Below are 144,179 nucleotides of genomic sequence, written 5' to 3'. Positions count from 1 at the left end.
ATGATAACCCCAGGATGTTGGTAGTAGGGGATCTTAATGATAGTAATGCCACTGAATGTCAAGAGGTGACAGTTTGATTGTCTCTGGTTGAAGATGGTCATTGCCTGGCACTTGTGGCATGAATGCTACTTGCTATTTGTCAGCCCAAGCCTGGATGTTATCCAGGTCGTGCTGCATTTGAACACAGACTGCTTCAGTATCTAAGGAGTTGTGAACAGTACTAGACATTGTGAAATCATTGGCGAACATCCTCACTTCTAACCTAATGGTGGAGTAAAGATCTTTGATGAAGCAGCTGAAAATTGTTGAGCTTAGGACACAATCCAGAGAAACTTTGAGACAACTGGCCTCCAACAACCACAACCACCTTTCTTTGAACTAGGTATAATTCCAACCATTGGGAAGTTTTTCTCTTGAGTCCCATTGACTCCAGTTTTGCTAGGGCTCCTAAATACCACATTCAGTCAATTGCGCCCTTAATGTCAAGTGAAGTCATTTTCACCTCCCCACTGTAGTTCAGCTTTTTTTGTCCATGTTTGAACCAAGACTGAGGTCAGGAGCTGAGTGGTCCTGGCAGAATCCAAACTGACCATCACTGCAAAGTAAGTGTGGCTTGATAGTACTATTGATGACATCTTCCATCAATGTGCTGATGATTTAGAGTAAACTGATGGGGTAGTAATCAGTGATTAGCTTTGCCCTGCTTTCTGTGTACAGGGGGTAAATGTTTTCACATTATCAGGTAGATGCCAGTATAGTACCTTTATTGGAAGAGCTTAGCGAGAGGAGCTACAAGTTCGGGAGCAGAAGAATTCAGTACTATTGCTGGAATGTTGTCAGGGCCCATTGCCTTTGCAGTATCCATTGCCTCCAATCATTTCTTGATATCACATGGAGTGAATCAAATTTGCATTTGAATCAAACTGGCATCTGTGATGCTAGAGATATCTGAAAAAGGCTTCAGATGCTTCAGTCTTATCTTTTGCACTAATGAAGTTGGGGTCTACCACCATTGAGGATGGAGATATTTGTGCAATCTCGTCTTTAATTGTCCACCACCATTCATGACTGGATGTGGCAGGACTGCAGAGATTAAATCTGCTACATCGATTGTGGAATCAGTTAGTGCTATTATTTGTTCAGCTACAAGTGGTGAGGCTTAGTAACTTTACCAGGTTGACACCTCATTTTTAGGTATGCTGTTGGTGTTCCTGGCATGCCCTCCTGCACTATCCATTGAACCGGGCTTGATCCCATGGCTTGACGGTAATGGTTGAGTGGGGGATATGGTGAGCCATGAGATGATATGGCTGCTGTTGATGGCCTCTGGTGCCTTTTGGGGATACCCAATCTTGAATTGTTCAACCTGTTTGAATTCCATCCCATTTACCATGATGATAGTACCAATAACAAAATGTGAGGAATCCTCAACATGAAGATGAAACTTCATCTCCACAAGGATTACGTAGTGCTCACGCTTACTGATACTGTCATGGACAGATGCATCTACGAGAGGCAGATTGATGAGGATGAGGTTAAGTGTGTTTTCCATCTTGTTACTTCCTTCACCACTGGCCTCAGACCTTGTCCAGCAGCTATGTCATTTTGAACTAGACAAGCTCAATGATTGCAGGTGTTACCAAACCATTCTTGGTGATGGGCATTAAATAATATCTAACCAGCATGCCATTGCCACTCTCAGCGCATCTTTACAATGATGTACAACATTAAGAAACTCTGATTCATCAACTGAAGGGAACAGGAGAATGGCATGTGATAAATGATCATCAGTTTCCTCACACATTTTTGACCTGAAGCAGCAGAATTCATGGCATGAAAGTCAATAGAAGAGGTGTGCAAAACCATACTGGCCCTAGCATTTTCCATGATAATTTTAACTCCTGGGTTGCTTCAGTATAATCCCCAGTCATTTGTGATGACAGGAGTACATTGCCAAGAATATAACAGATGGTAAGTTGTAAAAGTGAGTTTCCAAATGGCTTCATGGTTCAGGACAGGTTCTGAAAAATTCAGAACAGAAAATCTCTGTTGTGAGGACCAGAGCTCCAGTTTGCAGGCTTACCCACTGTGCTACAGGCACAGTCTCATGCAGTTACTGCCAAGCCGAGAGATCTCTCAGCTCAGCTTCTTGTCTCAAAGTTATCAAGTCGCAACAGATAGAGAAAGAACTTTGCTTTTAATCCAAAGAATCACTCAAACTGATACAGTTCTTATTCAATGAGGTATGATGAATGACAGATGCAGTGGTCTCTCAGCCAACTGGTCCATAACAAATAGAAGAGTAACAAAAACATGCAATTTAGCTTAACTCCTTTGGAAGTGCAAGCCTTGGGATTTTCATGTGCCTCCCTGTCTTCCCACCCATGGTTCTGTCATCTTGGCATCTGTAAAGGCCCTCCGGATCATCTCAAAGCTTCAGCTTCCACCTCAGAGGAAACTTCCAACTCTTCCATCTCATCCTGCCTTCAGCCATTCCATCCCTTTGACCAGTCAGATTGTCGAGAGTGGAGCAAACAACTATAACATGGGACACTCTACTATGTGCTGCATTTCATTGTCTGTTCAGTCCAGGCATCGGAATCTTGTCTTCAGCAGCCCTAGGAACTACAGTGGCCCTGCATTTGTAGCATTGGAACACTCTTCAGCATCTGTCTTTGTATTCCTGATAGGGGTCATGAATAAAGGAGGTTGTCCTTGTCAGCCAATAACCAACTATGTGTGTGCCAGAGGAACTGAGAGATGCTCCTCTGAGTATTCCAGAACTTGAGTTGTGACAGCTTCTTGAACAATGTGCATAGTCGTGTATTAGAGAACAGTTATTGTCATGATCTATACACTTTTGAATTGCAGATTTTGCTTATTCATGAAAATGCTGATAGGTTACTGTAATGGCCTTGTGAGTGCAATCAATCTGTGGGAATCCTGCATTGGCAACAAAGCCACTGCCCTGATTCCCTGACTCACATACCCAATGGGAAATGGTAAGCCATAGCAAACAGAGCATCAGCCACTTCCTGGCTACATATAAAAGCAGATGTGTATGCAATTCCACATATGTCTCTAGTGACCCCCTGAACTGATCACTCACAGAAAAACTGAATTCCACTGTCACCTTCAAGGCAACTGGGATGGGATTCCTTCCTAGTCCATAAGGACCTGGGTGCTCACCCAACAACTGACAGGAGACAATTTCCTAAGACATCCTGAGGTAATGTCGACATTGATAGGCTATCATCTGCAAATAGCTGCATTGAACCTGGTAGACTCTGTTTCAAATCAATACTTAACATCTACAACTCCATCCACCTCAGACTGTTGTGCCTACAGTCTGGGTCTGCAGCTGGTGCAGATGCCTGGGGCTGGTTTTAAGGAACATCCATAATTACCCAGGAGAAAGTGATGGTGAGCAACCTTCTTGAACCAGAAGACTATAAGGCCATAAGAAACAGGAACAGGAGTAAGCTGTTTGACCCTCAAGCTTGCTCTGCCATTCATTAAGATTACCGCTGATCTGACATTCTTCATGTCCACTGTCATGCCCTTTCTTTGAAATCCTTGATTCTCCTATTGATCAAGAATCTAGCTATGTTAGCTTCAGATACATACAAGGACTCTACCCCGACAGCTCTTTATGATAAGGTGTTCCAAAGGCACACACCCCTCTGAGAGAAGAAATTCCTCTTCATTTCAGTCTTAAATTGATGCCTCTTTATTCTGAGACGTTGCTCTCTGTTCCTAGAATCTCCCATGAGGGGAAAACACCCTCTTAGCATTTACCCTGTTAAATTCCTTAAGAATCCCATTATATTTCAATAAGATCACCTCTCATTCTCCCAAACTCCAGTGAGTCAAATACCATCCTGTTTAGTCTTTGCTCATAAGACAATTCCCCCATATCAGGGATCATCCTGGTGAACTTCTCTGAACTGCTTCCAATGAAATAATATCTTCCTTAAATAACGAGACTAAAACTGCTCACTCTACTCCAAATATGGTCTCATCAGGACTTTGTACAGTTGCAGCAAGATTTCCCTACTCTTTTACTCCAACCCCTTTGAAATAAGGACCTTTTGCTTTCCTGACTACCTGCTTGTACAAGCACCCCCATGATCCTTTGCATTGCAACTTTCTACAGTTTTTCTTCATTTATATGTTATCCTATTCTTTTGATCTCCTTTCTAAAATGAACATCTTCACATTTACCCACATTATACTCCATTTGCCAATTATTTTGCCCACTCACTTAACCTATCAATACCTTTCTACAAACAAGTTGTGAGAGGGACACAAACAGTCTTTCTCTCAATTTCAGTGTCACCTGCAAATTTAGCTACAGTACACTCACTATCTTTCTCCAAATCATTAATATATAGTGTAAACAGTAGTAGTCCCAGTACTGAATCCTGTGGAACCCTGCTGGTCACAGTTTGCCAACCTGAAAAATAACTTGTTTGAGCTGTTTCCTGCCCATGAGCTAATTCTCTAACAATGGCAATAAACAACCTCCAGCACCATGGACTCTTATTGAATGACTTAACCTTTTGTGACATAACATGTCAAACACCATCTGGAGTCCAAATATGACACATCTACTAGTTTGCCTGATTGAGACTTCCTTGAAAAGCTCTGATAAATTAATCAGACGCAATTTCCCTTGCATGAAGCCATGCTAACTCTGCTTAATCACATTATGATTTTCCAAATGTTCTGCTATTATTTCCTTAACAACTGATTCCAATACTTTTCCAACACGAATGTTAGGCTTGTGGCATAGATAATAGGGAGAGAGTTCCAGAATTTTGACCTAATGGCAATGAAGGAACAATGATATAGTTTCAAGTTAGAATGCATGTTGCCTGAAGGGAACATACAGGTAGTGGTGTTCCCATACATCAGTTGTCCTTGTCCTTCTATCTGATAAAGATCATGGGTTTGCAAGATACTATTTAAAGAGACTTCGTGGGCTACTGCAATACATCTATTATATGGTTCACATAGCTATCACTGTGTGGTAGTACGGATGGAACTGTATGCTAAGGTAGTGGATGAGTGCCAGTCAAACATGCTTCATTGTCTTGAATGATAGTGAGTTCCTAGAGTGCTTTTGGAGCTGCACTCAACATGAAAAGTATTTCATTGCACCCCTCCTTTGTTCCTTGTAGTTGGTGGACAGACACTGGGGAGACTGAAGGTGAATTACTTGCCACAGAATTCCTAGCCTCTGACAGGATTTCTAGTCTAGTTTAGTTTGTGGTCAATGGCAGCCTTCAGTCCCGCAGCAATTCCAGCAGCTATGCCTCTGCGCCAACCTCCAGATTCACTGGGATGACTATCAACCAAACATTAGTTTTTTTTTCTTGAAGCCAGCTTCACAGCAGTCAGATCAAACTCTTTGCAAAGTCAATTTGATCAACTGCACACTGTCCAACTGACCAAAAACTCTCTACCCTGACCCAACATTCCAGTGAAGGTCTAAGAAATCACTTCAATCACTGAATGTCTCCTTCAAACTCAGAAGCATTGACTTTAATGACTGGAAGGAATTTGCTATCGATCAGTCAGTATGACAACAACTTGTCCATCAAACTGCGTTATACTTTGAGTCATAACATCCTTCATGGGACAGCAGAAGCACAACAAGAATGAAAAGGAGCAGATCCTGTCCTCTGAATTCCACTACCTCATGGGCAAGCTGCCCCATGTGCCCAAAGATCTGCATATCAAGAATTGGCATGTCCAACCACATTAAGACCACTGTTACCCGAATACATATTGTCCTCAAATCAAAAGACAGCCATTAATGACAATTTACTTCTTCCCCTGATCATATCTCTGCAAAACACTTTAGAAAATTATTCTCATTTAAAGTATTCAGTTGGTCATTGAGAGGCCAGCAATGAAATTCTTCACTTTTAATTTGTCTTCACACCTTAACATGAAAGCATCAGAATGTGTTGTCTAAAACTATATAAATGAGTAGGGTGATTTTTAAGGGGCTTGTGTTTCCCTCAAATCTCAAGTAGCTGTTTGTTACTGAAATATTCTCAAACTCTATTACTAAGAAACTGGAAAGAAAACAATTGCACATGATTCTGTTGTAAATTGAATTAGTTTGATTATGTGTGCAGTAACTTTGACTAAAATTTGAGGGATGACCATTCTATCTGGAGCATATGGAAATTCATTCTGCAAGTGAGGGTACATGAGATGGAAAATTCCTTATGTACTTTTTCATGGCTTTGGAATTCATAATTTAAATGCTTTTTTGTGCATCTTGATACCAGGGAATGTTCATTTTTCATAAGCGCAATTCCTTAAGGCTGACATTAAAACTATTATAAAACAGTTAAGATATGAAGAATATTTTTGGTCACACATTAGAAAATGTCTTTGGAGTAAGGATTTGTTGATTCAGTGGATTCTTTGTGAAGTGGGATGTTGAAGGGTGAAAGGAGACAGTGGAAACACTGACCTCTTTAAATGGTTTAAGTACAAATCACCCTTTTCTCGCTATTTAGTGACGACAAATCACACCAACGTCTGAAATTAACAGGACAGAAATGCTTGCGGTTATGAAGTACATGTCAGAGATGTAAAACTTATGAAGATGAAGCTTTCGGTACTGATTCCCACTGCTGCAGTAAATTGTCATTGAGCTTATGTTGAAACTGGACCTTATTTGACCTCTTGACTGTGCATTAGAAAGTCAAGTGTACTTCTTTTAAAGTTGATGATTTCCAGTCAAAAATTCTTTCTCACATTCAAAACTACACATCAAAATGATGTGACATTTGTATATGTAATTTTTACTTACTGTCAAACTCCAATATTTATTGATTGGAATATGTCAAAAATTGGTTGATTACCAATTACAAATAGGCTGTAGATGTTCTCAAATCATTTTCTGTCTAGTTTGAGGAATATTACACTTTTAGGAGAATTGGCAGTGTGTTGACCATAGATCAGTAAATGTGGAGAATGTAAATTCCAGCACTATTACTAATGTTTTTCATGCAACAGTGGATGAAAGTACATTAAGTGCTGAATCACTGTGACCCTTTTCTTCAAATACAGTTCCAGAGAGGAATGATTAACAATGGTGCATGTAATTTACTTTCTGTAATTTCTTTACAATGCTGAGTTATATTTGTGGCTACAGGGAAAGAATCAACTATTTTGAAGAAATTGAATATTCTAAGACAAAAATCTTTCCTAATTGCATTACATCTGTTTTCAACAAAATTGTTCTCTGGTGTCCAATGTTTTCTCTGTACCAACATAAAGTATGTCATTTTCCAAAAACATTATCAACATGTATTTTTTCCAATAAAGTTATGATGCAAAAGTCAGGGTGAAATATAAGTAATTGGAATAACTTCCCTTCTGAATATCTAAATGATAAAATTCTTCCATGATCATCTTAAAATAGTTTTGTCGCTTATCTCAATATAGTTAAACGTGAGCTCTATAGTTCAGTAGACTTAGTTTGAGACTCATCTAACAGTATGGTGAGTTTGAAACTTTTTTTTCATTAATTGTTATACACAAACAGTTTTAGATTAGATTTCCTACCATGTGGAAACAGGCCCTTCAGCCCAATAAGTCCACACCGACCCTCCAAAGCACAACCACCCAGACACATTCCCCTACATTTACCCCTGACTAATACACCTAACACTATGGGCAATTTAGCATGGCCAATTCACCTAACGTGCACATCTTTGCACTGTGGGACGAAACCCGCACAGACACAGGGAGAACGTGCAAACTCCACACAGACAGTCACCCAAGGCTGGAATCGAACCTGGGACCCTGGTGCTGTGAGGCAGCAGTGCTAACCACTGAGCCACCGTGTTACAGATGGTAATGTGTTCAAAATGGGTAATAAGTCTGAGAATTACGATGTTGTTGAAACTTATCAAAGGATGATTAGAAAAGTTGTCAAGAGGGAGAGAGTACAATATGAAAGTAAGCTGATAATAAATACGAGTAGTTTAGAAGAACTTTAACAGTTATATAAACAAGAATAAATCAGTAAAATTAGCAAAATGCGTAGATTGTTACCACACTGTGAATTTGGGTTCAAAACAGACAGAGATATATCAGGTCACTCTTGAATATTTTGCTAGACCTGGATCTATCACGTAGACACCAATCTTGCCATGGAAATAGCCAAGTGCTCAGTTACAGAAGTCGCCACAGTAATGACAAAGTGAACAATCCTCCATCTTTCATTCCACCTGACTGAAGGCCACTGACAGACCTGGCTGATGTTTTCCTGCCTATTTCTGTAGATTATCCATGCCACATATGGCTGAGAATGACAGAGAAGATAGTGGTTCTAACCCTTGCAAAGCACAGGAGCTCTTGGACTTTTCTCAATGTCTTCTCTGAGAACGGCATGGTCGCACAGTGGTTAGCACTGCTACCTCACAGTGCCAGAGACCTGGGTTCAATTCCTGCCTCAGGCGACTCTCTGTGTGGAGTTTGCACATTCTCCTGGTGTCTGCGTGAGTTTGCTCTGGTTTCCTCCCACAATCCAAAAATGTGCAGGTTAGGTGAATTGGCCATGCTAAATTGCATGTAGTGTTAGGTGAAGGGGTAAATGTAGGGGAACGGGTCCATGTGGGTTACGCTTTGGCGGGTTGGTGTGGACTTGTTTAGTCGAAGGGCCTGTTTCCCCACTACAAGTAATGTTAAAAAAAGATTTCAGCCCAGGCTGTAAGGGCCTGATGAGATAGCCTCCGAGGTGCAGACAACTGGGAAAAGAATTCCCTTCTATTCATGATCCCATCCAGGAATATGTGCAAGGCAGCTTCAGTAAAATGGGGTGCTTTCAGAACATTATTCATTGGCATTTCAGGGAGTGACCTCTGGGGAAGTTCTTAGCTTGCACTGTCTGAAGTCATGCTCAAATGGTCTTTAGACGTGATGGCAGAATCTTCAACTCAGGAAGGTCCTGTCAGTGGTGCCAACTTTCATCTCACTTGCTGCACAATTCACCAAGTAACTTGCATAGAGAATGCATTGAAAATCATTTACTTGCGCAAATTAACTCATCCATATGAATTGGCAAATACAATTATTAGAACTTTTGTCCAGAAAGAGAAATTCATCTAATAAATGAAACCTAACAGACTGATGTCAATTTGTTACTTTTTATTCTGTTTTTTATTCAGAAGTACCTGTACACACAACTGTATGTTTTTTGTTATCATCACCAAATCATCATTGGTATTTTGTTCACCTCTTAACTATCATCAGTAAATCAACCATATTTTCCGATCGATTTATTGACATGCAAAGCCCGTAAAGGGTCCCATCAAGATGAGAGAGAGGTAGGGAGAGGGGGTGTGGACTAAATCAAAATGGAGTTGGAAGGGATTGATGTCAATTTAAATGTAGGTAATAGACTGAAAGCAGCGCTGCATAATTTGGGTTAATCCAAGCAGGTGTGCAGGGAAGAGATCAAGTAACCATTAACCCACATGTTCACAAATTGTCATTCATTCCATATGCGTCTGGGTCATCGTGGAAATTTGGGAGAATCTGTAAACTATTGTTTTTGTTATAAATGTTAATAACTATTTTTGATAGACTATTGCTATGTTGCTAATGAAATGTAGCTCAGTCATTATGGTTTTACTTCATGAGGGTGCTTTTGGCTGCTTCTCTGGACTGTGTACTGTACTTTGCATTTTGGGTCCTTAGATAGTGACCATTTGTTGGGTTTTGGAATGCTAACCATCAACATAGGTGAGCCGGCAGAAGCATTGATGTGACTAACATCATGACTAAATCAAACCATCATCATCGTCAACAACAATATACATGCTTGCACACTTAGAGAGTGCATTTATCATCAAACTACTATTTAAGATGGAAAATAATTAATCCTGGTAAAAGATCTCACAAACGCAATGACAGCATTCCCTCTTTTCATGAAGCTCCATAACAAATTGATTTACAGAAAGACTGGTTAAATGATGGAGAAAATTGCAATAATTAATCATTGACTTTCATAAAATCACAGCTGTACAAGGGAGCAATGAGGTGTGTGATAACAATTACATTAGTAAATCTGACAGAAATTTGAAAAACAAGCTTCACTTTTTTTTAACCAGAGGAATCATGCCCATTGTATTGCAGAAAGTGGCAATTAAGTATGATGTGATTCAAATGCATATACTCGTATAAAAGTTCTGATGAAGAAGGACGTAGAATTGAAATGTTTACAAGCTGAAACATGATGTAGCAACTCTGCTGAAAAGTATCTACTTATTAATCTGTTGGCTCAGCAATCTATAGTCAAATTACAATTAAATTTAATATAAAACTAATAGAAATCTCTTATAAAAATATTTACATGAAAGCATTGTAAATTAAACCATGTCCTCAATTGTTTGCCATTGCTAAGATTTAGCTGTCAGATTCATTCCCTGGAATACTGAATGGTTTGGTGCTTTTATATCCTCATATAATGGCTGCACTTTATTCATGCTTTATGTTGTCACATACTCTATTGTAATCTTTAATGTAGTGAATGTTACAGTTTACACATGGTGCTTTTCCTGGGACTATCTAAAAGTATCTATAATAATAAAAGAGATATACAAATGCCAACATTGATAGTGGACATTGAAAAATTTAAGAACACATCAAAAATTTATTTTGTTATAGATATGCATCACAATTTGCTTGTTTCTAGCTTGTATTCCAAAACCCTGGGTCGAAGTAAAGATCAGAATTAAACGATGAACAGATAGGATCGTGTTAGGCTCAATTAAAGCTCAACCACAAGAAATTAGAAAAAAAAATAGCATTTTGAATTATTTGTCTGCAAGGATTTGGGTTAGTTGTTCAACATTTTTGGATTTTTCCTGAATCTGAATACATGCTGCTGATGGCCATCAACTTTTCCCAGTCAGGAAGTGAGTCACTCGCAGGGGAATTTGCAGATATTGCTGTTCCTTTGTGCCTGCTGCCTTTGCTGTTCTAACTAGAGATAGTACCCACCGATGTGCTTGTCACCTAGGTATTTGACTTACAGTATTGGGAAATTAAGCTTAAATAATTGCTTAATCAATTAAAGATTCATCATAAGTTGCTCCATGACTAAATTATCATAATTGAAGCTTCTGATCATAATTGGTCAGAACACCAGATGAACTCTTGCTCTGCTCAAATGATGCCAGGGTTTTTATTTTAAGATCTGCTAAACTGGCAACTGGGGCTTTCAATTTATATCTCATCAGAAAGGTAGCATTTCCTAAACTATTGCATTCTCTCAGTACTGCAGGGAAGGTTAGTTCAGATGAGCTAAATAAACTGGTGCATTTGGTAAATCACTCCACTTGCTGGGCTAATGTTTCCACTTTGAGGACAATCAATGATTCCAGCACAGATTGCATCCAAAGATGTATATGTGTTCAAAGACTTCTTTTTAATGTTAAAATTTATTTGCATTTCATTCATATTTGGGGAGGTGATGGTCTTGTGGTATTATCATTGCTGTTATTAATCCAGAGACCTGGTAATAATCTGAGGACATGGGTTTGAATCCTGTCATGGCAGATAATTTTTTTTTTAATTTGGAACTAAGAGTCTAATGATAACAATGAATCTGTTGCCAAATGTTGGAAAAACCCAACTAGTTCAATAGTAAAGGAAACTGCCTTTCTTACCTGGCCTGGCTTCAATATGACTCTAGACCCACAGCAATGGTTGACTCTTAACTGCTCTCTGGGGCATAACTGCCCCCTTAAGGATGGGTAAAATATGAAGGACCTGTGATGCCCACATCCCCTATGAAAGAAAATCAAACGAGAAGTTTGTCATGAATCAGCACAATTAGGAAGTGTTTCAATGTGCATGTATATCGTAATTTTGTAACAATAGCAGATATTTGTGAATGCTAATTTGGTAAAATTTGATTAATACATCTAAAAATGGGTTTATCATAAAAATAAGCAATCGAAATCGCTATCACCAGCGACCAAAGGAATCCAGGGAAGAGGGTGTATTGAGCTAGGCTGCAGATTAGTCATGATCTCACTGAATGGAAAAACAGGGTCAAAGAACTAAATGACCTACTGTCATTCCTATGTTCTTAACCTGACTTTAATTTACTAGAATCGATAAAGTGTGGCACTGGAAAAAGCACAGCAGGTCTGTCAGCATCTGAGGAGCAAGAGGAGCAAGGTGTACCCCTTCATCAGGACTGGGGAGGAGGTGTTGGGCTGAGAAATAAGTAGGAGTAGGGGGCTGTGCGGCTATGGGAAAGATAGTTTAAATTACTAGAAGTGACTTGTTAAAACAACAGACAAAAATATGGGTGGAATCCTCCCCTTCCAAAAAGTGGCAGGGAATGCTGGTGGAAGTTAAAGAAAAATAATCAGGCAGGTCGACAGGAATCTGCCCCGGCAATGATGGAGACCCCCAAGTAATCAACTAACTACCACTGAAGGATCTCTTGAAGTGACAATCACGACAAATTCTTTTTTGACATGCAACACCACTGACAACATTCTGACCAGTAACAGCCTATTTGTTGGATTAGCGCAAGAACCCCTCAACCTGCCTCGTTTTGAGGATAATCAGGGACAGGGTTAGGGGATGAGGGCTGACTGTTAGAAGTCAATTCCTGCTCTTGTTTCTGACACCCACTTTCCCAAGACTGCTTCCCCCCCACCCTCCACCCCTCCAATCCAATGGTCCTGAGTTCCTGTATCTCATGGTGGGGTTGGCTGCATCTGATCCTGCAGAAATCCCACAGGATGATGACTTAACTGCCTAATAGGTGGAAGATTTGGTTGTCTTTACTGTTTGCAATATATGGCAAATCCCATTTTTCATCTGCCATGGCACTTAGCATGAAAAGCAGAAGCTTCCATCCTGTTTTTAAGTTAGTTAGAAGTGCGTACCTTACTAAATTTTTAACAATATTTTAGAATTTCTCAAGACCAACTTATGAGTTCCTTGATGCCACACCATTTGAGTTCAGTTTTTGAATCTCCAAAGTCTGTAAATGACTGCAATTACTGAAAGCTCCCATTGATGATTAAGTCATTTCCGACCAAATTTGTGTTTAACATGGCGTCCAGCAGGATGTGAAATCTCAAGTCGTGCTGAACACGATTTGTTTTTCATAGTGTACTATTTTCCACACTATTTATTTACATTGGGCTAGCTGCATTGAAAATAACATCAGAGGAATTAAAAATGTACCAGGTCACTACATCATATCATTGCATCAAACCTATTGTCACTAACGATGCTTCAATATGTAGATGTCCTTCAAGGTTGTTAAATATCTAGATCGGGAAAAGCAATAGGCCCCTCAGAATAGGGAAAAAGCTGTTCATTTGGATAGTTGAGATCAAAACAAAACACCTTTCCTGCCAGAGATCCCCTTTTTGAAATAGGGCCTCTGAGACAACTGGGCTACAACAGAGACAGTGCCTTCAAGGAGGTGGACATGTAAAGATGCCACAAAAATGCCCCTAATTAACTATTGAACTTGTCTCCGATCAGAAAGCAAGTAATCTATTTCTCAGACTATATTTAGTAAATTATTCCTGGTCATTGGAATGTGTGGAGAGCCATCCCAGTGAAGCCTCCACTATCTTCTTGGTTACCCCTGCTTTCAGTCCTGCCATGAAAGGGCTGGGAGAACTTAACCCAAAAATCAATCGATCAAACCAAAGAGATCTGTAACATTCAAAGCCACTGTTAATGTTTGACCAATTAGGCAGCCGCAGTAAAGAAAGGGTCACTGGAACTTGATGTTCATCCAGCTCATCTCTACAGAACCGTGCAAGCCAATACCTTAACAGATAAACTGGTTCTCCACAATAAAATTGCAGATTGCGTATCTGCACTACTAAAGGTATGAAGTGTCCTTCTGCACACTTGAGTCCTTAAAGCAGAGTTTTCTCAAATTGTCCCTTGATTGTCTGTCTTAGGCAAATGGGTGCATCCTTATTGATTTTATTTGATTTGATTATTTTGACATGTACCCAGATTCAGTGAAAGGTATTGCTTTGAGTGCTATTCAGGAAAATCATACCATGCATGAGTATATAAGGGTAATAGAACAGAATGCAAAATATAGTGTTACAGTTACAGAGAAGGTGCAGAGGAAGATCACCTTTAACATATGAGAAGTTCGTTCAAATGTTTGAGAGCAGCGGAAAAGAAGTTGTTGTTGAATCTGTTGGTACATGTATTCAAACTTTTGTATCTTCTGCCTCTTGGAAGTGAGTATAACCAGGGTGGGAAAGCTCTTTGATAATGGTGTCTCCTTTCCGATGGCAGCAGGACATATAGATGGAGCCAATGAATGGAAGGCAGGTTTGTAGAGTGGATTGGGCTGTATTCACAACTCTCTAATTATTAGGAGGGAATGTACATTCTGTATCAGGCAGAAAGGAATTCCACCTGTGATTTCTGCATAACTTGGTCAGAATACTGAGGTGTGGCTCCAGCATGTTTCACTTACTTGTTAAAAATAAAGTAATGATACTTTTCCAGAAATGTCTGCACTCTCAAGTGTTTAATTTGGACTTGGTATTTTATCATATTTTGAATGGTCACTTTATTTCCTGAAATAAAAATCACCATTTCATTAATTTTAAATAATTCATCAAATTGTCATGACCTCATTCTTTTGTAAAGATAGAATCATGTTCATAAATTATGCTGTGGCAATCAGTATGCATACCAGAAATGCAACATACAAGTTTGCAAAAGGGTGCTTTGTTAGTTATATAAAGTTATATGGAGAATGGCAACAGAATTGACCAAGCACATTAATTGAATAATTTGAGGTTGTTGATAGAATCCCAGAGGTCACATTACAGCACTAAAGGGTCAGTTGATTAATATTATCCTAAATATCATCTGAAAGTTGGCCCAAAACTACAGCAATGAACTTCATCTATGGTTATTTATTAATTCAGTAATCACTAAATGTGGATAAAGAACTGGATAAAGGTCAGCATTTATTTTGTCCATTCCTAGCTATCCAAAACATAATCAATCACATTGCTGTAGATCTGGCATCACAGGTAGCTCAGATCAACCGAGGGAAACAGATTTTTTTTCCCTAAAGAACATTAGTGAACCAGATGGATTTTAACAATATTTGATACTTTTATGATTGCCATTACTGAAACTAGCTTTATTGTCTATATTTCATCAAATGCATTTAAGTTCCATCAACAGCTGTGGTTGAATTTACACTCAATACCCCAGAAGATTAGTCTGGCCCTCTCATCTCTCAGTCCAATGTTATTACCACTACACCATAATCTTTTTCAGGTGAGGAGTAGAAAGTAAGGAAATTTTGAGAGAAACTTACTTCAGTTAAATAGATTTTTCAGGTCAATTTGAATAATGTCTGGTTAATACAAAAATAGAAATTGCTGGAGAAACTCAGTCAGTCTGGCAGCATCTGTGGGCAGAGTTAATATTTCTAGAAGTTCTGAAAAGTTCAAAAAAGTGGTAACAGGATTTAAAATATTAACTCCGCTTTCTCTCCATAGATGCTGTCAGACTTGCTGAGTATCTCCAGTAATTGTGTTTTTGTTTTGTATTTTCAGCTTCTGTAGTTCTTTGTTTTAATATCTGGTTCATGGCAGAACATTCATAATTATCTATCAGAACAACTTATGAAAATGTTACACCTATCCTCACATTGTAAAATCATGAAATGATGATTAATTCCCCATTTATTCAGTGTCATAACTGAAATGTTTGCTGTACTGTGTTGCTAAGCACCTAGAAATACCATTTTACAACTTCATGCCATTCATAAAAGAAGTCAACAATCAAGTGGACAACTTGTCATACAGTTGGGTTTGACCAAGATGTTCTTTATCTACATCCAACTTTGAACTCTTTGGTGGCAACTGATGTTAGAAAAATTGATAATTTCGTTATAGGTTGTAGTTGATTACAAGGTTGACCTGGAGATCTTGTTCACTGTTTCTGTGTACCGATTGTGGGTAAACAACATCAAACAAAGGTAAAAACTGGAAGTGCTGTTGATGTGACTCATTTTCATTCATAAATATAGAAACACAGTTTACTTGAGGCTGGTTTGTATCTGACTCATTCCACTCATTCCATGACATTGATGAATCTATGGAAAATGGAGTTAATATTTCAAATCCTATTACTACTTTTTTGAACTTTTCAGAACTTCTTGAAGTATTAACTCTGCTTGCTGCCCACAGATGCTGAGTGCAGGATAGAATATTTTAGTCTATATCACAGTGGTTCAGTGGTTGGCACTGCTGCCTCACAGTGCCAGGGACGCGGGTTCAATTCCTGCCTCGAGCAACTGTCTGTGTGGAGTTTGCACATTCTCCCCATGTCTGCATGGGTTTCTTCCGGGTGCTCCAGTTTCCTCCCACAGTCCAAAGATGTGCAGGTTAGGTGAATTGGCCATGCTAAATTGCCCGTAGTGTTTGGTGCATTCGTCGGGGTAAATGTAGGGGAATGGGTCTGAGTGGGTTGCTCTTCGGAGGGTCAGTGTGGACTTGTTGGGCCGAAGGGCCTGTTTGCACACTGTAGGGTATTTAATCTAATTTGAAACTCTCTAGTTGCTGTTAATTGCCATGATTCTAATTTTACATTTGAGAAATTAATTGAAAATCTACCCAATATTTTCCTGAAGAGGCTTAAGGATGACACCTGCATTCCTTGGTAGTCAAATATCAAATCAAATAAGCATGCTTGCATATGTTTCTATTTAATATCTAAAAAAGGAGTAAATTTTCCACTTTGAGCATTAATTGAGAAGGATTTCTTTTATCTGGTGTATAGTAAAACCATAATTTTCAAACATGTTGTACAATTTAATTACACATAGTGCAAAGAGAAAATCTTCTCCGTGCCATTTTGTTTTGCACAATCATGCATGTTTCTTGCTGAACACTCCTTTTAATTTAGAAGTAATCTAGAACCTGAGTATTTAAGGCTAAATCACTTCTTTACTTTGAGTCAACTGAATAGACCTTTCTCTTTGTCTCACTGTTTGGTATTTAAAATGTATAGCTGACTATAATAATTCCAAATTTGTTGAAAAAAAAGCACTCACAGCAATTCATAGTGTGCTAAAGATAATCTTCAATTTTTAACAGCAGTTACGATTGTTCATTTAATAGATTAGCATGCATTATAATGGAAAACATCCCTTAATATGCATTTAACGAGACATGCTCCACAGTAAATCTTGCAGATAGTCAGACTAACATATTCCATCCTTTCTAAAATTACTTGGTGCATTGACAATATCATTCAACTCTTGAAGGAAAACTTAGGGCTATCTTATGTAGATTTTCCTAAAGCATTGCATCATTTATTGATGTATTAAACAATCAAACAAAATAAGAATAACAATTAAAAGGAAAGGTACAATGAGTCTCTAAAGGACAATGTAAAGTTTGAGTCAGAATCATTGGAAATTCCAACAATAAGATCTTAATTGGATCTTTGCTCAATTTGTTGTGGTGGGTGGGTGAGGGGAATTCCACGGTGATGTATTATGAAATTCTCTCTTTGGTTGATTCAATTTCTTCAGATTAAGAGAATCAATAGCATCACAACATGGGAGTGTTACATTTGAAGAAGCAACTTTGATCTTTTCATTGTTTGGTTTTCCTTTATTCCTTGGTTCTGATGCTGTGAGCTGAGATGCTTTGATAAAACACCAATTTTTCAGATCATTTATCTTCAAAATTATTATTTCTTAAATCACTAAATCGACTCAAATGTTTACTACTTTGAAGACTCTAATGCAAACCTTTCATATTTGGACTGCAAGTCACATATAATAGTTTATAGTTCACAGGACTTGTGCTGAGACGTTGCACTGTGACATTTATTTGTCCCATTATCACCCATGTAATTATCGGTTATTGAGAAAATATTCCCTGTCAAAGCATCTTACTGACTAGCATCAACTTAAGTACTATTTCCCAATTTCTTACAAAAATAATGTAAAATTGATCGTTATGTATGTGACATATGAACAGGCTTTGACACGAGTGAAAATATACTTGACTGTTTTTCAGGCCATCCAAAGTTTCCACATTTATCTTTTTCTAGCTTTTGTGTTATCTTGTGTAACATTCCAACAATAAAATGGATTGTAGAATTTTTTGAAAGTGAAGTGCATCATTCGTCAAGAAGAGAAATTCTTTGATGACCTTGTCAAACAACTCTTGATTCTTCAGAACACTTAACATTTATTTGTTGACCTTAGGACTGTTTATATGCACACATCACATGTATGGAACAAGAGAATATGTCCGTGTTATCATGAAGCTGGCTGTAGCCCAGAGACTGCTTCTTTCATTCTCTGTTTTCCATTCTATGTTGCTATACTGCTTGAGTAGGATATGTAGCTATTGATAGGGATATGGGAGAAATTCAGAGGGCTGCAAAGGTAAGGTTGATTAGACAAATGCAGCTTTGGATAGGGATGATGGATAAATATTCAGCAATTTTATGGAAAAGAAAATTTTCAATAGAAATTGTCGTGGAGGGAGATTGCATACAGAATAGAGGAGGTGACTGATGGAATAAGTAATCTGACATAATTCTCATGTTTTCTTTGCATTCTTTTAATAAGAGCTTGATGACTGCTTTTAGAATAATTCTCATAATTACAAATAAATTCCTGAGTTTCGCATATACTAACAAAATTTTTATGCCTGTGCTTAAGGTCTCACTCATGGCTGGAGAACTGGCAGGAACCTCAGCTTACCTCCAGTTGTAAAGGCCCAGTTGTATGAAGTTCCCATCAGGCTGTTCCTGCCCTGAATCTAATCAGGCAGAAGGAAGCTCTATTCACAAACCACTTGTCTTTTATAGCTTTGGACTTTTCCATCTTTTTTGAAACAAATATCCAACTAATACCTTGTTTTTGGGCACCACTGATCTATCTACAGCACTGAAAAGTTGGAAACACCAAAAATAGGATGCACGTGGTCCTGTCAATAACAGAAACTGATATCATCTGATCTTATTTACAGCAAACCAATGAAGCCAGACGAGGTTGTTATTTTCCTGGGCGATTTGCATCAATTTTTTTAACTATCCCCATGTTTTGCACAGTACCATAACAGTGGTCAAAGTAACTTGACATTAAATTAAAGCCAAATAAAATTTTATTTGAGCTGACTCAGAAATTCAGCTTAGAACTTCACTCAAATTGTGCATGTAATGTGGTCCATCGAGTTTTGTACAAAGCTCTTGTGGAGCTTCAATCTTACTGAACACTTCTTCAAAATCATATTCTACTCTATCTTTAAATCTTCACGATTTTAATATGAACTTGTTCTACAACAATAGCTCAAAAGGTAACACCATCCAATTTCACACTTACTATAACCACTCCCTGACATTTAGTTTGTTCTTTCCTCTACTTCCTGAGGAAGTAGTGGATGCAGGTAGAGTTAGAACATTTGAAAAACACTCAAATAAGTACAAAACTAGGATTGGAGGGATATGGATCAGAGCGGGCAGGTGGGACTAGCTTAGTTTGGGATTATATTCAGCATGGACTGGTTGCACCGAACGCTCTGTTTCCATGCTGTATGACTCTATGACTTTATTATACTGTACATGTACAACGATGCATTTGCCAGCTTCTATCTATTTTTAATTCCAGCAGTGCCTGTGATTAGTAATGGATGCAGCAGATCTGCAAGGGTGTGATCAAATTGCATTAATGCCATTTAAACACAAGATTTAGGTACACAACATTTAAAAGCAATTGAGAAGAGTAATTAAGAATACTGCCATGCCCTGGCAAAATACATATTGGTGGCAAAACTAGTTGATATGTTATTTGTTAAGCTGCTCGTTGATTGAATAAATATTTGGAGAAAAACATAGGGAAAGAATAGGTTGAAGAAAATGGTAGGCCTAATTGGATATATCTTGGAAAGGCCAGGCATAGACTCGATGGACTGAATGACCTCTTCTTGCGCAGCGCAATTCTATTCTTTTGGATTTCCAGATAGAAATAGTGATTTCCAACATCCACAGGTTTAGCTTTGTAAGCAGCCTTGCAATATCAGTACCATACAATTCAACACATGCTGTCTTCCTACCATTGCTATGTCAGCATTGCTCATATTTTACAGTTTCTGCTCTGGAAAAAGCAATTAAGACAATGTCTCCTCTGAAGGTCCACTACTGCTTTTTGATTTGATGTAAAAGGAATTCTTCAAATAAACACTGTCCAAAGAGAAAATGTTATCAATATTGAGAAGATGTAGTCTAAAAGCAAAAATGTGCAAGCAATCTTCTGTAAATTGCACTGTATATTTATGTAGCAAAGCAGATTGGTAACTCTGTTTCAATCAATATGATTTATGAGCTTAGTGATTTGTTGAATGCTCTAATTGAACCAGAAGATATGCTGTCTGACAAAAAAATGCTTAATTTAATATCTTACTTGACTGTCCTTCTACATCTCATTTCATTCATGCGTAGCCAGCAGGCTGCTTTTAGTTGGGCTAATTGACATTACGGCTTTAATTGCCACGTGCTGAATTGGATTATCCAATGACATCTATAATTATAATCAAAAAGTCAGTCAAAGCTATTTATCTTATCATAAATATTTATATTTTTGAACAAACAATTGCTGCAATTCTACTCAATTCTCTCTTGAGAAGTTAACAATTTATGATATTCATTCTCAATGTTAAAGAATGCAATGTCCTGTACCGAGATGATATGTAATATGTTAAGATAAGATTAGTTATATACATACAAGAAAAATTGTTATTAAGAGAAACAAAGGGAGAAGGTGGAAATTGAAGACTTAATGGAAAAGCATATTGGTCCTGAAATTAGATTGTATTTATTTGTCTGAAATTAATTTTGCCACTTTTATATTAGAAATATTAGCCTTTATATATCAAAACAGATTATTTCCCCTGCAGAAAAATACCTCAACAGCAACAATTTGTGTTAATGCATTATGTCTAAAAAAACAAAATATCAAAACATTCTTCAAATGGGCATTATAAAGTCAGATATAATGTGGTTGATGGCTAAAATCTTGATATTTGAGGACAACAGAGATTTCAGAAGACTGTAGTATTTAAGGAGATTACAGAAATAGAGTCAGTTCTGGCTATGGAAAGATTTGAAAATAAGAGGAGAATTTTAAAATCAACGTTTACCAAATTTTGAATTTTAGAAATGTGGTATCTCATTCTTTAAAATAGCAGAAATATAGTGGCCTATACAACTTAAAGAAAAGATCCAGTGCTGAACACGATAAATAGAATAATGAGAATGATTTAGTGCTCTTTCTAATTAATCATTTTTAGTGTGGACATAAGTGAGGTATATTCCTGAAGAAGGTCTTATGCCCAAAACATCGATTCTCCTCTCCTTGGATGCTGCTTGACCTGCTGCGCTTTTCCAGCAACACATTTTTCAAGTGAGGTATATTTCTAACTTTCTTATTGGAACATTCATATTTGTGTGTTTATTGTATTGGAATATTTATATTTGGTTGGTGCAACAAAGGTAAAACAGTTTTTTTTTCATTCATTCACGGGATATGTATGTTGCTGACATTTTTAATTGACCTTAAGAGAATGGTTTTTAATCACCTTCTTAAATCACAGTCAGTGATTTAAGGAGGTAGTCTAATATTTTGTGCTTTGGAGAGGACCTTGTAGATGGTGGTGTTTCCATGTGCCTGCTGTTCTTGTTCTTCTGGGTGGTAGATAGTATGGGTTCAGAAGATATTGCCAAAGGTATGTCAGTAAGTTGATATGGTGCATCTTGCCTGTGATACATACTGCTGCCACTCTGTGGTGGATGGAATGCCAATCTCAGAGAACACTTTTGCCTTGAAGATGTTGAGCTTCTTAAATCTTGTTGGAACAGCACTCACTCAGTCAAAGATCATCCTACTGACTTCTACCTAACAAATCGTGGGACAGGCTTTGAGGAATCAAGAGGTGAGATGCTTCTGCAGAATTTCCTATCTCTGCACAGTTAATACAGCCATGTAAAAACTTCAGTTATTGTCAGATAAATAGACCATGTTCTGAGCTGAAGTCATAATTAGCTTTTGAATCCAGCCAAGCATTCATAATGTTTACAACAGTTCTAGCAAATAAAGTCAGCCACATGGCCTTCGACTGATGGAACAAAATGGTGTCCCACTTTCATTCCAAAGTTTACTCAATAAATGAAAGCAGGTACAGAGATTTTATTTCAGTTTTCAAAAGCACCATTTTATTTGACAGTTGGAACTGTCAGTCAACTTAAATCACAGAACAGAGTATGACAGCAGAGGCTGACAGGATATTCTTTTATATATTTTCCTGCATTGTGGCACTGTGACAATTAGAATATACTGCGACACCATGCTGGTCAGTGTAAGGCTCAGATTAAGTTTGAAGAACTGATCTGTGTTATGAATTATTCAATTAAAAACACATCTGCTTTACAGTACAATATTTATTAGTAACAGTTAACGGTGTGAAGGCATTTTGCACCTACCTTTAAGAATGTCCTAAACTCCTCTGTCAGCCTCCCCTCAAGGTCTTAGAGTCTCAAAAGAAGTGTATTTTTTCGGACTTACAAAACACACACCAGAATAGTGTGCGAAAAGATATACAATTTTTATGATTTTTTCGCAATAAGGACCCCAACCTTGGCAGAGTTTGCATTTTGCGTCGAAAGTCTTTGTGACTAAGCCAAAGGCCACACAGAATTGTGTGGGGTTGGAAAACCAAAGGAAAATTGTTTCCCCAGCAAGAAAAATTATAATCGATGCTCACATTTTCACTGGGAGTTCAAAATCTGGCCCATGAAATACATGTGTTTGTGTTAAGATGTTTTCTACCAGACTAGCTCATGCAGCTAAAACAGTGTCATTGTTGTTAAAACTTCAACCAATCATTGACTGCTCAAAACAAAACTGCTGAAAAGAGAAGCTACCAATTGGTAGTCATAGGGCTGGATTTACAGATTTTGACCAAGTGATAATGAGGATGTGGTGATATATTTCCAAGTCACGATGGTATCTTATTTGTAAGGGATCTTGTAGATGGTGGTACTTCTATGCCCCCTCTATCTTCCAGGTTCTGTGTTCTTCTAGGTAGTTTTAGCTTAAAGATAATACTTAATTATTAATGTGAATAGTATACTCATTGGATGAACACTTGGTATTATTGCATTGCTCAATACTTAAATCTATAGCAATTCAAAACTTACAAATTGAAATTCAATATTTAAGCCTTTCAACTGAGAATTAACAAATAATATTGGTCCAAATTTCCTCTGATCGCTTTTGAAAACCCCTATGTATGTGTTCACCATATAATTGCATTAAAAATCTAAAAATTAAAGTTGGAATTATAATATAGTTGGATTCTGATAAAGAAAATGCTAATAGCTCACTAGTATCCTTTTAGATAGTAAAACATAAAAATAATGAATTTTAGATTTGAGGTATTTGACGACCAGACATAAGTCAATGATGGATGGACAGGTTGGTGCAGGAAGGGCACCAGACTTGGAATTAGTGAATAAAACAAGGAACGACAGATGCTGAAGATCTGAAACAAAAGCAGAAATTGCTCAAGTAACTCAGCAGGTCTGGCAACATCTGGCAACATCTGTGGTCATGATGAGTTTATCCAGTAATTTCAGTTTTAGAATAAGTGAAGGTTTCTATGTGGGGTAGAGGAAAGTTAATTGACTGAGCAAGCAATGCAATAGTGAATTCTGATGGTAATAATGACATGGATGAGAATTTCAGGATCAGATGAGCTGAGGCAAAAGCTGATTAAGTTTCGGTGGTAAGAAATTTAATGCTCATCTACAGTTAGCATCTGACAACAGACAGGCTATGTTTAGGTTTCAATTTAAGGGTGATTTTTTTTCATAATTAATCTTCTATGAATCATGATTCACTGAGACAAATTGTAGGTGAGCTAGTTGGAGTCTTAGACAAGACTACCTAACCTGGTGGTCATCAGGAATGAACAGTTAGACACTTCTGATCTATATGACTTTGTTCCTCACATGAACTTAATTACTGATGACAAGGGGCAGTTTGCCAAATTTAGGTTTATTTAAATGGTATTTTTATACATATAAATATTTATTGATCAGCATCATGGCAGGATTGTTATTTCACTGACAATATATGTAAAACTATTTCTGTTATCTGTTATCTATTATGATGTTACTATTCTCTAGAAACTGATGGTATTCAAAAAGAGATTTGAACTCAAAGTTTTAAGATTTTTGCCTTAACAAACTGATGAAAATCAACATAATTTGGCAGGAAACTAAAACTCCAAACTAGAGAATATATATCACCTTCTAACTTGCTTGCACAACTGAAAATCCAATGCCATGCTTAAATGTAATCTACACATTACAGAATTGAAGTCCTTACAGGAACCAGTCCAAAATTACTTCCAACTTCCAACGGGCTGGATGAGTGTAGCATCAAGTGATCATTGAAAGTTATTTCCCTCAATCTTCTGAAAATCCATGAACTAACTTCCAGCATTCAAGGTCACTTCAGTAATTTCTTCTTCCAGCCACAACAGGACAAATCCTCAAGTATCCTTAAATATCAGCTGGCCTCATCTTGTCAAACAATGAATGAGATCCAACCAACATTCTGGCTGTTAGCTAACAGAAAATCTTTTTCCTTTGCTGTTCCCGACAGCTTCTGCTTTTCCTGTCTCTTTCTCTTTCTCTTTCTGGAGTTCAGTCTCACATTCTATCCGGGGTCTCTGAGTCAGCAGATTTGCAGACAGTAAAATCTACTGTTCCTTTTTTTGTGTCCAGATGTAAAAACTGGCACTTGAGTTTCAATAAGATTTGACCTGAGCCCCCATAGCAAGTGAATCACATTGTCTTATCGTCAGGTAGAATTAGGATATTACTTGCCATATTCCACTCCTGCATTTTACCTTGAATTAAATGAGACAGTTTAAAGCATTTACCACATCATAAAACTGATGTTACAAGAATGACTCATTGCTTTATGGATAATCACTCTCAGCAATACACACTACTTCAAGATATTCCATAAAATTCCGCCTTTTAATTAAGCATTTGGTCACATTGTTTAATTTGATTCAATTTTTGTTTGATTAAGCTCCGGTGATGTGCCCTGACAGGTCAAATTATACTAAACATACTAGATATATTAGCATTGTTGTTGCTGATAGCAACATGCTCTGTTATGAATTATCTCACACGTTTAAGGATCTAAACTGGCTATTTTCATGCTGCATAAGAACTTCAGGATATGTTTATGAGTTTACAGGCAAGCAATTTCTGTTATGTTGTGCAGCACTGCCAAGTGGCAGTGCTTGGAAGTTGCATAGACTGAGATTATGGTCATTCTATCAGTCCCTTTTCCTTCTGCTTTTCCAAGTACATTTGTTAGCCTCAGCTACTTTGACATGATTTTCTCATAGCTAAAAGCAATGACTGCAGATGCTGGAAACCAGATTCTGGATTAGTGGTGCTGGAAGAGCACAGCAGTTCAGGCAGCATCCAAGGAGCAGTAAAATCGACGTTTTGGGCAAAAGCCCTTGCTCAACTTAAGAACTACTAACGGCACTCTTAACACAACTCAATTATGAGATACTTTTAAAGGTACATTCAATGCAATACAATTGATTAAAATTACCACTGTAATTAGCCAAGATAAGAATGTGAAACTCACTGTCACAAAAACGAGCTAGGGCAAGTAGATGTATTTAAGGAGTTGCTAAATAAAGACATGAGTATGGACAGATTGAAAAAATATGCAGATAGAGTTAAATAAAGAGAGAAGCTTCTGTGGAGAGTGAATATTGGCATAATGGCCTGCTTCATGCTGTAAGCTTATGGTAATTTTGTGTAATTATCATTACAAGTCCTTCTAATATGTTAGTACTTTAATAGATGAACATTCTGCAATGAATGCATTTCAGCGAGCATTCAGTCTAACAATTGAGAATTTGCACTAATTGATTTGTAGTTTAGAATTGTTTGGTAAATTAAAGCAAATTGATACCTGCTCATAATTTCTAAGATTTTTTTTGTAAGGGTAAAAAGTGAAAACAATTCATAGGAATTATGGTGTATTTTAGCAGTTCAACTCTCATGTAGCTAGCATGGGGTGAATAGAAAGATCAAACAAACTACCAAAGCCACAGATATTTCTCTGGAAAGTCAGCCATCATCATTACAGACAGCTATTCTAGAAAGAAGACATGAGACAGCCAAAAACATTTGTTTAAGAAAAGGCCCCTGTGTGAGGGCCTCATGTCTATACCTTGATTAAAAACTTGACTAAAATATGTGACCTGGGCAGAAAAAAGTTTGAAGAGAATTACCATTTCACCTCTGACAGTCTGATGGATATGTACCAAAGAGTGCAGCCTAGTGCTTATGTTATTAATAAAATGTAATTTGGCCATTTGAGTTGAAATTATGTGTCTGTTTTTTGATGTTGTAATTATGGAATTGTAGTTTAGTTTAGAACTGCTGAAATATTTTGCATTGTGATTATTTTGTAAATAACATTAGCTCCTAAGATACATCCAAATTTTGGTAAGTGAACAAAAGTTGAACAAGATGATCAATGACTAAAGAACAAAACACTATAAAATATATATTATATTTGCCAGTATTTTACATTCACGTTTGAATAGTTAAAATAAGTCTGTGTTTAATACTTTTCTTTTGATCATTAAATCATTGATAAGACATTTCCTTTTGTTGGATGAATAGACTGGACTTAATGGTTATCTGAAACCGTACCTGCACAACATCACTTTGACCAGACTTTCGTGTTTCAGTATTAACACCATTATACGAAGATAGTGAAAATTAACATTTAGAAGTATGCTTTAATATGGGGTTTCAAACAAGCATTGCTAAAATTTGAGATTTCCATGTAACAGAAAATTGAAAGTTTATTGTTTTGAATTGTTCAGAGATAGACTATAACAGCTATATTTACTTATATTCTTTTTTAAAATACATAAATAAAATGTTATTTTTTGGTATGCTGAGCCACATATTTAATGTGCAATTACAAAGTGTAATTGGAATATTAACTTATAGTACTGGTAGATTTTTTTCCAAGCTATTCTGTATTGTTTCTGATGGATTAAATCTTGAACCAGAGCTTTTCCACATTAAGTTAGTCATTGCTGTTATGATTACAGCATTGGCTGAGTTTGGAGCATTAAAAAACTTGCATATCTGAATTACAATATTTCTATCCCAGACTGTTTCAAAGTTTGTGGTCTTCAGATTAACCATTTGTTAACTTTATTGTTTGCAAGTTACTCAAGGTTTTTCTAAAGAGAAAACATTGCAGTTTTCTGGTTCCTATCTTGACCACAAAGAGTCCGAGAAACTTCACGGCCAATGAAGTACCTTTGAAGGTTATATGCAGGAAATGCTTCCAACAATTTATACACAAAATTCCACATACCACAATACGGCTTTAACCAGATAACCTGTTATTCTTCAATATTAATTGAGGACTAATTATGGTCAGGATATCAGGAAAGTCCCATCTTCTCCCCTTCAGAATGGTACCATGAATCTTTCATGTTCATCTTGGAGGGGAAAAGGAGTATCAAATTAACATCCTATCCAAAACATATCTCTTCTGATAGCGTAGCACTCTTTGATTGTTGTACTCAACAGACAAGCTTGATTTTTATGCTGAATTTATGAAGTGAGATTTACATTCACAATCTTCTGAATCATTGGAGAGAAAACTCCCAACTGAGTCACAGCTGATATAAAAAGTGGTGCATCACTTAAATTACCTAAATAAGTTTTGAAATAAACATATTATCTTGTAATCAAACTGTGCCTTTGTGGGGTCTTGATCCATCAGCTGGAAGTGTGCATTTAAAGGCTTCCTTACGAGCTAAGCCACTTGGGACATGATGGCAGAATAAATGATATGCATCATTAAATGTAACAGCATCAGAGATCCAGATGAAGTTCATTTAATCAGAATTATGCTTATGCATTAGAAATGTTGATCTTAGTAGGCATTAATTAGATATAGTTTCTAATTTTTCAGTCTGACCAAACATGGCCTCCAGAATTCAATTCATTGTGACTTTTTGATCATCCTTTAGTTGTCACATCGTAAAACCTATTCCCAACAGGAAGGCTAGCCACCAGTAGGGCAGTTGGAAAATTATTTCAGTGCTGTCTCTTCTTCGGGCGCATTTCAAGAAAGATTCAGCATTCTTCTTTTGCACCAGTGCTCAAGCTTGCAATGTGTTGGATTTTCCATGCTGTGCCAATGGATTGCCACTCCATCCCATTATTATGTTAAGATAGTTCTCCACATTTCTTTCAGGAGAAAGGTGCCTCCAGGAATGTGGAATTGTACTTTATATCTGATAGGTCCCTCTTAGTAAAGAATAGTCATGAAAAAGGCACACCATGCACACAGTCATAAAATCCCTACCATGTGGAAGTAGGCCATTCGGCCAATCGAGTCCACATCGACCCTCACAAGAATATCCCATTCAGACCCACAGCCCCACCCCCCTCCCCCCCACCATATCCTACTCTATTCCATCAAGTTTCAATACAGAACTCTTATCTAGGCTGGTGCAATTATCTGACTATCAGAATATCCAGACCTCTTTTTTTAAGTCAGATGTCATAATGACTGAAATAAATATTTTTCGTTGAGCAAGGCAGTATCCACATCTGTACATTCTGCAGAGTAAACTAAGATAGATTCAAAGATAAAGGCTGATACAAATTTCTCAACTCCAATCCAAATGTAACTTCCTTGAATCTGTTGAACATTCTCTTACGCTGTGTTTATAATAGGATGAAAGTAAAAGACATATAAAAACAGAATCTGCCTCTCAACGTCTCTTATTAGTTCAAAATATTTACAATTCCAAAGATATGAGACTACTTATTAGAACATAAATGTTTGACTAAACATGGCTAGACCAAAAAAAATCATAAGGTTAAACTATCCAAACAAATAGATATTAATAATAAAAAATCAAAATACAATTGATGCTAAAAATAAAGCTGGAAATACTCAGCAGTTCAGGCAATATTTGTGGAATTAGGAAAATGGAGTTAATATTTCAGAGTTCTGATCAAAGGTCTGCAAATTTAATTGTTACCTTTATACTCTTCTCCACAGATGCAGCTTGACCTGCAGTTGAAAATCCCCAGACTTTGGTAATAGCTTAATTAGTACCCCAAATTGGCTGTGCTGGATTGTCCAAACCCTTACATTTTCCTTGCTGAGTATTGTTCAACATTTGCAGCATTTCTTTAATTTACCCTTTCCATTAATATTCACTACTTGCATGCAACAACTGTTCCGGACTGTGCATTTCATTAACTAGGTCATTTGCGGAACATGGGATTGGACTTTTTACTGAGAATGAACAATTCAAACACAGATCAGGAATTTATTGTGGATTCATAGTTGTTGGATAATTGGCAATCCAAAACCTGGCAAAATCCAAAATATGGAATGGCTTGGTGCCAAGCGTGCTGAATTTGGGTCAATATACCTGTAGAACTGCATGAGTAATTGCCTTTGCATGTATAAATGATCAATGCCTTATTAACCACTGACAGCAGTGTTTATCATCCTCAGAAAAAGCAGACTAAAGTAAGCATCTCCCATGAGCAATGTTGAGCAGTATCTAAGCCCGCTCCTGAAGAGCCAACTATAATGGATGGACCATTGTGTTTTGATGCCCAAAAATTGCCTCCTTCAACAGGTTCTCTTCATCCAGTTCTGCTCGGTCAATGCTCAAAGGGCAGCCAAAATAAAAGGCATGAGGATATTTTCAAGGTTGCCCTAAAGCATGGAAGCATTAATACCCTGCACTGGGAGGAGCATACAGCTGACCACTCAGCACGGCACCACCTGATCTAACAAGATGCAAATCACTTCAAGGCTCAGTGTCTTGACTTTGAGGTGGAATGGTGACAGCAGAAGAATCCAACACAGGTTTATGAATTCCATTTGTCAAAGCAACAATTTGCCCCACTGCAGAAAAGCTTATGAATCCAAAATTGGGCTTCTCACTCATCTGAGAATTGGTCCACTAGATGAATGGTTTCCTCGGTTCTGCAGGACCAGACCTGCCAGTTATCTGCAAGATTCACTGCAACAACTCACCACGTTTTCTTCAACAGCAACTTGAAAATCCACCACTTTTTACCACTGAGAAGCACAGGGATGCAAGGAAGACCACAACCTGCAAGATCCTCCCCAAGGAGAAAGTGAGGACTGCAGATGCTGGGGATCAGAGCTTAAAAATGTATTGCTGGAAAAGTGCAGCAGGTCAGGTAGCATCAAAGGAGAAGGAGAATCGACGTTTCAGGCATAAGCCCTTCTTCAGGAATGAGGAGGGTGTGCCAAGCAGGCTAAGATAAAAGGTAGGGAGGAGGGACTTGGGGGAGGGGCATTGGGAATGCGATAGGTGGAAGGAGGTTAAGGTGAGGGTGATAGGCCTGAGAGGTGGTGGGGGTGGAGAGGTCGGGAAGAAGATTACAGGTCAAGAAGGCGGTGCTGAATCTGAGGGTTGGGACTGAGAAAAGGTGGGGGAAGGGGAAATGAGGAAGCTGGAGAAATCTGTATTCGTCCCTTGTGGTTGGAGGGTTCCTAGGCGGAAGATGAGTCGCTCTTCACCCAGGCGTCGTGTTGCCATGGTCTGGCAGTGGAGGAGGCCAAGGACCTGCATGGCCTTGGCGTAGTGGGAGGGAGAATTAAAGTGTTCAACCAAGGGGCGGTTCCACCTATCGCATTCCCATCGCCCCTCCCTGAAGATCCTCCCCAAGCCATACACAATCCTGATTTGGAATCATATCACCAGTCTGTCAATGTCACTGGGCTAAAATCTCAGAACTCCCTTTCCCAACATCACTGTGTGTTATCCACCAGCCCTCACCAACCCCTTCCCCTACCCTGACCACTGCCACTATGGATAGCAGCAGCCCAAGACCCCTTCAAGGCACTTAGACTTGGCAGTAGGTATTGGCCCAGCTAGTGCCACCTGCATTCTGTGAACAAATAAAAGAAAAATAAATGCATAATTACAATGAATGTTTCAGTAGCCAAAATACACTAATTATATATGAAAACAATTAAAGTAATTTGTTCCAGTAAACCTGTAATTCAGCAATGTGCTATTAGTCTGATCTGTGCCTGTTGTTCTCAAAACATAAAGTTTAGAGAGTTACATGATTGCAAACATCAATTGTACTGTCTTTGTTGTTTTAATTGGGTGGTATCATAATATTGAGTGCGGCTGCTTGAAACTTCAAGACAGGGTTAAATTAGAGAAAAGGTTAAACACAGTAGCCCTCCCACTAATTTAACCTGGGATATTGGGAAAAAAAAGTCTTGTATTTATAGCTCACTCAGGAAAAGATATTTATTACTTGCCAAGTTTTCTTTATAATTCTGCAACTGCTTGTTCTTTATTTCAAATACTTTGACCTAATAGTATGGAGCAGATCTTCATCCTTCGGAGTCTGGAATGTCTGCCTTTTCACTGCACTATGGCATAGCTATGTGTGCTATGCTTAGAACATTATACAGAAGTGCATGTAACAGGATCGCATCACCCCCTGCCAGTGGGTGAGAGTTCGCTAAATGTGTTACTCCTGATGAATTGCATTTGTGTGTCATGGACAGCTCTAGTACGCTCCCAGGTATGACAAACAAATTGAGGATCAGTTCGTGACTATATTACCTTGCAATTGAAAGCACAGAGAGTAGAGCTATCAGTGTCGGACTAGCACTATATCAAAAATTATGTAAACAAAAGGTGTTCACTGACTCCTCAGTGAGGTTTTGATTTTAAAATTCATGTCCTGTTTCCAAACCTCCAGGTGGCCTCAGTCACAACCCTCTATCATTCGGATGCTTCTCTAATTCTGGCCCCTTTAGCATCCCCAGTTTTAATTCCTCCCCCACTGATGGTTGTTCCTTCAGTTGCCAAGGCACCAAGCTCTGAAATTTTCTCTTCACCTACATTTCTTCATTAAGACTTCTTAAATATTTTTTCTTTGTCCAAACTTTTGGCAGCTGTCCTTTGCTTCTGTGTAGTGCCTTAGGAATTTGTTTCGCACTAAAGGTGCTACCTAAAGTTGCTATTGTAATCTGAAGATCTTTGAAAGAAGTATGGCACAACTCTCCATGACCTGACTATGGAATGTCATTCAAACAGATGTGTAGAATGTTATTTCCTGGTTCCAAATCACTAGCAATTTTTTAGAACTGGACAGGATCACAAAAATTATGAGATTTCTTAAAATTGATTCTTGGTTAATAAGATCAGTTGGAAATTCATAATGGTGCCATCTATATTGTCGCCAGGGAAAAAAATGACTCAAGACATTCCCACTTCCACTAATGCCATTGGCTTCTTGAAAGACTCCTGCAGTTGGCATAACAGAAGTCTCACTGTGGTGTGGATACTGTCTTGAATAATTTAAGTGAAAGGTCAACATTCATTTTAAACCCTATCACAAAATACAGAGAAAAAAATACAATTTAATAAGTTGCAAGCTGACCCTAACACACAAATTATAAAAAGCACATGCTTTATTTCAGGAAATGTAGGCTGAAGGAGGTAAGAGATCCGATATTCTGATCTCTTGGAAACAGTGATCTCATTCACACTGTAAAATTATACTTCAAAAATAAATTCCTGTGTGAAGAGATTTGGCTCCAGCATTTTAGTGATGTGCTGTTCAACATTCCAGACATTTAGCTGAGTTACATGACAGGGTTAACTTAAGTTGATGTTAATTATTAACAAAGGTTGCTAGTTATAAAAAGCTGCCACGTGCCCGAGAAGGCTGCCAACTGTGTTTTTTAAAAAGCCTTTTTATAAATATATCAATCTTATAAACCAGTAATCCCGTGGGACGAATATCTAATGTCACAGTTAGGCACATTCCTTCAGTTGAATAAGAAAAAATAAAAATAGAACTGTACAAAAGTTTGAAGTTATAAATGTTGACAGCACAATTTTAGTGTTGCAATTCTAAGGTGAGTCCAGGAGTGTATTTCCTAAAAAAAAGGCTGGATTTTTGCATTTCAGTCTTTCAATATACAATCTGCCTAATATTGAGCACACTGTGTTTAACTAAACAGATCAGCTCCTCCCATGCAGTTATCCTAAGAGCACTCTCCCATTCCAAGCACTCACCCCAAAAAAAATCTTCAGGCTGGTTCTGTCAGCCACTCTTTTCCCTACATGTTCTTTTTCCATGACCCTCACTGATTTTATAAAGACAATATATCCAATTGAATTCCCTACATTTTAACAAAGACTCAGACTTGTTTTCCCTTTATTGGTCATGTTCTGGTTGGACATGTGATAGACTGATGTTTTGGTTGCTGGAAAGATCACTCATTAATCTCATGCTTTTTTCATGGATTTGTAATGTATTAAAAAATCAGGATTGTCTACTATTGCTACCTCTGTGCATCATTAAGCATTTGTTATTATAACAGGGGAAAATGAAATGTATTGTTGAGGACCCTTGTGGCTCTATGGTAGTGTCCATATCTCTGAACTGTGGAGACCTGGGTTCAAGTCCCATCTAATCTAGGTGTATAATAACACCTCTGCATGGGCTGACTGGAAAATATCAGTGAAAAAGCTATTATATAAAAACATTGTAAAATCTTACAACCTTCACTCCTTTTAGCAGCTTAAAAGATCAGGTCAATCATTTCACTAAACCTAGCTAAGAAGATAAGATTCCTCGATGTTGAATGCTATAGTGTATGATCTGAAGGCAGCAACTACAAAGACAGAAGTCAGCTGATGGGATTTACATCTTACCTGGTTCCCAGCATCATTCATTTCCAACCATCACCTTGACTTCACTGTTGCTCTCAAATATATTATTACAAGTCCTCCACTACTATGGCATACTGCAGAGAACGTTAATAATTATCAGAGGTAACTGATTTTGGGTGCTTTTCTGTATTCTATATTTGTATGGCAGCATCTAAAACTATTTTTAGTATTTGCCTGTTTTTCTTTACCCTCACTGTTTGACGCTCAATGCTGTTCTACAGTTCAATTGCCTATATGGTCAGGTTCTCTTGCATTATGTTCTGAACAGAATTGAGGAAAAAGAGCTTTTATATATGTGAGAGCTGGTAAGTCAAGTAGTTTGTATGCAAATCAGTTACATTAGCAACTGGTCACATCCTGAGAACATCACAAAATGCTTCAAAGCCACTGATGACATTTACCATGCAATCACTGTTGGCAATACAAGGAAACACTGCAGTTAATTTGCTCACAAAAAAATTCCACAAACAATAAATGAATGAATTACTAGAGGAACTGTCTTTGGTAGTGTTGGTTGGTGTAAGAGTGACAACCAGAGTACCAAGAAGAATTGGGCACATTCAGTCCATAAGCATGACTCTGGATTTTTAGTAGTCTGTCAGTTTAATTGTCCACCCAAGTCCTACACTGGTCACTCTAGCTTCAATTTTCTATGGAACATGACTTCATCTTCCATTTAGACATTTTGCAGTCTTCCTGACTCAACACTGTGTGCAACAATTTCAGATAATAACATTGACCTTCAATGTTTGTACAGTCAGTGATATGATTCTACCATTCTCATTTATATCTCCTCCAGACCCATCTTGGATTCTTTTTTTATTTGTCCCCTCGCCATCTCTTTTAATCTTGTGCCAACATGCCTTTTGTCATTTATTCCCTCCTGCCTTCCACCCCATACAGACTTCTCCTTTCATCCATCTCCCAACTGGCATTTTTTTACATCTGTGGCTGTGCCTTTTATGTCACTAAGTTTCTCCAGTGGTCATGGGAGTTCATCAATTTGAAATATTAGCCCTATTTTTCAGTCCAGAGAGGCAGCCTAACCTGCCAAGTACTTACAACATTTTGTGTTTTTAGTTTAACAAAGATTCCTTCCACTCTTTGAGTATAACTCATGCTGATCAGCTGTTAATTTGTGAGCAGACAGTTAATAGTGCCTAATATCTGCATGAAAGAGTGACTTTGAAATATCGTTCTCTCAGTCACACAATTTCCAAACTTTTCAAACATGGTTAAAGTGATTACATTGCACAGGCTGTAATACCATCAAGTGAGTAACTTCTAAGGGCACTCAGGTCTCACTGTAATATCTTTTTAGATCATGTGTACATGTTGATTTGTTTATTGATATGATATGAAATGTGTTTGAAGGAAAATAATTGGTAATCTTGAGTCCAGAATTTAAACTTGAGTTTAACAGCACACTCTTCATATAGGACTAAATCTCTCCTGTTGGTTCATGTTGCTGACTTCTACCTCAAACCCAAGAATGGCCACTGTGGTACGACACTCAATCATCCCAGAAGCAGCCAGTTAAGAAGCTGATCCCAGACAAAGCAGTGAAGTGAGGATCTAACTAAGGGGAGGGCATCCCTTCCTTGGGAGACATCCGGCTGTCAACACCTAAATGTAGAGGTGACCCTGCTGAGACGGATGGGGACCATGAAGCTTCCTTGGATTGGTGGCACTCTCTCCAGGATTGTGAAAAGTTATAAATTCCTTATGGCCACAGATGTACGGCCAATATTCTGGTGGCAGCTCCTCTCTTGAAATCACAGCTGTGTTCATCACACTCTAATCTGACTGCACTGGAGCGATGGAGGGAAGGCATAAAATATCAGCACGCCAACCCCTGCATGCCAGCAAGTCACCTCCACTTACATGATAAACTTCGGCCTCACTGAATGGCCTGGCCATTGTCACAATGATCCTAGTAGTGTCAGCATCTCTTCCCCTCCACCCCTTCACCGCCCCCAACACTGCCCCAATAATACGTATAACTGGCTATCATTTGCTGCCAGGTAAGTATCCTCTGCTTCCCATCCAGTTCCGTCAATGTTGCTCAGAGGCAGGAACATGAAGGGTCAGCTACCTGACACAATCTGTGCACAGTCCTTCCACTAAACTCTTTCATTCCATAATGCTACCTGGAATTATTGTCAATGTATGGTGTATTATGTAGATAAACCTAGAAATTACTGTGCATGATATTGTTATATAGTTGCTTAGCATATTGGCATTACATCTGCTTTGTAATCAACAGCAGTGTTCACTGATATTAAGAGTTTTGGATTTTGATCAAAGAAATTTTATAATGTAATTCCATTGCCTAATTTGCAGGCCTTGTGTGTTAGTCTAATTGGATTCAGGACAAAGAAACAAGGTTATTTCCACTCGAAAAGAACAACTTTGCACATAACTTGCACATGTAATGTTTTCTTCAAAACAGCAGAAGCGCAAGAGGTACACTTAAGATGTTAACAATTAATGCAAATAATCTAATTTTGATTTAAATGCCTCATGACTGAGACACGTTGTCAGCCCACTGGTGGGAGAAACTACTCTGACGGTTTTTGTTTTTACTAGAAACTTCCACTATGAAAGTTCAATCTGCCAGACTTCTTAAAGGCTTCTGTTTGAGATCAAAGCAACACTCTTCTTGAGAAGACCCGTGAGAAACTGTCTGCATTTCAGGCAGGTACTCAACTTGAAGGAAGCTGATCATATACCGATAACACAAACAGAAAGCATCTGCAGCGGTTTTAGCCACCATCTAAATAAAGGTCTGCACTTCACTCACTAGCTTTACTTGTTTATTGAACAGTCTGCACCATCCATATCACCGTGAACAATGTCTGCCAATCCGTCACGTGCAGAGTTGACCTATAGCCCACTGGGAATTAAATGTACAAAATAATACATAAGTGAAGTTCGGGAGCATGCAAGTTACCAGGGCTGCCAAGTAAACTCATAGAGAGTAAGAGCACATGAAGCTGCCTTACATAATACTCACTCATTGTAATAGTGTACAATAATTACTGTATCAATGTTTTGTCAGTAAACACTCCAATCTGAACATTAGGGAAACCAGATTTAATATGCCTCTTTAAGTCCATTCAGAATACACTGAACCATATGAGAGATTTATGATGTAGCAGAGATTTAGAATAAGTACCCACTTAACAAAACACTGTTCACAAGTAAAATGCGCTAATGAGTAACATTCTAAAATACGTAGACTCTATGATGGAAGAATTATTTCCTTGTGTTTAAAACTCAAGCAAAGGATGTGATTCAAGGGTTCGCCAAGGAAACGCCTTGCACAATGGTAAACAAGCAGAGCTAATTCTTGAGAGACTTTAGATATAAGAGGAATATTTCACTTCTTTGTGATTATTTCCTAAGTTACGTTGAGTCTATCAGCTTTAAAAATCTGATTAAATAAACAGTGCAGAAGCTCACTGCTTTAGTCTACAGCTCTCTGAGTGAGTATATAAAGAGCTGCAATCATCAGGAGAGTTGAGCTATTAATATTGCCATGCTGCAATTATTTTTCCACCTATTTTCATTTAATTCACATGTTAAAATTCAAATACAAAGTCTGCCCATTAACTAAACCATAGTTTTAATCCTCTGGGTTTTGGACAATGATGTAAAAGTGGCATTGTCAGTTCAGCCCATTGAAGCCAAACAAAATGAAAATCAGGGGAAATTATATAATGGACGGTTGATCCAATGTTATCTACTTGTTGCTCACCTAAAAAGACAATTTTTTTCTGACTGAAGTTTAAACCTTATCAGTTTAGATTGTACTGGGTTGATATTCACATGAAGTTGAGGTTATTATTATGCAAGACTGATAAAAACCAGTTATGCTTAAAACTATGTGGAAGTAATTGTATATTTGTGAAGCAGGGAAGTTGTCACACATTGCAGATCTCCCAGGTTGGGATAGGAGTTGCAGGAGCACACTGAGAAGGTCAGTTGGAGGAACTTATTGAGAAAAGCTGCGGTGAGGCACAGTGCTAGCAGAATAATTGCTCCTCAAATGTATTTTTTATTTTTAATATATTTATGGTGCTGCAGAATGGCAACTTTGTACACTTTTCACTGTACTCCTGTATTCCTGCACTTGAGTACAAATGACAATAAAGTCTCATTCAAATTCTAAAAATGAAACCATGTGTATGTAAAATACAATGCAGGAAGCTTTTTTAATGAGTTTAACAACTGGAGACAAGTTCACTTGTTACTTTCTTAACAAAAATAGAATGTTTTAATCAGATATACTTGCTGCTGGTAGATATCTTCCACCTTACGAACATGTTAATTCATGAAGATTTTTTAAAATGCCTTCCAAAAATATTAAGTACATTTGGAGAAAAATGAACAAATCTTGTGATATTCATTGATTTTTGAAAGATGCAATTTTGTCCTCTATTACAGAAAGTACAACTTACAGATCAAATACTAACTATTCCTCAAATTGGTGTTTGGGCTAATGGTAGTAAAGCACTGAATCTATGTTGTACAATGATGTAATACAATAATTGCTTTATAACTGATTCTTAAATGTTATATGGTAAACTCCAAGTGACTGCATTAAAGTGTTTACACCTATGGGATCTTGTATCATAAATATGTATCAGCTCTGTGGAACTATGGAAGATAACAGAAATTGCACCTCTCAAAGGAAGTTGATGCATAAGGTTTCAAAGAACCAAGCTGTGTTGGTTTGCTGCATCTGTTTTATTTGAAAATAAAATGTATCAGTCTTCTCCAGTGTTTTATAAATGTGTTGTCTTCTTTCTCCCAGATGTTCAAAGTAGACATACTTCACGACTAAAAAAACTGGAGATTTATTGAGCACATTTCTTACAGCTCTCCATGTGGCTGATGGAGTGATACATTGTTACTCAGCACCTGTCTACAATGCAGCAGCATATGGTACCTCGGATTTGCCAATTAGTTCCTATAAAACAAAATCATCTGGCTCATGAATGTTCTGGAGGGAATGAAATCTGCCAAACCTACCTGGTGTGGCATACACATGACTCCAGACCCACAGCAACGCAGCTAATTCTTAATTCTTAAAAGTATTCTGAAAATGGCCCAGCAAGCATTACATTGTATCAATACCATGAGAAAGTCTCAAAGGAATGAAACCAAGTAGACAACTCAGCATCACCCTCGGCATTGGAAATGACAAAGGCAAATGCAGCTCAGTCAAGCCTGCAAAATACTTTTCCCCAATATCTGTAACCTACTGCCAAAACTGAGGGAGCTGATTCATAGAGTAATCAACCAACAGCCTGACATAATTATACTCATGAAATCCTATCTTACAGACGATGTTCCAGGCACAACCATCACATCCTGGATATGTGATGTCCCACTAGCAGGACAGACTTAGCAGAAGTAGCAGCATTCCCAGGGAATTACCCTGGGAATCCTCAACATTGACTCAGGAAAATCTCATGGCATCAGTTAAACATAGAGAAAGAAATATTTACATACAAAATGCAACTAATCTGCATGAATTTTTTATCCTTAGTCCTGTCAGATCTTCAAAGACTGGTAAAGAGTTTTATTGACATGAATGTCATTGTTAATTAGCAACTCATCATGCTACTGCAAATAATAAGTAAATAATATGCATTATCCTTTAAAATTAGATGTTCTAATTGCATGATTAATGGATATTGTCTGTTCAATGTTTTGATTAAAAAGACTTGAATATAACACATTTCATAACATAGGGCATTCTAAAATGGTTTATAGCCAATGAATTACTTTAAAATTGTAGTCACTGATGTAATGTAAAAGATATTACACATAGCAAGTTTCTCCCAATAACAAATCACCAAGCAACCAAATCTGGACATTAATTGAGGGATGAATATTTGGTGTATTCTCCTCAGAGAGCAAATAATATAACACTTTAAACTACATGAGGCAGATATTCTTTATACCACCACCATAAAGTCCATAAACGCGAAGGGAAATTGATTTTAAACTAGGAAACACAGAATTATTGCATAGAATTAAATCTGTGGTTCGCATATTGTCTGGCTCTTCCACTCTCCACAATGCCGCTTTCTGACAAAAACACACTTTAATTTGGAAAGTGTCTGCTTGACTACTTCAGCTCCCCTGTTCAGTGCCAGTCTTCACCATTACCACCTGCTGCTGGAGGTCTCCTTACAGTATCATATATGCTTCCATCTCATTTGGTTTTGTGGTCACATATACATATTTTTCTTTCCTCATTGAAACCTGTGGTTGATGAATAGTTTTAACTTAACACTTGCTGAAGCTAACATGCTTCCTTTATTTAATGGCTTCATCACTCCTAATATGTCTGTTTGATTAGCTTCCAGAATCATAGAGTTATACAGTGCAGAAACCGACCCTTAGGTGCCACTTGTCTGTGCCAACTGGGTATCCTAAACTGATCATTCCATTTGCCAGCACTTGGCCCATATCCCTGTAAATCCTTCCTATTCATGTACCCGTCCAGATGCCTTTCAAATGTTGTAATTGTAGCTGCCCCCACCCTCTTCTGGCAGCACATTACATACACACACCACTTTCTAGATGAAGTTGTCCCTCAGATCCCTTGTAAATCTTTCTCCTTTCCACTTAAACATATGCACTCGAGTTTTGGATTCTCTTACCTCAGGAAAAGGCTATTCACCTTATTCATACCCCTCATGATTTTATCAACCTCGATAAGGTCAGCCCTCAGCCCTCAATGCTTCAGGGAAAATGACCCCGGTCCATTCAACCTTTCCTTTTAGCTCAAATTCTCCAATACATCCTTATCAATCTTTTCTGAGCCCTTTCAAGTTTAAAACAGCTTTCCTATAGTGACATGTAGCAGCATATCATAACCTCATTTCTTATCAAAATTTTCAATCCACATTTCATCTTATGTGCTTCTGTGGCAATATTTACACCATTAAAGCTTTTGAAGCCAATTTTTATTTATGTTGAAATATTCATGTGGGAAATTGAGTTATATGCCATCAAGCTTCTGGTGCATTTTCTTAATATTTCAAAAAATAAATATGGTATATTTGTGTTAAATGTGCTTAGATAAGAAAGACTTTATTTGATCACATAAAGGAACATAGGAACAGGAATAGGCCATTCAATGAAATTATGGTGATCTGTGGCCTAACTCCATATACCTGCTCAAAGTTTGGTAGAAGATTTGTAGCTCGGGTGCTCGTTGTTGTGGTTCTGTTCGCCGAGCTGGGAATTTGTCTTGCAAATGTTTCATCCCCTGTCTAGGTGACATCGTCAGTGCTTGGGAGCCTCCTGTGAAGCGCTTCTGTGCTGTTTCCTCTGGCATTTATAGTGGCCTGTCTCTGCCGCTTCCGGTTGTCAGTTCGAGCTGTCCACTGTAGTGGCCGGTATATTGGGTCCAGGTCGATGTGTTTGTTGATAGAGTCTGTGGATGAGTGCCATGCCTCTAGGAATTCCCTGGCTGTTCTCTGTTTTGCTTACCCTATAATGGTAGTGTTGTCCCAGTCGAATTCATGTTGCTTGTCATCTGTGTGTGTGGCTACTAAGGATAGCCACACTACATCGGACAAACAGGAAGACAGTTAACGATCCGTATCCATGAACACCAACTAGCCACGAAACGACACGACCAGCTATCCTTAGTAGCCACACACACAGATGACAAGCAACATGAATTCGAGTGGGACAACACTACCATTATAGGGCAAGCAAAACAGAGAACAGCCAGGGAATTCCTAGAGGCATGGCACTCATCCACAGACTCTATCAACAAACACATCGTCCTGGACCCAATATACCAGCCACTACAGTGCACAGCTCGAACTGACAACCGGAAGCGGCAGAGACAGGCCACTATAAATGCCGGAGGAAACAGCACAGAAGCACTTCACAGGAGGCTCCCAAGCACTGAGGATGTCACCTAGACAGGGGACGAAACTTTTGCAAGACAAATTCCCAGCTCGGCGAACAGATCCATATGGGCCTTTGGCCCATACCCCTTAATACCTAATTTATCTATCTCAGATTTGAAATTAAAAACTGACCCAGCATCGCTGCTGTTTGTGGAAGAAAAGTTCAAATCTCTGCCACCCTTTGTGTACAGAAGGCTTCCCAATATCTCTTCTGAATGATCTGGCCCTAATTCTCAGACTACTTCTGAGTTCTAGAATCCCTATCCAGTGGAAATAGTTTATCGTTATCTACCCTGTCTTCTCCTGTTAGTACTTTTCACGCCCTCAGGATATTTCATAGTTATTTACAACAAATGAAGAGCATACAAATGTAGGAAATAGGAGCTGAGTAAGCAAATTGTCCCTTCAAACCTACTCTACCGTCAATATGATAATGGATGATCTTCTATCTGAATTTACTTAACTAATATGGCTTTACGACATGTATTTTGTCCTTTTTTTTAAGAATAAAGGTTGAAATAGAGGTGAAGAGCAATCTACTCAAAGCCAATAAAGTAAACAGCTTGTGAGACTTTGGGTTATTCATGATTATTCATGAATTGTGTTCTCTTAGAGGCTAAACTTGGGTTATTTATGATCTTGGGTTATTCAAAAATTGAAACAATAGAAGCAGCCTGAATGAGTGGGGTCAAGCTCCCACAGAACCAGGATTTTTAGCTTTGGCTTTCTGCAGGTGCTGGGTTCTTGAAGCTGGATGTTGAAGCTCTTATTCCTTTCTCTATTACAGTTAAAAGCTGGGGTTGTCTTCCTGCTGCTAGAATTGCATGTGAGATGATCTATTTTACTGGGTTTACCTTTGCCAAGAGTGTGTTACTATATTTGAACAGTTAATTAGTAGTTAATATTTTATTGTTTTGCTAAGTATCTCAATAAACTTACTGTTAAGCCAATTCTTTTATTTTTATTTTATCTGTATTTTAACTGTCATGTAAAAATATAGTTTGTTTTGCTTGAAGTTGAGTGGTTTGACCAATCAAATTGCATCTGGAATGCAACACCTTATACATACCTTTAAAATAAGAGAAAGTTAAGGTCTAGACTATCTTCTTTATATCTATAACACTGTTCTTTATCCATGTCACTCGACTACATAAGACATGAAAAATCTGTAAATTTCTAGCATGAATACATTCAGCAATGAGGCTCACAACTCTCTGGGCAGACAACTCCAAAGTTTCATTTCAGTCCTGAATGGGTGACACCTAACGCTAAGGTTGTGACAATCTGTTCTATATTCCCTGGCCTCAAGAATTAATAGATTCCACCTCATTTATCCTTTTCAGAACCTTATTCATTTCAATCGGCCATCATTTGGTCTTCTAAATTCCCATAGACCAACTTGAAAATGTTCTTCTTTCCCCTAATCTGCTATCTATTCAGTTTCTACAAACTTTCACAACCTAGCAATTTGATCAAGATAAAAAATTATTCTGATGCTAGAGTAAAGCTATTCTCCTGGATGGAAAACCTTATCCTTCTGCGAGAATAAGTTTTCAACTTAATTCTTCTAAACTATTAGTATCCATCTGACTGCTTGTTTTTGTTCATGCTGTGAACTCAGCATTGTAAATACTTCATCAATTAAATCACATATATCTGGCAAATTACTAACTTACTATGCTTTGTTGGAAATAATATATACGGACAACTTTTCCATTTTCTATTGAAATGATCCCCAGATTTCTTCTTTTGACCACTGTCCTAATGACATCTGACAGTAGTAAACATTGAGTACAGATATGGGATCAAACTTGGCTGTGATGTTTCAACGATGAAATCAAAGTTCAGCAGAGTGCTGAACCATGCATTTCGTGACTAAATAAGTTAATTTTAAGCATTAGTCTCTTTCACAAAATCTAGTATCACTTGCTTGCAATTAATATTTAATTTAAATTAGCCATTTTAAGTCTCTCCCAGTTTTGGGCAGGGATAAACAAATTTCTGTCAATGAACACCATAGAATAATCATTTAACTATCTGGCCTAAACTGGTTCTCTAGCTGCCAGATAGTAAGCTCATTAGAAGTTCAGTGGTATAAATAAGAGAGGTTGAATACATTGACACAGAGCACAGTAGAACAGAGTGTAAATCTGAGAGTTTGGTGAAAAAGGGAATTTGTTGAGGAAAGAAGGAAGATGCTCCTTTGTTTTCCATTTTCTACCTGTGTCAGCCTTGAAGAGAACACAATTTGAAAAGCTTTATGAACTCAAGTAAATGCCAGATTTGAGGTGAATCCACTTCATCCCTTTGTAGAAAGAATGCTTTAGTTTCTTAAAGCAGCATGTTCTGGAACAAAAAGTAACACGTTATATTCAACTTGATCTTATGTAATGATACAGGTTTAATTAATGACTTCAAAATAAAGGGGCATTTAGACAGAAGTGGACACAATATGATTGAATTTTAGATTTAATTTGAAAGGAAGAATATTGATATATGACTATATTTTTAAACTTAAATAATTTTAAAACACATTTGAAATGCTGTAACATTTGAGGATATGGGCCAAGTGCAGGAAAGTGGGATTAGTATAGATAGGTTGACAGTCTCAATTGGCCAAATGGCCTCTTCTGTACTGAGTGACTCCATGATTCAATGCACAACTATGTGGGCATGAAAGCTGAGTTAATTCAAGTGAACCTGGAAATTGGCTAGAAGTAGTGGCAGATATTTATGGAAGTATTTCAGAATATTCAGAACAGGTATATTCCTATGGTAAAGAAACATTCCAAGGAGAGGACCCAAATGTGGTTAACTAAAGAAGTAAAAGCAAGTAGCAAAGGTAAAGAGGAAAATAATTATATATTTCTGCAGAGCTAAGTGGCATGTCAGGTGATTGGTCAAAATATAAAGGATGATTAAGAATGACTAAAAGATTAAGCAGGAGAAAAGACAATAGCGTATGAGAGGAAGGTAGCTGTAAAGGTAAAAGTGAATAGTAGATTTTCTCCAGGTATCTGAAAAGGAATGAATAAATGAAGTAAGTTTTGGTCTTCTCAGAAGTGAGAATGGGCAGTTAAGAGTTGATAAAGGGGTCCATTGATATATTATACTTGAATTTCCAAAAAAACATTCGACAAGGTGCCACATAAAAGGTTATTGTGATTGATAGAAGCTTGTGGTGTTGAGATAACATACTGGCATGAATAGAAGATTGACAGGCTGGCAGAAAACGTAGTTTGCATAAATGGGTCATTTTCTGATTAATAGAATGTGACAAGTAGGATCTCACAAAGGTCTGTGCTGTGCTCTCAATTTATTACAATTTATATCAAAATCATAGTGATGGGAGCAGTCTATGGTAGTTAAATTTACAGATGACGCAGAAGAATATGAAGGTCTGTTATGAAAAGGACGTAATGAGGTTGTAATCAATAGAGAAATGTTACATAAAGTGGGCAAAAATCTGGAGTTGGAGTATGATGTGCAAATTGTGAAGTCGATCACTTTGACAAGAGGAATTAAAAATCAGGTTATTACTTAAATGAAGAACTACTACAATAGGTTTTATGTATTCCGGTACATAAATCACAAAATGTTAGTTGTAGGTACAGCAAGTAGTTAAGAAAATTAATAAAATGCTGTGTTTTATTATGAGAACAATTGTGTATTAAAATAAAGATGTTAAACTTCAGCTATACAGAGTGTAGTGGAGATCACACCTTGAATACTGTGCGCAACTTTGGTCTCCTTCTTTAAGGGACTTTGTACACACATTGGAAATGGTTTAGAGGAGGTTCATGAGGTTGATTCCTGAAATGAGTGAGTTGCTTTATAATGAAAGATTGCATTGGATCTGCTTGTTTTCACTAGAGTTTGGAAGAATGAATGGTAGCTTGCTTGAAGTGTATAAGATCTTGAAAAGTCTTTACTAGGGATATCTGGAAAGGATGTTTTCTATTGTGGATGAGTCCACAACCATGAGACACTGTTTCAAAATTAGGCATCGCTCTTTTAGGACAGAGATGAGAAAAATCTTTTTTCTGACAATGTTCTGTGACTTTGGAACTCTTTGCCTTACAAAGTAGGTAAAGTCAGGGGTCATTAAATATTTTCAGGCAATGATAGATTGATTCTCTTGCCAAACAAGACTCTTCACATGGGCTCAAATATGTCCACACATTCCCGATGTGAAGCTTGGAAATGCAACATTCTATGATCTGTGCATCCCACTGCTGGAAGAAGGAGATTTATTTCTTCAGAGAATTCTTGAATCATTTTCGTGGGCCCCCCTTTTCTGTTTACCAGTGGTCCTCTGCACAACACAATTTTGGATAAATGACTTTCATCTTTCTAGACAATATGACCAACTCAATGCTGTTAGCTTTCCAGGAAGATAACACTAGTAGTTTTGAGGACTTCAGTGTTTGTGATGCAGTCCTCCCAGCAGATCATGAGGATGCTGCAGAGGCACCATTGTTGGAACCCGAGAGCATACAAAACAGCGGTACATGATCCATGTCTCCATGCCATTGAGAAGACCAATGAGTGGTGCAATTTTGAACATTTTGAGTTTGAGTCCGAGATTATGGTTGAATAGCCTGCTGCAAACTAAATAATTGTTACTTGGTAAGGAACTGGAGGCCATCCATAATTTTTGGCAGAGGGGGATAAATTGGAACATCATGATGTACACAACTGGGGATTAATTTAAATAAATTTTCATGAGGAGTGTTTAGTCAAGTGTTATACTTTATCCAACATTTGGTTAAAAAGCCCTTTCATACAATTCTACCACTTGCTTGGAAAAATGCAGACTTTGCAGAAATGTAGATTTTCAATACAGGGGTTGCATCAATGTTTTGTTTGAAACACTATGCTCAAATATTTTGTGTGCAGCAGAGATTTCTTTGCTGCCACATAACAGGGAGTACACATTTTCTTCAATCATTTATTTTATAAAATATTGAATGAGTATCCAGTTCTTTATTAATGTCTTTCATGGCAAAACAATACTGATGTTTATATTCTGTCACTTTAGGTATAGGGCCTTACAGGGGTCAGAAGGACACTGAGTGTGCTGGCTACATCCACCATTTTAAATCCAGATAAATGCATATTACAGAAAAAGTGCAAATTTTTTAAAAAAGTGTATTTTTGCTAATATTACATTTTTAAAATCAATTTAGATCTCTAACTTATGTTTAGTGAATGATTAAATCTTAAAATGTTGATCTATGCAAGATCAAAACCTAAACACAGTGATTAAAAATATCTTGAATCTTTATGGCAGAGGACTGAGGATAGCTTAATTATAAAGATTAAATTGTTACTTTTGTGCAGATCTGAAATGCTTTATGAAGATTGCATAGGCATGTCTACATCTTCAGTTGTGGATTTGAGCTCTGCCAGCAACTAGAAATGTTATTCACATCCAACATTATTTACATAATATCGGCAGTCAAAGTTAGTGAAATGGCTGACAACTAGTGCAATATCTATCATACAAAGTAACTAATCTATTTGGCGCAACAGTTAATTACTAATTTCAATCAAGCACAGTAATGCTATTTCATATCATAATAAAGTAGTGCATGAAAATAGAATTTTGATTGTTAGCTATGCATTTAAGATAGCAGAATTTTATGTATTGTATTAATTGGATATCTGTTTAGAAGGACCACTCTTGTATTTATTTTAACCAAGGCTTATTTATTATCAGTGTGGTTTTTCCCATTGGTGTGTTTTTCATAGCAAAGTACAGTTCAAAACTGATTACAGCCTAAAAAAGATTATCTACATAATTGCCCTTCACTGAGAACAGTCACATTATATAAGTAGCCACAGAAGGCAATAGCACACAATGAACGTATTAATGTAAGTAGATCATTGCTGGGTCTCTGGTGTTCAATTTTGAAGCAGGTTTAGTGCATCATGATATAAAGTTTTAGTGATAAATGTGCTTATAAGATTTACTGAGAACCTTAAATACAGAGACATTTGCAAACAATGCAATTATTGTCCTTTTATCTTTAAAAGTCACTATTAATTAATGTAGCGTGATTCAACCTGAACCCACAGGCACAAAGGCAAATATTTATATTTGCATGTTAACAACATTTAATGAAATGGAAGTGATTTCACTATATTTTCTATACATGTTTTGAAATCATGAGATTTAATTTTTACAATATATTACAGGCACGAGTGTTTGATTTAGTTAACCCACTTGTGACAAATCCCTATTTTAATGGACAGATTTAGAACATGGCATCTGAGAAAAGTTAAGTCACTCAAAGACAGTGTGTGAAGTTATCTCTTGACAGTATATACACTTGTGTTTTATTTACAATGAAACTTAATTGATTCATCTCTTTTATACACCAAAGGACTTTCAACCACACTTCTATAACAACTTTTCTCTAACAATAAATCATTCTTAATACTTCAAAAACAAGGACTTTTAGGTTGTCCAACAATAAATACTATTGACCAGAAAAACACTGATAATTAATACAAGCAATTTCTGCATTTTGTTTATGTTGAATAAACAATTACTTATTGCTTGATACATAATTTAAAATATTATCCTTTGCTTTATGATGTAAACACCTGTGTTGCTCAAATGTGGAGACAAAAGTTTGATGCCACACACCACATGATCAAAATATAACACATATAGCTAAAATTGAGTATCTGTATAAAACATTTACTGTATGTGAAACAAAGAATATCCAAGGGCGCTCCATTATATACATCCATTGATTTTGCATGTACCTATGTTGAGTTGTTACATTGTTTATACATCTGGAAATATGGTTATCAGTTAATGTAGTGCACTTTCTCCTATGCTCTCCAACCTTTTCAATGAACACAGCAAGTACCACAACCTTAAATTTCTTCTGAAATACAAATTACGTGCCTCTACACTGAAATATTAAGGTGTCCTCAACATCATTCAGTTTTTGGGACCAGAACAATATCTTTTTGGATTCAGAAATTTATTCCAATTCTCAACCATTGGTTGATGAATGAGGAAGGGTGGGTGAGGTAAATGGTGGATCTTCCATATTACTGAAAATAAATGGTTTTTTTAGATAACTTGCATTCCTGCTTTGGTGCTTAATATTACTCTATATGAAAAATAAATTTAATCAAATGTTAGTTATACAATATTCCGACTTATGCTTTTAATCACTCAGTATTGCTCAGTGTTAATTCGATGTTACAGGAGACATTGATTTACTTCCCTTCAACACTATTGTTGTGTGCATAAGACCTCTTCTGGATTGTTTTGTCTGGCATCTATCTTGGAAATATTAAAGCTCTCAATGTAGCAAAAAGTTACTATACTTAACAAAGTGTAATGTTCTAATCAGTAGTCCCACAAACATTTTATTTGATGTACCTCACCATAAATCTTATTAGCAACACTTCGAAATAGTTATTAAAGAAATATCATGGTAACTACCCAAAAGAACTGAGGAAACCAATTTCTTTCATTCGGGGATAGCTGTAAGAATGCAGGTGTCAGCATGAAGAAATACTTCAATGCTCATTATTCCACATTCATACCTCTTCACCTTTATGGTAAGAACAAAATGGAAAGAGAAAATTGGTACAATATGAGGAAATTTATGCTGAACTGAATACATATTACTGATTGTTCTGTTTGTCCAACTAAAAGCTTACAATTTTCCGAAGAATGCGGACCACATAACACAGAGAAACATCCACCAGATGGAACCCTTCACTTTTGTTTAATGCTAATAACCAATTTCAATTTTATTCAGATAAATAGTGGGTGGAGTGGGCAATGAAGAATAAATCAAATATATGTCATTATATAAAGTTTTATCATTAAAATGTACAGTCAGGTTTGGTATTTTTAAATATTGCTTGAAACAATGTCCAACTTCAACAAATGCAAACATTCATGTATGTCAGATCAATGGAGAATTCTTTGAATTAGCTGTTTTCAGTCCATTCAGGCACTATGCCCACTCCAGGTACTGAATGGTATTGATGTGGTGAGAGGGTTCTTGACATGCCATGTGGATACAAGTAGTCAGCAGGTTGAAGGTTGCTTGCAGACTGGATCCCAGCTTGAGGGGCACATGGCCGAACTATGGGCTGATGCGAAACTGAGCTCTGATGTTGAAACATGTTGTGAGTGTCCCCTATCTGTGGAGACGTATGGTTGGCAACTCCAGAGATGCGAGGCATTAATGGACCTGAGGTGAAATGCGCTGAAAAGTGTTGGTATGGCAGTCTGTCCATGGGTTGCATTGTCGTAACTGTGCAGCTGCTGTATGAGGGAACAGTAGCCCAAGCATTACAATGAATGTCTTCAAGGTTGGAGCCGGGGTCTGTGTCTGCTGTTGAGCCAGCATACATGCATGCTTGTCGCTGTGCTGAGTCAGTCCTATAAGAGGGAGCAAGACTTTGCTGTTGGGAGTAACTTGAGGACCTGTAGAATGGGTCATCCTCTGGAGGAGAGCTTTCGATATATGACTTCTTGTATGGGTGTTCTGTCGAGTTGCAATCTTCATCCACTGCTTTCAAAAATAAGTCAGTACAGAATAAGATTTCAATTAATGAGCAATCACCGTATAAAACAGCATGAATATTATTTACTTATGAGAAACATTGCCTTTGTTCAATCAATGAATTTGTAAACGTATATGAATTAGGAGCAGGAGTAGACCACTTAGCTCCTTGAGCTGGCTCCACCATTCAGTAAAACTATGGATGATCTGATTCTCCACGTTCAACCTCTTGCTTATCAAGAATCAATGGACTGTTCCCTTAAAAATATCTGAGGACTTCCATTGCCTTTTGAGGAAGAGAGATTCAAAGATTCACAACCTTCTGACAAAATAATTCTCCTTATCTCTGTCTTTAAAAAGGAGCCTTTATTTTTAGCAGTGACCCCTAGCTATAGATTCTTCCACAAGAGCAGACATCTCTCTCACAGCCACCCTGTCAAGATTCCACAGGATCTTATATGTTTCAATCAAGTCACCATTTATTGTTATAAACTGCAGTGAATGCAAGCCTAGCCTGTCCCACACTTTCACCATAAAACCGTGCACCCATTCCAGACATTAGTTTAGTAAATCTTCTTTGAACTACTTTTAATGCATTGACATCCTTCCTTAACTAAAGAGACCAAAATATACATTGTACTTCAGAAATTGTCTCACAATATATTTTATAACTAAAGCACAATTTCCTTGCTTTTGTATTAAATTCCCCTTGTGATTAATAATAATTACATTCTATTAAATCTTCCTCTTTAATTACTATACCTGCATGTTAACCTTTTGTAGTCGATGCAAGTGTCCTTATAAACTGTTTACCAGTAATGTTATGGGTGGACATTGCAAGGTCACATAAGACTTAATGACCCATTTCCCTTCAGGCATTTCTGAGTTAGAAGATAATGGGTTCAAGCCCACTCCACAGATCTGATCATAAACTACAGTATCTTTGCGGGACAGGCTAAAACAATTTGAAGCAAATGGAGTCAACAGCAAACTAAATGACTTTCTTCTGCTCTATACACATATAAATGAATAGCCACAAAAACTTTATTCTAGTCCTTCCTCCTTAAAGGATATGCTACATGTTTAAAATTCAATGCAATTTATTTTTCATTTATTCATAAATCTAATGGAACACTGGTTTGCTTTAGCTAAGAAGATAGCTAATTTCTTGACTCAAAAATTCAGAACTTGAGAAAGGACTTTAACTCATCTTGACCCAAAACTGAAAAACTTTCTTTCACCAGGACTGATTTTACCATTGACCTAAAACTGAATTTTCTCCTCTCTCAGACATAACTGGCTGACTCTAAGTTGAATCAGAATTAGTTTCAGGTACAACTTGTTTAAGAGTTACTTATTCAAATACAAATGCAGCAAGACCAGAACAATATCCAGGCTTGAACTGACAACTGACAAAGAATATTCATACCATACAAGTGCCTGACAAGATCCCATCTCCAACAAGAGATTATATAATCATCATTCTTATATTTAATGACATTATTGTCACTGTCAAAATCTTATGGGTTACTATTAACCTGAAATTAACTGGTCGAGCCATAAAAGTACTGTGTATAAAAGAGCAGGTCAGAACCTTGGAATCTTGCAGGATGTAATTCACCTCCTGACCTATAAGGCACAAGTCCGGAGTTTGAAGGAATCCTCCCAATTACCTGGATGAGTGCAGATCCAACAACACTCAAGAAACTTGAAACCACCCTGAAGCAACCTGTTGGATTAGCACCACGTCAGCACTATTTATTCCATTCACCACGAACACTCAGTAGCAGCAGTGTGCACCATCTACAGATTACACCATGAACCTTAAGACAGCACCTTCCAAACCCACAACTACTGCAATCTAGAGGAACAAAAGAAGCAGATATATTGGAACACCATGATCTGCCAGTTTCCCTGCAAGCCAATCATCAGCCTTTGATGCATATTGCCATTCTTCAGTGTTATGAGGTCAAAATCCTTGAACACCCTCCCTATTGCCATTGTGAGTTTACCCTACATCAAACTGCAACAATTCAATGGCAGCTTATCACCACCTTCTCAAGGGCAACAAGGGATGGGAAATAAATGCTGACCCAGCCAGCTATGCCCAGTTTAAAAAGTAAGAATTGATAGTCATGTTCTGACTATCCAATCCATCAGTCTCAATTTATTCTTCCCAGTTCCCTTCATCATGAATCTCTTTAGGTAAAACTTAATCTACATGTAGAAACCAAACCAAGAATTTTGGTCTTTTTTTAAAAACCAAGTATATACCAGAATAAAATAGTTCACTGTCCACTCTCATTGTGCTGCATATTGTTTTAGTCTGTCCTGTAAAGATATTATAAAAGTCTACATTGACAGTCGCGCACAATATGGAGTTTGTGCTGCACTCACATTTCCCACAATCATTAAAAATGAGCTGTTAAACCATCAGGTGGATAGAATGGATACCACAGCACTTTTCAAAGAAAGGCTGGGAGGTTCATCCCAATGAAAACAGATAGGGCTAGATACACTCAACAGGTCTGGCAGTATCTGTGGAGAGAGAGTTGACACTTTGAATCTAATATGACTCTTGAACAATGAAAATTCTGAAGAAGAGTCATATCAGATTTGAAATATTAATTATTTCTTTCTTCACAAATGCCATCCGACCAGTTGAGTTTCCCAAGGATTTTCTGTTTTTGTTTCGGATTTCCATTTTTATTTGACTTCTCTCCAGTGCCTGAAAGAATGTTTACCCCTCAACACTAATATCATTGAAAAAATAAAATGAACATGAGAATAAGAGTAGGCCATTGAGCCTTCGAGCCTCTTCCACCATTCATTGAGATCATAGCTAATCTGTGGCCTAACTCCATATACCTGCTTTTGGCCCATATCCCTTAATACCTCTGCTCATTAAAACTTTATCTGTCTCAGATTTAAAATTACCAACTGACCCAGCATCCACTGCTGTGACATGACTCCAGAATAGTCTGACCCAAATTCTTAGTATATGCCCCTAGTTCTAGAATCCCCAACCAGTGGAAATATTATCTTTGTCTACCCTGTCTGGTGAATATTACCATTCTGCTCACCCTGCTCCCCTGACACCTATCTCTACCACAAACCAACACACATGTGCTGGTACTGATATTTCATCAGCTCTAGATTAGCAATCAATGTAGCTCTCCAATTTTTTTTACCATTTTGAATGTGCATTTGTTTTATCAACCTTGTACAGTTGGCAAATACACCTCATGTGCAGAATGGCTTTGTATCTTTGTTAGGGAATTCTGGGTCTTTTCCTGAAACCAACTCCTACCACAGAATCCATACGGTGTGGAAACTGGCCATTTAGCCCAATACGTCCACACCGACGCTCCAAAGAGCATCCCACCCAACCCATCTCCCTACCCTTTCCCTGTAACCCTGCATTTCCCATGGCTAAAGCACCTAATCTACACATCCCTGAACACAATGGGATGCCCCGTAGGGCACTATGGGAACACAATTTAGCATGGCCAATCCACCTAACCTGCACATTTTTGGACTGTGGGAGGAAACCTGAGCACCCGGAGGAAGCCCATGTAGACACTGGGAGAATGTGTAAACAGTTGTCCGAGGATGGAATCGAACTGTGTCCCTGGAGCTGTGAGGCAGCAGTGCTAACCCTGTGCCGCCCCAGTAAACGTCACAGAAGCTTCCAGCCTCCATGCAATGAATTATCACTAAAATGCACCTCAAGAGGTAAAACGAAACATTGACAAGGCCAGCCTGTGTGAGGTGAAACTAGAGCTGGGAAGATCGCATGCCTTTCTCACGACACAGCATTCCAACTTGCCAGTGAACCCCCGAGAATTGTTTATTTGTTTGACACGCGAGAGGATCAGATAACTGGTTAATGAGAGAAGCCACCCACAGAAGAGACGGTTTAGATCTCCCAGTGGGAAGTCTTGAGGCAGAAGACAACCTGTCAGTTTATTCTTTAAATCTGTTGTTTCCTCTGTAATGAGATGTTGATGCTTATTACGGTCACCAGGACCAGAAAGTCGTTTCTGATGCTCTTGATGATGCAACATTTGTGGGTGACACGGAGAGGAAATTGACATTGAAAGTAACAGAAAGTTTGAAGGGAAGTTCCGCGCAAGACAGTATCTCACCTTTCCTCTTGGTGCAGTGATAAAGAGGGCCCTGCTCCTGGCAGACTGAGTACGGGTTGGGAGGCAACAGCTCCTGTGTCGAACTGGAAACCCCGTTCTCGCATTGATATTGTGAGTTCAGGCTGTTGGACACAGGCAACACACGCACTTCTCCACTGAAGTGATTCGCTGTCGAGCCCACGCGTTGTCTGACCGTGCTCCTGGGAACCACAGGGTATTCTTTACTGTAACCAGATTACAAAACATAAAGACGTTGAAAACCAAGTGGAAAGAAACATAATACGTCTGCTGGCACTTCCTAAGCATTGCATTCGCTGCTTCGAAAGATTCTCTGAAAAATCACAATGAATCTTTTGGATTTTTTTTGTTTAAATAATTCTGCCTGTTCTTGTGTCCGTTTACTCGCCAATTTGCAAGTATTATAGGAAAAAAAGGAGAGGGTGTGGAATCAATTGGAAAACTCATTCACGGAACTAGAACTTGTATAATCGGCCGAATGGATTCCTCTGCGTTCCAGGATTCTTACAATTTCAAATAAAGATCCTGTCGTTTTCAGCGCATGCAATAAACTGCATCAAAACTCTATTTGGGCACGGGCTCGCATACAAAGACATCGGACGTCCGATCTGCATATTTGAATGACAGTAGACAGGACTTGGGTCGGGACTCGGCTTCCGAGAGCGTGGCCTTTATAGTACAGACAGAAGGCCAAGTTTGGCTACCGTTAATTGTCTGCAATAGCATTTTCACGCATTGGAAAGAGCATTTGACCTTCCAAATTTTTGATTTGACTGTTAATTTCTAACAGGATACGATTAAAAGGTCGGTGAGCGGTTCAAAGGAAATCACATCTTAATCTTTACTTAAATCGCCACATTGCAATAGTGACCACTTTTCATTGTTTGAAGTTAAAAATCACACAACACCAGGTTATAGACCAACAGGTTTAATTGGAAGCACACTAGCTTTCGGAGCGACGTTCCTTCATCGTTTGTAAAGCGTTTCGGGATATTTAGAGCTCGTAAAAGGTGCTACATAAATGCAAGTCTCTATTTTTCATTCCTCGCAAGGTTAGCGCCTATCTAATCACATTTACACAGTCGCAATGTGACAATGAACCTTGTCCTGCATCTAATTGATCCAACAATTGCACCTCACCCCCACCCCCCACCCCCCATTTATCTTTCCACCCTGGAGGCCCTCTGCCTCCATTCCTGATGAAGGGCTTTTGCCTGAAACATCGATTTTCCTGCTCCTCGGATGCTGCCTGACCTACTGTGCTTTTCCAGCACCACTCTAATCTAAATTGTGTCTGCGTCTGTATACAAAACGCCAATCCTCACAGCGCCTAATGCAGCAAGAGTGTGCAGCATTGTCATGAAAGTGATGGGATTAACGAAACTGATGCAAATTCGTTTATATCTCATCCCAGACAAAATGGTTTCAGCTCGACTTCTCTCCATCGCTTCACTCGTGTGTATAGATTGTGTGTCTCACCTTTGCATGCGGGACATTCTGTGCAGCTCCATGTCATCACTTCCTCGAAATCCCTTTGCAAAAGGGTTATTCTCGATTTTGAGCTGCGTAATCTAAATTAGAGAAAAAAATAATTTTGAATATTTTATGTCACACGAAAATAAAATACTTTTTTGTCGGAAAGCGAGTACACCCTCCGTACTTCTTAATATTGAACCAGATGCCAGCTGAAACAGGATTTCAAAGTGCAGTCAGCCTCATTTGATTTGGTTTAAAGAGGTGTAAAAACCGACAGAACTGAGAATGCTGGAAATCAGAAACACCAACAGAAATTGCTGAAAAAGCTCAGCAGGTTTGGCAGCATCTGTGGAGAGAAATCAGAGTTAATGTTTCCGGTCCAGTGACCCTTTCTCAGAAAATGAAGAGCTGTGTAAGGCAAGAGTGGAATCCAAGCTGAAAATGTGTTGCTGGAAACGCAATGTCGGATGGCTTTTAGGATCATAATGTCATCTCAGTTGAATTTCCTTCAGTTGACCACATTTCTCTAAACGCCGAGTCCTCGAGGTGTGTCTGGTTAATTTCTTGTTCATTTAAATTCACTTCAAGCAGAAAATTCAGAGATTTGGAAGTAGGGAGGACGAAAATGCACATTGCATATAGAGAATCTGTTGATACGGAAAATGTTAGCCAACATTCGAACCAAACCACATGCTGTGTGCACAAAACACGGTTACAAGGCTTGGATTCCACTCTTCGAGGAGAAAGTGGGGACTGCAGATGCTGGGGATCAGAGTCGAGAGTGTGGTGCTGGAAAAGCGCAGCAGGTCAAGCAGCATCCAAGGAACAGGAGAATCGACGTTTCGGCCATCAGTCCTTCTTCAGGAATCAGATTCCTGTTCAGATTCCTGAAGAAGGGCTGATGCCCGAAACGTCGATTCTCCTGTTCCTTGGATGCTGCCTGACCTGCTGCGCTTTTCCAGCACCACACTCTCGACTCTGATCCCCAGCATCTGCAGTCCTCACTTTCTCCTCGAAGAGTGGAATCCAAGCCTTGTAACCGTGTTTTGTGCACGCAGGGTGTGGTTTGGTGTGTGCTCCGATGGAGATAGGAGAGCGTGGCTTCGCTAGGTCTGACTCCAGCAAGGCAGAGAAGCCAGATTACCAACAGGAAATTGGAGCTCGACTTTTGAGCAATATAGTTATCAGTTTAGCCCAAAGATCTATTACAAAGCTAGATAGAACGAATGATTTGGAGATGCCGGTGTTGGACTGGGGTGGACAAAGTTAAAAATCACACAACACCAGGTTATAGTCCAAGAGGTTTAATTGCAAGCACTAGCTTTTCGAGCACTGCTCCTTCATCAGATGGTTTTGGATAGAACGAACACATACACACAAACATATATATATATATATACGTTCATATTAAAATCAGTGTCGGAGAAGCTCGTCAGATCTGATAGCATCTGTGGAGAGAAAACCAGTTAACGTTTCCAGTCCGTTATGTTTTTTTCTTGCTTGAACAAGTCCCATACTGGACTCGAAATGGTAACTATGTTCCTCTTTCCACTAAAACTGCCAAAGCTGTTGAGTTTCTGGAGCACTGTCTGTTCTTATTTTCGATCTCCAACTTCCGCAGTATTTGCTTTTAGATATACTTAATATTTGCTTCTCCCACGTGCTCTACAAGCGGAAGTGCTCAAAGGTCCTTTGTTTGAACTGTTTGAAAGTTGGCCTGAATTGGCAGCATTGGCTCGATCAAGTGATGGGGTCAAACACCAAACACACGTCTGAACGAGGTATTGCCAATATAACTTCCGCCCTAGTCAGCACTTAACTCAATTCTCATTCCTGATGAAAGGCTTTTGCCCAAAACGTCGACTCTCCTGCTCCTCGGATGCTGCCTGACCTGCTGTGCTTTTCCAGCACCACACTCTCGACTCAAATCTCCAGCATCTGCAGGCCTCACTTTCGCCTACTTAAATCAGTTAGTCCTTTCCCATTGAAAATTAACATAGAACCTGATTTGGAGATGCCGGTGTTGGACTGGTGTGTAAAAAGTTAAAAATCACACAACACCAGGTTATAGTCCAACAGGTTTAATAGGAAGCACTAGCTTCCGGAGCGCTGCTCCTTCATCAGGTTGTGACAACCATCTGATGAAGGAGCAGCCCTCCGAAAGCTAGTGCTTCCAATTAAACCTGTTGGACTACAACCTGGTGCTGTGTGATTTTTAACACGATAGAACCTGGCGGTAAGCAGCCTGTACAAGTAGCATATCTATGGCAAATTAATAAAACCACAACGACGCAAGGTGTAATGCTTGTGGATAGTCATTATTTAAGTTGACAAACTGCTAGGTGAAATGCAACTGAAATGCACGGAATGAGTGAATTGACACGCCTGTGCGCCTGATGAAGACGCGCATGTTTAATTCTTCCATTAAATTTTCCCTTATTTAAGGCATACACCACATGCAAATTTCGTGGAGGTTTCTACAACGTCAGCTGTTTTATTCGTTTCTAACCGGATCGAATGTTGGCTAACATTTTCCGTATCAACAGATTCTCGATATGCAATGTGCGTTTTCGTCCTCCCTACTTTCAAATCTCTGAACTTTCTGCTTGAAGTGAATTTAAATGAACAAGAAATTAACCAGACACACCTCGAGGACTCGGCGTTTAGAGGAATGTGGTCAACTGAAGGAAATTCAACTGAGATGACATTATGATCCTAAAAGCCATCCTACATTGCGTTAAAAAAAGACAATACGTTCCAAACTTATAGTTAATAGTGAGCGATCAGTTCGGATTTCAAGTTCTAAATAAAGTACGCTATTTGTGTTTTAGAAAATTGTATGTTGGAAAAGGCGCCCTCTGGAACAACATGAATAAAATATTTATCATGGCTGTTTTCTTGCTAATTTCACCGACCGCCTTTTATTCAACACTTCAAAGTATTAAAGAAACACAACTGGAGCCAAAACTTAACGTTATACATTTGAAACATGAATAGTTTATAATTTTAACATGGTTAACAAATTACAAATGTAATATGCTCAATGTTTGAACATTTTCGAAACAATTGTAAGGGTGAGCGATGGGTTTCAATGTTTGGGGCCGACAGTGTCACATAAAGACGAAGGTTTATTGGTTCAGTTTGACTCATTTTCTCGGGAAACTGGGCGAGCAGGAATCTGTGTAAGATTAAAACTGATTTGGGTTACAGACGGTTTGCTTTTGAGAGCTTCCTTGTTAAAGTTAATTCCGTTCTGTAATTATCCTAACATTCCCCGGGGTGCTAGAGCTTCTATCTCGTTTCCAGATCGTGGTGAGCGTGTACTTGAAGAAACAAATACAGTTCACCTGCAATAGTACTTCACCCAAAACTGAAATAATCCAGTCCTTTCCTACAAAACTTTGGGACTTCAGAATCGCATAATTTATGTTATTTTTCTCATTAAGGTTGTACTTCGTAGTTCCGTTTCACCTTTGCGTTCGACTGTTAAGTGAAACAGTCTTTACCTTAACCGGTACCGAGTCTCTGGCCGATTTCTTTTACCGGAGGAAGCGCTTGCTTCGCTTTCTAACCACCGACAGATTCTTACTTGCAATTGAACAGGGGTCTTTGACGGAAGCGGCTAGGATCCCTCAAATGACATAAACCTTAAGTGATGGTTGATCAAGGAAACTGTAACTCTCAGCTAATTCTGACGTTATTACAATGGAGGCGGAAATTAACATTTCGGCTGGACATTTCACATAAGAGGAATGATGAACGTATCCCCTTAAAGCGCCCCATTCCAAACACAAGGAGGGGCGTGAAATATATAGATAGACCAAATAAAGAGCAAAGGCTGAACGTTGTGAAACAAAAACATACGTAACAGAGCCACTGGCATCAGAGAAGAGGCGAGACTATTGAACTTAAGGGACTAGTTAATTATGAGGCTGAACCCTTTTTTTTTGTTCTTTGCAGGCTTTCTATCCCGGTGTCAATCTATTTTATTTTTTCCAGATGCTGCCGGCTATATTGCTTTATACTGTGCAGTAAAATGCAAACGTGATCTTTAAACCATCGACTAGGTGGATGATCCTGAGTCAAATTAATGGTTTAAGTTCAGTGCTGAAGCTACACCTTAAAGTTTACATTGAGGCCTAAATATACCTGCAGGTTGCTCATGATAGGCAGCCACTGTCATTTTAAATGGAGTCCCTGATAGCCCTGTTCTTAGCAAGGACAGCATCTCAAACAGCAGAGCTGTGACTGGGCCAGTGCAGGTCGAGCCGGCTCTGTAAAAGCTTAAACCAAAAGAGAAAATGCTGGAAAATCTCAGCAGGTCTGGCAGCATCTGTAAGGCGAGAAAAGAGCTGACGTTTCGAGTCTAACTGACCCTTTGGTCAAAGCTGCTTTTATCTGTAGAAGCTTACCTTGTGGTTCTGGTAGGACGTGACCGCAATAAAGGCGGTTTCCGAGAAAGCGTGCGTACAGAAAGCGGTGTTCTTGGAACCGAACCCGTTATTTTCGTCAGCTTTTACAATGTGCAGCCTGGGCTGGTATTTGTGCATCGAGTTTAGAATAATCTACGAACGAAAGCGGAAACAAATGCAATCAGCCACCGCATCAAACTGGCTCACATTGGTGTTAGTGGTTTAGCCAACACTATAATGGGGGGGGGGGGGGGGGGCGAGTATTCGCTGGAACGGTATTTCAAAGCTCATTGAGAGCGAGGAGGAGGGGGTCATGCACAGGCTTGAAGAAAGGACATGAGGTCTTTACAATGGCCCAACCGATATTCCACTTGAAAGGCAAAAAGATATTTAACAGGTGCCTTCTCCTTAACTCCCTCCCCTGGCCCACGCTGTTCTTCAATTGAACGGTAACAAATCTGTCACCATCGACAGATCTTGATAGCAGGTATCTCTCCCTGGCGTTCTAGTGGTTAGGATTCGGCGCTCTCACCGCCGCAGCCCGGGTTCGATTCCCAGTCAGAAAAGTAATTTTACCACATTTAAAATGTGGTATAGGAATAGAAAGGTTTTGGAGGGATTTGGGCGGGTGCTGGCAGGTGGGACTAGATTGGGTTGAGATGTCTGGGTCGGCATGGACGGGTTGGACCGAAGGGTCTGTTTCCGTGCTGTACATCTCTAGGACTCTATGCTTACAGATTTCTTCAAGGTGGCGGTGACCTGTTTATTTTAGTACTCGGTGGGAGAACTGAGGGGGAGGACGTACAATTCTAGTTGCAAGATTGTGATGATATCAAAGTGGTGTTCTGAAGACTTTCTTCCTCCAATTATTCCAAGATCGTACAGATTGTTGGTGAAGGGAGGTAGGGGGGCGGTTAGAATTTGGGAGGGAATCTGGCGACACAAAGACGCTGCCTGTCCCGCCATTGCAGACCCTGCAAGTCATCTCCACTCGCAGTCGCTCTCATCCCCCAGGCTTAGTTAAATTGCTCTGACAGCCCCATAAGCCCTAGACGTCAGTGGTGAACGATCTAATGATTTTTAATTTCATTACATCCCGTTTAATTGAGAGGCTACCAGTGCTGGTTTCATCTCGCAATTTGTTGAATGAATTTCTCATTGTTTCCCCCTCCATCCATTTGTTTAGAGATTTTTGAGTGTGTGTTCGCCGCCTTTTCACAGTAGGGAAGGCTGGCCTTCACAGAGCTTCCATTTTTGCAAGGCAGTTTCCAAGGCTACCGTTGTCAAACGCAGTGCATCGTGTCTAGCACGGCTCCCTATTATGAACGTTAACTCATCAACGTCGACCTGAATCCTACTGGCGCTATGCTTCGGATTTAGAACCGCACTCTTAGCGCTAAATAATCTAGGCAGTTTATACCCTCCCGTCGCCTTTGCTGGCCCAGCTAACAATATGTTCTCTACCTTGGTTTTGCAGTTAGGTGGTTCAGTGGTTAGCATTGCTACCTCACAGTGCTAGGGACCCGAGTTCGATTCCACCCACGGGCGACTGTCTGTGTGGAGTTTGCGCATTCTCCCTTTGTCTGCTTCCGTTTCCTCCCAGGGCCCAAAGATGTGGAGGTTAGGTGGACTGGCCATGCTAAACTGCCCATTGTGTCCAGGGATGTGCAAGCTAAGTGCGTTAGCCGTGGGAATTGCAGGTGTGGGCCTAGGTGGGATGCTCTGCAGAGGATCGTGGTGGACTCGATGGGCCGAATGGCCTACTTTCACACAGTAGGGTCAAATGGAGGAATTGAGCGCATTTTTGTAACACCAAAGTACTGGAATTCTGTCAGATTTCAGTCAGCTGCCAAGAATGAAAATGCAGAAGAGTGCTTGGGTGTCTGTAATGCAACGACACTCGCACAGTATGTTGTACAGCATCCCAAGACTAGCTAAACCAATCGACCTTCTCCAATAACGCTCTTATTGTTTAGGTGATGGCAATCCTCCACATCCCACAGTGCACAGCATCACATTGAGGCAGGAAGCCGTCAATTTCAGGTGTGGAGAAAGAGTCGATTCTCAGAAGCGATTTGCAAACCCTCGTTTGCGTGAAAGGGTCTCGGACCCCCTCCCCCACCCCCGACCTTTCACCGCTGCAACTGAAATCGAACCTCTGCCAATGTCCATTCTTTCCAAGTGACCCAATATCAACCACTATTCACGTTAGGCTACAGCGTTCATGCAAAGCATAACGACCTGTTCACACCAACTCTCTAATGAACCCTTAGTAGACCATCGCGCCAGTTATATTCATCACTGGAAAAAGCAGACGCAGTAGTTCATTTCAAATAACTAGGGATGTTTTTAAATTTAGGACCAGCAAGTTTCAATCCTACTTTGTATCATTATGTTTTCCTAAGACTGCCTGATTTAAACGCTCTGCAGGCTACTGAAGGTTTTAGACATTTGATGGAAAGAAAGAGAATTTAAAACACAAATAATGACGCACTTACGTGCCCGAAGGGGTCGAGGTGGTTATTGGTAAGCTTGAGTTTTTGGAAGGAGACTAATTGTCTCATCCAGTGGGCTCCGGTAGCGGGTGAATCTGGGTGAACGTACAACCTGCCTGGCATTGCAGGCTCTGCTTTCCCAGTCACAGACCTTGGGAAAATAAAGTAATGGAAACGATTCAGATTTCTCAAAGTAACACTTTGGCCATCACTCTAGAACACAGACTCAGAGCTGCCTTCGCGAATCAGTTTAGTAAATTGCAATACCATTGACAGAACTGGTCTTTCTGCACTTTACGGAAACTGAAATCAAACTCGGAATCTATTTTATACAATACTCGCTATAAATGGAATGCTTCAGATATTTCACACAGCATAATTAACTGCATAATTAAAAAAGCTTGGCGTACTATAAAACTTCAGTGTTCATATCTCTTGGAAACAAACTTTTGTACAACATAGTATTGAAAAATACAATCAACGCCTGCTGTGTAGGAGCGCCCATTCACTGTGCAACACAAAGTCCCCTTTACACATCCAGAACATCCACCTCCATATTTCACCGGGTAGCGATATTAAGCACCCAAATCGCAGCAAAGACTGAAAGCCTAATACTATGACAATTTGAACCAATTCAGGCCAACTGCCATGCACTGTTTCCTGTTTGTCCTGAAAGTGACGAACCAGACGCAAATAAGACAGACCGCCTACCATTTGTTATCAGCGAACTTGTAACGGTGGTCGTCTGCTGGCACAATGTCCATTAGCAGGATGTACTTTGTCTTCGGATTTAACCCGGTCACCTTCACTTTGTAGCTAGGAAACATGCGCCTGAAGAGAGAGAGGGGGAGACTAATCCAGTTTTGTGTACATGAATAACAAGTGGGCAAAATGTTCATTCTGAAAAGTATCAATATCGCGCACTTGCAAAAGACAATGGTTCCAGAGAAAAGCTGACTCGCTGTACATGGTATGGTTTTGTTTTAAATACACCCGGTAACGTTGGGAAAACAAATTAAATAATAGGAATTATTCAATCAGAAGGAGACATAAGACGACCTGAAATGCATTTGTAGAGTAAACACGAATTGTAACAGCCGCGAACAGGCGGCGTTAATGCATCGAGGTAACACACAAACATGGCTTCGATCATGGCCTAATTTGTAACATGCGTACAAAACCTAATGTTTCGCCTCCTCGCATCTACAATTGACTGGTGGTTCCAAATGCTAGACGTGTTTACAAAATATTTAAGGCAAATAGTCTGAATGCGATTTAAATCGGTGAGAAGTCGCACTAGGAGTGAACTAAAGAGCTTTTTAAATGGAAACGCTGTACTTATTGTCTCGCTGAATTATCAAAGAACAGCTTGAATATATGTAGATCTTTATAAATATTTATCACCCGTTCAGCGTAAATGGGATGAAAATGAAAGCCCACGAGGTAACATATCTGCTTGCGAAACTAAATCTTATAACATAGAATGAAAGTCTTATAAGAAATGTCACAATGTAGTCATTTCAATCAATAAGTAAAGACCTGTTTGAATATTAAATGCTCTTAAATAGCATAAACACAAATAATAGGACATTTGTCATATTTATGATATCGAATTAAATACAGACATAATGGCTATGTGCAGATGGTTTCATGTAAATAATATATTTTCTTATTTCAAGAATCTGTGTACATTAAAGACATGTTTTGCAATGTTGTAAACTGTTTCCTGATAACGCTTTGCATCATCGTTACCACAATGTAAAGAGTCGCTGTTAGGTCAAAATTTGCGTTTTCGATGCAATTTCTGGAAGCTGCTATTTACATTTAGTAAAGTGCCTGGCTATTCCATCATGGCTGACAGCCTTTGCTCTTACCAGTCACTTTAAATATTTCTTATTAAAAATTGATCACTCTGAATCTGTTTAATGTTGAACAGCCCTGTTATTATCTATTATTTTCCCCTCTTTAGAAACACTTAGAAATTTCCCTTTGGGACTAGGCAATTTTTGAATGGACTAAGGTAGCTATATCCGATGAGGTCTAGACAGAGCAAAATTTATAAGTCAGTTTTAGACCAAGGTTGTGCGGTGAAAGCGATCGCGATCATTGTAAACAGTACCGACTATGACGAGATCCTCGCGTTCTGATATATTGATAGGCCCTTACCTTCCTGCTTTAGTAATTATCATTTCGGTTCCGACTTCGTGAAATTTCAACCATAACTCGCGTTCATGCAAATACACCTTGATTCCTTCCATGCCCTATAATAAGTGGAGATATCAGTTAATATGTAACTATTCTTAAAGTCATACATTACTGCCAATAATGCAATCTAATGTGCTGAAGCAAGATTTGTAATGGTCCATGTATGTGCTCAGAGATATTGGAAATAATAGGCCATAATTCTGCAACAAGCAACAACATCAACTAATCAGATCCCTGCGTACACCAGCAGTAATAAAGGTGTCGGAGATACATTCCTAGACATTTATATAGAACACCTAGTTGTTATTCATGTTAAGCAATAACATGCACTTAGTGTGCTCTACTGCATATGCTTTTGTCAGGGGTGTCTAAGACCAACCTGTTGAGTATATGTAGCTTGTTGTGAGGGGGGAGATTTGCTGGCGGCTCCAAGTTGGCTGTCCTGCTTACTTTCAGATGAATGCTCATTGGCCTCAGACTCGCTATGAGGTGCTGCTGGCAGTCCGAAGCCTTCCTCCGTCTCCGCCATATCGCCGCACAATCCTTGCAATAGAGGCACCGCAACCCAAGCACTGTGAGCTAAATTTGTCAACGTATAGCGAGCATCACACAGCAGAGCTCCCTCCTGACAAATAGACAAAAATAAAACACTCTTAGAGGACTCCAGAAGAAAAGAGAGGGCTGAAACGCTCTGTGCAAGAACACGTTTCCCAACCAGAGCTACTAAACGAGAATGCAGGCCTTTTATATTAAGTTATGGAAAATTGAAGGAGGATAAAAAGAGATAGTGTCAATCTTAGCTGACTCCAAAAGATAAATGAGGTATTCACGAAATTCGTCTGGACTTCTGGAAAGAGTAATAAAGATAAGATTCCAGGCAGCTTTTGAGCAACCGTTTGATTGGAGTGTAAGCAGCAATTACATTTCCTCTCCCCTACAGACCCGTGTTTTGTGCGGTATACCAATTTCTTCCATTAGTTTTATTGCCTTGTTAAAGTGTCGGTCGTTTCGACATTAGCCCGAGCTTGAGGCCGTGCAATTACAATGCTTGTTGTTTCCTTGGCAAGACTGAGTACGTTGAACCATTCACGGTGCATACACTCAGGGTGAGGAAACAACCGAGTATGTGACTGTCCTCATAAAACAAGCAGTTTGGAGAAGCGTGGCTGATCCACTGAAAATCAAAATACTCAAGAGTGTGCTTTTCGAAATAACATGCAGTTTTAAGAATAGCCAAACGTAGCTCAATATAACGACACCACCGAATGTAAAGTTGCACCAATATTTTCTTTTTCCACCTTAATTTAATCCTTGCTCTGGTGTGCAATTTAGATTCAATTCTTGTATGAGTTAAACACTGTCAGCTACTTTAATTTGGGGATTTTAACTGATTTGCTCTTTCTCAGCACCTCTTTGTCCCATTTGCTTTAGTCAAAGGATTAATCACTATAACAATAATACAATAGTACAACAATGATAATTGGGTAATAGCACAAATGAAACTCAACACAGACAATTTGGTCTCGTTTATTTCCTCTAAGTTGCTATAAAGGTGTGTTCCAATAAACTATCAGTTACATGAAACAATTTAGATATACACTAACGTGTAATGCTCACAGATCAGCGCCAAATAAACTAGGCCTCGGTGAAAATACATGCGAATAATCAGTGATGTGGAGGATTGTAATGTGAAGTTATCTGAGTCGGATTTACCCTGAATATGATAAATCTATTGTGTTCAGAACAGTGGAGTTAATTAAAATTATATGCCAATGGCTCATAGCGCTATTTAATGAAGAATTGTTGAGATAGAGATTAAGTATCTGAAACATATTGAACGTAGACTCGTTTTACACAACTCTAAGTGTTTTGAACGTTCCTTAGTTGATAAATTATAAATGATACCTCATTTTGAATGTTAAATTTTTGTTTTATGTTTAAATAAGAAGGGCCACAATGCTGAGGAGTCTTCAAACTGAGCACTTAGTCATGCATGCGAAGCATTGGAAATACTGTTATAAATAATTCACAGTAATCATGAAACAAGGCGTGCGTATCTCTAATCGACAGCATTAACTTGCAAAATGTAACCATACTGAAAGGGAAGTGTTATTGATGCATGGCATGTTTGAAAAAAAAACAATGCAATAGGTATTTGAGAATGTACGTATTTCTTTTTTTAAAGTTGGACTTTCTTTTGGTAAATTTCCTTTCTAATTAAGCTTATAATTTAGTCTGTGTAACTTAAAGTGCTTTTTAAAACAAATACAAAAAACAATGATAAGTGACACTGTTCTGTAGGAAGGATGACACTGAGCTGTCACACGATTTTGTAGTTTCGCTAAGTTAAATTTATGGTTGAGAAGATATTATAAATTGTCCCGATATCTAATGAACACTAGTCACTAGTCAATGCTTTAGTTCGCGTTCCAGAAGAATCAGTTACTGAATCCTGTAAATAATAGTTTGCAAAGTCTCTCAGCTGGAAAGGGGAAGTATTTCTGAAAATATTAATCTGACATTTAAAGACGAAAGTAATTAGGAATTTTGAGTGCCGATTACAGGTTTACTCGAAAGGGTTGAAATTTCATGTTTAACGTTCACAATGCTATTTGCATTAGTAACACTGAATTCAGGGATAAAACAGAGATACAATCTCAGCAATGAGCTTTCTGTGTGAATCAGTATCTCTCTGTATAGATAGGCCGCGACACCGTGTTTGTAAATATACACTGCTCGCTGGTCAGTGCCCAGCGTTAGCATTCGAGTTTATTTTTCTGCACATGCTGAACTTTCTAGCTATAAATCAATAAATGACAAGCTCTTTACATTTCGAGAAGTCTCGCCTACTGTCATTTGCAGCAACGCGAAATGCGCCCTTTTGTTTTCTTTTCCACGTAGGCCCCGTTATTCGCTGATCAACACCAATCAGCCCTGCCTCGCAGACAACATAGAATTGAATCACACGCACGAAAACAAAACACAAATGCAAAACGCAAAGGACCTAAGCTTAACCGGAATAGAGAGTAGCAATATACCTTCCGGTCTCTCCACAGTGCAAAAGGGGATTGACAGAGCCCTTCCTAATCGTTGTTTTCCCTGGTTAGACACAGAACACATCGCAGGCTGAACAATCCATAGTTCTCCAAATGCAGCCCGCTTCTCCAAACACTTCCAGGTTGCCAGACGCGCAAGAGGGATCCTGAGAAAAAAAGATAAGGCCTTATCGCGCTGTTTGGGGGCATTTATAGCCTCGGGGAAAAAAAACCCAGAACTTGCCGTTCAGAGTGCTGGTGAGGAAGGAGTTCCCTCCCTCGGAAGGTGGATTTGGTGGGTGCTGAGTGTGTGGATTATAGGAAAGGCGTGCACTTCCACAGAAGCGCGCTGACTTGCAGTGACGTGCTGGGGAGCCTCTCGTGCTCTCGAAGTGCTGAGCGTTTGTCCAACCAGCGCTCATCCTCAACAGAGTGCCTCATCCGAGACCCCCCAGCAGCTCAAACACAGCACAAAGACACTGTGAGACTCAGCAGCACCCACCATCCATCTTGGCCCAATCTGCTAACCAAAAGGTGACCCCACCCCCACCCGCAACCACTATTCAAACCCCTCAACAACGAGGGAAAAATAACCTTGCCGAACAGGAGATCACTTCAAATAAAACTTCACGGACATCAGTGCAATACCAATACGATTCCCCTTTCAGGCTACAGATAAGTTTAGCATGGCATTATCCAGATGGGGAAGACAGAAATCAACAAAGTAGCAAGGCTGTCTGAAGGAGCGAGTATTGAGATACAGTACCGGCTGCTTGTGTGCGTGCGCGCGTGTGTTTGTATTTGTCAGGGGGAGAATTGCATACAGTAAAGAGTTTATTTCTTGCGATTTGAATACCAAGAGACAATGCTCGATGTTCGCGGATTCTGGACGAGATTACCCGCGGCGCTCCGATTGAAATACTTGCACACGACTTTGATTAAAACAAGCCAACGCCACTCGAGTCTGCACGATTATTTTCGCTTTATTTTTAAAAGATCATGTTTAGAGTGTGGTCGAATAGGTCAGAGTCTGCTCAACGGCGCGCTGTCGAATTCTGCACTCTGAAGCGAACCAGATTAGGCATTGCATTTTGATAAGGCACACTGTCCTTTCAGTGAAGGCTGATCATTCCCAATCCCTATCAAATCGATTTCACTTCTAAATATCTTACACAGACCTCGGTGGCATTTGGAAATACATTTGTTTTGAGTCGTAGTCATTCAGTCTCTGTAAAATGTACGGAATGATACACTTTTAATTTCTAAGGCTCAATCCTGATCAGTAATCCTCATCAGTAATCCTCATCAGATCAAAACACACAGCACTCTAGGACAGAATCATTGTTGTATGCATTACACATTATGTCATATTGCTGTGAAGTTGATAGCAGTTGACTACCAGTAAAAATGCCGAACATCCCCTCTAATAATTAAAACTCGCCTCTTTGAATGCAAGCAGAGCAAATGGAAACTACCCCACGTTTTGTTCAGGCAGACTTGGTATAAGTAAAATATGCATAAATAATGATCAATAATTGTCATTATTCAAACAGTAGTATTTAAGTTGCCTTTTCTTATCCCGAGTGTTTATCTCATTAGTACCTCTAATGTTGGGGCAATCAAGATAGTATTCTAGCCGAAGGCAGAAATTCTGCCTATTCAACAAACATTGTATGGTTTAGGGGTAGTTATGGTTCAAATATATCAGTATAGGATAGATATGATATCCAATTTCAGCAGGTCTAACTAAATGTCAATGCTTGTTTTTTCTTACAGTGAAAACAAGTAGGTATTCATAGCAGATGGATTTTAAACTGGACCTGAAAATCCTGGGGTATAACAAATGAAAACCCATGTTTAAAATTCGTTAAACCGATTTAAAAATTGCTGATTACATCAGTAACGAAGTAATTAAGATCTTGTACGTACCGACAAGGTGCAGGGTTTCTGAATGGTATGAAATAAGGCAACAGACTTTCCTCCTGTTGGACTCAAGCTTGTAGATCTTTTTTTTAAAAGGGTCAACTTATTTCGAGGAAATCTCGGCCCAGTTGTACCGACGACGCCAAGCAACTCTCCTATTGAACCGGTTCAACGTCTTGAACGAACCCACAGTCGGAGTTGATGACTGGTCACACGCCAATACCGCAGATAAAGAATACCGCGAGAATATCCGCGTTATCCATCAGCTATTCACCTATAGTACTCGCCAACGTCACCGTCACGCAACTCGGCTCCTCGGGTTGACCGCAACCGAAGTGGAAGGTGAACCTGAATCCAGTTCATTCCTGCTAATGTGAATGAAATACCTACAAAACTGCTGGGGTTCAACCGTTGTATTTTAGAGCAAGTTTTCCAATCCCAGAATGCTTAGAGTGCCTCCAGAATTGTAACAATTCGAGGTTAGCCACAGTTAAAGTGACCAATCTGCATTTTGTATTTAATCGCCTGTTAGATTTCTGCTCTTAGTCGAAATCTTGTCAAATGAATGTCCAGACACTTCGGTGACAAGCATTAGTTATACTTTAGGAATTGATAACCTGTTGGTTCACTGGCATCAAACGGTAAAGGCGAGGGACCAATTATTGCGAGTGATTACAACAATCTAATCCTCTCCAACACAACCCAATTCTTGAGTCAAATTGTTTTTTAAAAAAGTTAAGACGTTTTCTAATGACATCGTGCTCCTGGCACATATAATAATAACACTATGATACAAACGCAAAGCAAGTGTGTAGATTACAGAGAGGGTGATAAAGAGCATGAGAGGCCTAAAGGTTCCACATTTAAGGAAATAATATTGTCGTGATTGGTAAGTATTTGAGGTGAGTGAAGCCGAACTGGTGTGTAATGCTTATGTTTCCAAACAAAATGTAGTTACTTCTTGTTAACGTAAACCTCATAATAGTGCCTTTTTGAGAAGACTTATTTTTGGTATTGTTCCACAATTAGTTAATTACATTTAAAAGCCACAACGATTTAGAGAATGAGAGAAAGATATGCGTGCCAGGATTGTGTGAATATGAATAAGAATCGGTCTCTCTAACTGAGGTAAAATAGTGTTTTATTATTCAAATTACATGATTGCATCTGCGGCTAAATTAATATTTGCCACATGATATCTGTTTAAACACGTCCAGACGTCGGATAAACTTAACAATTCTGAAAGTGGAAATTAAGTATAATTTACATTCACGAGCTATGCAAAATAGCGTGAGACTGCAGTTTTTGTTTTCATCTCATGCCAATAATTTTTCAGAAACAGGCGGAGTTATAGTTTACTAGCGTGTTGTTTTGACTACAAATAGCACCACGGGATGCCGATCCGGTTACCGGTTATTATTGACAACAACGCGCAGTCACCCATTTCAATCCAATACAGGTAGAGTTTGTGTCGCCAGTCATGTCTCTGTATATGTTTTAAAAACAAAGATGACTCGTGTAGAAATGGGAGTACATGAGTATTTATTCTTCAATAATTTTGTACGTTTCCCCGGGCCCTTTAACTTAGATGTTCCTTCAATAAAATTGTTTGTTCTGACACATTTGTTATCGAAATAACATTCGGAAACTGGAACAAAACAGAACGAATTTGAAAGACCTCTCATTTCATATCAAATGCAGTTTCAATAACGACTTCATGAAGTGCAATAAACTCAAAGTACTGTTACATTATTGTACAGTCAAGTGGCTTTATTCTTTAAGAGCATCACACGATGAATAATGCAAAACTATCAATTGTACTTTTGCATCAATGCCTCTCGGAACACTTGTCACTGTAATGCGGGTTATAGCAGGTCAATGTGAGGTGGAGTGAAAATCTAAAAACCATCATTCACACGATTTTAATAGCAGTGGGGAAATAGGAAAAATTTCTGGGGTTCAAAACCTCCATAAATTGTATTGTAATCCGGGCATCCTAGTTCACAATAAAACAAACAAGAAAATCTCTGAAATCAGCCAATTCAGTTGATTATTACTTTTATGTAGGATTTCTCGACTGTTTAGAAATGCATAAGTTTACACAAACTGTTTAAAAGTGCATCTGTAAATGACCAAATGCAATGTTATCACCCCTTGCTATAAATGAGCATTTCTTAAATATTCACCAGGTATTTTATTATCAGCCTGGCTACCGACATGATTAAAATTGCAACATACAAGTATCCAAATTAACATTGTTTTATCTTCTAAGTAGCTTATTATTTGAAGGGATACTCGTGTAGATAAATCTGGAACTTTGCTTATGTTACATTAAGTTGAACACGTTTTTATAAGAATAGTTCAATCTCTGCCGTCACACCAAGTCTATAATGGACATTACATGATGAGCCGTGTATGGTGACATAAATGTGAAATGAATTTGACGATATTTTAATTTTGACTGTTAAAGTATTTTACTGCGACTTTCGGAGGGAAATTGCTGATTGCATCAATACGCGATTTACTTATTATATTGAGCTTTCCGTAAATATTAATGCAGTATGTTATTTGAGTCTTTATTAAATGTCTAATTGATACGGTACAATAGATGTTAACGAGTCAATTGTTGACATCAGTAGTAAAGTGGATGCTATGTCATTAAATGGCAATGCGCTTTACAAAGCAAAAAAAACCATAATACGTTACATGAATTCATTCATCGTTTTCAAAGATGCTTGTGGCCAATTTAAATGAATCTGCGTAGACATGAACATTTCAGAGATTTTGTTTGTAGATTGGTGGCAAACACTGCAAATAAGAAATAATCCTTGATATACGACGAATAACACGACAGAGCTTACAAATATAACTATTACAGCAAATTGGACCAGGAATCTGGAAGGCGGTGTACTTATACTCAAAGTTTAAGTGAATGGCAGCACCATTTCTCAGCACAAGGCCAAAACAAGGCGATTGAAAAGCATTGAACGCCATTTATTTGGATGCAGTTGTTCAGTTAATACACTCCCACTTCAGGATTACGTAGACATAAACACGCTTCCAGCGGATTAGGTTGGCAGACTGGGGTTAATTAAATAAAAGTAATATTATATAGTCAATACGACCACCTAACGGAGAAACAAATAAGAAGCATTTATAAATAGAGAGGGAACCAATTATAAATCATTTGCGTGGAGAACACCGTGGAACCAATGAAGTAGAAAATCCTTGTTTAATATTGTTGACCGCAGAAAATACTGAGGTTTAATAACTTCGAACTTTTAAAATTAGAAATAACCTCAAGTTATTAGTCCCTCAATAAGCGGAAAAATTACGTTTCTGTAAATGTATCTTTCTATTGTTTGAAATTCTATTCGGAATTTTTGCATAGAAAATAACCAAAGACCCAAACAAATATCCTGCTAAAACCTTCCTTTTGTTTTATAGATCACTTGTACAGCAAGTATACATGTGTAACCCCAGGCAGGTTAATCAGTTCCCTATCAATCAAAGGTTTACGAGTTAACAGGAAACGCTGCAAAGATGAAAAGTACTGCAAAACTGTTGGAGACATCAGGAGAAGGAACATTTCGCTTAGCCTTTGCGATCTCTGTTCTCTCTCAATAGAGGATTAAAGGCATGTATCTTTAACACGGCCTGTTGTTGGCGCCAAGTGGTGTGTTATTAATCATGACTTTTAGCTCCATTTTACGGAACGGCTATGTCGCTACAATTCTTCAGCCCCGAGTTAAGACAGAGAAGTAAACACATGTTTTACCCGTTCTATCCAGTTCTGCATCTTAACGCTGGCCGCTCGCTAAAGTCAGAGGTCGTTCTAATAACGTGCAGCTCTAAGTCTGCAATTTGAATGTCGAAGTGATTATATCGGTGAAAAAGATGCAAGTACTCTCTGGAAAAGTTAATCTGTTCCTGTTGAACACAAATATATTATACACACTTGCCAATCCGAACTCAAAGGAGGCAATATAATCTATGGGGAATCTGCGATGGGATTTTTAAAAAATGAATTAATATAACCTTGTAACCTAGTATTACCTTGCTTTAGTACTACATTGATCAAATGCAACATACAATTGCAGCATACAAGGTGATTTTGCCAAACTGTTGAGAGGTACATTTTCAATACGTACTACCCGATCGATGCATTTGGCATCGCGGTGAAAATTGAAGTTTAGTGGTCAAATTTAACAACATTCAATGATTCCTAATAATACAATAAGTTACGGATTTAGCTGATGGCAGAAATGGTTTAAATATTTTGTTAGCAGCGCATGTATGCACCAAAAATGCGAATAATCTGAAGCATTCGCAGAATATAGAACTTTTGCGAAGAAGGGATGAAACACTTTCCAAATGTCTGCTAAGATTCTCAAATAGAACTGAATGCACTGTGCTCATTTGCTTTCAGTGTATTCTTTGCCCCCGTGAATGTTGGTGCAAATACATTTACTAGCGTATCACAGAGTTACAGACCAAATGTAAAGGTCTGAACTGACCAATGTACAAGTAAAAGCCGCTCTTTTCTCTTTTAAATTTAATCAGTTTAATCACATTCTTTCATCTTCGTTAAAAAAAAATCAGAAGAAAATTTGCTGCGATCCGTGTTCCATCAAGCGGTGGTTTCGACCGAAATACTTTCTTTTGTTAAATTGGGAAAGATCTTTGATTAATTCGCGACCACTTAACAAATTTTGAAGTTATAGTATTGGCCATTGAGCGGTAAATAAGAATATTCACAACTTTCTCGATTCGAAATAGCAAGGCCTAATTGCTGAATTTCTGCAATTCTGTGAAAGTGTATATTTCAAGAATGAACATCTCAACTATAGTTAAAGGATGGAAAGCTAGAGACCTGCCAATACTCGGTACAGGTTTAAAACGTCAATTCTTATTGATAAGTATGTGTGTGTGTTTGAGAGAGAGGACTGCATCATTATTGTTCTCAGCAAATAATATAAGTGATTCGTGATGTTAATAAGCAATGGATTTATAAACGAAAATGAATTAAAATTAACAACATTTTCTGCTTTGTGATTGATGGCTTTGACCATTGTTTCAGTGATGTATCTCAACATTAGTTGGTAGAGTGTACAACTAAGTTTTTTTTTAGATACTGAGAATTCATTGCGTCTCTGGTGCTTAGTTCTCTTTAAAGTTTGAAAGAATGCATTCGTAAGATTCTTTTTTTCATTGTGAATGGAAACACTACCTGTCACTGGCATTGCAGCAATATACAATCAACCATCAATGTAACATTTTGAGCTGCATCTGTTAAACTCCTTCTCTTTCCAAATGGGACCTTTCCTTCTACAAGTGGCAATTCAACAAGTTGGTGTTGCAATAACAATTACAAACCGAAAGAGATGTAGTTAAATTTCTACAAACAGTTCGGTAAATCTATATCCCTGTAAGGATGTCTGATAGTCCAACTCATGCAATGGGACCTTGTTGTGCAGTAATTACATTTCGGAAGTGCTTCATTGACCGTAGAAATGTGCTGGGCCGTCCTGAGATCGTGATGGGAGCTATTTCAATGATTGTTTATATACCGCGGGACTGAGATTTTAATGAGGTAAGGTCACCATAAGGTGAACGTTAATATTTTGGATATTAGATTTGCTCTGGATGTATTGTGACCCTGACTGGACCGCATTGCTCTCTAACTTGGATATTTACTGGAGATTTATTTCACTGCACATCCTGACTTGCTTTCTTTTCTACGAATCCACAATTATTATTTAAAAAAAACATATTGAATCACATTGGAAATTTGAGTCAATGTAGCTTTGGGGAACTGGGCAAACGCCAACATACTAACCTGCACGGCAAACAAATAATTTAGCGCAGAGTTTGACATTTTTCACTTGTGTTGTTCGAGACAAGTTAGCCATATCGGTCGAGTCTTGGTCTTACATTCTGACGTTGTCCAAGTATTTATTTGTGAAAGCAATTATAACCAACCCAGCTATCGATTCTATAACCACACAATGCAAAATTAATTGAACGATGTATTTCGACACATCGCCTTCACAATCGCCCAATTTATCGACACTGGGAGTTCAGAGCAATCCAGTTTTTTTGTGTGTGTGAAAACGAGAGTTTGCAGTCATAAAATTGCTTATTTCGTGCCAGTTTTATGAATTGCCCTTTTATTTCGAATTATAGTAATCGTGGGCACAATTTGATTTAGAAATGACAAATGGTCTACCTTTTTGGCAGTTAGCGCATAAAATTATGCACAGAACAACACTTCCCAAAGATTATTGATCAATACCTCCTGGTGGAGGGGTCAGTGCCAATTATGCTGCTAATCCCATGTCGAAGCCTTGCAATCGCGGGCAGCGATTTATGGTTCATTCTACGGAAAGGAATAGATTTTGTCTCCGTCAGACCAAAGCTGTGTGAAAGGCTTCTACGACATTAAAACAACTTCTGCTGGTTTTCTGCAAAACTATTAAGGTCCCATTCCAGTGTTTAGCTAATATGGGCGGTAGTTAATGTGGGTATCTATTTATGAGGTGAAAGTGCAGATGCTGGAGATTAGAGTCAAGATTAGAGTGGTGCTCGAGAAGCACAGCAGGTCAGGCAGCATCAGAGGAGCAGAAAAATCGACGTTTCAGGCAAAAGCCCTTCACTAGAAATATCTATCTATGAGACTATCCAGGCGGCCATCCTTCCGCTGCTCAAACACTTGAAGTCAGAATTACGTCACCGCAACAAGGGACCCGGTTCAACAAACATTTCTCATTAAATTACTTAAATAAAGCCGAGCATCTCCGTACAAATCAAAGGACAAAATCGGCCGATTACTTAATAGATGAAAATTTCGAGACAATTTTGTGCAGGCATTTAAATTAAGTCACTGGTCTCGTTACCTCTAAATCCACCCCATCCGTCTCTAAACACCTGGAAATTGAGCAACACTGCCCGCTCTGAAGAAAGTCATGCAAGATCCACAGATGCTGTCAGACCATCTGAGTTTCTCGAGCGCTTTCTGCTTTTGTTTCAGATCTGGTTCATTTGAAATCCCGCTGCTTTTAACAAACCAGTTTTCACGTTACTGGCGTCAGTTATTTGGGTCTGTTCCCTGGAATAACACGAGAAACAGCGGTAAACTCACAGGTGCTTCCAGGTCAACAGGAAACCTGTTCAAAGCATTCCTGCGCCCAAAGATTGGAAATCCCAATCTCTGCAGATTCAGGGGTAGCACACTCTATCGGGCAAAATAATACAATTGTACAGGAAGTCTTAATTTCGCTATAGTAGCGATCTGGGAAATTCAATGAGGAAAAAAAAGACAACGGGAAGGAGGCCGAAAGCAAATAAAAATGCTGAAGATCACTGTGGGTCAGCCAGCAACCATGGAGAGAACATGATTGTTTTCAGTACAGATTGAAGTCCCTAAAGGGGAAGGAGACGGTTTGCCAGCTCAACAGCAAAGATTCCATGAAGACCGACTGAAGTTCGTTTTCTTGTTGCTGTCGGTGACTTCACAAACAGCAAAAGAAAGCGATTACTACCCACCTTGTGCCCTGTCCAAATCCAGCTTTGAAAACAAAAGATTCAAATGCGACAGAGTGGATCAAAAGTTGCTTCTGACAAATAAACGTTCTCATTTGGGGGTTTAACACCTTTCCATCAGCCGAGCCTCTTCCTGGAAGTTTATCAAATTAAATGTGCCCGAATGAAAAGACGCACCATTAACATGTATCAGGGGCTGGTAAAGAGATGGACAGAAGTGTGCAATCCGCTTTCCCATGAGACACAGAAAGATACTCATAACTGTAGTTCGCCATAAACATGCTGTTGCCATTTGTAAGAAGGTCAGTTTTGTTCTTACTTCTTATTTGCCAAGGCTCAGACGTTAGCTCCGTTTCTTACATCCCTCTCCGCTCTTCCCCCATCCCCTCCCCTCCATACGCCCACAGACACACCCCCAGCTTTTACCTCGCAAAAATAATTCAACTGGCAAGGTATGAAATTCCTACATTCATAGGTGACTGGATGAACAGTAAATAATTGGTCATTGTCACAGTACACCAATAGAGAGACACACCACATGGCTCGGGGGGCATTACTCAATAACAACAGGACAAGAGGTGACTGGCTCCCATGAACTACCGCAGCAATGGCAGAACTTGCGCCATTGGCATCATCCTGCTCCCCACTCCCGTTATTTCATGCCCACCTCCATGATTATAGACTCAACTAAACCGGTTCTTGTAAAAGAAATGTTAGCTGAGTTCAAAGCTTCATATAAATGGTATAGATGGAGCAGCGTAACATTAAAGTTACAATGATATCCTTACATTTTGTTGTATTTACAGAACAGAAATTGTCGATTCGACCCACTTAACAATGCCCTTCATGATGTCCACAGTGGCCGCTTTCTGCTTAACTTCACGTTGCCTCAGCCAACATATCCATACTTCATTTTATGTAAAGATTAATTCCATTGTATTTTGCAAATCATGGAACACTATTTGCTGGATTACACAATGGGTTACATACTTAGCCTGCTTGCGCTGAGAGCTGCGTTTGAATCCCCAGTTCAAAACATAAACATCCCATTGTTCCACACAACTAGTGCTACTTTACTAGTCTCACTCAGAGAAGCTTTGTGAACTAAAAAAAAGTCACCCTAGATTTTGCATATCTGACTAGACTATATACTTCTTCAGAGACATTATTTACCTTCTAGAAATGCCTTGATAAACTAATCCAATGTGTTTCATTCGTATTTCAATTCAATTAGCCCTTTAAAATTGGTCATTTTACATAAAAGCTTATTGGTTATTCTAGTCTCTCCTGAGAAGCTGTGCATCATATAAATTTCGGTGTACAAGTAACCTCAGGCAAAAAAGTGATTCAGCACAACCAATCTGTATTGCTGATTCTTTGTGAATAGCTCGCTTTCATTTGTAATTCCCAACAAATTCTGGTGCTGCTTCAACTTCATCAAACTACGCAATCTAATCAGGAATATTGAAATTGATTCTGCTATGCCTGTGAATCCTTGAAATGAATTAATGTGTTTAATGTTCAGCCCAATATATTCCCACTTCATTTATAGAAATAAACTGTACATTGTGCATTTTTTATGGTATTGGTATATGTATATTTTCTCAGTGTCATGTTCAGATCAGCTACACATAACACAGGAGCATAACCAGTCAGATTGCTTATTAACAGCAAGAAAATCCAAAGTGAGAATGCAAATTTGCCAACCAATCAAAATTTCATGATATGAATGACCTCACAGCAATTCTCAAACTATAATTATAATCATCATTCATCCTATGGAGTTGCCCCAGGAGCATGCAACATGTCTGATGACATACATGAATGGGGCAAATAAATAGCTCATGTGCTTTAATGTGGATAAATTTAAAACATTGACTGTTGGAAGAAAATTGGATGCAATATTTCAAGCACTTAGCAGAAACAGCTAAATCTGAAGTGAGAAAAATTCTAGGGGCTGCAAGTAAACATAATACGTGATATGTCATTTAGAGAGAAGCAAGAGTTAAAAATGGAGTGCCAAACTACGTACTTAAGTCAGCAAGACACGTATCAGAAGGCTCCATCTTGAAAACATAGATTTTCAGGGTCATGTATTGATTACTCATGCGTTGGATTGACATTGAGGATGTTACAGAAAATAAAACCTTCATGTCACTGGTCTGAACTGGGAGGACAGACTGGAAAAATACCTTTTTTTCATCTTTAAAACAAGATGTAAATGATAGTGTGCAGTACAGGAAAGATAAATCAGGAAGACTATTCCAACTAAACGATAACATTTGGCGAAATAAAAGAGCACAGGTTCAACCAAAAGATACGTACATTTAGCATTGACATGAAGTTCTTCACACAAATGGTTATCAATATAACAAGACACTGGAGGCAATTAGTTGAAAAATGAAATAAAACAGGGAACTGTAGATGCTGGATATATGTAACAAACACAGAATTTGCTGGAGAAACTCAGCAGGTCTGGCAGCATCAATTCAGAGAAAACAGAGTTACACTTTGAATACAGTGACTTCTTCAGAACTGATAGCATCGAGCAGAAAGAAATATTTATGCTGATCACAGTGGATGGGATAGGAAAAGAGTGAGTGGATAGATGGACAGGAAGCCCAGATTTGGAGAGCCGGTGTTAGACTGAGGGGTACAAAGTTAAAATCACACAACACCAGGTTATAATCCAACAGGTTTATTTGGAAGCACTAGCTTTCGAAGTGCTGCTCCTTCATCAGGTGGTTCCTGATGAAGGAGCAGCACTCCGAAATCTAGAACTTCCAAATAAACCTGTTGGACTATAACCTGGTGTTGTGTGATTTTTAACTAGGAAGCCCAGAGATAGAGAGAGGAAAAAGGTTAGGCAAAGTTGTCTGTCTAACCTGTTTCTGTCTCTGGAACAATTTTGATGCTCAAGACAGGTTTGCACTTGGCAAAGTTACAAAGGTGAAAGATGGCAGCATTAGAGAGGTGGGTGCGTGGTTTAAAGTTCATCTCAGTGTAAAAGACAATACCAAGATTATGAATAGTCTGACTCAGCTTCAGACAGTTCCCGTTGATGGAAACAGTGGTCAGGGAATGGAGATTGCAGCATGAACTGAAGGCATTGTCTTCAGTCTTCTTAGTTATTAAGCATTTCTCCTCATCCTGTATTAGAGGTCAAGATTAGTAAAGTGTCAAATCAAATATGAGAGAAAAATCTAGCGAGGCCATTTTAAGTGCACAGTATTGTTCGTGTAGAACTTTGTGCATTTTTGGATGACGTCATTGAAGTGCAGCGTGCAAATGAGAAATTGAACAATCTAAGGATTGTTCTTTTGGAGATGCAATGCTGTGGGACTAGTAAAATAAGTGCTCCCACTCCACCCCGCTCCCCACCCCCCACCTCCCCGCACCCCCAAATTTTGATTGAACAACTAAATTGGGAATCAGGCATTGGGTATCGCCTGGATAATGGAGGACAGGTTTTGAAGAAGGATAATGAGGTCAGGTGGGCTAAAGTCTGTACATAGACTGAGAAGGACAAGGAAGAATAGTTTATTAAGGTCAATAATTTTAAATACCATTTGTGACATTTTCGAAAAAGTCATGTCTGTTTTGTAGTATAGATGCAAATGTAATGGAGAGTTTATAACGAGGAATTTGAAGTAAGTGAGCTCCAATTTGGAAGACTACAGTGTATTGAAGGACTGTGAAGTATGTATGGAGGGTGGAGCTGGAACAGCAGTTTACAAGAGCACAGCAGTCAGATACCCTTTGTTTGAGAAGGATAACTATGGAGAATTTGAAAAGGAGAGGGTAAAAGTCTAGTGAGGATGCATCATTTATAATATAGCTGGCATGGGCCAATGACAGTAACCTGGGTGACCAACAGCTTGGACAGAATAGGTTTGAAGAAGCAGGAAGCAGATCTTGTGGTGAAGTGGTAGCACCTTTATCAATAAGTTAGAAGTTTCAGGCTTGAGTTCCAGTCCAGAATTTGACAGGCATGGAAGGTGCATTCACAACATAGTCGAACAGATTATCCACAGCAATACCTTTCAATGTCTGTATGGCTTAAAAATGTGTTGTTGGAAAAGCACAGCAGGTCAGGCAGCATCAAAGGAACAGGAGAATTGACGTTTCAGGCATAAGCCCTTCTTCAGGAACGTTGATTCTCCTGTTCCTTTGATGCTGCCTGACCTGCTGCGCTTTTCCAGCAACACATTTTAAGCTCTGATCTCCAGCATCTGCAGTCCTCACTTTCTCCCAATGTCTGTATGGCAGCTGGTAGTGACAGGAAAATCACCCGCTCAACCAGAAACATGTGCAATAGCCTTCACAAGTAAAAAGACTCCATGTTTTTTGCCATAGGGTGCATTCCATGCTTTAAGTGACTACCAGGTAGGAGCATAAAGACCTCAGAAACAATGTTAACTCAGAAAGAGCAAGGTATAGAATCAGATCACATCTGGAACAAAGTAGTGTTATATATTAAGAACATTTGGCTGGGTGGATATTGTACATTGGAATATAGGAGCAGGCAAAGGCCATTCAGCTCATCACATTATTTGTTGCTTTGAAAAGAGCTGTTTCTGTAAAGTGGCAGGGATGCAAACCTAAATAGAGGGTTTTAAACATAGAATTGCATGAAAAAAGAATATTCAAGTGGTACATGGGAACACAGGAGAAGGTAAAGGCATTTCAGCTCATCATGTCATTTATAACTTTGAAAATAGATGTTTCTGTACAGTGGAAATTGTGCAATCCTAAATGTAGGGTTTTAAATATAAAATTGCATGGAAAAAGTATTCAAACATTCAAGTGGATCACGGCTGACCATGTCCTTCAACAGTACTTTCCAATGCTATAGATATCATTAATATCCAGAAATATATCGATTTCCAACTTGAACATTCCCATCAGTTGGGCTTCCATGATTGTTTCAGGTAGAGAATTCCAAAGAATCTCCACCTTCTGCATGAAGAAATTCCTTCTCATGTCAGTCTTAATTAGTTTACCATTTATTCTGAGACTGTTCCATTTTGCAAGTGAGGAAGTTGTCTCATGAGGTCAGCTAATTCTGTACACAGGAGCACAGAGCACAGCATATTTTCTCCTGAATGTCACAGCTCTTACTGGAATACAGATTTCTTGACTCCAAACAGATCACTCAGGTATTCTAGTGGACCTATGCATGCAACATCAGTCCAGTTCAAACAGCAATAATTTAGACTCTTCCAGATTCACCAATTAGGAAAAAATCCTATCTATGACCATCATGTCACACTTGCAACAATTTTCATCAATTCTCATTCTTCAAAACTGAGAAGAACTAAGGTCTAGTTTTCTCAGTGTCTCCTCATAAGACAAGCCTGCCATCCCTGGGTCTAAATTGAACACACTTTGTTGCACTCCTTATATGACAAATGTATCTCTCTAAGATAAGGAAGCCAAAACTATACACAATACTCAGGCTGCCACCTCACCAAGGTTCTATACAACTGCATCACTCAACTTTACCCCTGTATCCAAAATCCCCTCACAATGAAGGACAACATATCATTTGCCTTCCTAATTTCTTGCTAAATCTGCATACTAGCTATAGTATGCTAGCTAGTATGAACAAGGAAACTCAAGTCACTTTGGATATCAACTCATCTCATCCTTTCACCATATTTGTCTCTTTTTTCTGCAAAGTGGATAATTTCACACTTATTCACATTATGTTCCTTTATTATGTTTTTGCCCATGCACTTAGTCCATCCTAGTCCCCTGAAGCTTCCTTGCATCCTCTTCACACTTTATATTCCCACCACATTTAGTGTCATTAGCAAATTTGAAAATATTACATTTGATCTCCACTTCCAAATCATTTGTCAACAACTGTGGCCCCAGCATTGATCCTTGCAACGCCCCACTAGTAATAACTTGCCATTCTGAGAAACATTATGACACAAAAGTACATGACCTCCTTCCATTAATTGTTGGGTATAAGGATGAAAGTTGTTTACTCAGTTGATTTGTGATGAAAAAAAGCAAGGGGTTACCTCTGTATGCCAGGATGATCCTTTATAGTTAGCAGTCCTCATAATGGAAAACAGCAGATGATATGATTTAACTAGTCAGGCCAGATCTGTGATGAATAGTTAACCAGTTGTCTGCTATTGCTTTTCAAATCTGTATCACTTGGATTAGCCAGGCAGTAACTAGAATGAAAGAAAATAGTTACTGAGGTCAGGGGCACTAACTAGGGAAAATAGGGTGTGATTTAGCATAATTTACTAGCACCAGAAAATTTAAATTGATTTGTGAGCCAAAGGCAAGTTGGTTGGGAATTTTGCAGTGCAGTGACAAGTGACTTGAAGCTTAATCTTCTTTATTGGTGGATGCAGAAGAAATAAAGTTGGGGATGAAAAGAAATGTAGGAATAAAAGAACAGCAAGCTACATAATCACCATTTTTCTGTCCATTTCTATTATCTTATGGAGCAATTAAATACCATAATTAACTTACAGTAACTTGTTGATGATAAAAATCAATGTATATTATTGTAACACAGACTACTTGTACTATAATATTAAATATCATGTAATGTCTAAATTGGGAAGCCACTTTAGACATCTACACAATTTAGAAATCATAAAGAATAACAATATTATATCATCAACTGTAACAGGTGACTTACATTCAGACACCAGTCTTAATTTGCAAATCTTCCAACCTGACACCATGACAAATCTCCTCTATCAAAAGGCAGTGTGTGCACACTGTCTCTCATTAGCCATTCAGAATTGCATCAGGGTGCTATGTAGTACAGGACACACAGTTGCTTCTTGCAAATAGGCTCCTGTCTGAAAGAGGTGCCAGATAAAAGTCCCAGCCACAGAGGTGATGACTGGCAATGGATATTGAAGAGGGATGTATATATAGATACAAAGTTTTAAAATATGATTTAGGGCTAAATACAATTGTTAAATGTTACATTGACATATTGGATAGTTCCATGAGGTCTCATACAGGTATGGAGACAATGAAAATATCCAGACGAAGATCCATGCTAAATAGAGAAAACGATGCCTTAAGTCTGACATCCATCAACATTTGTCTCCCAATGAACTTATTACATAGTGGCATAGTCATAATGCCACTGGACCAGATATCCAGAGAATCAAATCATTGTTCTCGGGCTTAGATTTAAATTCCATCAGGGCAGATTGTGAAATTTAAACTTTAAAAAACCTGGAATCAAAAGCTAGAATAGGAGCAACTATGCAATCATTTTTGATTGTTCTCAATATCCATCTAGTTCTTTAATACCTTTAAGGTTGTCTTTATTTGATCTGGCCGACATGTGAGTCCAGATGCATAGCATTGTGCTGACTCTTAACTGTCCCTCTGAAATGTGCCGAGAAAGCCTGTCTGTTAAAGGGCAATTAGGGATGAAGAATAAATTCTGGCCTAGCCAGCTATGCCCATAAGCCATTAATTTAAAAAATACAGAATACAGAAATAATCTGAACAACACCAGTTCTCAATATTTAAGATATGAAAATTAGTAACAATTCCTAACATTTGCTTGACTGGTCATTTTATTTCACCTTTCAAGTAAATGTGAATACAAACACTGGAAAGTAGATGAGACTGTCACTGATTTAAAATTCTCTGGACATGGGAAGGTTCCAATGGATTGGAAGAAATGCTAACATAATGTTCTTTTTCAAAAAGGGTGGGAGGCAATGTGTGGAAAATTATAGACCAGTTAGTTTAACATTTGTTGTTGGTGAATTGTTCGAATCAATTATCAAGGAAGCAATATCAGGACATTTGGAAATTCAAAATGCTATCCATCAGAGTCAGCATGGTTTTATGAAGAGCAAATCATGCTTGATTAATTTGTGAGAGTTCTTTGAGAATGTAACAAGCAAAATGGGTAATGGGGATGCTGTAGATGTAACTTATCTGGACTTCTGGAAGGCGTTTGATAAGGTGATACACAAAAGGTTAATTCACATGGTACTAGGAATAATTTATTAGCTTGGATAGGTGACTAACTGATGGACAAAAGACAGACAGTGGGGATAAATGGGTATGTTTCTAATGGCAAGAAATAACTAGTGGGGTATCACAAGCTTTGGTCCTTGTACCCCAGCTATTTACAATCTACATTAATGACTTGAATACAGGGATAAAGGCTCTCCAGCCAAATTTATGGATAACACAAAAATAGGACAGGAGGAAATAAGAACCTTACAAATGGATAGGTTAGGAGAGTGGGCCAAAATGTGGCAGATGGAGTTTAATGTGGATAAGTGTGAGATCATGCATTTTGGTTGAAAAAATGGGAAGGCCACCTATTATCTAAATGGGAGAGACTTCAGAGTGCTCCAGTGCAGAGGGATTTGGGTGTACTTGATCATGAGTCACAGAAAATGGGCATGCAGGCACAGCAGATAATAAAGAAAGTGAATAATATGTTGGCTTTTATAGCTAAAGAAATAGAATATAAAGGTAACGACGTATTGTTGCAACTATACAAGGTATTGGTGAGACCACACCTGGAGTAGTGTACACAGTTTTGGTCCTCTTATTTGAGGAAAGGTGAAGTAGCATTGGAGGCAGTTCAGAAGAGGTTCATGAGACTGATCCCAGAGATAAGGGGTTTGTCATACGAAGAGAGATTGAACAGTTTAGGCCTATACTTTCTGGAACTTAGAAGAATGAGGGGAAATCAGGTTAAGGTATTCAAGATGATAAAAGGTATGGATAGATTGGTCATGCAGTGGATGCCTCCTCTTGTAGGGCAATCTAGGATGAGAGGTCAGAGTCTTAGGATAAGGGGTAGCAAATTTAAAACAGAGTTGAGGAGAAACTACTTTTCCCAAAGGGTTGTGGATCTGTGCAATTCTCTGCCGCAAAGTGCAATGGATGCTGGGACAGTGAGTAAATTTAAGGAGGATTTAATTGGGAATGGGTTGAAGGGTTGAAGGGTTATGGGGAGAAGGCAGGAAAAGGGGGGGGTGAGGAGCATATCAGCCATGATTGAATGGCAGAGCAGACTCAAATGGGCTGAATGGCCTAATTCTGGTCCTATATCTTGTAATGTTATGAACTTATGAAATGATATCACTGGCACTAACTTTCAAATCTTATCCTTACATATATATGTGAACTGTCATGTCTATCAAGGTGCTTTCCTAGCAGTTTAGTGTTCTCGTTACATACACTTATTGAAGTCCCTTTGTTGAGGAATAGTTCTATTTGTCCTGGTCATCCAACAGAATTTAGTACAATAACCGTTTTCATGCATTTTCTGAATGGTAAGATAATAGTCATGGCAGGAATAATAACTGCATTGAGACAGGGTATATCCAGGCTCAATCTATCCCTACCTGATATCCAGGCTTATATATCTCCAGAATGCATCTTAGATGCCATTCAGGAGTAAAAAGCTGGTTCATTTCACTGCATTGACCCACAGATCCTAAAATCACTCTGCATGTCTCTCAAGTTGTTCCAGTAAAGCTACAACAGTGGGCATTTACTTGACAATATGGAAAATTGTCCAGGTATGTCATGTATTCAAGACTAATATAAATCCAACCCAGTAATTACTGCCCCATTAGCCTTTCCTCATTCCTGAAGAAGGGCTCATGCCCGAAACGTCGATTCTCCTGCTCCTGGGATGCTGCCTGTCCTGCTGCGCTTTTCCAGCAACACATTTTCAGCGCGAATATGGAAAATTGCCCAGGTATGTCATGTATTCAAGACTAATATAAATCCAACCCAGTAATTACTGCCCCATTAGTTTACTTTCAACCATCAGTAAAGTGTTGGAATGTGTCATCAATGCAGCTGTAAAGCAATGTTGGCTTAGCAAAAACCTTCTCGTGGATGCTCAGTTTGGATTCCACCAGGACCAAACATTTTCTACAGTCTGGGTGAAACAAAACAAAGCTGAACTCCTCAGATGAGGTGACCAAGAATGGCATCAAGGTATCCGAGCAAGACTTGAGTCAATAGGAATCATGGGAAATCATGTGTTATACCTAACCTAATGGTAAATGGTTGTGATTATTGAAGGTCAGTCATCTCAGCTCCAGATTTCAATGCAGTCAGTCATCTCAGCTCCAGAGTTCCTTCCGTGTGCTAGGCCCAAACATGATTTGGAGAGGCCGATGTTGGACTGGGGATTACAAAGTTAAAAATCACACAACACCAGATTATAGTCCAACAGCACTAGCTTTCGGAGCGCTGCGCCTTCATCAGGTGATTGTGGAGTAGAAGAATGTAAGACACGGATATCTATAACAAAAGTTTACAGTGTGATATAACTGATATTATATACTGAAAAAGACCTGGATTGTTTGTAAATCTCTCATCTTTTAGAATGACCATGTTGGTTTCAGTTCTTGCATATGCAAATCACACACCTTTTTTAAAAGTTGCATTCTCAAGTGAATTCTAACAATTGGTGTCAAGTTGGCCCAGATAATGCATTGAGGGGGTGAGGTGTCCTGTGTGAGGCTGTCTGTGCCACAATGATCAGACTGATTCTAATCTAAGAAATGGATTTACAGAATCTTACATGGATTTATGCAGTTCTTGAGCAAAGTAAAATGTAATTCTGCCAGTACAAATTCACCCCACAAACTTATATGTGTATGTGTGCATGTGTGTGTGTACATGTGTGTTTTTGAGACCAAGCAGAGGCTATGGCAATGGATGAATGGACACCGCATGACAATCAACAGACATGAGTGCTCCCTCCCAGTCGGAGGACACTTCAACAGTCCTGGACATTTGACCTCGGACCTTTGGGTGACCATCTTCCAAGCCGACAGGCAACAACAAAATTGGCTGAGCAGAGGCTGATGGCCATGTTTGATACCCTTGAGGATGGCCTCAACTGGGACCTTGGGTTCGTGTCACACTACAGGTGACCCATTGCACTTCACACACACCCACACACAGACACACACACACATACACACTTATGCAGACCCTCTCTCATACGCAAACACATACACACCCACACTCACACATGCACCCTCTCACAGACTTATACCCTTTACACTCACATTCATGCACATTCACACACTCTCTCATGGACACTCATAACCCCCGCTAGCCCTACACACACACACACACACACACATTCACCTATAGGTTTGTGGGATGAATTTGAATTTGTAGTTGCAGAATTACATTTACTTTTCTCATAAACTGCATGAATCCATGTAAGATTCTGTAAATTATTTAGATTAGAATCAGTCTGACCATTGTGGCACAGACAGTCTCACACAGGGCAGCTTACACCTTAAATGCGTTATCTGGACTGACATGATATTAATTGTTAAATTTCACTTGAGAATGTAACTTTTAAAAAAGGTTTGCGATTTACATGTGAAAGAACTGAAAAAACATGGTCATTTTAAAAAGTGAGAGATTTAACAAACAATCTAGGTCTTTTTCAATATATAATATCAGTTACATCACCCTGTAAACTTTTGCTATAAATTCTGTGTCTTATGATCTTCTACGCCACAACCACCTGATGAAGGAGCAGTGCTCCAAAAGCTAGTGCTTCCAAATAAACCTGTTAGACTATAACCTGGTGTTGTGTGATTTTTAACTTTGTAGGCCCAAACATCTTCAGCTGCTTCATCTATGACCTTCCTTCCATAATAAGTTCAGAATGTTTGATAATGATTGCTCACAACTCTCAGATACTGAAGCAATCCATTTTCAAATTCAGCAAAATCTGGACCATATCCAGAAGTGGCAAGGAACATTTGCACCACACAGGTGTCATACAATGACTATCTTCAGCAAGAGAGAATCTATACACTACCCCTTGAAGTTCAATGGCATTAGTAATGCTGAATTAGCACTGCTCCACTGTTAATATCCTGGTGTTATCATTGACCAGAAACTGAGCTGAACCAGCCTTATGCCATGGCTACATGTGGAAATCAGATACTAGGCATCTGGCAGTGACTAATTCACCTATTGTCTCACCAAAGCCAGTCCACCACGTACAAGGTAAAAGTCAGGATGCAATACTCTCCATTTGCCTGGATGAATGTAACAGTAACAGTATTGTGGATTTACATACACCAAATGGACTGCAACAGTTCAAGAAGTCAACTTACTCATATTTTCTCAAGTGCAACTAGGGAAGGGAAATTAAAGCTACATAACCAGCAATGAATACATGCACTGAGTGAATAAAATACATTTTAAAAGATTTATTAAATTATAGGATTTGGCCAGTCCTGGCTGGGCCATCGGTTATGCTGGTTCCTGAGTTTCCCTTGAGAGTGTGGTAGCAAGTTGCCTTCTTGAGCCATTGCTTTGGTAAATAGCTGGATAAGGTGGATGGAGTAGACACAGAAAGCTGTTACAGTGAGAGTTCCAGGATTTTTACCCAACAACATTGTAGAAATAGTAACATATTTCCAAGATATCAATACACTAATTTTAATTAATTCATTTGTCAAAGGCGAGACAACAAATCGAAGAGCTCCTGATTTATCTGATTGAACTATGCTCTGGACAAGATAAATTAACCATAAAGCATGCCAGCAAACACAATTTCAATGAAAGTGAATCTAAAATGAGTGGTCTTATTTCAATTTACAGACTTATTTTTCATTTATTTCAATTGACCTAAATTTCTGTGGAAACTGAGCAAGCTCCATCCAGGAAAAGCATATAATGGTATATCCCATTGATCAGTTAAAATGTATTCCCTTAACAGTTATAAAACTGGGCAAAGACAAGCACTGATCATCAAAATGTTTTAAGTACAGAAGCCAATGCAAAGCCCTGGTAGACAAGCAGGAGGCTGGAAGAACACAACAAGCCAGGCAGCATTAGGTGTGGAGAAGTCAATGTTTTAGGTATAACTCTTCTTCCTGATGCTGCCTGGCTTGCTGTGTTCTTCCAGCTTCCTGCTTGTCTCCCTTGGATTCCAGCAGCTGCAGCTTTGTTTTAAATCTCCAATGAAAAGGCTTGGGCATTTGTATTTCATGTTATGATTTAAAAAGTTGTTGTTACTATCTCTTTTGAGATTGATAACGGTTAAAAATAGATATTATTTTCCAGTGACCAATTCAAAGGATCACAGTAAGGTTTAATGTTTTAGGAATTTTACTGTACCAAACACAGTACAATCAGCATTGACTAAAAATTATTTAGTAGTGATCTAATACACTATAATAGAGACATTCTCTAGTAGCTTAGGTCTCATATTCTCAGCAGAAATGTTATCTTGTTTTAAGGTTCAAGTTCCTTTCCCCCATTTCACCTTGGTTTTGATATATTCTTATCTCTCTGCTCCACAAAGGTGAATTTTCTAGTGTCCTTTGGTAAGTAGTTCCTTCACTTTGAATTGAATGGACTTCCATTACTGAGGTGTGGAGGTGCCGGTGTTGGTGGAAAAAGTTGAAAATAACATTACACCAGGTTATAGTCCAACAGGTTTATTTGGAAGTGCTAGCTTTCAGAGTGCTGCTCCTTCATCAGGTAGCTGTGGAGCAGGATCATAAGACACAGAATTGTTCCATTACCAATGTATCCTTTGGAGATTTTTAAATCTTCAGAAGCTTCATTTTGTTGAACTGGGAATTCATCCTCACTTGCATTTTGCTTGGTGTTTAACGTGAAAAACGTATTCATTCCCCGTTGGGCTCAGCAGGCCTGTTTGAGGGCCTTGTTCCCAAAAGTCCTTTGGTCTGACTGGCTGTGAGTCGTTAAATCCAGGAAGCAGCGAGCCTCTTTTGTATTAAGGTGTACAAACGTGTACCTTGCTTTGAATAAGTATTCACCTAAGTTCCTGCCTCAAAACAGGCAGGTCACATGATTTGTCCCGAGGAAGATTTTGCATTAAGTCACATGAGCTTGTCCCTGTGTGGATTTTCTCAGAGATCACACCTCTCATGACAACAGGACAGAAGAAGCACAAGAGTAAGGATAAAGGCAGGAAATCTAAAATAAATAAGTGAAGGCCTGGAATTTTCAATGTTAGAAAATTGGATATGGGGAAACCAAAAGCTGAATTCATGATACCCGGAAATTAAATAATATAGAAATGACAAAGCGTACAAGTCAGCGAAGTCATTTCTTCCATTTTAATTCATCCAGTCAGATAAATAAAATTCCGCGGTTCCCTCCTTCTCACAGCATCAAAATGGCTCTCGAATGACTCAAGAAAATGTTCCCTCTACTCAGTTGATGGTTGACGTGTTCATTACACTGACCAAAAAACAAAATTCCTGCCCTCTGTCTTAATTCATCTTTCACCAGTTTACTATTTTTGACATTTGCCATAATTTATCTGCAAGTACAGCTCTCGATTTACCTTTCTCAAACGTTAATATCATACATATCTAAAAATATTTAAAGCTACTTAAACCAAATTTCTTCCGTTTTTTCCTCAAGGCAGAATTGCCTGTCTTTCAGGAACAGCCTTCTTGGCTTTCTCTGTATAGTAGCTACACAATCTAACACTAGTTGGTTGCTACGTATAAAATACAACTTAGTGAAAGCTCAACTCTAATCGTTCAATTACATCTATGTATACAGGTTCCCTTAAACCAATAGGGCAAAAATCAGAATTTTGAACGAGTCATCCAAACAAGCAGATAGACAGCAGAATTCTGATATCCTTTCCAAAGCAATCCAGGACTCTTGCTTCAACCTTGTGCTCAACGAGGGAGAACAGGAACAGCATTGGGCAGGAGTCCCGACTTGGGCAGGAGTCCCAAATGCTTCCCTTATTTGATCACGTGAGTTAAAGAACGGATTTGTATCGCTTCTCGTTTTTTGTCGGCATGGAGGGCAACTTGCATTAGATTTAGCAAATTCTTGAATGTTTTGATTTTAAATCAGAGTCAATTTAACGTTCATACGATGATGTAGTATCTGCCTTGAAGTCAACTTCTGAATCTCAACAGCATCTGTCCTGAGTACATTTACGAATCCCGATGTGCGCGTCAACTCCTGCAGGACACTGCAAGATTCATTCTTCTGGGACGTGAAATCCCAAATATTCCAAGGTGGCCTCCTCTCATTTTCTTCTCGACTGGAATCTTTCCATTTGCAAACTAGAATATTATCCCGCAGGGAGAAACTAATTCCACAAACCGGACGGTAGGCGTCGTGGTAATTTTGAGACTTGACAAATAAGAGTTTTATCTAAACTCAACATCAACCTCAATAGCTGAATTTCCGCAAAGATTCTGTCTATTGTCTTGTCAGAAATCTCTGGGAGAGATTACAGCGCAGAAAGTAAAAGATACAAATTCATTGAGCCGAGATGCGCACAGCAACGTGATTATCCAGAGGACGATTCATGTTTTGCTAAACCTCTGTCCACGATCGTCAGACAAAAACTGACACACTGATAGCAAGGGCCAAGGCGCCCGTCAGTCTAAAGATTACTCTGTATCACTGGCATACAAGCAGGCTAGGGCTGCTTTAGGAGAAAATACATAATCGAAATATCAGCAGCGAACACGAACTGAACACCAAATTACATAAGTTCCGAAGAAGAATCATACTGGACTCGAACCATTAACTTTGATTCTGTCTCCACTGATGCTGTTAGAGATAATGAGTTTCTCCAGCACTTTCTGTTTTTACAACTGCTCTTGACCAAATGGAGATACAAAGCGCACGCCAACCAAAGTAGAGAAGCTACATTCCGGAATGTAGTCATTTGTGATTACTTATCTGCGCCTAAATACTCTACCATTAAGTTCTCAATATCTCAGAGATGCCACATACTTTAGATATGCACATTTAACCTCATTGCAGGTCCATTGCGATTTCATTTTGCCCTTTATGTCCATTTCTAAGTAAATGTGGGCATCCGTTCATAACCAACAGGTTCTACCTCAGATCTCAGCGACTATTTAATGAGGGAGCAGACCCTGGCATTTGCGATTCACAAATCAGGCAAACACTGGACGTGTATTCTACATTTCATCTTTTTTTAACGAAGAAAAGTATATTTTGAAAGTCTCTCGGTATGCAGTGGAATGTCTCTTCCTATTGTCAATGGGTATGCTCAAATTGACCTGATGGTCAAATACAGTCGGTTTGTTGTCTGGTACTAATATTGGATTCGACTGAGCGGAATCCAGATTTCTGGAGATTTAACAATATCTTCGAACCACGTTTTGGGAACGTGCTCTCATGGGATTTTTATGCTGAGTCTATTTAAAGGTGCAGATGCTCCAGCAAGTCACTGTGATACTACAGCTCGTCACTGTCTGGTAGTAGCGAAAATGTTTCCAGAAAGGTACCTCTACAAATAACGAGCCAGTCAATGGTTTCACTCGGCCCCCGGTTCGAGGTCGAGGGCAGTTGTATTATTCACTCTCTAGATATTATAGGAGTAACTTTGGTTCCCCACTCTGACCCTGAGCGGCATCCGGGCAACTCCAGACTATTTGAGGAACAATAGGCAAATACAGTTGTGCCAAGACGACTGCCCTTTTCCCGCGAAGTTGAAAGAAATGTGCAAAGGTCGCGCCGAATGGTTTCATTTAAAAAAAACAGTATAACACCGAGCGTAGGGTCTAAATTCGCCCACATGAGGTATCAGGAAACAGATTCCCAGAAACACAAAGTGGGGCATGCAGACAGGTGAGCAACACTGCAACAGGAAAGCGTTCTGAATTTCCCAAATGCATCGCTTTGCTTCTAAATAACCGCTGGATCCTTATGTTCCAAGCAGCCACGCACTTATTACAGAGGGCGCGGAACATCTGGTGAAAATAGTTGGTCAAAAACTGGGGGACTAGGACCATAATCAACTCAGTTTCTCCAATGGTGAGGTACACAGAGTTCTTGGGAATGTTCACTTACATCAACGCACTTGTAGAGAAATTACCTTCAAAAAGGATTCAAGGGAGGGATTGTACTGATGAAAGCGTTAGACAAAGGGGAGGAAGCGAGCATTGGGGGCACTGAAGCAGCTCGTAGCCTCTGTGCTGCCCAGAATCTCGCAGCATTATTCAACTAATAGTACGACAACAAATTCCAAAGGCAATAAATGCAAAACCCTGAAGCCTCAGTGAAGTCCCATTGCTCATGCATTAGGTTTACAAGGGCTTTTGCTGTATTCACTTTATGTCCAGACGTGGGAGCACCGTGGCTCCGGCGGTTCTCTGAGTGTCCCCGCCGACTCGTGCCCAGTAGCAATACCTGAAGGCAGCCTTCATTCCCCCCACAAGGTGAGGGCGGTAATGACTGCAACAGGATCACAGAAGCACAGATTTTCTAAAGCAGGTCGTCGCAGTCATTTGCAAAACAGCAAGCAAGTTTCAAGGGAAGAATTAGACTACAGGATACACTGGGGGGAACAGGCATTTCCAATGAAATTGTAAAAGTTACTGTGTTTTAGTCACTGTATGCAATAGTCATGGCAATTTGACAGTGTGTCACCGGCAAACGTTTACGATTTAAATACGGGCCAGTGTTAAATCTACCTGCATTCTACACGACCACTTGTCTCCGCTGCTCAAGGAAAAGACTAAACTCACTCTTAGTGTTTTAACCTCGCACTCACGGGCTGGAGCGAGGTGAAGATACCTTATTTTAGCGGACGTTTGACAGAAGGAGGTCCTGGGAGGTAGCGGCGCAAGTCCGGCGGTCTGGGGGCAGCCCCACCCGGGTCCGTTCCCACATCGAGCACGGGGCTCGGAGCTTCACTCTCCGAACGAGACAGGCCGTTTGCTCTCCCTCAACATCAGCCAGCGCTCTGCCGTCAACTCCGGGAGAGGAGAGACCACCCCCCACCCCCACCCCCCCCCCCCCCCCAGCATCCCCCCCCACCCCCACCCCCCACCAAGACGCAATGACAACTGTTCTCCCTGAAGCTAACCGGGCAGTTTGGGAGAGGCGGCTGGTCAGGAATGGCCTCACTAGCGCTCTTTGCAGCAATCTGCGTTGGCTGCAGTCACACCTCGGCAGTTTGGACGGGTGTCAAAGTGTGATGGAATTTCGTATGGTTAAAAAAAAAACAACTCAAGTCAGATGCCAGTCTCACAGCAAGTAATAGGCGTGTCAAGATGTCCGATTACAATGTTGAAGAGTTTTGCTGCAAAACTCTACAGTCAAATAAAATTGTGGCAAAATCAACCTCTCGGACTCCACCATCTTGACTTTAAACATGCCCCCGATGAAATAGGAAGCATTACAAAGTTCAGCTGTCGCTCCTGCCGCTTTCAGTCAGGGACAACGGAAGATTAAGGGCGAGAGAAAACCTCTCAGTCCCTGGGGCCTGTTCAAACATTCAATTCAATTGTGAATGATTTACAATTAAGCTGGTATATCACCAGAAAGAGTCGGTGGGCTCTTTTAATTCGGATGCACATTTCTCAAACTTCCTTTTACCAGGGTTGCTTTTGTATTATTTGTTTTATAAAGGCATCCTGCTTTGTAAATAGAAGTGTGTTGTTGGGAGAAGTGCAATTCAAAAGAGTGAGTTGTCTAAGGTACAAGTCCATTCCGTTGTAGGGTCGAAGAAATGCACCGTATCGGGGGAGATGAAGCTACACACAAGATTTATTATCTTTGATTTGTATTTTACACTCTATATATGATCGTGAAGAAATAAAGGAATGCTTCTAACTGGAAAGGAGCGCCTTTTGTTCTCTGTAGATGTGAACATGGAAGAAGCAAGTCAAGTAAACTCAGACTCTAACTCCCCTAAAGTGGTTATACCTCTTTCTGCATATCGTGAGATCGCACCCACCCAACTATTGCTCCTTGGTTAAATAAGGACAGACTTGGAGCTCATTGATCGCCACTTCCCCCTCTCAATTTCCGCCATCTGGCTTACAGGAACTTTGCAGTAACTATTAGGGATTCGTAAAATTTATTACAGCGCTCCCCTTCTGAATTTAAAAGAACCACTACGATTTATCCTAACCTGGCAGGGACCTGGCACTACTGTGAAACACATATTCCGAGCAGTAAAAATTAATTAAGTGTAGCATGATTCTAGTCAAAGCTCCATTTACAATTGTCAGTAAATCATTCCAATTTAACTGCAAATTGTTGCGCATTCTGGAAATCTGAAACAAACACAGAATGCTAGAGAAACCCAGAAGGTCTGGCAGCATCTGTGGAGAGAGCAGCAGAGTTAGCATTTTGAGTATTTTGTATGACTCTTCCACATTCTTCGATCTTCTGTGAGGTCATAGCGGACTCTAAATGTTCACTCTGTTTCACTCTCCAGCAAGTCTGTCAGATCTGTTCAGTGTCTTTGTGTTTGTTTCGAATTAATATCCAGCTCTGACTTTATCTTTTTACATTTTCAGTCTATGGCTCCTTGCTCGGCATCATCCCATTATCTTTGATGGCTTATAGACGCGTGGTAAGATCAGCTAGTTTGAAGCGTATTTTCATGACTTGAATAAATTATGCTGTGAAAAATATTAAAACGATTACAATTTACTAATTAGACTGCAAAGTTACTTAGGGAATTGACAATACTGCTAATTATGCTTTTTTTGCTGTAGCTATTAATATAAATTACTCCTTGGGGATTTTATGCTCTCACTTTGTCTGATCACAGGTTTCAACCTCTCCTCTAACGTGTAACAATTCAAAACATTTGTTTAATCGCTGCAGTTTACGCACATCGCTTTCTTGAGGTTTCACCTCCGATTCCGGTAAATGAACCGTTTATTCAACAAGCAGCCAGTTTGGAGCTTACGTATCTATGATGATTTGATTGGCATTTCCCATGTGTGGTTTGAGGCGGTGGGAGGGGAGGGGCAGTAGAAGGAGGAGCAAAATCCTCTCAACGCCACCAACTTTCAGACAATCAATGTCTTCTGGAGATTCCTGTCCCGAGGATTGGCGGCACCCCTTTACTTGTACAAATAATGCCTAATCGGAAACCAAATCTTAAATAAAACAAAATCAATAGCTCAATTCCTAAATCCTCTCCAGATGTTAAATTCATACAAATGGTCAATCGATGTCACACTACAATGGCTGATTGCTTAGCAGCCACTCAGTTGCTGACGATACTAGTAGTGGATCTAACCACAGCGCGGTAGATTTGTAAACCTGTATAAGGTCCATTTTTTTTTAGAAACGTCTGTGTGTGTGGACGGAGGAATGGGAAGTGACCTTACATTTCTATATGCCCCTTTTGCAGCTTGATCATTATTTCCACAGATATAATGGGCTTCGGTGCATTTGAATGTGTAAGTTGCTTTCGATAAAAAAAAAGCTTAAAATGCTATTTCATGTTATTCGTGGAATTCAATAACTAGAAGCAAATGTTCACATAGTTCTTGTGAGAGATTTATGGTAGAAGGCAAAACTGATATTGAGCCAATTGAAGCTTGAAACTGCCTCCAACCAGACATTAAATTTCACAGCAATCTATTTATGGAATGATCAGTTTTATTGTACTGAGAATAACTGCCGGAGTTCTGAGTGTTTGTTCGATTGGTAATCCGAAACGCCTCTTACGAACCGGTTTAAATTCAAAAACGCAAGTACTGTGGGATCTGGAAATTTGAAATAAACAGAAAATCCTGGAGAGACTCAATGTCTGTTTCTCCAAAATGTTGTTTATTTCAGGTTGATCGAATACACTCAGAGCCTAGGCTGGTAGCCAGCAATGTGGAATTTCTGTAAATTTAGTGGAGATTTTAAATTTCTTAAGAACCCAGAAGTCAGACAATAAAGGAATGATGCGGGATACTATCCTACTTAAAACAGAATGCTATCCAAACAACATGCATACTTGCAACAACATGGAATGAAATGTTAACACGATTGGAGCAATGTAAACCCAAGATATTGAGCGTACACTTTGAAAGCTTTGCGTTTTATTCTGAATTTCAGCAGATGAAGAATTTCAGAAGATAATATATCGCAAAGATATTCATGTCTGTAATAATAGAGCCACTGTTACAAATGCCAGTGAACAGATTCGTAGTTAATGGTTGATTTTTTCTAGGACTGAAGGAATGTTTATAGTTAAGTTTGCTCGGAGCCGGTGTTAGGATGCTTGTTTCCTAACAAGCTGTGTAGGGCATATTTTCAGAATGTGTGAATAATACAAAATGTGGAAGCATTGTGAGCTATGACAAGGAAAGCACAGTGCTTCTGAAGGCTATTGACAGGATGATGAAATGAGGGAACAATTGACAGATGAAATGTAATATAGTTTTGTGAAGCGACTCATTTTGCGAGAAAGCACAGAGGGAGGCAATATAAATCAAAGTATATAATTCTAGCAAGAGCATGGAGCAGGGAGACTTGAATGTACTGTATATGGATACACAAATTATTAAAGGTGTCAGCACCGACTGAGAGTGTGGTTAATAAAGTACTCAATATCCAATACCGTGTCAATGGCAGCATAAAATGCAAAAGCAAAGGTGGTTATATGAACCACTGAGACTCCAATCTCAATTAGAATATTTAGTCTCACACTAGGCACCATACTTCTGAAAAAAATGTGCAGACATAAAAGAGGGTGCAGATAAATTTCACAAAGTTCTGAGAATGGAGAGTTTCAGTTGTGGTCAAGAAGTTGTAGAAATTGAAACTGTGTTTCTCAGAGAAGAGAAGGTTGACTGGGCAAGGTATTATACATCTTGAGGAATGTAGATAGAGTAGATTGGGAGAAACTGTTCTTAATGATTCCAAAATCAAAAACCTAAGGGTATAGTTTTAAGATGTTTGGCAAAAGAAGCAATGCTGATGTGGAGAAAAGTCAAAAAGTGTGGCACTGGAAAAGCACAGCAGGCCAGGAAGTATCTGAGGAGTAGCAGAATGGATGTTTTCAGCATCAGCCCTTCATTAGGAATGTGGAGGGAGGGGAAGGGGGCTGAAAGATAAGTGAAGGGTGGGGGTGGGGCTGGGGGACAAGGTAGGTGGATGACATTAGGAGATGATTGTGATAGGTGGGTGGGAAGGTTGGAGTCGATAGGTGGGAAGGAAGATGGACAGGTAGGGCAGGTCAAGAGGGCTGTGCTGAGTTGGAGGGTTGGATCTGGGATGGGGAGAGGGGAGATTTGGAAACTGGTGAAGTCGATGTTGATGCTGTGTGGCTGTCAGGTCCTGTGGCGGACAGAGACGTTCTTCCTCCAGTTGGCGGCTGGCTTTGACTTGGTGGCGAGGAGGCCCAGTATTTGCATGTCCTTGGGAGAGTGTGTGTGTGTGGGGGGGGGGGGGGGGGGGGGGGTGGAGTTGAAGTGGTTGGCCACAGGCTGGTGGGGCTTGCCATGTGTGTCCCAGAGATGTTCTCTGAGCTGGTCCACAAGTTGGTGCTTGGCCTCCCCGATGTAGAGGAGAAAAGCTTTGCTTTATGGGGGATTTGCTTCCAGTAAGATGGTGGTGGTGTAGGACTTCTGATCCCAGATCTCTTCTGCTCCGCCTGCTTTTCTTTTAGTTTATTTTCTTTTTTTTCTCTCTCACTCTTTTCTTGTTTTCTTTTTTCTTAATGTCTCATTTCTTGTTACCTATCTCTTGCTGAAGTGCTCAGTCTCAGCAATGGCATTGGCAGCAGCGAGTGGACCCACCAGTGTGGACTCATGGCAATGGCATTGGGGGCATACTTGGGTTCCTGGGCGTTTCTGCATTGATGAAGTAGTCCCAGCACCAACTCATGGAGGCAGCAATGGAGGCAAGTTTTGGGCCCAGTAAGAGGACTGCTAGCATCAGCAACGGCTGCAATCGATGAGGTGGGCCTGAAGCGGACTCATGGCAACAGCAGGATCAAGTTTGGGCCAGTGCAGTACCTGGTGTGATCAGTGGCATCTGCATGGCATAGTCATCAAGGACACATAGTGGCAACAGTATTGATGGTGGTGCTGTAGAATGGTGACTTTCCTTCCAGTGGCAAGGCGCAGTGAAGGGGTCTTGTGCCTGGCCACCAGGTCCATGGCCATTGCAGACCACTCAACAAGAAGGATTGTAAAGTTGAACAAGTTTTCTTTATTTCTTCATTTTTGTGCCTTTATATTTTATCTTTTGGTTTATCTTTCTGGGTTTAAGATGGAGCCGGAGAGTGGCAACATGAAAAGGTACCTTTCACATGTATTTTATAACAAAATACATGTGACAATAAACCAAACCAAATCAAATCAAATCAAATCTAGCTTTTTTAAATATTATAAGTGCCTTCAATCTGAAGTATGCTGTCTGGAAGTGTGGTGAAGCAAGTTCAGTCAAGACATTCAGGAGGAAATTAGATTGTTATCTGAAATGGAAGAGTAAGCAAGGCCATGGGATGAGAAGATGGAGTAATGGCTCATGGTAAATTGCTCTTTCAGCTTGATAGCACAAAATGATGAGCTAATATCCTTAATAGCTTTCTTTTGTATTGAAATTACTCTATGATTCTAGGTATGCAATGGTGCTAAATTGATAGTATCACTTGAACAGCCCCAAATTTGAAAACCATAAAAGCAAAGGAATTATTAACTATGATGAACTCCATTTTGATGTATGCTGTAATTCCCCCAAGCAATACTTGCATAAAATAATCAAGACTGTACAATGTGAAGAAAGGTGCAATTTCTTTACAACAGCACTGTGACCACATGCACTACAGTGGTTCAAATTCACCACCACTTTCTCAAGAGCGACATTAAATGCTGACATTGTCACCAATACTGACATTCTATAAAAACATTAGATTAAAAGAAGCAACTTATGATGCTGACGATATTAATCACAAACTGTAATTTGCCTTAGATTGGTTTCAAAGTATGCCAAACCATATGTTTGCCTTCATGTGTTGGCTGTAGTGCTTTCTCTAGAATGATGCTCTACAAAGAGAAAGTTTGCAAAGCTCTCTTTTAGAATGCATTGATCATCTTAACGTTGGTTTCCCTGAGATACTTCCTACCAAAGGTCTGCATGGGGGTTCATTTGTACAGAAGTCATATCTTGCACTTCTAAGTGGAGTGTTCTGGAGAGTGATCTCTGTGCTGTTGAGCCCAGAATGATGAAGGATACAACTAAGCATTTCTAAGTATTCAAAAGGGGAGTAACCAATGCAAATGTTGGCCCCTTTTAAGGCAAAGACAGGGGAACTTTTCATTGGAAATGTGGAAATGGAAGAGTCTTTGGAAACATATTTTGTGTCTGTAATCACAGTAGAACGCGAGTTACATGTCATGAATAGCAATTAAACTAGGCTGTGTTAAGATAAAGGGACATAAGGTAAGTAATATTAGCAGCTATGGGGAAACAGTTATGGGGAAACTTAAAGAACTGGATTCCAACAAATTATGATAATGTGATGGCTTAAATCCCAGGGTTCTAAAAAGTAACTGTAAAGATAATGGATGCATTGCTAATGATTTTTCAAAATGGCAACAAAAATTTTTTTTTTTAAAAATCTGTTTTTCTTTGAAAACATGGAGACAATTAAAAAATTCCATGGGTTTCCCAGATATAATGGTTATAGAGGAAGGATGGCAGAAATGCCAGAGAAATAGTGCCATCAATACAGTTTCTTTAGGAATTCCACAAATATCTGTAAGTGTCACAAAAGGCTCTGGGATTAGAACCTCTGTTCATGTGGAATATAGATAGCATCATTGACTGGTTGGAATGTTTATGTGTTGTTGTTTAAAATGTTTTTATTTATTACCATTAAGTTAATTTTACTGTATTTGTCATTGCTCCTGGTCAGTTGCTGAAGAAAATGCTGATTTATATATAAAATTGTGATCTGTTTGGGAGAGAGAGATGGCGATCTATATATTTAACTCATGGACGGTAGGTATTGTCCTTTTGTGGTTGTCAAAGCTGACATCCAGATATTCCAGACATATTATGTCTATGACTGTCTACCATATTCACTCACCTGGTATCCACAATGGACAGACGTTAGGATGTCTGTGAAATGGACATTAAGACTAAAGCCCTTACAATTATTTAAAGCTGTCAGTCACATACACTTCATACTAAAAAAACTGTCGTTCATAAAAAGCCCCTCAAAAGCAATTAAATCCCTTCAAGTGATCAATCAGCTGTAATAACAAAAAAGAACAATTACTCATTTACTATATTACAGGCAGAAAATCCTTTAATAATCTCTTAAAACTGTAAACCAATGTGCAGACATAATCCCCCTTGCAGAGATATTTGGTTTACAGTTTTTGAAACTTAGTCGTGCAGTTATCATCAGCTCGGCTGCAATAACAAACCCTGATAAACAGAGCTAAAAAACAAATAAACTTTATTTTTTCTGAGCCATGCCAGATAGCTTGACAATGAAAGCGTTCCATAAGCAGGTATGTTCTGTTTCTTTCTCTCTAATGTGGAAGTTGCTGAAGGTGCTCTTTTAATTTAAATGAATCCTGAGCATTTAAATTACTTCAAATTATTACACTTGAGATCACAAAATATTTTCTTCAGTTTTGAATGCATTACAACATGCATTCACTTGAATACATCTCAACACTTAAACAGCGCTGGTCAAATGTAATGATCAACTTTCATTTTCAGCAAAGAACTACATAATGAATCACTTCAGTTAAAACATATCTGCATTACAAACAAAACATAATAGTGAATTGAAATTTGTCAGAATGTTCCCAACCCATCAACAGGCTTCCTCCAGTTTGTATGAACTCTTCAAAGATGCAGATTGATTAATGGTTTCCAACATCTGTAACGACACATGAAAATAGGGGAGGGTGGGAAGTGTGAAAAATAGCATCACGCCAGCAAGATGCTGCCAATGTGAAATTTGTGCAAATAATTCAGTGCTGACTCCATTCCCACGTACATTATTAGACAAAAATCTGGCAGAATTTTGTACATCTGGGCTGATTAGTGATCAGACGCTACAACTGCACTGTAGTAATTCATTTGAAAAAATATTGAATGAAAGATATTGATCGAAATTTGCAGGGGCAAAAAGTGACATAAAATGAATTATGAAACATTATGCCAACAGGTAATAATGCTGTGCATGTGAAGTGCACACCAGTTGCAAAATCTTCAATATCATGTTAACATTTTTGCAGAATGAAGCTTCTAGCGCTATTTAAACTATGAGACAGTATTAACAAATATGTGATAGATTTTACTGCAACATGAAATGAATTTTCTATGGTAAAGGAAGCAAATTAGATTTATTTCAGTTCTGGTTGAGAAATTAGAGGCTTTAGCTGCATTGCCTGAGTCTAAATAAGTCTACTGGAGTGCTGCATTTTTAAATATTTCAAGCCATATTCTGATGGTTCAGATTACTGCTTGCTAACTTATTACCCACTAACTGAGAAGAAAAAGGAGTTCAACAGGTGTGCCCCGCAACATTTTACCTTATACCATTGCAGCAAAGTAGGTAGGATTTAAGGGTACGCTTGTGGGAAAAAAAATGCCTACAATAGTCACCATTCTTCAAAAATCAATTAACTATAAAGATATCCGAATATGCTTACTTCAATTATAATTAGCAACGTTGTTTTATTAACACAAAACATTTCAACTTCTTGGTACTACCAGTACAGTGGTGACCTCACTTAGAACCTGAAATCTATTTCAAAGTGCAATAGAGATCCATGTGCTCAATTAAAACAAATTAAAACAGAATTTCTTACCCCAATGTTTGCAGTAGCTGTGTTATCCACACAACAGAATTTTCATTGTGTTTATGGTGTTGAAATGAAGGAAAGCATTGCCTGTCTTTACCCCAGAAAGGCAGCATTATGTCCTAAATTGTGCTTGCAATGTTACAATTCATTTTAAAAATTGAATATAGGAAGCATAACAGACATAACATTCAACTAAGCTATAATTGCCACATTAAAGTGCTTACAAAAAAATCCCATGAGTGCTATTTCAGCAAGTTTGTTAATTAGTTTAAAATTAAGTATTGTGTTAAAATAGCACTCTGTGGGCTTTAAATCCCTGTGGTTTGTTATGAGTTTCATTATGAGGCAATAACTATGGATATTTTCATTCAAGGACACATTACAATAATTACAGGTTTCCAAAGCAATTTGTTATGATGATTAGCATAAAATATTATAGATATGTGTTAGTATTTTAACACTTAGTTGTGTGGTCCAAACACTATTGACTGTTCAAGATGTATTTAGTTTATTTGTGTCCTTCAGGAAATGGACCTTGGCAGCTGTATTCATTCTGACCAATACATGACTTCAGTCCTAACCAACACAGTCCTTTTATAATCTCTTCTGAAGTGGCCTAGCAAACTACTCAGTTGTATATACATACTTCAAGATTAAAGCCTACAATCTCAGAGATAAGAAATAAGTGAAAATGGGTGGCACGGTGGTTAGCACTGCTGCCTCACAGCACCAGGCACCCGTGTTTGATTCCAGTTGCGGGTGATTGTCTGTCTGGAGTTTGCACATTTTCCACGAGTCTACATGGGTTTCCTCTCACAGTCCAAAATATGCAGGTTAGGTGGATTGGGCATGCTAAATTTGCCCCGTAGTATTCAGGAATGTGTAGGTTAGCTGCATTAGTCAGGATAAATATGGGATGGGGGTGTGGGTCTGGGTGGGTTGCTCTTCAGAGGATTGTTGGGCTGCAGAGCCTGTTTCCACACCGTGGGAATTCTTTGAGAAAACCTGCTGCTATTATTCACATCTGAATAATTAATGATGAAAATGGAAAAGGGAGCATTTATTTTTAGACAAATAAGTTTTGGACTGGAAATAAAGGAAAGAAAATTCTGAAGAGCATCAAAACTCAAAATACGCTCACCTTGGTAATGTGACATTAATTTCTGCCTTGTCTATGGGGATTGAGTAAGCACATATCTATCTATATCCACAGAAGTTTTATTAGAACATGGATGTTGATTTCAAAATTCATAAGGGAACTAAACTTTTGCTCCTTCCAATATGAACTATATATCAAAGTATCTAAACACGTAATTCTCAGAACAATATGGTAGCCTGAACCTCTGAGAAACTGGGGAACTTCCATAGCATTTTCTGCTGACTGAGAAATATTGTTGCTTTTCTGTTTTGTGTTTTGTGTTCTGAAGGGCAATATTTGTTGTTACTGAGCTTAACTCAGAGGATATCTAAAAAGCTGTTGATTCATGCATCTTCTTCCATCATTGGTGCCTGTGCCTTCAACTGACCAGTTCCTCTTGGAATTTCCTCACTAAATCTTGGCACTTCTACATTCGCCTCCCCTCCTTTATCATCCTGCTTAAACTTCCAATCTTTGCTCATTTCTACTGATAGTTCCCGTTTTTGGCAGAGTGTCTATTTTTGAATGTGCTTCTGTGAAATGTTTTGAGCTTTTATTTCTACAGTTGAGACATTGTATGAATACAAGTTATTGTTGTTGCTACTTATTTCACCAGCAAGGTGACTTTAGTGGATTGAATTTACTCCATTCTCAGTAATGAAAAATAGCAAGTTAATGTCACCACACAAAAGTTTGATTCCTTGAAATTCATATGATGAGTTTAAATGTAATTAAGTTGGCCACTTTTGCAAAACATAAGCAGGCTCCAAACTGAACAGCAAAAAAGCTGATTTGAAGCAAACATAACTGCTACTGCTCAGTGAAGATTAGATTCCCGACAGTGTGGAAACAGGCCCTTCGGCCCAACAAGTCCACCCGACACTCCAAAGAGTAACCCACCCAGACCCACTCCCGTCTGACTAATGCACCTAGCATTATGGGCAATTTAGAATGGCCAATTCACCTGACCTGCACATCTTTAGGAGGAAACCAGAAAGCCCAGAGGAAACCCACGCAGACACGGGGAGAATGTGCAAACTCCACACAGACAGTCACCCGAGGCTGGAATCAAACCTGGGACCCTGGTGCTGTGAGGCAGCAGTGCTAACCACTGAGCCACTGTGCCACCCTTTTCAGCTTTTCCTCTCATTTTTTTCTCGACTGGAATCTTTCCATGAGTTTCAGCCAAATTTAGATATGTCACTGAAAAGAAGCAAAATTAGCCTTTGAATTCATTTCTTCCTCCTAGACAGAATTCCGAAATTTGTGCAGAGGTTTTGTTCAAGTCTTTAATTTCTAAACAGAAGAGCCTCTCTGGATACCACAGACAGGGGATATGCCCAGCCAATGAGGCATCACACAAACATACATTCATTGACAATCAGTACTTTCTCTTCCTGGTCACGTTGGCACTTAACAAGTGACAACTGACTGAGGGAGGTTCCAATAAATCCTGAGAAGAGGCAGTGCTGGTGGCAATCAGAAAGGGTATGGCAGACACCATGATCATAGGCAGAGAAGGGAATCTTGCCAAGAGGTATGTGGCCTCTGCACTGCATGTGTATAAATGTTCAAGATCTAAAATCTTTACCATCTATCAACATTCACAAGCTCCATATTGTCTCACCAAATGCATTCCCTTATCGTGAGCACATGCTCTGTACTGTAAATCCCCCCTGCTTTCTTGGTCAGGTTCCTAGGAGCAGGATCCACTTCACCCATGTGGAAGATCAAGAAGGTTTGACTCCTGTCACTAGCAACTGCCTTGGACACCAGCTTAAAGAGCAGCATCACATGCAACAAAGATATTAGGTTACAACTTGAAACCCAGCAGTGACATGGACCAGATATGAGACAGCAGCAACCATGCCAGGCGCAAGGGGTACCATGTATGCTACATTGCCAAGGTGCATGATCACACGCTAGTTTTGCTGAGAAGGAATCAGGCAAGGAATTTGAAAAGGCAACATTCAGAAGAAGGCTGATGGTTTTGACAAACCAAATTCTTCTTTCAATCAGCAATCTGCTGAAAATAACCTATTGGTTGTGGCTAGGTGGATGGAGAAGTTCCTCTCCAGCATGGCGCCTGGCTTGACGCTAAGCCTGGTTAATTCCATTTTGCAAGCCTATTAACATATGAATAATAATAAAACAAAGAACTGTTGATGTTGGAAATCTTGAAACAAAAACAGAAATTGTGAGCAAAATTCAGGAGGTACGGCAGTGTCTGTGGGAAGAAAGCAGGGTTAACATTTTGAGTCCGGTTACTCCTCAGAGCTCTGATGAAGAGCCATCAGACATGAAACATGCCTTCTCTGCCTATGACCATGGTGTCTGCCATACCCTTTCTGATTGCCACCAGCACTGCCTCTTCCCAGGATTTATTGAAACCTGCCTCATTCAGTTGTCACTTGTTAAGTGCCAACGTGACCAGGAAGAGAAAGTACTGATTGTCAATCGATTTCACATTGATTTTGCCAGACATGATTAGTTTTGCCAGCAATTTTTTCTTCCTCTGTGCAATTCTGGCCTCCCTCCTATTGGAAGGATGTTGTGAAACTTGAAAGGGTTCAGAAAAGATTTATAAGGATGTTGCCAGAGTTGGAGGGTTTGAGCTATAGGGAGAGGCTGAATAGGCTGGGGCTGTTTTCCCTGGAGCATCGGAGGCTGAGGGGTGACCTCATAGAGGTTTATAAAATCATGAGGGGCATGGATAGAGTAAATAAACAAGGTCTTTTCCCTGGGGTGGAGGAGGGCAGAACTAGAGAGCATAGGTTTAGGGTAAGAGGGGAAATATTTAAAAGGGATCTAAGGGGCAACATCCTCACACAGAGGGTGGTGTGTGTATAGAATGAGCTGCCAGAGGAAGTGGTGGAGGCTGGTAAAGCTACAACATTTAAAAGGCATCTGGATGGGCTGAATGTCCTGAAGGGTTTAGAGGGATATGGGTCAAGTGCTGGCAAATGGGACTTGATTAATTTATGATATCTGGTCAGCATGGACTGTTGAAGGGTCTGTTTCCATGCTGTGCATCCCTATGATTCTAACTTGCACATTTTGATGCCTGAAGTTGCAACTTCTCTCCAGCCACAGCAGCTTTCATATTATGTCTGCATGGTCCTTCGTGTACCACAAAAGACCAAGGAACGTCCACTGCATTACGAATATCTACTCTGGAATGGCAAAAATCTGTGGTTCAAAGGGACTTGCAGAGTGTTTCCATTTTCTCCAGCAGTTCAATAAGCGAAAAGAAGAGATGCCTTGAGGAAGTGAGATGAAATTATGGAGCAGATCTGACCTTTCTCCAGATGCCAGCATTTCTTCCCACTCCTACACCATTACACCCTTGTCCTTGCATTTGTTTGACAGCCTAGTGGTCAGACCATTTAAGCCCACATTGAGATGGTATAATCAGAGGCAGGACATCATGGCCTGGAGCTTGTAGGAAGATAGCTAAATGCCATTCTTCAGATTCTTTACAACCATCAACACTACCTGGTGTTGGCACTCAGGTGCCACTGAATGAGGCAAGAGCATTCATAGAGCAGTCACTAAGGTCACACAGCAGGGTGAACAGTTTAATGTCTGTATATGCTGTTTTGTCATATTGTCATGGTGTTTGCTCAGGATGAAGTATAACTGTAGGTAATTAAGCATTGATGGAATTAATAGTTTCTTGTGTTCTTCATGAGAAGGGCAGTAGAAGACTTGAGTGCTGATTTTAAATCCTCAGACATGGAAGGTAAAACATGTAACAGTGCAGCAACATTTGAAGGAGAACATCTCTCAAAATAATTCTTAGATTAGATGATGCAGGGGTCTTTTTCTCTGGTCTCCTCTGGTCCACCTTACCTGCCTCTCACTCTTTCTCTTCCTCTTCCACCTTTTGTGGTTCCTGAATTTGATCTTTTGGCATAACTGATGATGGTGACCATCAATCTCTCATCATTGTCCAGATAGTGGAAATTGCAACAGTCACCATGCATCTGATGTCCTCCTCACCCACTGTCCCTCTATTCTCTCTCTTACAGCAACTAGAGTTGCACTGTCTGATCTCAGCTACTCAACCCATTCTTTCTCCACACTCAGGAGAACCACTAGTTAGTTCCGCTTTCTTCTGCTGAATCCTCTAAGGTAGGATAGCACAACATTCATTCTATATCGCATTCCCATAAGAAATGTTGATGGGGTGTTGGCAAAGTATTGACATTGTGTCCTTGGAAGTCCTCGGAAATCCTCTTCAAATGCAATACAATCCATTGTTCTCAAGAAGCTACTGAAGAATAAAGATAAATGTGGCTTTGAACAATACTCATAATCTTCACTGATGCACTTTTCTTTGCACCAGTTTCATTGGCCATCCAGAAAACATCATTAATTGTAGTACCGTCTCTTTAATAAGCTTTGAAACCACTCTCATTGGTCACTTGAGCCTTCAATCACTTTTGGTCGACAATGCCTAGTTTGAACTTAAACGCCTTTTACCAAGATGGCAGCTTGCATGAAAAGCAGGCTAATCAGGCGTTACAGATTCAGACCAAACTGGACCACCATGGGGATTGGTCAGCACCTAAATGTTTTCAGTGAAAGTGGCTCCCTGTGAGTTGTTCAATGCTTACTTGTACGAACAGAATTTAGAATACTGAAGTTCCTTCACGGCTCAATAGATAATCACACAGTGTGGTCTGTGTGACATTGAACAACTTAGTACAGTTCTAAGCATGATCCTTGGCATATTTTTGGTTTAACTTCAGTTAGATGACATGATCGCACAACCGATTTTAATATATTTTACTTAAGGAGGTTAGAACATATCAGCTGGTGTTCTTATTCCTACCAAGTGGGCCATGATGGACATTATGTAAATGAATACAACACCAGGTTCTGCTATGATGGTTGCAACAGATCAGTATCTTCTCAACATCATGTCTCAGTATCTTACATGAGCAGTTATTTAAATACGGACTATGGAGGCCTGTGAAGATGAAACAATGTAGCATCATGATTACTGCTTTAACATAGGAAGTACAAGGAAAATGTAAATCATTAAGCAACCGGCATTCACAAAAGAGCAGACTATAAAAATTTCTTTCTTCAAGACTAAATTTACACATTGTGCACTTAAGAATAGCATAGTATGTTTTGCAATTAATAATATCCATAGACAGATATTAAACTGCTTTTCTGCCAGCTCTTTACACAAAATCCATATATTACTGAACAGTCAGGTTTTAATTAGGAGATAGCAAAATAAATCATGCCTTATCATTGATAATTTAGCTATATTGAAGCTAGTTTACAGCTTATTATTGTGCTATTTATAGAAGTTAAATCAGATTTTGTTCTTAAGACGATTCCTTCCAGTGGTAGTGAATGGTAGCTCTGCTTGATAATATAGGCACTTTACTATTTAACTTGATCAGATATCGGTATACCATGATGTATGCCCCAATAGTTATCATGTGGCAGTGAATTCACACTACATTTCCTCAATTCAAATCTTACATTTTAAAATACAGGCAAAACGCTCAGAGTACAGATACCTGCTTTTTACGCCAATGAAGAAACTTATGTTGCTCTATATTTCCCTTTGCATTTCTCGATAATTTTAATTTAATCCTAACAAAAATATTATTTCTGAACCAAGTTGTATTCTAATAATTCTTTTCTGTGCGAGGTAAATCAGACTGATCACTATTAGCAATGTTAGCAAAGGAAGAGTTAAGGGACCTAAGTTAATATCTAAGTTGCAATACAATATTGATTATCAACTAACATGGCTTTACAGCAATCCATTCCACAATTTCTACATTATTGGAATTTGCAGACTCTGTCCATCAATCATTGATAAAGGCCTCCTCCTTGTGACTGTGTTTCCAGATAACAAAAGTTTGATGAGTGAATCCTTTCGTGCTCTGTGGCTGGCTGAGTTGCTGTCACTTCAACAATGTGATTCTCTTCATGACTAACCAGATGGACTCAGATACTCACATTCAAGGGCATTAAGTCCAACGTGAAAGACACTCAGATTACAGTATCAATTCTTTGTGCACTTCTGTTTGATAAATATAGCAATAAACTCTCTTTGTATACATTAGTAACAGGAATGTTTTTGGTCTGTTGCGCCTACCCTTCCAAACAACGTGGTGCTTTCTTTATCATCATTCTGAAATTAATAGTGATGAGTCTTATTATCTAATTAAGGTTTATTTTGTCCCTTTTTTTTATAACCTTTCACAATTTTCTGAACTACCATTCCTGCTATTAATCTGTTTCATCATACTATCACCATCTTCCTAGAATAAGGTTGTCTAAAATTTCTCCTTTTTTGACATTCTGGACTTTAAATTGATCCAATAGCACTAATGTCAATGTAACATATAATTCCAAATTACCTGCACACTTCATTTTACAGCTAACATCGCCTAAAGCAGATTAACATTCTTAACTCAATTTATTCTTGTAAGTGTTTACGAGGCCCTTAGAAAAAATGGGTACTGCTTTGGCCCACATAATAAGGTTGACTGCTTTGAGATATCTTGAAAGATTGGATGAGGTATGATAAAAATACACATCTTGCCATTTTGATTTATATCTCTGGGTGAAAAACAGGTGACAGCAAATCAGCATCTTATTTTACAACTTAAACAACTTGGCTTTTCAACTACTTTTTTGAAACATAACATAGGTCAAGGTATAAAATGGACATTCAGTTCACTATCACCTGATTATTATCTTGAGAGAGAGATTAAATATATTTGATGATATTCCTTAAGGTGCGCTGCTAAGCCAGAAGGCTTGGGTTCAAGTCCCACCTGCTTCAGTGCTGTGTAATAACATCCATGAGCAAGTTGATTAGAAAATATATTTTAGAAATCTTGTCCTCACATCCTCCTTGAATCTCTTCTCTGAAACCTTGAATATATTCCTTGCACCATCAGGCAATGTTTGTTTTGTTTTGACTACCTTACATAGCCTGTTATAATTGTGTACCCCTCAGGAACAAAAAAGAATACTCTTATGGTGCATTGGCAGTGCCACACCTCTCAGCCAGAGCCAATGATAACGTCTCTGAATAGGTTGATTAGAAAATATCTCTCAAAATGCTTGATGTGCTGTTGTGTCTGAATTACTTTGCTGTACTGCCATTGGGAATAGTTCTAGCCTTGACAAAATAGTAGCAAACAAATGAGGTATTGCATTGTTTTACACCAAAGGGTGATACATACCTAACTATCTATATATCTGCACCAATGGCAGGATAAGTGCTGAATTACTGGAGGTAGAGTAGGTTATGTTTTCCTCCATCGTCAGCTGGGCATTTACACTATCACTTTGTTCACACTGATACAGATCCTCCCTGTACAATAAGGAAAGTAGGAATTCAACCATTAAAATACAAATAATGCTTTTAAAATGAAGATGCATATGGAATCTCAGCAGGCACTATTGCTTAAATATTGATGCAAAGATGTATAAACTACTGTACAATAAAAAGGGTGCAGATTCTATCACACACAATGTAACATTACATTATAACTTCATTCCCTGAACCTGTTATATAGTATAAATGCAACATAAAATATGTAGTTCCATATCCTAATTTATATTTAAGTAAATGGACTAATTTCTTAGGCAATGCTCTATTTGTCCATTTTGAACTTAATTGTTTGACCAAACTGCAACCTTGTCAATTAGATTTAAAGAATTCAAATTCTCCAAAAATTCAAGGAACAGCAGTTACAATAGGATTGTCAGAAATGTATCAAAGGATAATTTTTTATATCTAGGTTATAATACCAGTGCAATGCCAGGATTATTTTAAGATTGGAAAGAAGGTTACATGGTGTGAAGATGTGGCTGCAGTCCAAATTGCTTGACATTTTGCTAAAGAATGGATTTAGGGGTCTCTTACCTCAATTGACTGGATGGTATGCGATTCAAGATAGCAGCAACAGCACAAATTGAATTCCTGTTCCAGCTAAGGAGGAGCTGGGAACTGCTTCATCATGCTACTTGGAATTTTGGAACACTAACATTGGCAAATCACCACTGCCAAAAATGGCCAAGAATGTAACTCAGGATACAACAGCCGACAATGCAATGCACATACCTTTGGGCAGACCACACATGACATGATAAAGAATGGCATGCCCAAGTGCATCTTGCAAATTTCCTTGAATGCAGGCAGTATGAACAGGCCCATCTACATTATGCCAATTGCATTGAATTTTGGAATGACATTTTCCACACAACTGTCCTGTGTCTTTTTTTCATCAGTTTGCAGTTTATGATGCACTGTGCTGATGGTGCATGATCATTCCTTTTGCATTAAGTCTTGTTGGGTATCCTTTTTGAAATTGTTAAGAAATCAGCTGTGGGATATTGTATAATTGGCCTCAGTGTATCATACCTGATACTGACATAAAGCCATTTAAACAAGCTGGACAGCAAGAGGCTGGAAGAACACAGCAAGCCAGTCAGCATCAGGAAGTGGTGAAGTCAACATTTTGGGTATAACCTTTCTTCAGGTCCTGAAGAAGGGTTACACCCAAAAAGTTGACTTCTCCACCTCTTGATATTGCCTGGCTTGTTGTGTTGTTCCAGCCTCCTGCTTATCTACCTTGGATACCAGCATCTGCAGTTTTTTTTTGTCTGTATCTAAACAAGCTGAGCATAACACCAGTATTAACTGCACTTTAGATGCTTAAAAACAGGGAAATTGTTTAGTTTAACTACATTGACACTGAAACTGTATGAATAGTTCGGTAAGCGCAGATCCTTATATTGTATCATTCTACTACAGGTAATAACAACTTTAATAAATTATCTATTTCAAATCAGTGGGTCTACAAATAACTGATTTTTATATTGCCCTTTGATACCAGTTCATAACTTTTGATGAGTTTTTTTGTCTTGTATGCGGCTGACAGCATTCTGTTTCATATAACTGCATTTTCAAACTGATTAGGAAACTATTAGAATTCTTAATTAATGAAAGTATTGTACAACAAGTTGCTAAAAAGTAATGTAAATCCAAATTTTGAAAATTCAACAAATGCCTACCAGAGTGTGTCTCTTTGTAATAATGAACCTGTCTGTAATTGACCCCTTCCCTTATCTTCTTATCAGTTCTAAAGAGAGGTTGCCAACTCCACCTTCTCTACCTCTGGTAATGCAGGCCAAGACTCTTAGCCAAACTATTAACCAACCTTATTAGTCTTCAAATGTTGACTTGTAATGTATTATTAATACTTGGCATTTAGATTACACAATACAATATAACTGAGAGGCTTCAAGGTGCAGGCTAAAGAAGAAAAGAAATGTTAGCTGGCATCAGGAAAGACAAAGATTAAGAAACAAACAAATTATTAAGCAAGTTAGAAAAAGAGATACTATACAAACAGATCATAAGATCAAATGATATAGGAGCAAAATTAAGACAGTTTGCACTTGGAGTGTGCTCCAAAATTTGATCATGGCTGATATACTTCTCAAATCCATTCTCCTGTCTTCTCCCTGTAGCCCTACATCCACTTACTAATCAAGAACTTATCTATCTCTGTCTTAAATGTACTCAATGATCTAGCATCAACAACCCTCTGCAGTAATGAGTTCCAGCGATTCACTGTCCTTTGACTGAAGAAAATCCCCCTCATCTCAGTTCTGAAGTGTCATGCCTTCACCCTGAGGCTATGCCTCCAGGTCCTAGTTTCTATTTGGAGTGCTGCTCCTTCATCAGGTGGTTGTCTTTGAAGCAGCACTCCAAAAGCTAGTGCTTCCAATTATACCTGTTGGACTATAACCTGGTGTTGTGTGATTTTTAACTTTGTACACTCCAGTCCAACACTGGCATCTCCAAATCATGACTAGTTTCTCTTAGTAGTAGAAACATCTTCTCCATGTTCACTGTCTCCAGGCTGCTCTGTGCCCTGTAAGTTTCAATGACATCCCCCATCATCCTTCCAAACTCCACTGAGTCCTCAACTACTTCTCATATGACAAGTCCTTCATCCCCAGCATCATTCTTGTGAACCTCCTCTGGACCCCTTCCAAGACCAACATATCCTTCTTTAGATATAGGGCCCAAAACTACCCACAATATTCCAAATGCACTCTGACTAGTGCCTTACATAGCTTCAGCAGTGTATTTCTTCTCTATATTCTAGCCTTCTTGAAATGAATGCTAACAGTGTATTTGCCTTCCTAACTTCTAACTGAACCTGCATGTTAATTATTAGAGAATCCTGTAAGAGGACCCCTCAGTCTCTTTGTCCTTCAGATTTCTGAAGCATTTTCCTATTTAGACTATGTCTCCATTCTGTTTACTAAAGTGCATAATTTCCCACTTTCCCACATTGCATTTCAGCTGTCACATCTTTGCCCACTCTCCTCGTGTATCCAAGTCCTTCTGCAGCCTCCCTGCCTCTTCAACACTACCTTTCCCTTCAGCTTTCTTTGCATCATCTGCAATACTTAGCAACAAGGCCCTTGGTTTCTTTCTCCAGATCGTTAATCATAACATGAACAGGTGTGATCCCAACACGGACCCTGAGGAACTCCAGTAGTGATTGGTTGCCATCCTGAAAAAGACCCCTTTATCCCCACTCTCTGCCTTCCGCCAGTCAGCCAAATCTCTATCCATGCCAGTGCCTTGTCCCTAACACCATGGGTTCTTACATAATTGGACAGCCTCCTATGTGGCACCCTGTCAAAGGCCTTCTGGAAATCCAAATAGATTATGACCACTAGCTCTCTTTTGTCTAACTTGCTCATCTACTCCTCAAAGTATTGTAACAGATTTTTCAGGTATGACCTCCATTGATAAAGCCATTCTTACTCAGCGCTATTTTACCATGCACTTTCAAGTACTTTACAATCTCATCCTTGATAATGGGCTCTAAAACCTTAACAATGACTGAGATAAGGCTAATGTCTTCTTCCTCCTTCTCTCCTTAAAGAGGGATGTTACATTAGACAATGTAAATAAAAGATGGGAAGAAGTGTGAGCATTTTCCTTGAGAAAAGCAACGGAATTGAGTATGAAGCAAATTAGAAATGATAATGAAAACATCTATTGGAGTTTATGAGAAAAAAACAAACTTAACATTGAAGTTCAGTGAATCCATTCCCTTGGAAATGTACAAAGTTAAAAATCACACAACACAATTGAGCTGAAGTTATACATTGAAAAATTGAGTGCATTCATGTAGAACTAAATTGAGTGCATTCATGTAGAACTCTGAACTCAAAAACTGCATGAATTCATGTAAAATTCTGTTATCTCACTTTTTAGATTCGAATCAATCTAAACGTCATGGCATAGACAGAGAACACAGGGGGCCAGCACCTTCAACATATTGTCTAGCTATCACCATTGTTAACAGCTAACCCGAGAATTCAACTTTTTAAAAAAAGGTTTTGTGATTTACACATGAAAGAAGTGAAACTATCACTGTATTCTTACAGATGAAAGGTTTAACAGACAATCAATTTTTCAATGTATAATTTCAGTTACATCACACTGTAAATTTTTGCTATAAATTCTGTGTGGTAGGATTGAGCCCTCCACTATCACCTGATGAAGGAGCAATGCTCCAAAAGCTAGTGTGCTCCCAATTAAACCTATTGGACTATAACCTGGTATTGTGTGATTTTTAACATTGTACACCCCAGTCCAACGCCGACATCTCCATATCTTGGAAATGTAAGCATCCTGAGTTAATAGGACTCAAGCTATTTAGATTCAGATTCCCTACAGTGTGGAAACATGCCCTTCATCCAAACAAATCCACACAAACCCTCCAAAGCATAACCCACGCAGACCCATTCCCCTACCCTATATTTACCCTGACTACTGCACCTAACACAATGGGGAATTTAGCATGGCTAATTCACCTGACCTGCGCATTCTTGGAATGTGGGAGGAAACCAGAACACCTAGAGGAAACCCACACAAACACAGGGAGAATGTGCAAACACTACACAGGCAGTTATCTCACAGAGCAAGAATTGAACCTGGGTCCCTGGTGAGGCCGCAGTGCAAACCTAAGCTAGTTGGGGTGTTTGAGTAAATCACTTTATGAATTGTATGCACCCCTGTATGTTGTTGTAGGTGTAATGGACAGTAACTGAATTCAGTAAAGATAATCTTTGCACTGGAGTTCATTCACTAACATTGCGTGGTCTTAATATTGTCTGTATCGCTCCAGTAAGCAAGTTGATCAGAACTTGCATAAAGAAATTGAGGAAAGTCTATATATCAATGTTTTTCTCTTCAAAAAACAAAGATTGCTTAGAACAGGTAGCTACCAATGAGAAATCATCTCCAAATGCATTAATATAATCAATCTTCTGTGGTTTTATGAATTTCAATAGGATAGAAAGGTTGAATTATGTATCCATCTGACTGTCAGATGTTCATTGTTCTCATGTAACCTAATGTTTATGTTAAATAATGGTTCTCAACATTTTTGTTTTTCGACTGATTTCTGGACAATATACAGTATGTATCGAGACTGCATGTTACATAGAACATAGAAAAGTACAGCACAGAACAGGCCCTTAGGCCCACGACGTTGTGCCGAGGTTTAATTCTAATGTAAAATATAGTAACTTAACCTACACACCCCTCAACTCACTGCTATCCATGTGCATGTTTAGCAGTTATTTAAATGTCCCCAATGACTCTGCTTCCACCACCACAGCTGGCAACACATTCTATACATCCGTGGGTGGCACGGTGGCACAGTGGTTAGCACTACTGCCTCACAGCGCCGGAGACCCGGGTTCAATTCCACCTCAGGTGACTGACTGTGTGGAGTTTGTATGTTCTCCCTGTGTCTGCGTGGGTTTCCTCCAGGTGCTCCGGTTTCCTCCCACAGTCCAAAGATATGCAGGTCAGGTGAATTGGCCATGCTAAATTGCCCGTAGTGTTAGGTAAGGGGTAGATGTAGGGGTATGGGTGGGTACGCTTCGGCGGGGCGGTGTGGACTTGTTGGGCCGAAGGGCCTGTTTCCACACTGTAAGTAATCTAATCTAATCTAAACTCTCTGCGTAAAGAACCTACCTCTGACATCTCCTTTATACTTCCTCCTAATATCTTCAAACTATGACTCCTGGTACCAGTCAATCCTGCCCTGGGGAACAGTCTCTGGCTTTTGATAAAGGGATAGAAATAAGAGACAGGAAAGTATATGGCATCATGGCATTGACACAACATGATTATCGGACTGTTGCCAATAGTAGATTACTGGGAATAATATAGTTGAATGTGCTCATTCCTGATGAAGGGCTTACACCGGAAACATCGATTCTCCTGCTCCTTGGATGCTGCCTGACTGGCTGTGCTTTTCCAGCACCACACTCTTTGAGAGCTCGGTGTGTAGTCAGAATTAAAATGTGAATTGCCTACTATTGCTCAGCATACTATTGTTCTCCAATATACTGTATTAAAGCAACCTTTATCGGAAATTCATTAAGTTAGACCAAAGTTTGAAATCAAACTGTAAAACAAACATCGTGGATCATTTCTGAATGGTGCACATAAACTTTTGCACAAAACGCTTTTTTTAACTGTTTGTGTTGTTGGCAGCAAATGTGGACGACTTGTATGCTCTTTGATGCTATGTAACATGTTAGTTATTGGTTACCCTATTACATACTCTTCCTGGCCGATCAGCTAACGTCTGTTGGAAATGTTTGAGTTGTTTAATCTCCTTTTAAAAACTGTTTTTGGAGCCATGTACACACAGAGAGCAGGCCAATGTTAATCTACTTTTTTGAATATCACAAATGGCACTGCCAGCCACACAGGAGTTTGGGCTGAGGTACTTTGATACTTCCACGGTATTCCCCATCCCATTCGCTTTTAATGTAAGATAATGTGGCTGCAAGAACCAGAATTCTTACAGCATTGGCAGTATCGAAACACCACTTGATCCCATGACATCCGCCACCCGGGGCTACAAGTGCACTCATTACCTCGAAGTTTTCCTTTCAAATCCTGCACTATCTTCATTGGGACACACATGACCCTCATTAAGCCAGGGTACAGAGTTTGGAGTTGTCTCCCTAACAGTATTGGGGTGCTATTTTCCTTAACTAGACAGCAACAGTAAAAAAACAGACCCATAACCTTCTTGAAGAACAGAAAAGGATGCGTAATAATATCAGCATTAGCACTGTCAACCAGAGCTTGGGAAGAAATCAAAATAGCAAGGGTAAGCAATTTCCAAAATGCCCAACCCATCGCCTTGCATATATATCTAAACAGCAACAGATGTGAGCTCAAACCTTGCAGGTCTTTGACGTTTTATTTTTAATGCGCGCTGATCAGGGTCCGATTCCCTCAACATCCTGCTGCTGAAAGATGAGCGACCTGAAATTTGTTTGAACCTTCAGTGATGTGGCAAATCCTTGATTTGTGTGTCCAATTTCACCTGAAATGACTATCAGAATTTGCAAATGAGTTTTTTTTTATTGGACATTTTGAAACAATACATTTAGCTATGCTTTCCATATATTTACGAATCTGAAGCAGCATTTCCCCCAGGTTTTAAAAGCAAACGCAAACTCGCATTCAACTACGGCATAGTGAAACCGTCCAAGGCTCAAGACAACCGTGAAATGAGGTAATCTTTGACAACTAGAACTAATTTGTACAATATTAGAGGAGCGAATACAGTTCAACGATTAAAAGCACAAAACATTGGATTCACGTTTGACTTGCATATGGATGCAAAATGTAACTACTTAGTACCGAAGATTAGTGATATTTACCGTAAATCGTTTCAATTTTAACTTCCTGCAAAGGACCGAGTGAAACCAATGTCAACAATTTTATGGTTTATCTTACATCCCAATAGATTGTTACAGCGCTGTTCAAGAAATATTTTTACTGTGGAAATTCCACAGAGGCGCTATATCTGTTTGTTCATTCGTGCTCTTACTGCGTCACAACCTGCCCCCAACCATCTGTATCACTTTCCCCACATTAAAACGGAATAAGGAATGAATAAAACTCCACACGTTAATCATTGAGTTGACTGCGTTCAACTTCTACCCGACCAGCGGTAGGTAATATCTATGGGGTTTGTTTACTATGGCAGCAGTGATATAAGTTTTCTGCTCCCTCTCGGCTTGTCATTGTTGAAGGGCAGTGAACATTGGAATCAGAAAGTTTTGGGCTCCGAGCACCCTCTGGCATCATGTTCCACTTGTTCCCCCTCTGTTTGCAGCTGAAAACCCGAGCATTTTCCAGCCCTTTTTTTTAGCTCCGAAGAAGTCTCCAACTTCTGTTTCTTACCCCACAGATGTCTCCAGACCTATTGAGTTGCTCCGGCACTGTTTTTATTTTGAATTAGAACTCTTTTCAGTTGCGCTCCATTGGCTGGTGGAAATCAGAAACGTTATCTCACTCACTCCATACTTCAAAAGTTGCACTGACTTCTATTGATGCAACACGAGACCAATTTCAGTTTAAATATAACTTTTTAAAAATACATGAGTTCCGTTTTGGACAGAATGCAAGCCACGTTCGTCCCTCAGCCTAATCCATCAGCAAAATAGGGTTTGATTGTTTTGAAACCAAGGTACAATTTCTATCGCCACACTCGGGCACGGATGTCTTGGTTCGCTCTTCATTCCTCCCGTTCACTTCACATGCCGAAGCGGGACCAAAAGTGTGGAGTTTTAAAACATACAGGGCCAGAATTATCCTCTCACCTCCGTGCCACGAAAGAAATTAGACTCCTCGGGATCCGGTAACCTGCCAAACTGGGAGAGAACACACAACAACCGAGCAAACACTGTTCCAAGGTGACTTCACATATCTCCAGCCAAAAACAAACTTATGCAAGGAGAAAGTCCCAAGGGTTAACCCTTTGTTATATACGAACAGCAGTCAGACGGTGTAGAAGGTGCAATTTCTTAACGGTAGAATTTGCTTTCCAAAAATAGGGGGGGAATAGGAAAAGAAAAAAACAAAACTAGGGCCAAAAATATTTTCAATAAAGTTTCTATTGCAACCGGAAGAGCTTGGTACAAACTCTGAATGAAGCGGAATAAACAAGTGATGGTTTCGAGTGAAATGCTCATTGTATTCTCAAGGTCAGGTGGATAACATACATTTCAGGCCAAGGTGAAGAATGTAGAGACGATTAAACATTTAACTACTGTATTCCGATGCAGTTTGGTACACTCGTTCCGCATTACTTTGTACGGACAATCAATGTATCATTTTCTCTCAATAACTCGTTCGCACAAAAGGTGTTTTTGAAAATTCCCACTTGCAGAGGAAGAGTCCCTTGTCTTTTAATTGGCGGCAAATCCGGAAGAATCAACGAAGAACTTTTGTAATAAATGAAATATCCCCCTCAAGTCAGTGCCGCACTTTTGTTTCATTCGAAGTAGAATTTGGGATAAATGAGTGTACCGCAGCAATGGCCCCGCCACTTTCGTAACTAGACAGCAGACTCTGTACCTGGTTTGGCGTTTTGGCACTGCATGGTTTTCCTTTCTTCTGTCATGAATGACTTGGTGATCCTGCGAAGATTTGCACACCATCGTAGGGCTGGAAGGATGCTTCATTGGACAAGTGCAATTTTGAGAATACGATTAACGTTGTGCATTGTTGGCGAACTAAAATATACGTCTATTTTCTGCTAAAATGGCATCTAAAGTATCCCTGTTCTGGTCACCTCCATAACATCCGGGAGATTGGGGAGTTCATTGGGGCAGCTTTTAATAAATGCAGATAAACCCGAGGTGCAACTTTTGAGTGAAGTCGATCTTGAGTGTCAGTGGGATTTGCTGTGATGTGAGAGGCCAAGCTGGTTAGTATTTACTGTGTGGGTGCTCCATTTTAGTTCCAATGCAAAGGGGGTAGCCTCAAGTCTCATTAGTCAGAAAACAAATGGACTGACTTCTGAACCTTGATCTGCCCAGATTTCAAAGGTATCAATTTATTTTCGCGACTTTAAACAGATTCACCGTTCAGCACCACCATTTATTTCGCATTTCGTTGTGTGAAGACTCGTTAAGCAACACGAATGTGCGTAGCTTTACAGAGATACCTCGACATTACGTGTAGATACATATATAAAAGGAGCGTGCACGGCTCAAAATACAAATGGTAAGCAGGAAACGTAGAAAGTTGTTTTATTCTGACCAACCACTGTTCACGTCATCTTTACCCCAATCTAGTATCGACCATTAATTATAGATTCATGCGGTAAAGAGACCCTTCCTCCCAACAAAACTACTCCAAATCTACTCGACCCACTTTCCCGCACCAGGCCCATAGCCTTGAACTTTATCACAGTTCAGGTGCTCGCCCAAATACTTTTTAAAGGTTCTGAGATTTCCCGCCTGTACTGTCTTCCTAAATCTACACCTCCTCGTTTTCACCTTAAAAGTATGTCTCCTCGTTATTGACTCTTCTACTAAGGGGAACAGCTGCTTTCGATCCATCCTGTCCATGCACCACCAACCCCCCAACCCCCCGACCCCCCGCTTATACTTCTATCAGATACTGTCTTAGCCTTCTATGCTCCAAAGAAGACTCTCTACATCGCCAAATCTCTCCATGCAACGTCCTGGTCAATCACTCTGAACTGCTCATCAGCTTCAGAGATCTGTGAATAAATACCGCCAAAGGATCCTTTGAACCTCCTCGAGTCCTGTCATTCATTGAGTACTCTCTTGTCTTTCTTCAAAAGTGCACCACCGCAAACTTTTCAAGGTTATCTGCGATCTGCCCATATAATCAACCCATCTATATCTTCCTGAAATCTGTTTAAAGTTTAACAATCACACAACGCTAGGTTATAGTCCAACAGGTTTGATTGGAAATACTAGCTTTCGGAGCGCTGCTCCTTCATCAGGCGGTTTAACTTTCTACCCCAGTCCAACACTGGCATCTCCAAATCATTCCTGTAAACCCAAGACATTCTTCCTCACTGTAAGCAACCGGGCCAATCTTTGTGGCCTTCGCAACATCCCTTCCACATTATCATCTCTATAGTTTGCATAACCAAAATCATATGGAATATGGAATAATTATTTACTCCATGCAAGCGACAAGTGGTAACGTTGCGATCGTAAAATGTAATGTTTCTGATGGATGTACTGATAAAATATATTTTCTGGAGACGGGGGTATCATTGGCAAGACCACCGTTTGTTGCTTATCTCTGAACTGAATCGTTTGCTGCACCGCTTGAGAGAGAAGCTAAGGATGGATCACGTCGGTGGGGACTTGAAGTTAGTTCCGAAGGAGAGTCGTACTGAACTTCAATATGTTTCTGTCTCCACAGACACTGCCAGACCTGATGAGTTTCTCCAGCACTTGCAGTCTTTAAGTCACACCTAGGCTAGCCCGGGGTAGGAATGACAGGTTTCATTCCCTGCAGACGGTGAGAGCCTGTGCTTATTTTAATTTTAACGCTGAGTTCTGATTCTCAGACTATTATGCTGGAATCTGAAGTCGTGTTCGCTGGAGTCAGTAAGGTGAGTACTGCAGTGCAGTGTCACTCTATTAAAAAGTTGCACGTTGGCTAAGAAGTACTGGAGACGGACAGGATCTGTGCGTTGTGTGTCGACCGATACAATAAATGCGCCAGGCTCGTGATTGCTCTTGTGAAAATAAACGTGAAAAAATGCAATTGAAAATGTGTATTTTAAAATAGGAAGGGTCGTGATTGTAACTACGTATCAGCACGTTCATTATTTATGGATAAGCTGTCACTCTCTGAATGGAAATATTCCAATACAATCAATGGGCAGAGTAACCCATTGCGAGATGGTAAAGCATTGCATTTGGTGAGGGTGGTGTGTGAAACAGTGAGCCCTGCCAGTTACCGTACTCCTGTGGATGAAACTTGCCACGGGATAAGTTAATGGCTCAGGGACACTTCTCATCCAACGCCACAATTTAATTCGCGTTTTCCATCTTCCTACTTCAACTCCATTCGCAGTGATAAAGTATTTCCCCCCTAAAAAATATAATAACGTCACTCAATCCGTCAAAGTGAGTTTGTCATCCAATCTGCTTTTATTTAAAAAGATGGGCGTGGTCAGTAATATGTCTTGCCATACAAAGGGCCCTGCCTTAATGAACGGTGGCTACAAGAGCCATCACTCTTTCTGATATCTCTGAACCAGTATCTATTCTTGACGTAGCTGACACGCCATTTCCTTCAGTCAAGCAAGGGCGACTCCTCTTTAAATTAAAGTTGTCTCCAACCTTGAAAACTCGAAATGTCCAGAGACAGACAGGAGTTTAGATTCTGTTCAGAGAATGTGCAGACATATTTTGTGCAGTGATATATTATCGAATCGTCTTACATTAACGCAAGCTTGAAACAAAACAACCACTGGAAGAGTATTAACTAATGACATGGGAAGTTCTTCTTTATCTAATCACCGCTAATGTTCCGATAGAAGCGCAACCATTTGATAAGTGGTTTGGCTGGTCGGAGCATTAAGCACTTTCCTCAGCCCTTTTATTCTGAACACGCACAAACTCCATCATCTCTCAAAGCGAACAAACACAAAAACAAAGTAATATTCCAGAAATCGTTTCCAGAAAGCTCAAGACCTATTGGAAGCAACTTTTGTTTTTGCTTAACATTTATTTTAACTTAGATGATCATACTTAGTTAAGTTCAATCAAAAGCTTTTAAAACTATTTTAACAAAATAAATCTTTTTTAGGACTTAAACGGAGACCGCAACTCTTTTTCAGTTCCGATTGAGAGTCACACTGGACTCGAAACTTTAATTCTATTTCTCTCTCTAGAGGTGCTATCAGATCTGTCGAGTTTCTCCAGCATTTTCTGTTTTTATTTAAAGCCCTCTCCTTCCCCGTGCAAAACATTATGCAGAAACAATATCAACATCCTTTTGGATTGCAAACAGTAACAATTTACGGTAAATAGAAGGCTCTGTCTGGTGTGGTACGTAATTTTACAGATCGTCCCTGAATTGTAGGCTGCTTCATTTCACAAAAAAAGGGAGAAATCAAGCTACCCGAATGCGGGTAAAGGTTAAAGAAAGAATCTTCTAGTTTGTATAACCAGAATCAGATTCAGACCCGAGAGCAGCCAATCTGTCTGGTGTGAGACCGCCCCCAGGTGGCAAACGTCAAATTGAGCACCTCCAAACATCTCGACCTGAGACTGGAGCGGAACACAGTAAATAAATTCGCCTGGAGATTTCCGCAAGGTTATGCCAGAGTTCTTGTTGTTCAGTGCTTATGTTGTGCCTATGTTTGTATTATTTTATGCCTGTATGACTAACACATACTTGGAGCTGTGATTTCCTCCAAGGTTTACAAAGGTGCACATGGCCATTCCCAGGGGATAATCTAATTGAGTGACAGTTCTGAGCTGAACCAGGCTGCCACAAATTTCCGAGCTGCGCATGCGCTTTCCCGAGTGCCCGGTCATTGGGATCGAGCGGTTTCTGGTGAGATCATCTCTGGTGTAATGAAGTCCTACATGTTGCCTTTTCAAGGAGGTAGACAAAGGCAGTCAATGATAACATCATCCAATATTGACTCAGAAATGTATTTTCTTTTGAAGAAACATTTTAAGTGCATTTCTAAATGATAATTTTATTTTCCAGCCAATTCAGCTATTCTCAAATTGCCATTTCGCTGAAGCATTGTCTTCAGTTTATGTTGACGTGATGGGTATTCTCTGCAGCTGTCCTCCAAGAGTTGTAATTTTCTGCTGGTTTTGGCTGATTTTATTTTGGATGACAATTTCCTTTTGTTAATACAATAAGACCTGGAGTAGAAATCAAACTGTCAGCCCACCAAGCCTGCCATTCAATGAGATCATAGTTATTTTGATAATCCTCGACTCCAATTTCCTGCCTGATTCCCATAAGCCTCAATTCCCTCACTGATTAAAAATCTGTCAGTCTCAACCTGAAAAAGCAACCCGCAATCAACAGCCCTCTGCAGCAAAGAATTCCACACATTTGCTTCACCGTAAGAGACAAAAATCATGTTTATTTTCAACAGGTAACCGATTATTCTGAGACCATACCTCTGGTCCTGGACTCTCCAGCAAGGGAAAAAAACTTCTCAGAATTTACCCTGTCAGGAATCTTATACATTTCAATAAGGTCATGTCTCATTCTTCTAAGCTCGATTGAATATAAGCTAAGCATGCTTAACATTCTTTTTAACGATTTTGACCATATGGTTTGCTAAGGTTTTTTTTAAATGGTCAAATGATCTTCAAAGAAACCTGTAGGCTGGAATTAAGAAGGTCATGAGCAACATGGCCTATGGCTTTATAATAGCTGCTAATTTAACTATTATAGTTTTCTTGCAGAATGAAGGCAAATAGGAGAAATGTATTCCAATTGCAAACTAAAAGACCAGTAAGAAATTATATATTAAAAAAATTAACAGCGATGTGAATAAAATAGAGATGTAGGGCCTGGTGATGTGTTGTACCTGTATCTTTTGGGGTAGGAGTGACCTCTACAAGAAGGATGGATTGCACCTAAATTGGAAGGGGACTAATATACTGGCAGGGAAATTTGCGAGAGCTACTCGGGAGGATTTAAACTAGTCAGGTGGTGGGGGGAACTCAGGGAGATAGTAAGGAAAGAGATAAATCTGAGACTGGTACAGATGAGAACAGAAGCGGGTCAGACAGTCAGGGCAGGCAGGGACAAGGTAGGACTAATAAATTCAACTACATTTATTTCAATGCAAGGTTCCTAACGGGGAAGGCAGATGAACTCAGGGCATGGTTGGGAACATGGGACTGGGATAGCATAGCAATTACGGAAACATGGCTGAGGGATGGGCAGGACTGGCAGCTTAATGTTCCAGGATACAAATGCGACAGGAAGGATAGAAAGGGAGGCAAGAGAGGAGGGGGAGTGGCATTTTTGATAAGGGATAGCATTACAGCTGTGCTGAGGGAGGATATTCCTGGAAACACATCCAGGGAAGTTATTTGGGTGGAACTGAGAAATAAGAAAGGGATGATCACCTTATTGGGATTGTATTATAGACCCTCTAATAGTTAGAGGGAAATTGAGAAACAAACTTGGAAGGCGATCTCAGCTATCTGTGAGAATAATAGGGTAGTTATGGTAGGGGATTTTAACTTTCTAAACATAGACTGGGACTGCCATAGTGTTAAGGGTTTAGGTGGAGAGGAATTTGTTAATTGCATACAAGACAATTTTCTGATTCAGTATGTGGATGTACCTACTAGAGAAGGTGCAAAACTTGACCTACTCTTGGGAAATAAGGCAGAGCAGGTGACTGAGATGTCAGTGGGGGAGCACTTTGGAGCCAGGGACCATAATTCTATTAGATTAAAAGTAGTGATGGAAAAGGATAGACCAGATCTAAAAGTTAAAGTTCTAAATTGGAGAAAGGCCAATTTTGATGGTATTAGGCAAGAACTTGCAAAAGCTGATTGGGGGCAGATGTTCGCAGGTAAAGGGACGGCTGGAAAATGGGAAGCCTTCAGAAATGAGATAACAAGAATCCAGAAAATGAATATTCCTGTCAAAGGAAAGGCTGGTAGGTATAGGGAATGCTGGATGACTAAAGAAATTGAGGGTTTGGTTAAGAAAAAGAAGGAAGCATATGTAAGGTATAGTCAGGATCGATCCTTAGAAGAGTATAAAAGAAGTAGGAGTATACTTAAGAGGGAAATCAGCAGGGCAAAAAGGGGACATGAGATAGCTTTGACAAATAGAATTAAGGAGAATCCAAAGGGTTTTTACAAATACATTCAGGACAAAAGGGTAACTAGGGAGAGAATAGGGCCCCTCAAAGATCAGCAAGGCAGCCTTTGTGTGGAGCTGCAGAAAATGGGGGAGATACTAAATGAGTATTTGCATCAGTATTTACTATGGAAAAAGATATGGAAGATGTAGACTGTAGGGAAATAAATGGTGGCATCTTGCAAAATGTCCAGATTATACAGAGGAGGAAGTGCTAGATGTCTTGAAACGGGTAAAGGTGGATAAATCCCCAGGACCTGATCAGGTGTACCCGAGAACTCTGTGGGAAGCTAGAGAAGTGATTGCTGGGCCTCTTGCTGAAATATTTGTATCATCAATAGTCACAGGTGAGGTGCCGGAAGATTGGAAGTTGGCAAATGTGGTGCCACTGTTTAATAAGGGTGGTAAAGACAAGCCAGGGAACTATAGACCAGTGAGCCTGACCTTGGTGGTGGGCAAGTTGTTGGAGGGAATTCTGAGGCACAGGATGTACATGTATTTGGAAAGTCAAGGACTGATTAGGGATAGTCAACATGGCTTTATGCGTGGGAAATCATGTCTCACAAGCTTGATTGAGTTTTTTGAAGAAGTAACAAAGATGATTGATGAGGGCAGAGCAGTAGATGTGATATATATGGACTTTAGTAAGGCATTCGACAAGGGAAACTGATTAGCAAGGTTAGATCACAGATACAGGGAGAACTAGCCATTTGGATACAGAACTGGCTCAAAGGTAGAAGACAGAGGGTGGTGGTGGATGGTGGAGTTGGTGGAGGGTTGTTTTTCAGACTGGAGGCCTGTCCCCAGTGGAGTGCTATAAGGATCGGTGCTGGGTCCTCTATAAATGAATTGGATGTAAGCATAAGAGGTAAAGTTAGTAAGTTTGCAGATGACACCAAAATTGGAGGTGTAGTGGACAGCGAAGTGGGTTATCTTAGATTACAACAGGATCTTGACCAGATGGGCCAATTGGCTGAGAAGTGGCAGATGGAGTTTAATTCAGATAAATGTGAGGTGCTGCATTTTGGGAAAGCAAATCTTAGCAGGACTTATACACTTAATGGTAAGGTCCTAGGGAGTGTTGCTGAACAAAGAGACCTTGGAGTGCAGGTTCATAGCTCCTTGAAAGTGGAGTCGCAAATAGATAGGATAGTGAAGAAGGCATTTGGTATGCTTTCTTTTATTGGTCAGAGTATTGAGTACAGGAGTTGGGCTGTACAGGACATTTGTTAGGCCACTGTTGGAATATTGAGCGCAATTCTGGTCTCCTTCGTATTGGAAAGATTATGTGAAACTTGAAAGGGTTCAGAAAAGATTTACAAGGATGTTGCCTGGATTGGAGGATTTGAGCTATAGGGGGAGGCTGAACAGGCTGGGGCTGTTTTCCCTGGAGCGTCGGAGGCTGAGGGGTGACCTTACAGAGGTTTCCAAAATTATGAAGGGCATGGATTGGGTAAATAGACAAAGTCTTTTCCCTGGGGTCGGGGAGTCCAGAACTAGAGGCCATAGGTTTAGGGTGAGAGGGGAAAGATATAAAAGAGACCTAAGGGACAACGTTTTCACACAGAGGGTGGTACAGGTATGGAATGAGCTGCTAGAGTAAGTGGTGGAGGCTGGTACAATTGCAACATTTAAGAGGCATTTGGATGGGGTATATGAATAGGAAGGGTTTGGAGGGATATGGGCTGGATGCAAGCAGGTGGGACTGGATTGGATTGGGATATCTGGTCGGCATGAGCGGGTTGGACCGAAGGGTCTGTGTCCATGCTGTACATCTCTATGACTCTATGACTCTATGGTGGATCCCATTGTAATTCATTGGTTACTTGAGGAACTCTGACTCAGAGTTGATGAGCTAAAGTCTGAGCTTTGAATATTGTGACACATCATGGAAGAGGCAAGATAACTGTGTTTCAGGAAGCAGTCCCACCCCTTAGATTAACTAACTTAAATGTGGTCCGTGGTCAAGAACAGGAAGGTATAACAATAAGCAAGGCAGTAGATGGATCTAGGAGGTAGTGCATAAGGAGCCTCAGCCTTTGAGCTTGTCTAACAGGTTTGAGGTACTTGCTCCCTGTGTGAAGGCTGAAGGGAGGATAGGCAATCTGACCATAGCATAGTGGGACAGGTAGCCATTCAAGGTTGGGGGAGGAGGGGGGTAGTAAGAAAAGAGAAATATAGTTGTAATCAGGGATAGTATCATCAGGAGAATAGACACTGTTCTGTGTGGTCAGGATTGAGAGCCCCAAAGGCTGTAATGTCTGCTTGGCACCCAGGTTCAGGATATCTCATCTGGCCTGCAGAGGAACTTGGAGTGGTAGTGGAAAGATTTAGTTATCGTGTTATCAACGATGTAGGTAGGAAGAGGAAAGAGGTTCTGCTGAGAGAATATGAGCAGCTTGGACTAAATTTTAAAAAAGAACCAAATCACAAGCTATTTCACACAGGATCAACAAGGTTAAAGAGGTAAAACAATGGCTCAAAGATTTGAGGTGGGAGAACCAGGTTAGAATTCATGGGACATTGGCATCAGTAATGGGGAAGGAGGAAGTCATTCTAATGGGACAGGCTCCATTTGAATCATGCTAGGAACAGAGCCCTGGTGAATCGCATAACTAGGGCTGAGGATATGGCTTTAAACAAAATAGTGGTACGGGGACGGGGGTGTTCAGTTGCATAGAAAATTTAAAAATCAGAGGTAAAGGAGGAGGTAGGATTGCTGTTCAGTGATGGGGTTGATTGTTGTCAAAAAGGAAGAGACAGAATTTATGAATGCCACATTCTACCAAGGAACCACAAAAATATAGAGGAACTCAATAATAGGACATACTTAAAGACTTTGTATCTTAATGCCCAAAGCATTTAGACTAAGACAGATGAGCTTATGGTGCAAATCAAGATCACAAAGACTTAAAGTTAAAGGGGAGAGAGGCTCAGGAGAGGTTATTAAAGTTTACAGAAAATGTAATTGGACAGAGATTATGGAAAGTGTCAGGGATCTATCTTCAGGCACAACAGATAACAGGACAAAAAACAAGAAATGGGAGAGGGGCATGGTTGCCACAGGTCCGAAGGATTTGTACTTAAACGTACACAAAATATGAAGCAAGTTAAATGAGCTTGTCGTGCACATTGAAATTGGTGGGTACAAGTTATGGGCATGACAGAGGGGATCAGGGCTAGGAGCTAAATATCCAAGGATATGTGTCCTATTGAAAGTATGGGCTTATGGACAGATGGGGTGGGATTGCCTTGTTAGTAAGAAATGAAATTAAATTGTTAGCAAAAAGCAATGTAGGGTTGCAAAGTGTAGGATCTGTGTGGGTAGGGTTGACGAACTGACGAACTGACGGGAATTACGTACAAGCCGAGCAGTAGTCAGGATTTGGGGAAGAAAATAAATCAGGAGATAGAAAAGCCTTGTAAGAAAGGCAACAATAATGGGAGACTCAATATGCACATGGACTAGGAAAACAGGTTGGTAGAAGATCCCTGGAAAAGGAATTCGTGGAATATCTATGAGACGTATTTTTGAACAACTTGTGGTACTACTAGGGAACAGGCAATTCTTGATTTGGTGATGTGCAATGAGACAGGAGATTAAGTTAAAGGAACCCCGAGGGAGCAGTGACCATAATATGATAGAATTCACCCTGCATTTTGAGAGGAAGAATCTGGAATCAGATGTAACAGTATTCCAATTGAGTAATGGCAACTACAAAGACATTAGGAAGGAGCTGGCCAGAATTGATTGGAAGGGGAGCCTAGCAGGGAAGTTTGTCGAGCAGCAATGTTAGGCATTTCTGGGGGTAATTCAGGAGGCATGACAGAAATTCATCCCAAGGAAGAAGAAACACACTAGTGATATAAAAGAAGAAAGGGTTCAGAAAAGATTTACAAGGATGCTGCCAGGGTTGGAGAATTTGAGCTATAGGGAGAGGCTGAATAGGCTGGGGCTGTTTTCCCTGGAGCATCAGAGGCAAAGGGGTGACCTTATAGAGGTTAGTAAAACCATGAGGGCTTGGTTAGATAAATAGACAAAGTCTTTTCCCTGGGGTGGAGGAGTCCAGAGCTAGAGAGCACAGGTTTAGGATGAGAGGTAAAGATATAAAAGAGACCTAAGGGGCAACTTTTTTCACACAGAGGGTGGTGCATGTATGGAATTAGCTGCCAGAGGAAGTATTGGAGGCTGGTACAATTATAGCATTTAATAGGCATCTGGATGGGTATATGAATAGGAAGGGTTTAGAGGGTTATGGACCAGCTGCTGGCAAATGGGACTATATTAGGTAGAATATCTGGTCACAATGGATGAATTGAACTGAAGGGTCTGTTTCCATGCTGTACATCTCTACAACTCTATGACTCTAAGATTTCAAGAGTTTTTTAGATATATAAAAGGTAAGACAGGGCAAAAGTGGCCATTGGGCCACTGGAAACGAAGGCTGGAGTAATAGTAAAGGGGAAGAAATAAATAATGAAGGAACTGAATAAGTACATTGCATCAGTTTTCATGGTTGAAGACACCAGTACCATACCAAAACTTTAAGAAAATCAGGTTTAGTGACCACACAAAGGAGAAGCTGCTGCAGAAGCTGAAAGGTCGGAATGTCGATAAATCACCTGGACCATAAGGACCGCACCCCATTCTGAAGGAGATAGCTGAGGGGATTGTGGAGGCATTGGGTGGTGCTCTTTCTGGAATCACTGGTGTCAGAGGAGATCCCAGAGGACTGCAAAAATGGCTAATGCAGCACCCTTGCCTGAGAAGGGAGGGAGGCACAAGATGGAAAATTATAGGCTGGTCAGCCTGACCTCAGTTGTTGACAGGATTTTGGTGTCCATTATTAAGGATGTGATTGTGGAGTCCTTGGAAGTGCATGGTGAAATAGGGCTGCACATGTCCTGGTGAATCAGCATGGGATTGTTAAGGGGAAGTCATGCCTGACGATCTGTTAGAAATCTTTGAGGAGGTAATGAGTTAGACAAAGGAGGACCAGTGGATGCAATGTATTTGGATTTTCAAAATGCCTTTGACAAGGTGCCACAAAGGATGTTGCTAGATAGGAGAAGAATCCATTGTGTTAGTTGGGAAGGTACTGGCATGGATAGAGGATTGGCTGATTGGCAGAAGGCAGAGAGCAGGGTCAAATGGGTCTTTTTCAGGATGGTAGCCAATGACTAGTGAAATTCCACAGGGGTTAGTGTTGAGACCAGAACTATTCATGTTATACATTAACGATCTAGATGGAGGAACTAAGGGCATTGTTGCTAAGTTTGCAGGTGACACAAATAGGTGGAGGAATAGCTGTTGATTCAGCAGAGAGGCTGCAGAAGGACTTGGACAGGAAGGTGTGGGGTTTTTCATTTTGGTAGGAAGAATAGAGGCAGAGACTATTTTCTAAATTGGGAAAGGCTTTGGAAATCTGAGGCATAAGGGGACTAGGGAGTCTCATTCATGATTTTCTTAATGTTAATACGCAGGTTATTATGGGCTAGGCCAGACCACTCAAAACATTCTTAAGCAGGCACCCCATACCGTAACTTTGCAATTTGTTTCATTAACTGTGCAGTGAAAATTACCCTGGTAAGTCAGCTGGGTTGACTGCCAGATTTTAAAACAGACGAAAATGTATTCACAAAATTATGGAATGAAACACAAAGAATTGAATAAAGAACTTCTACAGAACTCAGTCTATCCAAACTCGACTTAATTATGCTGCTCCAAATATGCACAACAGTCCCAATAAACAAACCCCTTAAACACAATAAAAATGAAACAAAGGCTTACAGGTCAAAGTTATAAGGGCAGAAGGAGAGAGAATTTAGCAGCCTTTTTCCACACAGCTCCACTGCTGAACTGACTCAATCAAAACTTCAGTTTTTAGGACTGACCACTCCCCTTTCATTATACAGGTCACTTCTAAAACATAAGCTTTGGCCTAAAGTCTGACCTGTTTACATATAAACAAAAAAGCCTTTCATTTCTGTACAAAACCAGTCGATTCAGAGCCTGAAAAAAAATCAAAGACACAGTATCCTTGAGAAAAGGAACAGCTTTTAGAAAAAAGGAGCACTCTGTGACAAAGTTCAGTTTGCAGTTAGGAAGACAAATGCAATTTTAGCATTCATTTTGAGAGGGCTAAATTACTGGAACAGGGATATCCTGTGTAAAGCTGTGGTCAGACTGCATTTGGAATATTGTGAGCAGTTTTGGGCCCTGTGTCTAAAGTAGAATGTGCTAGCCTTGGTGGTGGGGGTGGTCCAGAGGCTGGTCACATGAATGATCTTGGGATGAAGGGCTTGTCATATGAGGAACAGTTGAGGAATCTGCATCTATACTTGATGGAGGTTAGGAGAACGAGGGGAGTTGTTATTGAAACTTATAGAATACTCCGAGGGTTGAGAGATGTAGAGAAAATGTTTCCACTAGGAGAAGAGACTAGGACCTGAGGGCACAGCCTCAGAGTGAAGGGACAACCTTTAGGACTGAGATGAAGAGGAATTTCTTCAGCTAGATGGTAATGAATCTAGAGAATTCAGCACTGAATAGGGGTGTCAAGGCCAAGTAATTGAGAGATAGATGGGTATTTGATCAGTAAGGGGGATCAATGATGCTGGGCAAAGGCAGTAGAATGGGTTTGAGAAACCCATCAGCCCAGATCAGACTGAATGAACCGAATGGTTGAATGCTGCTCCTCTCTCTCACGGTCTATTCTCTTATGGTGAGATGTGCAGCAGAATTAGGTGACAAGTGCAGCAAGGCTCATATCGATGAGGATTATTACTCCTTAAATACCATGTTAACAGCCTTACCCACCTCCTTAGTGTTCAACTTCCCATGTTAAAAAACTCTCCAAACAAGTTCAACATCGGAAAAGAATGACAAGAAAACCAGGGAGAGACCCGAATGGATTCAGCTCAGTGCTTGCTCCAAACCCCTTCCCTGTTAGAATCTTGGCACTAACGTCTCAGTGTATAGTCCATGGCCACAGGCTGCACTCATCCCAAGTCCACAAACATTGGCATCTGACATGTACTCAGCGATAAGAACCCTCACAGCACATCACCATCTCACTTACAGAATACTTCTTTACTTCAATGGTGTCCTTGGGCTGCACTAGCAACTATCATTGTAATGTTGCAGCAAGGAGACTGTATGTTCAGGGACAAACACCTAGCTCAGTAACTGGACCAGGTTGCAGCCGTTGGCTTCTCACTTGCTCTCATAGGGCTCCCTCACTTTGAGCTAACCTGAATGCTCACAAATTCCCTGCCTTGCCATATGTTTTTTAAGCATTGCCCCTTCAGCCAGAGAAATCAGGCTCATATTACTGTGTTCTTGCCATGCCATTAAGTACAGACACAAAGCCAGGAAACCTGACATACTTGTTAGCAGGCTTCAGTCAAATGAAGGGTGAAAGTCTTTGCTCAGTGTTTCCCTACATAGTGAGTTAAGACTTCCAATACAACTTCCTATATGTTCAAAGCAATTAAGGTCATGATTCTTTCCTCATCAGAAGTGAAGATCTGAAGAAGAATACCCCCAGTCTGAACTCTTTTTGTCCTATTGTGGGCTGTTTTCCCTCATAGAACAAAACAGAGGCAGGTATTTATGGCTGATGAAAATGGGAGGCACAGCTATTACTGTTGGGGCAGGTGGGGAGGTTTCCCAAGTGAGTAAATGGGCAATGCAGAGCATTCTGGGATAAAGGTGTTGAGGGTTGTGTGATGGTACTGCTCCTTTAACAAGGTTAGGTTGTCCTCGGTTTGTTTTTCAGAGGTGTCATAAAGGCAGAGGTTCTGTTTTGTCTGCGGAAGAGCTTGAAGGAGCTTTTAAGTTTAAAAAAAAACTTGCACAATGAAAGGGGAGTGACCAGTTCTCTCAGCTCAGCTTTTCTCCAGGTTGTTTTGTATTTAGCAGTCTGGCTGTTCAGAGCTGCCGGTCAGTTGTTAGCTGGGAATCCAGAAGAAACAGAACATAGAACAATACAATTCCTTAACCTGGTGCAAACTTAGATCAGGCTTTTTTGATCTGACAGTCATAGCATCTACTCGTGGTTCTAGGGCTGGTGAAAATCCCATGTTATCTTTGATGACGCCCCACCTCCAAATCCAGCTGGCCTCCAGCACACTGTCCACAAAGCGGAAATCAATTTCCCCATATCCGTGGAAAATGTGAGGAACTGTACAGGGCAGCCCTTTTCTTAACATTTATTCATTTGCGGAATGTGGGGCCACTGGCTGGCCAGCATTTATTGCCTGTCCCTACCTGCTCTTAAAAAGATGGTGATGAACTGCATTCTTGAACTGCTGCAGTCCACCTGCAGTGAGTTGGCCTGTAATGTCATGACGGAGGGTATTCCAGGATTTTGACCCAGCAACAGTGAAGGAATGGCAATATATGTCCAAGTCAGGATGGTGAGTGGCTTGGAGGTATAAATGAAAGTGGTGATGTTCCCATATGTCTACTGCCCTTGTCCTTCTAGATGGAAGTGGCTGTGGGTTTAGAAGATTCCATCTGAGGATTTTTTGGTGAATTTCTACAGTGCATCTTGTAGTTAGGATACACTGCTGCTACTGAGCATTGATGGTAGAGAGGGTGGATGCTTGAGGAAGTAGTGCCAATCAAGCGAACTGCTTTATCCAGGATGTTGTCAAACTACTTGTGTATTATTGGAGTTTCACTCATCCAGACAGCCGGGGAGTATTCCATCATACTCCTGCCTTGTGCTTTGTAGATGCTAGACAGACTCTGGGGAGTCAGGAGGTGAGTTTCTTGCTGCAATGTTCTTAGCCTTTGACCTGCTCTTGTATGTTTATGTAGTGATTCCAGTTGAGTTTCTGGTCAATGATAACCTCCACGGATATTGATATTGGGGGATTCAATGCTGATAATACAATTGAATGTCAAGGGGCAGTGGTTAGATTGTCTCTTATTGATGATGCTCATAGCCTGGCACTTGTGTGGCATGAATGTTACTTACCACTTGTCAGCCTTAGCCTTAATGTTGTCCAGATCTTATTGTATTAGAACATGGACTGCTTCAGTATCTGAGGAGTTCTGGTCTAATAGGGCTTGTCTGGGTCCACAATAGGCTTTTTAAAATGGTCCATGCACAAGGAATGCCTGCAAATTCTATGATATCTGCTCTGTGGTGAGTAGTTCCAGGAATGGCATCAGGGGTGAGAAGTACAATGGGACATGGTAGATAGTTAATGCAGCAAGTTTGGTAAAATAAGGCCAGAATGCCTGTTAGATCTTGCAGTGAAAAATTTTCCAAAATACCCAGCGCAACTTTGAACTTAGCCAAAATATAGCCTTTTCCCCATCGAGATATTTGCTGAGAGGAATTTTGCAGTCAGTAGCATAAAAAAATCCTTACACTAGTGGTTTAATGAACTCAGGTATGGATTTCCTCTTTTCCACTGATAGTTTCAAACCAAGTCAAAGAGACCTGCAAACATCCAGAGGGAATGATACTAATGAGTGAAGTAGCAGCCAATCAAATTGCAGTATTCTGACAGACAGCAATGTAGGACTTGATAGCAAACTTAATAATTATGATTATAAGCAAACTACAAACTAAACTAACATATGCAAGCTTTTGACAAATATTGATTTATAAATGTGAAGTTCCTTTTATCAAAATTAACTAATTTAACATTATAAAAATATCAAATTAACTTTTGAGAGATGTTTGATAGAATCTGCCATTGGAAAATATTGGGGTACTAAGACAAACTAGCAATTTGCAACAATGATAAAAGGACAATTCAGAATCTATATTACAATGAATCAGCAGTAACAAGAGTCTGTAGTGGCTTGACAGAGAGCTTCCTTCAAAGGGGGAGTGCACCAGGGATGCGTTATGTTCATAGAATGTTCAATCTGTACACTAGAGCCTTTTTCCAAGACACAGAAGATCTAACATGTTTCAACATTAGGAAAAAAGAGGACTGGTGGTGGTTGATATTTTGAATATATTAAGCAAAAGTGAGGACTGCAGATGCTGGAGATCAGAGTTGAGAATGTGGTGCTAGAAATGCACAGCAGGTTAGGCAGCATCCGAGGAGCAGAGAAATTCATGTTTCGGGCAAAAGCCCTTCATCAGGAACAATGAAGGATTTTTACCTGAAGCGTTGATTTTCCTGCTCCTCGGATGTTGCCTGGCCTGCTTTACTTTTCCATCACCAAGCTCTCGATGTTCAAAGTTAAAAATCACAAAACACGAGGTTATAGTCCAACAGGTTTATTTGGAAGTACTAGCTTTCGGAGCGCTGCTGTTTCATCAGGTAGTTGTGAAGTATAAGATCATAAGACACAGAATTTAAAGCCAAAGTTTACAGTGTGATGTAACTGAAATTATATATTGAAAAGACATGGATTGTTTGTTAAGTCTCTCATCCTTTAAAATGAACAGGCTAGTTTCAGTTCTTTCATGTGTAAATTGCAGAACTTTTTTAAAAGTTACATTCTCAAGTGACTTTAACAATTGGTGTCATTTCAGCCCAGATAATACACTGAAGGTGTGAGCTGCCCTGTGTGAGACTGTGCCACAATGGTCAGACTGATTTTAATCTAAAAAAATGATTTATAGAATCTTATATGGATTTATGCAGTTTTTGAGCAAAGTAAAATGTAATTCTGCAAGGACAAATTCACCCCACACACTTATTTGTGTATGTGTGCATGTGGGTGTGTGTGTGAGTGGAGGGAGGGAGGGTGTTATGAATGTCGTTGAGAGAGTGTGTGTATGTATGTGAGTGTGAGTGTAAGGGGGTATAAGTCTGTGAGAGGGTGCCTGTGTGAGTGTGGGAGTGTATGTGTGAGCATATGAGAGAGGATCTGCGTGACTGTATGGGTCTGTAGGAGAGTGTGTGTGTCTGTAGAAGCGTTTGTGTGCGTGTAGGAAAGTGCGTGTGTGCGCACGTGCATAAGTCTGTGAGAGGGTGCCTGTGTGAGTGTGGGAGTGTATGTGTGAGCATATGAGAGAGGATCTGCGTGACTGTATGGGTCTGTAGGAGAGTGTGTGTGTCTATAGAAGCGTTTGTGTGCGTGTAGGAAAGTGTGTGTGTGTGTGTGCGCACGTGCATATGTGTAGGAGTGTCTGTGTGTATATATGGTGCAATGGGGTCACCTGTAGTGTGACAGGAAGCCAAGGTCCCGGTTGAGGCCATCCCCATGGGTAACAAACTTGGCTATCAGCCTCTGCTCGGCTACTATTTGTAGTTGCCTGAGCAGAAATCCGCCTTGGAGGAATATCACCGGAAGGTCCGAGGTCGAATGTCCCGAACTGCTGAAGTGTTGTCCAATTGAGCGGGAACACTCCTATCTTTTGATTGTTGTGCGGTTCCCATTCATCCGTTGCCGTAGCCTCTGCTTGGTCTCACCAAGTACCATGCCTCAGGGCATCCTTACCTGCAGCAAATGAGATAGACAACATTGGCTGAGTCACATGAGTACCTGCCATGTACATGGTGGGAGATGTCCCCACGGGTAATGGTGGTATCCGTATCGACACTCTGACACATCTTGCAGTGTCTGCCGTGACAAGGTTGGATGGTGTTGATCTGAAAGCTGGGCAGTTTGCTACAAACAATGATCTGTTTGAGGTTTGGTGATTGTTTAAAGGTGAGAAGTGGAGGTGTGGGTAAGGTCTTGGTGAGGTGCTGATCCTCATTGACAATGTGTTGCAGGTTGCGAAGAACATGGCGCAGTTTTCCAGCTCCTGGGAAGTACTGAACAACAAAGGGTATCCTGTTAGTTGCAGCTTGTGTCTGTCTCCTGAGGAGGTCATTACGGTTTGTTGCTGTGGTATGTTGGAACTGGTGATCAATGAATTGAGCATTGTACCCCATTCTTATGGGGGCATCTTTGAGTACTTCCAGGTGCCCATCATGTTCCTCCTCATTTGAACAGATCCTGTGTATGCGTCAGATTTGTCCGTTGGGAATGGCTATTTTAATATGTTTTGGGTGGAAGCTGGAGAAGTATAGCATCGTGAGGTTATCCATGGGTTTGTGGTAGACTGAGATGCTGAGGTGGTGAGGTGGCCATCCTTGATGGAGATGCATGTGTCCAAGAATGAGACAGATAGTAGAGAGTAGTCCATGGTGAGTTTGATGGTGGGATGAAACTCATTGATATCACTGTGTAGTTGTTTCAGTGACTCTTCGCCAAGGGTCCAGAGAAAGAAAATGTCGTCAATGTACCTGGTGTATAATGTTGGTTCGTGGTCCTGCGTAGAGAAGAAGTCTTGTTCGAACCTGTGCATGAAAATGTTGGAGAATTGGGGTGCAAATTTGGTCCCCATGGCTGTTCCGTGTGTCTGGATGTAGAACTGGTTGTCAAAGGTAAAAAGACTGCGGCCAAGGATAAAGCGGATGAGTTTTAGGATGGTGCTTGGAGATTGGCAGTTGTTGGTGTTGAATATTGAGGCTGTTGCTGCGATGCCATCATTGTGGGGGATGCTGGTGTACAGTGCTGAAACGTGCATTGTGACAAGGAATGTTCTCGGTTCGATTAGTCTGTGGGTGTTGAATTTCTGTAAGAAATCTGTAGTGTTACGACAGAAGCTGGGGATCCCCTGGACAATGAATTTCAAGGTGCCTTCAACATAGCCAGAGAGATTCTCATGCAGGGTCCCTATGCCTGATACGATGGGATGTTCTGGTGTGTTGGCTTTGTGTATCTTCGGAAGGCAGTAGAAGTTGCCTATGTAAGAAGTACATGGGATGAGGGCGCGTAGGGAACTCTGAAGGACTGGATCCAAAGTCCTGATCAATGTGGTTAGTTCATGGGTGTGCTCTGTGGTCGGATTGGCCGGTTATTGCCTGTAGTGTTCCTGATTGTTCAGTTGTACAGTTCCTTGCAGTAATCTGTTCTATTCTGAATGACGATGGCTGCTCCTTTATCTCCTGGTTAGATGACAATGTTGTGATTGGTTTTGACAGCATGGATGGCGTCTTGTTGTGATCGGATGATGTTCTGCTTTACCTTGTGGGTGCGGCTGATGAATCTGGCATTTATATATTTCCTGATGGTTTGAGAATACATGTCAAGCTCAGGGGTTCGGGTTGATTCCTTCTTTGGTCTCTCCTCTACGGATCCCTGTGATGACTGTATTGGTTCCTCGGTGGGCTCACTGGGATCACTGCTGGCATCTTGAACAAATTCCTGGAATCTCATCATCTGATAAGTTCCTCCGTGTCTGCTGTAAGAACCATGGGGTCCATTTTGCTGGTGGGGCAGAAACTGAGAGCCCTGCTAAGAACTTCAATATCTTCCGGTTGAAGGGTATGGTCCGATAAGTTGACGATAATAATGGTGATCCTGCGGTGATAGCGTTTTCTATTGTGGTACCAGGGTGGGCGTGGTTTCTGCTGGTGGTGATGCCAAGTTTCTCCAATTTCTTGTTCTTGGTGTGTATGTACGTGGTGTAGTTCTGTCGCATTGCTTGTTTGGCAATGTCCCATATCTGTACTGCTGTATCGTAAGATACAGAATTTATAGCTAAAGTTTACAGTGTGATGCAACACAAATGATACATTGAAAAAAGACCTGGACTATTTCTTAAGTCTCTCATTGTGGTCATTCTAAAAGATGAGACATTTAACAAACAATCCAGGTCTTTTTCAATATATCATTTCAGTTGCATTACACTGCAAACTTTGCTAAAATTCTGTGCTTATGATCTTATATCCTACATCCACCTGATGAAGGAGCCGCGCTCTGAAAGCTAGCACTTCCAAATAAACTTGTTGGACGATAACCTGGTGTTGTGTGATTTTTAACTGACAACATCAGATATGGAAATAGAAGAGAAAATAAATAATAGATAGAATTGACTGGATGTTGTTGACAAATATGGAATATGTAAGGGCAGCAGAGGACAGAGAGAAATGGGAATGAAACTTCTGGAAAGAAGATGGCATCAATAAATGAGTACTGTTCAAAACAACAGTGGCATCATATTCAATAGGCTTTTTCAAGGGGGAACTAACAACAAAAAACACATTTTCATGAATTCATTGGTTGCTATTACACTGTGGGGGCCCTAATGGAAAAGGTTACATCATTGTCAACAGCTTGTTTTTGATTTTCAAGATTGCGTGGGCAGAATTGTTATGAGTTTCAGAGTAGTAATGATGGCATGTTCTGACAGTTTCAAAATACAAGTTGTTGAAGCAGTTCAACTGCAAATCTCATTAATTTTCAGATCAAACCTAAAGAGTGCTATTTATCATTAACTTTCACCAGCGTACGTACAGCTGAACTTTAAGAGACTTAATTTGTTTTGTTTATTCCCTCTTTGAAGGGAAGTATTCATCGGCAAATGATTCAAATAAGTCAATTAACAGCAAATATCTCTTAGGACAGATCTTATATTAGTCGAGTGAATTTAAGCAATAATTCAAAGACAAGATTATGTCATTTATCTGATCAATTTCTTATCAATGATCATTTCCTCTTCATCATAAATGAATGAATGATGTCAGAGAAGTAGAATGGATCATTAGTTCATTGCAAATTTGAAACTAGATAATAGGCATAAAGATTCAATCAGAGGGACAGATGATAGAAAAATAGGGTTGCACAAGAATCTGTGCTGGAGTCATAATTTATATTAACAATTTAGGTTTGGACATTAAAACACAATTACTGAATTTGTGAACCAAACCAACTTGGGATTTTTAATCATCACTGAAGAATGTGCACAAGTTACAAGACAAAATTAATAAACATATGACAGTCATAAAATTGCAAATTAATTTCAACACAGGTAATTTTATATTGGTAAGAAAAAATAAGGAAGTCACATATATGTGGTATTGAAGCAGAGATCTGGGAGGACAAAAGAAACAGTTTTGGTAAATAACTATGTAAGTTATTAAGTCTGTAGAAAGGCTAAACAGCACTGAGAGATAGAACTGAAAAGTTGAACAGTTATGCTAAATTTGTATTGAATCTTTGTTTAACCACACTTGGTTTATTCCATACTGTTGTGATTAGTGAATAATGGAAAGGATAAAAAGACACAAGAAACACACATGCTGGAACGGATAGAGATTGAGGAAGCTGATGTGCTGAAAGTTTTGACAAACATTAAGATTGACAGGTCACCAGGGCCAGACCAGATTTGTCCCTGGCTGCTTTGGGAAGCGAGAAATGTGATTGCTTCGCCACTTGCAAAGATCTTTGCATTCTTGCTCTCCACCGGAATTGTACCTGAGGACTGGAGGGAGGCAAATGTAATTCCTCTCTTCAAGTAAAGAAATAGGGAAATCCCCGGCAATTACAGACCAGTCTATCTCACATCTGCCATCTGCAACGTGTTAGAAAGGATTCTGAGGGATAGGATTTATGACCATCTAGAAGAGCATGGCTTGACTAAATGCAGTCAGCAAGGCTTTGTGAGGGGCAGGTCATGCTTCACAAATCTTATTGAGTTCTTTGAGTATGTTACTAGACACATTGATGAGGGTTGAGCAGTGGATGTGGTGTATATGGACCTCAGCAAGGCAGTTGATAAGGTTCCCCATGGTAGGCTCGTTCAGAAGGTCAGGAGGAATGGGATATAGGGAAATTTAGCTGTCTGGATACAGAATTGGCTGGTCGACGGAAGACAGTGAGTGGTAGTGGAAGGAAAGTATTCTGCCTGGAAGTCACTGGTGAGTGGTGTTCCACAGGGCTCTGTTCTTGGGCTTCTTTGTAATTTTTATTAATGACTTGGATGAGGAGATTGAAGGATGGGTTAGCAAGTTTGCAGATGACACAAAGGTTGGAGGCGTCGTTGACAGTATGGAGGACTGCTGTAGGCTGCAGCGTGACATTGACAGGATGCAGGGATGGGCTGAGAGGTGGCAGATGGAGTTCAACCTGGATAAATGCAAGGTGATGCATTTTGGAAGGTCGAACTTGAAAGTTGAGTACAGGATTAAAGACAGGGTTCTTGGCAGTGTGGAGGAACAGAGGGATCTTGGTGTGCAGGTACATAGAC

General features: G+C 39.6%; 1 protein-coding gene across 11 annotated transcripts; it reads right to left on the bottom strand.

Annotated features, from left to right (window-relative positions):
* Positions 1 to 47,980: 47,980 nt before the first annotated feature.
* tbx5a (T-box transcription factor 5a) lies at positions 47,981 to 119,839 on the bottom strand. 11 transcript variants are annotated; one of them, XM_072587328.1, is made up of 10 exons: positions 95,274 to 95,438; positions 83,720 to 83,878; positions 65,567 to 65,812; positions 65,149 to 65,243; positions 63,694 to 63,813; positions 62,986 to 63,133; positions 60,488 to 60,640; positions 56,079 to 56,170; positions 54,582 to 54,805; positions 47,981 to 50,442 (listed from the first exon to the last, which is right to left on the bottom strand). In XM_072587328.1, exons 2-10 carry the CDS (start codon positions 83,759 to 83,761, stop codon positions 49,853 to 49,855), a joined length of 1,710 nt encoding a protein of 569 aa, XP_072443429.1. In that variant the 5' UTR covers positions 83,762 to 83,878; positions 95,274 to 95,438; the 3' UTR covers positions 47,981 to 49,852. The 11 variants fall into 11 exon arrangements, with proteins under 11 accessions (XP_072443429.1, XP_072443439.1, XP_072443436.1 ...); XM_072587338.1 differs by lacking the exon at positions 83,720 to 83,878 and adding an exon at positions 72,852 to 72,953; XM_072587335.1 differs by lacking the exon at positions 83,720 to 83,878 and adding an exon at positions 68,226 to 68,389.
* Between the last annotated feature and the right edge of the window lie 24,340 nt (positions 119,840 to 144,179).

The sequence above is a fragment of the Chiloscyllium punctatum genome, chromosome 17, assembly GCF_047496795.1.
Source record: "Chiloscyllium punctatum isolate Juve2018m chromosome 17, sChiPun1.3, whole genome shotgun sequence".
Lineage (NCBI taxonomy): Eukaryota > Metazoa > Chordata > Chondrichthyes > Orectolobiformes > Hemiscylliidae > Chiloscyllium > Chiloscyllium punctatum.
The sequence above is the reverse complement of the archived record's forward strand: the minus strand, read 5'-3'. Positions and strand labels throughout refer to the sequence as shown.

Excerpts from the sequence above, each read along its gene's own strand:
- tbx5a (XM_072587328.1), bottom strand. The coding sequence starts at position 83,761 with ATGAGGACTGCTAACTATAAAGGATCATCCTGGCATACAGAG. Across the intron at positions 65,244-65,566 it reads AAGCTACATATACTCAACAG|GGCATGGAAGGAATCAAGGT; the intron begins GTTGGTCTTAGA and ends CACTTATTATAG. Across the intron at positions 56,171-60,487 it reads CGTCCTACCAGAACCACAAG|ATTACGCAGCTCAAAATCGA; the intron begins GTAAGCTTCTAC and ends TCTCTAATTTAG.